The sequence below is a fragment of the Aplidium turbinatum genome, chromosome 4 (genome assembly GCF_918807975.1).
Source record: "Aplidium turbinatum chromosome 4, kaAplTurb1.1, whole genome shotgun sequence".
NCBI classification, from domain to species: Eukaryota; Metazoa; Chordata; class Ascidiacea; order Aplousobranchia; family Polyclinidae; genus Aplidium; species Aplidium turbinatum.
The window spans coordinates 34,479,685-34,601,580 of record NC_137475.1 but is presented as its reverse complement, the minus strand read 5'-3'; the positions used below and the strand labels follow the sequence as shown (position 1 = coordinate 34,601,580).

At 38.3% G+C, this 121,896-nt stretch overlaps 5 protein-coding genes and 2 pseudogenes across 10 annotated transcripts; 2 read left to right on the top strand and 5 right to left on the bottom strand.

Annotated features, from left to right (window-relative positions):
- Positions 1-14,718: 14,718 nt before the first annotated feature.
- Positions 14,719-27,939, bottom strand: LOC145769324 (apoptosis-inducing factor 3-like). Of its 3 annotated transcripts, none has more exons than XM_082580922.1 (10): positions 27,701-27,939; positions 24,069-24,224; positions 23,766-23,943; positions 22,085-22,202; positions 20,932-21,176; positions 20,323-20,542; positions 19,847-19,959; positions 18,859-19,054; positions 18,339-18,485; positions 14,719-17,321 (listed from the first exon to the last, which is right to left on the bottom strand). In XM_082580922.1, exons 2-10 carry the CDS (start codon positions 24,191-24,193, stop codon positions 16,930-16,932), a joined length of 1,734 nt encoding a protein of 577 aa, XP_082437048.1. In that variant the 5' UTR covers positions 24,194-24,224; positions 27,701-27,939; the 3' UTR covers positions 14,719-16,929. The 3 variants fall into 3 exon arrangements, with proteins under 3 accessions (XP_082437048.1, XP_082437049.1, XP_082437050.1); XM_082580923.1 differs by having other exon boundaries at positions 24,069-24,219; XM_082580924.1 differs by lacking the exon at positions 27,701-27,939 and having other exon boundaries at positions 18,931-19,054; positions 24,069-24,256.
- Positions 27,940-35,538: 7,599 nt separating this feature from the next.
- On the top strand, positions 35,539-41,846 carry LOC145769097 (mitochondrial inner membrane m-AAA protease component AFG3L2 pseudogene; annotated as a pseudogene). The gene is made up of 2 exons (XR_014288986.1): positions 35,539-38,976; positions 39,535-41,846. The product of XR_014288986.1 is annotated as a mitochondrial inner membrane m-AAA protease component AFG3L2 pseudogene (transcript).
- Positions 41,847-49,036: 7,190 nt separating this feature from the next.
- Positions 49,037-57,166, top strand: LOC145768433 (pescadillo homolog). Its single transcript, XM_082579925.1, has 14 exons — positions 49,037-49,185; positions 49,767-49,901; positions 50,286-50,384; positions 50,873-50,982; positions 51,515-51,642; positions 51,885-52,018; positions 52,319-52,528; positions 53,916-54,136; positions 54,569-54,694; positions 55,185-55,369; positions 55,455-55,567; positions 55,797-55,862; positions 56,431-56,532; positions 56,872-57,166. Exons 1-14 carry the CDS (start codon positions 49,165-49,167, stop codon positions 56,959-56,961), a joined length of 1,740 nt encoding a protein of 579 aa, XP_082436051.1. The 5' UTR covers positions 49,037-49,164; the 3' UTR covers positions 56,962-57,166.
- A 1,990-nt stretch (positions 57,167-59,156) lies between these two features.
- On the bottom strand, positions 59,157-77,688 carry LOC145768601 (uncharacterized). Of its 2 annotated transcripts, XM_082580134.1 has the most exons (26): positions 77,473-77,688; positions 77,015-77,081; positions 76,270-76,433; positions 75,943-76,066; positions 75,318-75,484; positions 74,892-75,068; positions 74,520-74,687; positions 73,983-74,163; positions 73,633-73,739; positions 72,760-72,922; positions 72,402-72,488; positions 71,912-72,033; positions 71,591-71,726; positions 67,548-67,675; positions 67,023-67,197; positions 66,414-66,484; positions 65,929-65,999; positions 64,370-64,605; positions 63,891-64,246; positions 63,058-63,713; positions 62,595-62,741; positions 61,965-62,378; positions 61,419-61,537; positions 60,866-61,082; positions 60,279-60,406; positions 59,157-60,197 (listed from the first exon to the last, which is right to left on the bottom strand). In XM_082580134.1, the coding sequence occupies exons 1-26, from the start codon at positions 77,641-77,643 to the stop codon at positions 60,103-60,105; spliced, it is 4,647 nt and encodes a 1,548-aa protein (XP_082436260.1). In that variant the 5' UTR covers positions 77,644-77,688; the 3' UTR covers positions 59,157-60,102. The 2 variants fall into 2 exon arrangements, with proteins under 2 accessions (XP_082436260.1, XP_082436261.1); XM_082580135.1 differs by lacking the exons at positions 77,015-77,081; positions 77,473-77,688 and having other exon boundaries at positions 75,943-76,063; positions 76,270-76,324.
- Positions 68,284-69,404, bottom strand: LOC145768602 (phosphatidylinositol transfer protein alpha isoform pseudogene; annotated as a pseudogene).
- A 10,646-nt stretch (positions 77,689-88,334) lies between the features above and the next one.
- On the bottom strand, positions 88,335-93,851 carry LOC145769646 (uncharacterized). The gene is made up of 5 exons (XM_082581315.1): positions 93,669-93,851; positions 92,468-92,599; positions 91,455-91,588; positions 90,262-90,422; positions 88,335-89,216 (listed from the first exon to the last, which is right to left on the bottom strand). Exons 2-5 carry the CDS (start codon positions 92,488-92,490, stop codon positions 88,596-88,598), a joined length of 939 nt encoding a protein of 312 aa, XP_082437441.1. The 5' UTR covers positions 92,491-92,599; positions 93,669-93,851; the 3' UTR covers positions 88,335-88,595.
- Positions 93,852-109,774: 15,923 nt separating this feature from the next.
- Positions 109,775-117,080, bottom strand: LOC145769351 (uncharacterized). Of its 2 annotated transcripts, none has more exons than XM_082580963.1 (6): positions 116,798-117,080; positions 115,983-116,128; positions 115,074-115,242; positions 114,506-114,639; positions 113,616-113,773; positions 109,775-111,472 (listed from the first exon to the last, which is right to left on the bottom strand). In XM_082580963.1, the coding sequence occupies exons 2-6, from the start codon at positions 116,029-116,031 to the stop codon at positions 110,819-110,821; spliced, it is 1,164 nt and encodes a 387-aa protein (XP_082437089.1). In that variant the 5' UTR covers positions 116,032-116,128; positions 116,798-117,080; the 3' UTR covers positions 109,775-110,818. The 2 variants fall into 2 exon arrangements, with proteins under 2 accessions (XP_082437089.1, XP_082437088.1); XM_082580962.1 differs by having other exon boundaries at positions 116,825-117,080.
- Positions 117,081-121,896: the final 4,816 nt, after the last annotated feature.

Genomic DNA, 121,896 nt, shown 5'->3' with positions numbered 1-121,896 from the left:
GCCTTTTACAGTTTTGCATTCATTTCTTGTAGTAGGGGGAAGCTTGTTCCAAACTGTTGGCCCCATGTACCGTATTGATTGTTTGCAAGTGTTAATTCTACAATATATCGGAATATAAGGAGAATTACTTCTTGTTGTTAGGCTACTTGATTGTTTACACATAATTATATCATTGAATGTTGTGGGAAGTAGCCTTTTTGAATATTTAAACATGAAAGTTGCAATCTCTGTAGTTTTCATGTGGTTAATTGATTTTAAATTATTGAGTTCCATTACACCTTTTACGCTTTCTCTGCGGTCAATGTTAAATACAGTACGAAGAAAGTTATTGCATGTACGTTGTAGCTTTTGCAATGTAGTTTTGTTTTCATGACACCATGTTGAGATACAATATAATATCTGACTCTCAACTAGAGAATGGTAAATGGAGAGAAGTGCTTGTTTGTTTAGGAAAGGCTTAATTTTTTTTGTCACGCAGAGTGTTGATCTTATTTTTTGAAGCAAGATTTCCATATGAGATTTCCATGACAAATGCTCGTTTACAATTATTCCCAGAAACTTTATTGAGGCAACTTGTTCTATGTTGTTTTTTCGAATATTTAAGGGTGGGTGGCTTGATGGTGTCTTGCTTCCTTCACTTGAAAATAATATATGTTTGGTTTTGGTGACATTTAGAGACAATCGATTTGTTGATAGCCATTGATCTATGCATACAAGCTCTTGATTTGCAATATCATATACAGCAGAAACGGTTTTATTTTTATATATAATGGTGGTGTCATCTGCAAACATAATTGCAGTTCCGTGTTGAAGGCAGTTAGGAAAGTCATTTACATAAATCAGGAATAGAAGAGGGCCTAAGATAGACCCTTGTGGGACACCCAAAGATATGTTGTTAACGTTAGAAGATAGTGTGCCATTGAAAATAACTCTTTGTTTTCTATTACTCAGGTAACTCATGAACCAATCATAGGCCACGCCTCTTATTCCGAAATGATATAATTTAGCTAGCAATATTTTATGGTCGATGGTGTCAAATGCTTTAGATAAATCAAGAAAGATTCCTAATGCAAGATGATTGTCGTTTAGTATACTGGTGATACTTTCTATTAGCATTGAAGCAGCATGGCTTGTGGAATGATTTTTTCTGAAACCAAATTGATTGTTATAGAAAAATTTATGTCTAATTAAAAACGAGTATAATCTGTTGTACATGATTCTTTCTAATATCTTTGAAAACACAGGTAGTAGGCTGACTGGTCTGTAGTTGTTTGAATCTTTGCAGCTACCCTTTTTAAAGATAGGTATCACCTTCCCCAACTTAAATGTATTTATGAATTTTCCACTCGTTAAAGATAAGTTAAATATATGAGTTAAAGCATGCAGTATATTGTTTGGGGTTGACTTTACAACTATGGATGGTATTTCATCGATGCCACTGCTAGTTTTTGCTGGCATAGCATGAATAATATTCTTAATTTCATTCAAAGTAGTTTGATAAATATAAATTGTCTCAGAGCATGGAGAATCGAGATATGTTGAAAATATTGTATTTGATTTGGGAATTTTTTTTGTAAGGGAATGGGCAGCACAGGAAAAGTGATCATTGAAGTGATTTGCAATAGTTAATCTGTCAATGACTGTACTATCATTTATTTTGATGCCATGGTTAGTCTTAGACTGGGATTTACCTAATAGATTGTTGATTGTTTGCCAAGTAGCTTTCATATTAAACTTTTGCTTTTCAAATTTAGATTTATAAAATTCCTTCTTTTTTTGTTGAACTGTATGGAAGTATAAGTTTCTTGCAGAGGTGTAGTTCTTTTTGGAGTGAATAGTTTTATTTGCTATGTACTTTTTAAACAAACGCTCTTTTCTTCGTAATAGATGTAGTAGTTCTCTATCAAACCAAGAATTATTCTTTTTTAAAGGTGTTTTTTGTAAAGGAAAATGCTTATTAAATTGACTAGTATATTCTCCTATGAATGACTCATAAGCTTCATCAGCATCAGTTTGATTTAAGCAACAAGTGATGTCCATATTTTCCAGAGCATTTGAGAAATTTTGTATGTTTGAGAGATTAAATGATCTGGTATATTGATGACATGTAACTGAGGGTTTTCCAATATTTGTACAATGCATAACTGGAAAGTGGTCCGAGATGGCATTAATTAGAATTCCACACCGACTTTCATTACCTGTTTGCACATTGGACCATATTTGATCTAAGACTGTTGCACTGGTGTCAGTTATTCTAGTAGGTTTATTAATTAGTGGGTAAAAAGAATTTGAGAACATCAAGTCTGTAAAATTGCCTACATTGATGTTTTCATAATCCAATAAATTATAATTAAAATCTCCCATTATGTAGCATTGTTTTGATGTACCTATGTTATTCATGCACTCACTAAGCAGATCAAGAAATTCCAAATTTGACTTAGCATCCAATGCAGGTGCTCGATAAATGCTACCACAGGTCACTTGTTTACCACCAACAAAAATATCAATAAAAATAGACTCAAATACTTTTTCTTTCATAATGGTTAGGTCATCACGCTTGGTATACATAATATCACTTTTTAAGTATATTCCTACTCCTCCACCGCGACTGTTAATTCGAGCATTTGATATGAATGTATAGCCCGGTAGGTTTAAGTAAGGACCTTTTGAATTAGGCTGAACCCATGTTTCAACTACAGAAATTAAATCAGGACTGATATTTATAGACATCAACAGGGCCTCAAGTTTGGTGAAATTTTTTACATTAACAATAGACCGAGCATTGATACATAATGAAGTGAAGACTGGCCCTAGTGAGCAGTCCATTTTTAGTTTATTGACAGTTGTTGAGTCTACATATGTTTCAGATATATTAGGCATAAAAAGGTCATCTATGTCATTGTTGCTTGTGTAAGATGTGCTGGCAAACATATCATTCAGATAGTCAGGCTTGAAGGTAAGATTTGATACACTGTGGCTTCCAACCAGTGTAATTAATTCAGTGTTGGATAGATGGACAAAAGGGGGAATCCAGTCACTGCACAAGGTACATGTCCAATTTTGTGTGTCATGATAATTTGCACTTTTTTTACAACATTTAACATGAACTTCAATGGGACAAGTTAAACATTTAATAAATTTTTGATTTTTTCTGATTGTTTTCATGCAATAGTTACATTTTGGTTTTAATAACATGTATTATATAAACGTAGAATTGAAAAACAAAAAGGTATGTATAAAATAGGGTTGGTTAAAAGCTAAGCTAAGGTTTAAGAGAATGGGTAAAGTAAAAAGGTTCCTGAGTTTTTTTTTTGTTTTTTTTTGTCGTCGGTAATAATATATCATGTGATATGGTTTGTTTAGCTTCAAAAGGATAAATGAAAACTGCATAATGTTACAGCCTAACAAAATAAGTTAAGCTGTTAGGTTTAAAATTTTTTATGCCTTATGGTTTAAAATTTTTGGAATATCTGAAAAATCATCTATCACTTGCCTTTTGTTATTCCAGAAGCACCACACTATTCCTTTGGATGTCCAGACGTCCTTGAAACCAAAAGCATCTCTCGCTTGACGAAGTAATGACAGACGTCGTTTGGTCAAGGACTCTGTAATCGATAGTTTAGGACCATCATCAGTTTTTAACTTGCTTTTTGAATAAAAAATTTCATCCCTTGTCATCCTTCTAACAAATTTAATAATTATTGGTTTGTTTAGTTTTTTAGATGGCAGGGGGTGGCATGCATCTATGTCCCTCAAAGTAAGGCAGTTAGTTGGTTTAACTACTTGATTAATTTTTTTTACCACATATTCAGAGTAATCAACATTACTTCCCTTGTTTGGGCTGTCAGTACATCCATGAAGTATGAGGCAATTGCTTCGCCCATACTGCTCCAAGTCATCCAGCTTGCGCTCTGTCCTGTATACAGAGTGCTGGAGTTCCCAAACTTGTTCTTGCAGAGCATAAACTTGTTTAGATAGCTCCGTCAACTCCGAGCGTTGGGCCTGCTGAAGTCCATCTGTAAAAGATGAAGACACAGCAGCAGCAGGGGGTGCAGCAGTGGTTTGGACATTATTATACTTTTTCTCATACCTTTTTTGACTTTCCATAATCTCTGCCATTCCTTTCAGTATCTCATCCATCTTTGCCTTGTCCTCAGTAGTCATGTTGCAGTTCAAATATTTCAATATTTTCTTCTTTTTGAATTATTTAATATGATATTATCAGTAAAAATACAGGAACCTATACAATGTCTGCTACTCCAGCATTCCCTTATTCAAATAGAATTAAAACAACCTTTAAAACAACCTGAACTTCGTGATTTCCTTACTGACACCATGAAAGATCTTAAATCAAATGGCTATATTGAGCGTACTGGTGAAGCAGGAAATGTCAAGGGATTTGAATGGTATTGGTCACAGCGGTAAACCATAATCTCTTCGTGGGAAAATTGTAACGTAAGATTCCCAAATCCGTTCGTCTGCATGCAATGACCCAAAAATAAACACACTTTCGAAACGTCTATTCAAAGTGTATTCCAGTAAAATTAGCCCGAGGCTATCGAAAATAGGTGCAACGCCTACACCTCTAAAAAACTGTCACTACAATACAGATTAATTGGATAAAAGACGGAACCTTTGTCCAGCTAGCAAGCACTAAGCCAACAGTTAAATGTGCGGCCAACTTTCAAACAATCATTTTACGAATGACCAGAATAGATATCAATATCTCAAATTCACGTAGAAAGTAACTGTGACGCAATAAATGAAAGACAATTATGAAGTCATTCCAACAGGTGTTTAAGCTGATGTAATATTTCCTGTTTAAACAGGCCCAAACAGGTCTTATGAACGATGGTGCAATTTTGGCACATTTTCTAGCAACTTCCATGACGTAATATTCAGTAGACTTGAACGGTTTTATATGACGTTTGATTTGTACAGAGATTGGCCGTAACATAGCGGCCCTAGTTATGACAGTCTAACATGGCATAACTAAAAAAGAATTGAAGGACAATCGTGAGCCAATGAATAAAACACACGATACACAAATTTTTTGAATCACTCACGTTTAAGTTAATACGCAAATACAAAGGGCATGCAAAGAATGAACAACAATAAGAATAAACACGACGATACATGAAATTGGTACCATAGGTACACGCTAAATGACGCTATATACAATAGTTGCGCTAATAACCGACTGTTCCGGGCTCAGACAAGGGTCGGCCACCGCAGACAAAACCAGGCTCAAACCCTAACACTTAGGTGTTCTTTACGGGGGCGAGGCACGAAATATCCCTCAACACGTAGTCTACTTTCACTTTCCCCGTACTCTCATCATAGTTGCAGACGGCAACTTTGGCTCTACGAACCACAGGCTTCCCTTTCCTGATTTGTGGAACTACCTCATGCACCCTCCCAAGTTGATACTTCCCACGTTTACCAATGTCTTGGAGAGAACCTACCACTACAAGTTGACCAGGCTCCAAATTCTCGGCCATTTTTAGCCATTTTTTCCGGCCCTGAAGACCTGGCAAGTAAAAATCGATCCATTTATTCCAAAACTGCTGAGAAAGTGACAAATTGAACCGATAATCCCTTCTTAATTGGTCACGATCATGTGGTTGCCCAACAGCACAGTATGGGTCTAAGTATGGGGTCAAAAGTGAGGCAGGGGTGATGACAGTAAAATCCCTAGGGTCGTCACTCAAGGGAACCAAAGGGCGTTCGTTCACGATCCGAACGGCACTGCTGGTGTACATAAGCAGTTCAATAAAATTGGGCTTACGAATTGAAGAGTCCAAAATGTGAAAAAAGTATTTGGTCACATCAGCCATGAAACCAAATCTTTCAAGCCGAAATCTAGCCAAGACATCTGCCAGAGGGTTTAACAAGTCAGACAATTCAGGACAAGAAGACATTACATCATTTACACAAGTTCCTCGGAATTCAGATTGTTTTAAAGCCTTCTTCTTTAAATCAGCAGCTCTATCTGACGCCAACACAAAATTGTTAGGTAAATCAATAACTTCCTTCAACGGAACAGGTATCTCAAATCGACCATCTTTCAACTCAATATTCGGTTCGACAAGTTCTCTAGCCAAAATATCATTGCGAGACAATTCACAGGTTTCATTTTGCAAAGTCAAATCCTGAATGACTTTATTCAGGTCTGCTATTTCCATATCGCGAGACTCAATTTTACGCTGAAAGCCAGAGATGACATCCGACTCTGAAAACGTCTGCACTCTGCACACTTTAGCAACGCTTTCAACTAAGGGTGACTTACCACCACAAGCCAACCAACCGAGAGGAGTGAGTAAAGCATGCGGTTCACTGCGATTTTCACCAACACGTTCTTCTTTTGCCCACATCAAATAAGCGTTGTCATTGCCAATCAGTACATCTACAGTACTACAATCATTCAAATGAAACATATTCACGTCATGAAAATGACGGAAACCACTTAAATCTTGTTTATGAGGTAAAGTTTTAACATCGTCAGCCCAAGCTGGGTTAACCACCGAGGTTATATCACAAAACAGTTCATCAGTCTCTAACGACTGGATGTTGAGTTTAACAAGGTCAGCACAAGTAGGTTTCTGACCAGCCAGAGTATCTATTTTAAACGACGCTTTATCATACGGTTTAAGACCAAGTTCGCACACCAAGTCACTCGAAACAAAGGTCAACTGCGAACCAGGATCATGCTGACAATACACCAACTTCGATTTGCCAGTCATTGGATTCAAAACACGAGCAGCAGTAACGCGGTTAAAGGCTGCTTTAACATTTCCAATCTTAACATTACGCACAGGAACTCTGGCACCAGCATCATCTTTACCGACCGAATCCAGAGAATCACGTGACGTCACATAAAAATCATGCAGAAGAAAATAGTGTTTCCTATCGTTGGTAGGTCCACACTTACGACAGTTATTTGCATGATTACAGTCTCTAACCATATGCTGGCGCAAACAATTCAAGCATTTGCTAGCTTTCACAATGACATCTCTCCGATCTTTAGGTGTCAAGCGCAAAAATTCTTTACAATTAGACAAAAAATGATATTCTACTTGACCACGTGACGAACAACAAAAACATGCCGGTATGTCACTACGTCTGGCCACACCGCCGCGCGGTGCGCCAACAGCAGTCGAGTACTGCGAACTCCCTGAAATCACATTATCATGGGGTTTTACCGACGTCTGCCTAACCGGACATGAAGGCAATTTTCCTTTGCCAAACTTTTTAAAATGCTGCGACTCACCAGAATCGCCCATTAGCATAATGCTAAAATCAGTCGACTTACGCGTTTCCTCCCGTACTACAAAATCAAACAAACTCTGAAAAGTAGGTTCCTCAGTGCTACCATACTGATCACCTAAAAAGTCAAGATAACGCTGCTTAGCGTCAAACGGGAGTCGCTTAGCCAAATCCAAAACAAAACGTCCTTCTAATTTATCACGCTGACCATAAGCTTTCGCGTAAAGCAAACACTGCGACAATTCATCTTTAAACTCTTTCAAATCACTGGAAGAGATAGAAGTCAATTTGCTACCATAGCGATACTTTCTAATTTCTGGTTCTGCGAAAAGACCTCCACGAACCCCAAAACGTTGGGACAAGCGAGCTAACGACATTTCTATCCTGTCTTCCTCTGACAAGCCAGGAGTGTCAGAAACCAAATTAGCAATCGTTTGTGCAGCTGTTCTAACACAAGCTGCTTGCAACAAAGTCAAACGAGTTCCCTTAAAGGGCGAAGCTGCCATCAAGGCCATAACACGATTTTTAAAGAAGACAAATGGCATATTATTACCATCGTAACCAATCAAGGCCGCCTTATCGAAGAACGTCCTACTATTTTGGTATTCAAAAAAGCAATCCTGCTGTTGAGAACTCGATTTAGCGGGAGAAGACAAGCTATATCCCTTAAGGGGCTGAGTGGGCTCAGTCACATGCACAGCCCGATCACGATCCTCAAACACGTTAAAATCAGGAGACACGATACGCCTCTCACAACCACCCAAATTACGTGTAGCTGGGCGATCAAAAACTAGCGGCGCTGAAAACTGTGAAGGGGGCAAAGCATTACTGCTAATGGCGGCCCCGTGACCTGTACGCTCTGGGGGAGGAGTTCGGTTGTAATTTGCAGACCTTGGCTCTACAGCCTTCGGAAGATCCTTAGCCGCGGCCCCGAGACCTCCTGAAACAGCTGGAAAACATGTGGATTGTACAGGTCCACTTACGGATTGAACAGGCGTGTGGAAAAGGTTATGTAAATTAAACTGTGATTGATGTTCACTTCTGGAATGCCTAGAAGAGCCCTTCCTAGAGCTACGCCGGGAGCCCAACTCAGAACGATATTCAGCTAAAACTACCTCTTTACGTTGTTCGGCCCTCAACTGAGCGTCTTTGAGTGCGAACTCAGCAGCTCTAGCTTCGGCTCTCGCGGCGGCCTCAGCAGCTCTCGCTTCGGCCTCAGCAGCTCTCGCGTCGGCCTCAGCTCTCGCGGAAGCCTCAGCTCGTATGGCCTCAGCTCGTATGGCCTCAGCTCTTGCGGCAGCCTCTGCTCGTGCGGCAGCCTCAGCTCGTATGGCTTCAGCTCTTGCGATGGCCTCAGCAGCTCTTGCTTCGGCCTCAGCTTGGATCTGGAGCTCCTCTCGTCTTAACTGTAGGTTAATTTGTGCAACTATCCGTGACGAGCTCTCAGACATCCTAGTGCTTACATTTGAGGCGCTATCCTCAGGATGTATGTCAGCATCCAACCTATCTGACAACTCACTTTCTTTTTGTTCGAAGTTATTTTTTAACGAGTTAAATTCGGGATCTACCCTATCACGAAGTTCTGCCAAGATTGCAGAGTTAACAATTTTACTCAAAAGAGCATGGAAATGCCGTAATTCCTCTTCTAAAGTAGATAACTTAGATCTAAAAATTAACAGTTCCTGCTTATCACTCAAAGAACCTAGGGCTACAGAAAGTTTCCCAATTTGAGTCAAAATATCCCGTCTAAGATGCCGGGCCTCTCGAACTGACTTAGCCTCATCGTTAATGGGTCCCTCCCCAGAATGGCCTGTCCGACCGCAAAGAACATCATCAGGCTTAAACTCAGTCGAGTCGACGGCGGTCGAGTCCCTGTCGCCACCGAGTGTAGACATATTAAATGTTAGGGCTAAATTTAACAATTAAAAAATTAAGTTACACAAACACACAAATTTACAGTAGTTATAAAAAACTTAACTGCAAAGACCGTAAAAATACAAAAAAGAATTTAAATGCACGATACCGTAGCTGTACGAGTATGTGAAGTCCAAACGTCCACAAAACTTGCTTGGATTCTTCCACTTGAATCTTCAAGCACAGATGGATTGCCTTTAATCTTCTTTCTTGCCAATAAATGTCAAAGTTATTTTTCTTCTGTACCAAACTGAGAAGAAATGTCTTTACTTTTTAGCTTAAAGTTCTTCAGTTGCCTACCGAGAAGAAATGTCTTTAATTTTCTTTGCTTCTTTAGACTACCAACCAACAAGATCTTCTTTTATTATTTCTTTGCTTTTGTAGCCTACCAACCAACAACTTCGTCTTTTATTTTTTATGCTTTTAAGTGCTTCTTGGCCTACCAGCTAACAAAATCGTCTTTTATTTTTTATGGTCACAGCGGTAAACCATAATCTCTTCGTGGGAAAATTGTAACGTAAGATTCCCAAATCCGTTCGTCTGCATGCAATGACCCAAAAATAAACACACTTTCGAAACGTCTATTCAAAGTGTATTCCAGTAAAATTAGCCCGAGGCTATCGAAAATAGGTGCAACGCCTACACCTCTAAAAAACTGTCACTACAATACAGATTAATTGGATAAAAGACGGAACCTTTGTCCAGCTAGCAAGCACTAAGCCAACAGTTAAATGTGCGGCCAACTTTCAAACAATCATTTTACGAATGACCAGAATAGATATCAATATCTCAAATTCACGTAGAAAGTAACTGTGACGCAATAAATGAAAGACAATTATGAAGTCATTCCAACAGGTGTTTAAGCTGATGTAATATTTCCTGTTTAAACAGGCCCAAACAGGTCTTATGAACGATGGTGCAATTTTGGCACATTTTCTAGCAACTTCCATGACGTAATATTCAGTAGACTTGAACGGTTTTATATGACGTTTGATTTGTACAGAGATTGGCCGTAACAGGTATTTACCATACTTTGTTACGTCACAATTAAAAAAGCGCATTGTTTACGATGGCAAGTCTGAATTCCGAGGAACTTGTGTTAATGATGTAATGTTTTCGGGTCCTGACTTGTTAAACCCTCTGGTAGATGTCTTGGCTAGATTTCGGCTTGGTAGATTTGGTCTCATGGCTGATGTGACTAAATGCTTCTTTCAAATAAAGTTACCTGAGTCGCAAAGGGATTTGTTTCGTATATTGTGGTTTGAAGATGATGACCTTGAAAATGGTAGGATGGTACCATTTCGTTTTTGTGTACACCCTTGGGGAATAAAGAGTAGCCCGTATATCGCTTGCTTGGCTATAAAGAAAATGATCGAGCAGAATCCCAGCAGTGCTGGTGAATTGACTCTCTGCAATATTGCAAATAATATGTACATGGATGATTTTATATTTTCGGCTGATAGCTTAGAGGAAGCTCAGCAAATCACTCATGAATCAATTGCTTTGTTTGATAGCCGTGGGTTTAAACTTGGTAAGTGGAGTGCTAACAAGGAGGCTATGACTGTCTTGTCAAATTTGGATAATGAGATGCTTTCACCTTTGATTCGTGACATTGACTTTCAGACTGAAAATATGACTTTGCCATCAGCGAAGACATTGGGTTGTGTGTGGCAAACCGAGTCTGACGAGATGCGTATCGCATGTTCCTTAAAGCCCTTAGCTAAACACACGCGCCGAAGTATGCTCAGTCAGCTTGGACAAAAATTTGATCCGCTAGGCTTTGGAGCGCCATTTTTTCTAAAAGCACGCCTTATACTTCAGCAATTGGCGATAGACAAGTTTGATTGGGACACCGAGGTCCCTGATAGCTTTGTTAAAGAGTGGGAGTCGTGGCTTCGCTCTTTGGACCTGCTTAAGGATTTTTCGTTACCGAGATGGTATTTTGCAAACTCTGGTGTGTGCAGTCCGGATGATATTGTTTCATATCAATTGCATGGGTTTAGTGATGCTTCGAATCAAGCTTTCTCTTCTGTTGTTTACTTACGTAGACTGGTTAACGGAGTTCCGAGTGTGTCTTTCGTTCCGGGTAAATCTACCATTGTTGTAAAAAATCAGTTTACTTGGCCGATAGCTAGGAAAGAGCTTGTTGCCGCTTTGAATACAGCAAGACTCGTGAAGCAGGCCTACGAGGCATTGAAGATGCCCGACTGCCTTAAGTATTTTTGGTGTGATTCTCGTACCGTACTGTGTTGCAGTGGGTTAAAAACCCTGATTTACGTTTGAATAAGTTTATTACGCGTCGAGTTGAGCATATTTTATTGTTGTCTGGAGCCCAGGATTGGCGTTTTTGCCCTACCGATATGAACCCAGCTGATGTTGGCACAAGGCCAAATCTTATTACAAAGAAAGAATTTCGAGAGTTGTGGTTAAATGGTTCTAGTCTTCTCTACCAGTGTGAGGAAATTCCATCTGTAGAAAATGCCACTCCAGTACCTGTCCATAGCCTATATCTTCGTGACGAAGAGGAGTCGCTTGACGTTGGACAGGGTGGTCTTCACAGATTGATCGAGGCCGCACCTTCTTTGTATGTTATGAAAAAGAGAATCGCTTATTTGGTTGCTTTTGTTGAATTTTTGTGCTGTAAAACGAGAAAGCGTAGCTTTGTGAAGCCAAAACTGGATGCATCTTATCTTAACAGTGCTTCAGAGTTGGCTGTGAAGTTTGTTCAGAAGAGCGTGTATGGTGATGTGGTACATTTAATGACCAAACGATCGCCGGATGCCCTTGAGGAAGTGATAAAGCGAGGTAGTGTTGGCGATTCGCAGCGTGAGAAGGAACGGTTGAAAGAATTACGTTCACTTAAAAAGTACAGACCTTGTGTAGATGACGCTGGTGTAATCCGCATTGAAGGGCGCTTAAGTAATTCTCCCGAGATCTCTCTTGAAGCAAAGCATCCGATTGTTTTGCCTTCGAAGCACCCCTTCACAAGGCTTGTTGTACTGTCGCATCATAATGGAAATGCGCACTGTGGAGTACAGCACACTTTGTTGTCTACGCGACAGAAGTTTTGGATCGCTAATGGTAATGCCTCCGTGAAGAGGTATCTTAATGACTGTGGTGTATGCGCGATTGAGAAAGCACGACCTATAAGGCAGCTCATGTCTGATTTACCTTTGTCTCGCACAACTGCGCATAGGAAACCCTTTTTTGATTGCGGCTTAGACTATCTTGGACCTTTGACTTTCGTTGAAGGTAGAAGTCACAAAAAAGCTTGGGGACTCTTGTTCACATGTATGGCATCTCGCGCTATTCATGTTGAGCTGGTTACGTCATTGTCGCTGAGTGATTTTTTACTTGCCTTTACAAGGTTTACAGATTTACGTGGGCAGGTTAATGCTATCTATTCCGACAATGGAAGTACCTTTCAGGCAGCATCTAAGAAGTTACCCGAGTTGATAGAATCAGCTGAATTTCACAACGCCCTGAGACAGAGAGAGATAAACTGGGAATTTATACCTCCGTATGCTCCGGCGCAAGGTGGCGCCTGGGAGGCAATGGTTAAACAATTTAAAATTGCATTTTTTCACATTTTGGACTCTTCAAGTCGTAAGCCCAATTTAATGAACTGCTTACGTACACAGGCAGTGCCGTTCGGATCGTGAACGAACGCCCTTTGGTACCTTTGAGTGACGACCCTAGGGATTTTACTGTCATCACCCCTGCCTCACTTTTGACCCCATACTTAGACCCATACTGTGCTGTTGGGCAACCACATGATCGTGACCAATTAAGAAGGGATTATCGGTTCAATTTGTCACTTTCTCATCAGTTTTGGAGTAAATGGATCGATTTTTACTTGCCAGGTCTTCAGGGCCGGAAAAAATGGCTAAAAATGGCCGAGAATTTGGAGCCTGGTCAACTTGTAGTGGTAGGTTCTCTCCAGGACATTGGTAAACGTGGGAAGTATCAACTTGGGAGGGTGCATGAGGTAGTTCCACAAATTAGGAAAGGGAAGCCTGTGGTTCGTAGAGCTAAAGTTGCCGTCTGCAACTATGATGAGAGTACGGGGAAAGTGAAAGTAGACTATGTGTTGAGGGATATTTCGTGCCTCGCCCCCGTAAAGAACACCTAAGTGCTAGGGTTTGAGCCTGGTTTTGTCTGCGGTGGCCGACACTTGTCTGAGCCCAGAACAGTCGGTTATTATCGCAATCATTGTATATAGCATCAATTTTGCGTGTACCTAATACCTATGGTACCAATTTCATGTATCGTCGTGTTTATTCTTATTGCTGTTCATTCTTTGCATGCCCTTTGTATTTGCGTATTAACTTAAACGTGAGTGATTCAAACAATTTGTGTATCATGTGTTTTTATTCATTGGCTCACAATTGTCGTCAATTCTTTTTTAGTTATGCCATGTCAGACTGTCATAACTAGGGCCGCTATGTTCCAGACGGTTGTTCGCCTGGTCAAACGTCATGTAGAAACCGTTCGGGTCTACTGAATATTACGTCATGGAAATTCCTAAAACATGAGCCAAAATTGCACCATCGTCCGTAAGACTCGTGTCAAACCTGTTGAAACCGGTTTAAACATTGTGCCTTTGAGTTATCACAAATTTTTCTGATTCATTCTCGAAGTTGTTTGTTGAAAGTCGGTCGCACATTTAACTGGTTTATTTGGTGCTTGCTAGCTGGACAAATTCTCCGTCTTTTATCCAAGTAATCTGTATCGTAGTGACAGTTTTGAGGTGTAAGGCGTTGCACCAGTCATTTCGATAGCCGCGGGCTAATTTTACAGAAATACACTGTTTGAAAAGAAGTTCAAGTGTGTGTTTCTTCGGTCATTATATACAGACGAACGGATTCGGGAACTTTATGTTAAAATTTTCCCACGAAGAGATTATGGTTTACCGCTGTGACCACAGTCTAAAATATGTGAAAATTAATAAAACCACTCAATTTCAGTCCCCCCAAACTTCAACTTTCCGTAACTCAAAAAGTTCTCAACTTTAGGCTGTGAAACTTTACCAGTTAGTCTCAATTCACCATAGCAGCAATCAGAGCTTCCAATTTTGTTTAAAAGATTTGTAACAACCGAGATCCAGGGGGTGGGCCTTATTACTGGCCGGGCCTTATTAGCTGCAGATGCCAGGCACCTGCAGCTAATAGGCCTAAGGCCCGCTAATTTTCAAACCTCAATATTTTTATAAATACTGCATAATTTTGAACGAAACTTGGAACGAGGATACTTTGGGTCTATCTAAACAACATATCTATAAAACAAGTTTCTAAGTAAAAGGGGTTGTAAAATATTAAAAAATTCAAAAAAATCTCAAGCGGGCCTTATTAGATGCACGTGTTGTGAATAAGGCCCGGTTTGAATTAGCACCAAAAGTGATGGAAAAGGTGTATTTTCACTATAACAACAACACAAAACAAATTCTAATCAACAACACAGGCACATATCTAATAATTAAATACACAGAGACAACTATTCCCTCCCCCGCTCCATGCTCCATTTTTTAAAAAGCGACATGGTGTTTTTAGATATGGTAGGGATGATAAAGTATTTTGATTCTGAAATTATGATATTTCCATTGCAATAACAAATTGGATTAATGGTGTAACAAGAATTTTTAGGTCACTCAAGTCTTTAACCCTCACTTTCTTAACCAGGGGTGCACAACGTTACCCCAGGGGCCCATGGGCCTCATTACAAAAATTAGCTTAGTCTGATCATCGTTATCAGTCTTGCTTTAATTAGAAAAAAAGTTCAAATTTATTGGTTTTACTGCATCAGCATGTAGCCTACATATCTTTCACATAAAATGCAAAAAAACGGAAGTCAAAGCGGTTTGTTAACTGCAGAACAGTCTAAAATATGTCTAAATTAATAAAACCACTCAATTTCAGTCCCCCCAAACTTCAACTTTCCGTAACTCAAAAAGTTCTCAACTTTAGGCTATGAAACTTTACCAGTTAGTCTCAATTCACCATAGCACCAATCAGAGCTTCCAATTTTGTTTAAAAGGTTTGTAACAACGGAGATCCAGGGGGTGGGCCTTATTACTGGCCGGGCCTTATTAGCTTAATAAATTTGATGAATTTGGTTACTTACAGATCGAACTATGATTATCATACAAGGTCTGCATCTTGATAAAAATGAAAACATTATTGAGGGAAATGCCTAAAAAGTGACCAAAACAAGATTATACAGTAGGCCTACTAGTCGAAATTTTCCCGGGGCAAGTTCCCACACCCCCTCTCATGCTTTTGTTTATCGGACATTAAGTTTTGCATTGTCCATTCGTTTTAAAAATTTACTATGTTGAAATTCTGGTTCTTTTCCAAATTCTTTCTGGATCTGCTACTACGCTGTCGGCTTATTTACTTCTTTTCGAAAAAAAAAATCTTAGAGTTGTTTACTCTTTTCTGATATAGGCTAATGAATGTAATTTTTTTCACTAAATTGAGAGTTTCTTGTCCTATGTTTAAAAGCCATCACTAAACATAGAGGCCCACAAGTGGATTTCGGGGGGAGGGAGGCAAGATGTTGCTCACACGGCCCTAGTCCCAATTAATTTATGATTATGCGATTTTCCACATTTTGAGAATTGTTCAGACTGTTTGGTAATTAACACGTAGCCCAATTAGTTTAAGTTTAAATGAAAAAAAAAAAAAACAGGGATGTTTAATAACACTACTCGAAGAAAAAACCTTCAGTCAGTACACTTATCAATCCTGTTTTTAGGCAACGGCACTTCAAGAAACAACCTAAATACGGTGACTACAGTAGAGGCAACAGACTAATATCCTGATTGAAGGAGACAAAACATCACACAAAATTTGATACACAGTAATTCTCACATTTAGCAACTTTTATTTGTAGGCCTACGTACACCTTACAATTTTTAGATTGTTGTCCGCCCGGATAGCTCAGTTGGTTAGCGCGTGACTTCATGAACGAAGAAACTTCAAGATCAAGCGGCGCTTGTTCGATTCTCGGGGTGTGCGCTTGAGCAACGCATTCTAAGGACTGCTCTCTATCTACAGGCACCTAATGAATGGAATAATTCCCTGGTAACAACATTTCAACAATAGAACTCTTCACTCTGTCACTTCATCTCGGTAACCGGCATTGCGTCAAAAGCCTCTAAAAGTATGCGAAACTACCAGGAATAACCTATCAAGGCTTTGTTAGTCTGAGGATAAAGATTCAAAACCAACCAACCAGATCAATAATTGCTAGAAATCAATGAAATAGTTTCACTATAGCCGATATCGGGTTTTTGCGACTCCTCTAACCACAACTTGACAACAGAAACGCGAGCAACATAAGATAGGCAACTGCTTTTACGCAAGTGAAATACATTCTAAGTTAGGCTACATCTCGATTCCTATCAGTTGTAGAACGAAAAAAGCAACAAGTCGGTAAATGGCTAAATGTAAACAACATTTGGTTGGTTAAGTAACCTAAGCGTATCCTTGTGGATGAAATAAACCCCATTAGGCTACATAAGTAAGTTAATGTTATTTGTTGCGCACAAGAGGCTAAAACAAAACTTAATTAAAAACTGTAAGAGCCAACATTTCTACGAAGTTATTTTGCAATCGTCGGCACGTGTCATTCATGGAAAATCAAGGTCATTTGATCAATCCTGTAAAATTCCTATGATCCTTATGTGCATGATGACTACTTCACCGCAACTGCAACAAAAGTTTGGCTTTTACCACTTCATATCGACTTTTAGAGGTCTGCAGGTATGTCTTTCCGTTTTAGAACTTTGCCACCATATAAGTTTTCAGCAAACTTTGCTGCAATGGGATCAGCTTTCATGGTTGCCACAGCAATAACAACGTCGTTACAAAGGTAATACGCTGCGAACTTTTGTTCTTCCAGTTTACCTATAACAACAATGTCATCAAACCCGGCTCCATGGCCAGCATAACGAATGGTGATACCATACTGGACTGTCCAAAAAAATGGAACGGATTTCACGAATTGACCGTCAGCGGAGGCTTCTAATCCCGTGTAAAGTCCCGTGTTAATCTTGCGAATCGAATTCATTATGTCAAGGGCTGCTATGCGTCCGTGTGCGTGTGCCATTTGCCAATGCTGTATATTGGTCAAACTTCCGCCTATAAAACACAAAGTAATTTAGATAAGACTTTCCTACTTGATTGGTAGCCTTGTAAGCTGGCATATGCACAGTTCATGTTCAAGTACGAAAATAATTTTTTGCCAGCATGTTTCTCTGGCTACTTTGTTAAATTAGACGACATACATCAACATGATACAAGACATAAGGCTAAAACCAGATTTTTTCTTCCCAGGTTTGAAACAAACTTTGGCAAAAAAACACTCCATTTCTTGTGTGTGCAAGTGTGGAGTGAAATTTCTCACGATATAAAAGATTTACCGTTCCATTGCTTTAAAAAAAATCTCAAAAACCAACTGTTACATGAATATACATGCGTACCTTAAGTGCTCAATACAAAGGATAACTTACCTTTACAGTAGGCCTATATCATCATATCGTACTTATTAATCTTTGTTCTCTACAGTTATTAGTATCAAATTGCCCTGTTTTTGTATGCTTCACATAAAAATTGTTGCAATTCGGTGGTGGTATCCACGTTTTTCTTCGTTATTTCAGGAAAACTTTCGCAAGTGCTGTAGCCTATTATAGCACACAATCACTAATTATTGGTGGTTGGTCAATTCTTGGTCGTTGGTTTGAATCTTCATCCTCGGCTTACTCAGTCTGAGAATGCAGATTCAAACCAACAGTAGTTGTTTTTCAATCTCAATGGCGAACCCTTTTTATTCAATGAAGTAGTGTGCCTGCCTCTGCACACTAGTGTGTATGAATGTGTAGTTAGATTTACTGTGATGGGGTGGTGGCTGACTAGATGACTGCTTATGGTCTTTCGCTACCATCCTGATTGCGCCATAATCTAACCAACAGTTGTACAATGCATTGTTTTGACAATTACATTTTACTCTGATTATTTGTTAATATATGGCGCTGTTAAAACAAAATAAATTGAATTGACTTGACTTGACTTGTAGGCTTGAATTCACCCATTTTGTTAAAAAGAGAAATGAAAAAAAAGCGCTTGGAGATTTGGTGAAACAAAAAGGGTGATCTTTACCTTTTGCTTGTAATGGAAACATCGCTATGTCTCCAATCGCATAGACGTGAGGTACTTTTGTTCGCATGTGGCCATCAACGATCACATATCCTTGATCTGTCATACGAATTTCGGACGTTTGCAAAAAAGCTGTGGCTGGAGTCACACCTACATAAAAATAAAGAGTAGGTTTCATCATATTAATTAAAGTAGATTTAGAATAGGGTTTGAGTAAGACAACAACACTTCAACAAATGGAAACTTCACTGTCAATCTCGGTGACCTGCAGTAGTGATTCAAAGCCTCTACATTTCTACAAGTATGCGAAGCTGCCAGGATCAACCTCTCAAAGAAGCTTTCTCAGTACGAGGATAAATATTCCCACATCAATCCTTAGCATACATAATGAGCTGCCAAATCATTTTTGTTTTGCATGCAATAGCCTACATTAGTACATTTTCTTACGTAGGCTACACATTAACTCTAGTTTAGGTTAACTTAAGACAAACCGGCAATACAGAAAAGTGAAACTTTTTTGTACCTACGCCCACAACCACGACATCTGCTTCTATCTTTGTGTCATCTGATAAAATAACATGAGACACAGACTTGCCAAGCATTTTGGAAGTCAAGCTTTTAACTCCAGTCCTCGGATAAAACTTCACGGAACCCTTTTCTTCATGTAATTTCATCACAACTTCTCCAACTTTTTTCCCCAGTGAACTTTCAAATGGAACCTGTTGCAGGAATGCTAACTATCAATTAAATTACAAATTACGTTTGATAACAGGTCTTTGCGATCTTCAACATTGCAATAGGCCCATCTAAAGCACAAGCCTACTCGCCTCACTACTCTATGACGGAAATCTTATTTCGTATAGCAAAGATTGACAGTCTAGTGAAAAAAACTCTCTTTTCCTTCCAAAACAAAAATCTACGAATTTCGTGAAGACCTACGAGTTTCCAGTAACTGTGTGCAACACCATCAATAACTCAGCGTCCGCTTGATCACTCAGTTGGTTTAAGCGTTTGACTTTGCGCACAAAGAAACCCCAAGATCAAGCAGCGCAGGTTCAGTTTTCGGAGTGAGCCCTTAGGCAACGCATTCCAAGAACTGCTCTCTATTCAAGGGCATTTAGTCAAACAATACTTCGATAATGAAACTACAAACAATACTTCGATAATGAAAAACTTCACTTTGCCAATCTCGGTAACCGGGCTTACAAGCTACACCAGTGTTTCTCAAAGCCCCTACATGTATACAACCCTGCCAGAAATAAATATTCATAAACTTTCTCAGTCCGAGGAGAAAGATTCGAACCAACTAGTCAGTTACAAAATATGGAAGTGAGCTTTTGTTTTCCGTTGATAATTTTTTCTCAAATAGCAGCTTATAACTTTTGCGTGAAAAGAGGTTCCCTCTAAAGAGTCTAACCAATCAGGCTACAATTTGTACAAAATCTGAAAACGTATCTATTGCTAGCCAATGACTTGTATCTTTAACAATATGGTTTGTCGATTTCACTTACAGATGATCTTTTTCCGCATACTACGCTCACTGAGGAAGAGATTGCCTTGGATGCGAGAAACGATGCGACTTCCATCCCAATAAACGAAGAACCAATAATAGCTACATGTTTCCCTGCAATTTTAAGATATGTAGTTTGTTGACAGCCTTTTCTTCTTTCCCGATTTACAGTAGGCCTACGTAGTCTTTTAAACATAGCACTGTAGTAGTAACAATGGCTGAGTTGAAAAAAACAAATAAAAAGCCTTGCATACAATAGCGCTGATTAAAACTATGAACTCATATACCCTTTTTATAATTTGCTGAACTTCCTAGTTTTAAATATTTACCAATTTACTGATTTAACTCGATAGATAAATTGCAGGCCTATGTAAAGATAACTCTCCGTCTTACAACATAGGCTACTCAGTTCAGAGATTGAAAAGATGGTGCACTTTTTTTTAGCTTTGTACCCTATGCAATGCATTCACATTGTACCTTGACTGGCCTTTGCAATAGCATTGGCATCGCCGACTGTTCTCAGCACAAAAACGTTCTTCAAATCCCAGCCAGGGGCTGGTTTCAGCGTGCGAGGTACTCCACCGGTGGCGATGACCAGAGTGTTGTATTTAACATCAAGACCTCCATCAGTTGTGAGGCCAGGGATAGGTTTGCACAATCGTACGCTTTTTGTTACTACGTCAACCGATGAAACTTCCTGTTAGGTAAAAATATTATCATTTTTCCATTAAAAAAACATTTGTTTGTATACCGTTTCGGCCTAAAATAAATAAACGATATTTTAGTAGTAGTTCCTAAAGAACCAAGCAAGGGTACTTTAAAGTGCTCAAACAATGAAACATAACGAAACTTGAATTATGTTGCAATGTTATATTTGATTGCCACAGTAACCAAACTATTATCGTAAAATAGAAATGCGGTGATATTTCAATAATATAATCAGGTGCATTTTTACTTTTGTACAAGTTTCTGAAAACGTTACTTTGGCAAAAGCAAAACAAATGTTTTCGATCGTCATCGCCACCCTCTCACAACTACGCTAACGGTACTATACACATTCCAGAAAACTTGGAACAAAAAACTTACAGCATTGTTATACAATTCCACTGCAATTTTCCTGAAATAGGTCGCACTCTCGGTTCTTAAATATGCCTTTTCCGGTTCTACGTCCAAAACTTTGCTAAGTTTCGGCCGATCATAGGGAGGGTGTATTTCTTTGCTTATAATCACTATTCTGCCCTTAAACCCTTCCTTCCGAAGAGTCTCGGCACAGGTTAATGAAGATGGTCCGCCTCCTATGATAACCACGTCGTGATTATGCTTAGATGTGCCTGTTTATGAAAAAATGTAAGACTGCTTGGGTTAGGGTCTCCTTCTTTTTATCTAATTTATTCGACAGGGACTTTAGTGGTAAAAAAAACTAGCTGCTACTTTAAATCATATCACCGTTTTGTAAGAGACTATTCCACACCACAACCTGTCTCAAAACAAATGCTTTTTGCACTGTAAGAACTATATTTGTAACGCAAAACTGATACGTAGGCTATTAGACAACCTTTCATTTGCAGCAAGTCAGTGATTACATTAATTTCACTTTACTGCAAAAAAACATAGTTATGTTTCTGTACTAGTTGCAATGTTCATCTGATGAAAGTGAAAGTAAAAGCAACTACAAACCGGTTGATTTATTGCTTCACTGACGCTTCGCGTACCATAATAATGCGCATCTTGCTACCTGTTTGTTGTTGCTTTCACTTTCATCAGATGAACGTTGCAACTTGCAACTAGTGCTAGAAACGATAATTGTCCTGATGAACACCAAAACTTTTCAGCATTTATATTTCTGTAACCAGTTTTTTGTTCGTTGGTGTATTAATTATTTAAAAAAATATTCGTTTCTAAAACCACATTGCAGAGTTTATAAGCTACCAATGCAAAAAACGCATCATTTCTCACAAGCACATTTCTCTTATTGTTTGTCAGATAGATAGACGAGTTAGCAAATAAGATCGCATACCAAAGTAGCAATGGCGATAAGTTCGTGCAAAATTAACAGGCAATTTTGTTTCAAAAATACGTTTGAATTGCATTCATATTAAATGATAATGTCTGCGGTCTGTGCTGAAGAATGACTTAACATTTATCGCGCCCCTTTTGCCTCACGTCTCATTTTCAGATAATAATAGTTAGAAACTGTTTACTAAGAGTATGACAGGACAAAAAGTTCGTTTCTCCTTACTTGTAAGAGAGGGAATTGTTGAAGTACTGCACGTTTTTGCAAGCAAGTCATTGCGCTTGTTGTCATTGAACTGGCGACGTCTTGCTCCAACAATTACGTCATTGCCTTTCAGTCTAACCTGCAAAGGCGAGAGAATGCAAATTCAGAACTGTATACAATAACAAAAGAACTTATCATTTTACCACAGACAGATGAAGTTGCTATCAATTATTGTTATCTGTCTATAATGATATTCAAGAATTATCTCTCTACCAAAGCTAGATTGTCGTTTTACATCGTATCGTACTATCGTTACTTACAGGCCAGCATTACCATCTCCACCTTTGATGAAATAACCTATGGGCAAAAGTTTCTATTTTCACATCGTTTAAACGTCTAACCACGTTAAAACAGTGTAATAATGGCAACTTTTGCTGCTGGAAACTGGAAATGCATTATGTTTATGCTTAAAATTCTGAAATCTGCAAAAACAAAAAATATCATGTTCTATAGGCTATTCATAGTTTAAATATTCCAATTAATCTTTTGTCTTTTGAGATAACAAAATAGTGAAGAATTCACTTTCAAAAAATTGCGACGTATTTCAGATCAATCTGGTTAAGATATTTTGCGATCACTGTTTTTGACAACTTGGCCGTTTCTTGCATGAATGTGTTACAAAATTTTCCCTTCACCAATGAGTACATTCGGTTGTAAAAACTTGCCTTGAGCGACCGAAAAGGCAACGAAGGCAAAGCTAAGTGTCATCTTCTACTTCTAGCCATGCAATTACGTGCCTTGACAAGATAGACGAGTGTCAGCGTGTTCGCGCTCATCTCATGGCCACGCAGCGTAGTCCGATTGAAAAGAATTAATTCGTGTAATTTCTTATTTTGTAGGTCTCAAGCGTGAAAAGAACTTAACTTTTTCAATTGACCACCACCGGCTTAGGACATCCTTATTTATATACTGTATATATAAAAATAGCCTACGTTAATAGTTTATTTCATAACAAAATGTGGCGTTTGAATCTTCCATTATTAATTATTTATGGATTTGGCATAAATTGCCACTTAAAGCATAACGTCGTGCCAATTCAAATCTTGATACGTGTGATCGGTCTAACGCTTTTTGACACAAAGTCCAAACACAAAGTTGTGAACAGTAAAGTGGTTGACTATTCTCGCGCCTAAGTTTTGGTGGCTTCGTTGCTTATCTTGATTAAACCTGGGGAGGCAATATTTTATGCACTAAGGACTGATCCGAAGTGTAGAAGTTAATTTCAATGTTTTTTCCATAACTGGTGAGCGAAGCTCGGCGGACAAATGAAGCAATATCCGTCCTTTTGGAATGTTATATTATCCAATTGTTAATGTTGTTAATGATCCATTTATGGCGTAACGCAACAAATTACTTTGCAAAGTTATACAACTACAGTGTTGTAATTTGTTGTCGATCATTTATAAAACGCCATCTGGCTGTCGGATTAGGTCACACTTCATTCACTGAAATGGAAATTTTCCATCCTTCAACATAAAATTTCTCTATTTATTTTGCCAGGCCACTTTTACAACAAAAAATAAGTAACACAATAATACACAAGGAGACAGCAAATGAAATATAAGTAGTAGCCTACTTTTACCAGTGGTCATGTGAATGTCTATTTACTACAATAGTCGGTGAGACGATTAGACAAAACTACCTTAAAACTCTGCAAACTGTCCAACCCAGGAAAGTCTTCTATGTCTCCAGTCCTTGCATTGAAACAAGCCCCGTGCCACGGGCATCGTACTCGACCGTTAGCCAAAACTCCATTTACCAACGGTGCACCGTAATGGGTACATTTATAGCCAATAGCGGTTATTGTTGCATCTTTGTGCCTGTGATTTACACTTGATCAGCATAAAAATCAAATTATCTTGTTGACATGAGCAAAAACATAAAGCCAAAACTATGTCATCATACTGCTGTTAGGCTACTTTGACAATGATAACTCAAAATTTACCTGACTAAAAGACACTTTCCGATTCCACCCAAATCAACTTGTTTCATTTCTCCTTCTTCATCTTTCAGGTCATCGGCTTTGCACACAACAAATTCGGCATAATCATCGTCGTCAACGTGAATCATATCAAAGGAAGTTGGGACTTAACTTACTATGCTGACAAAATTACAAAAGGTATTAATTGCTCCTGTTCTGAAACGAAAGAAATGCTTGCCACAATACAAGACGTTCTTTATCCAATTAATATCAGTTCTGAACAATAATCATCGCCTCGAGCTTTATAGAGTGGACAATGACAAGTCTAGTGAGACGCAAAACCCCATTTAGCGTTGCTATTTGAGTAGCAGTGCCTGCTGCGTATGCAAGATGCGTGAGCATACAGACATGCTACGTAACAAGCGTATATCACAGTTACTTCCTGTCACTGTCGATTTTAATACGATTCAGTCATTTTCTCTGTATTCTGTTCTGCTTAGTTATGTGAGTCTTTTTTTTAAACGTGTTTTTATAAAACAAATGTTTTTTTAAAAAAAGGATTTTTTTACATTTTTTCAAAAAGTAAAATGGTTAAACATAATTTTTATAGTTTTGAAACAAACAAGATATCGATACAAGTTAGCCTGTATGAGTTGGCTAAACTGCGGGCTTTCCAAACAGCTTCAAAACTATGATATATTAATTAAGTTACCTGAGTCACAAAGGTAAGTAAAAACTAATCTAATTTGTTACAGGCAAATAGGCCTAAGTATTCAAGTCAAGTAAATTTATTTTGTTTCAATAACGCCACATATAAACAAACAAGCAGAGGAAATGAAAACTAAAAACAATGCAATGCAAATTACAGCTGTTGGTATAGTGTTCATAATTTTGCATTTGTGGTTGCATTTTTGCTAGAGCCGTGAATGCCTTGCGGTGGGAATCTTTCTATGGGGCCCTGGAACAAGAATAAAACGCCGCAATGGAATAACTCGTTTGCCTGTGATCTCAGCATATTGCTTGCAGCATCCTTTGCATTGTTTTGGAGTCAAAATCGGAATCGTTTCTTAAAAGATTGTTGAGTCAAAAGAGTTTTCGATACGATTTCGCAACCCTTGTGTGAAGTACAACCTACGTGCGGTGATTTGATGAATAAAACAACACTTCAACAATCAGAAAACTTTACTCTGCAAATCTTGGTAACCGGCTCTGCGTTAAGAGCCTCTAGTAGGCCTACAAATAACATATGCGAAACTACCAGGAATAATCTACCAAGACTTTGTCAGTCCGAGGATAAGGATTCAAAAATCAAACCAAACTAAAACCGATGGAAGCTAGAGCACCAAACCCAAACAGTTAATGGTTTGAAAATTATTATGTAAGTTACGCGGTCTGCATGCCATTTTTTTCCAGAGACAGGGCCGTAGCCAGACCGCAGAGCAAGGGGGGCCAACTTTTTTTTAGGGAGGGGGCCGAAAAATGTTTAATGATTTTGGCATTTTAACCTCTTAAATACTGGTATCCACAAAAATTGCAATATATCAGATTAGTGTTAAGACCAACACTGGTCTCTTATTTTATCCGCTAGTTAGCCTAAATCACGGCAACCATATTACAATGCCCAACATAACACAGCAATTGTTGACTTGTTGTATAAATAGCGGTACTTGTTATGAGCAAAAACTTTAACTGGCTCGAAGAAGCTAGTTTCGAGGATTTTGATAAACGATATATATGATTACATTCCGCCTATACACCCGTGAGCTAGTCTATTGCACTTGCAGTCGCGGATGTTTGGATGCAAACCGTCTCACAAACAAGTCTAAATCGATAGATTTCGATACAGAATGTTCAAAGGCCATAAGCACCAAGTTTGCCTGTCTTGGTTGCAGAGATGTACGTATACGCCGCAAATTCTACTCCGCACACTTGCGGCGTAGACTTTTTGTTTACGCTAACGCTTACGGCCACATTTTTTTGGATAGTTGTCGCTTGAGGCTACGCCGTAAAGTTTTCGCGGTTTTTTAGCGCATAGCGTCAACGCATACTTTTTAATGTCTTTTTTTCGCTACAACACGCCAATACCTTCCAGCGCTGCAGTTGAAAGAATGTTTTCAATGGGCAAAGACATATTGAAACCAAAACGCAGCAAAATGTCAGATGAACACTTTCAAATGCTTGTGTTTCTTCGTGGAAATTCAAAATAAAACTTGTTTGTTTCGAGTGGTTTATACCGTGTGAATGTTTGGCACCTAGCAAACAAATTGAGTTTACGCTAGTGTATGCGCTAGTGTATGAGGCCGCCAACTTTTTTTACAAATTACGTTGACGCATACGGCGTATGGTTTTTCGAACGTTTGCGTTTACGCTGACGGCGTCAATACTTTTTGTATGATGCGCGTACATCACTGCTTGGTTGGAACATGCTCCGTCTAGTGGGAGCGTCAACCCTTGTTAACACTGAGAATCCACACTCACAAATGGCAGTTCTAGATCCAAATGTAGCAATATCTGCTGCAAGGTGGAACACTTCACAGATCAGAAAACTAGAAACAAAATTTATTTACACTGATTGGATTGAAGAGAAAAAATAAACACTGCTTAAAAGATTACGGGTTTATATTTTGTATGCGTTGTCTTCAAAAACCACTTGCTTTACCACTGCACATTTTGCGATTTATCACTGCACAAATTGGTTATCACTGACCCTTAGAATTAGGTATGGTAGACCTACCGAGAATAGCGACAGCTGATATCAAATAACCTAATTTGAATTTGCATCAGCGCCACTGATTATGGGTTGTTTAATAAATGTGTAAAATAATTGTAGGCTAAGTAGGCTATTATAAAAAAAAAAACGTAGCCCATAAATAAAGAAGTTTTGGTGTCGAACTGATCGACGTCGTTTTCGATCGTTGCTCAGACGATCTCGCTACTTTGTCCGCCTCGATAGCTCACTTGGTTAGCGCGTGAATTCTGGAACGAAGATGCTTCAAGATCAAGCGGGGCTGGTTCGACTCTCGGCCCTCGGGGTGTGAGCTTGAGCAACGCATTCCAAGAACTGCTCTCCATTCAGCGGCATCTAATGGATGGAATAATTCTCTGGCAACAACACTTCAACAATCGGAAACTTCACTGTCAATCTCGGCGACCGGGCCTGTGTCAGTGATTCAAAGCCTCCACAAGTATTCGAAACTGCCAGTATTAAGCTCTGCAAGAAGCTTTCCCAGTCCCAGAATAAAGATTCAATCAATCAGTCGATGATTCTCTGTCTCTGTATCCACTTGTTTACTTTCAAATGTAAGCTATGAGCTTTCAACGATCGTCAGCCGTTGAAATGGAAGAAGAATGTATTGTAGGCTATTATAGTGATCCAAAAATTACTGCAATTTCCAATCAGCGTATGTGCGGTCTGGAAGTTACGCCAACTTACGCCAGAGGCCAGACCTGAAGTCACTGCAAGAAAACAATGCAAGGTGCAAAAACGTTGCTCCTGATGGAACTTGACAAAGATAAAAAATTGTAGCCTATGTATTATGGCCCTTAAAATACTGTAGTTGCAATTTGACATCCGAAGAAATGTGCTTGTCATAAAACAAATCTCCCACATACAACTTAAACAAACATACGATCACAAACTAGAAACAAAACTTTACCTTGCTGTCTATTTGTAATGCCAACTGACTTCGAATGAAAAACTCCTGACTATTGGGTGAAATAAAAAATAGCTGCCGCCTTTACATTTTTATGTGCAGGCTAAACTGTAGTCTGTTTTTATGAATAAAAAATGCCCTATCTACATGTAGTTTGACTGAAAACAGCAAAAAACTTCAACTGACTTTTCTACATTACAATTACGCGCAGGCTACTGTCGATAAAATTAACTAACGAGTAACGACTGATAGAATTAGGCATTTAGTATGACAAACAATATAAATAATTGAAAGTTGCAGCAAGATGTGCAGGGTACTGTATCGTCATAAAGAGAATAAAAGATGTCATAAAAGTTAATTTAAGTCAATTCTACTTCATGCAAATTGACTGCGTTTACGACTGATAATAATAATAGAATAGACGACGACTGATAATAATAATAATAAGAGTATTTATATAGCGCCACATCCACAGTCAAACTATGCTCCTGGGCGCTGTACATGACAATGGTGATAATTAATACGGTACTTTCAGTCATAATGTTCATTGAAATAGAACGTTTTCAAGCGAGCTTTGAATTCAATTAAATTTTCAGCCTCTTTTACACAAATAGGCAAACAATTCCAGCAACTGGCAGCAACAACTGGGAAGGTGCGATTTCCATATTGTGTCTTACATGAAGGGTTGCACAAGAGCAGTTGATGTTGAGAACGCAAAGTTCTGGCAGGTTTATAATGAACAAGCAAAGTGTCCAGATAGTTCGGAGCAAAACCATGGAAAACTTTATAAATTAATAGACATACTTTGAAGAGAATACGATACAATACTGGAAGCCAATGCAGGGATTTTAGTATAGGAGTGATATGCTCACGTTTACGTGTTAAAGTAATTAGCCGAGCGGCAGCATTCTGAACTCTTTGAAGACGCAAAATAGTACAATGTGGAATGTTATTTGGACGCAAAAGAGAGATGTTTTACGAGCATCAACATTTATAAACTGTCTGATGGAACCAATATTTCTAAGATGAAAAAAGCAAGATTTAACTATTCTGTTTTTGTGACCCAACCAGCAAACTGTCCACTTGAAGCGGACAGCGGTTGACTGTCTCGTATCATTAGGTCTTGTTACTGACTGTCTCCTACTATAAGCCTTGTTACCGGTACTCAATTTTAATTGAAATTAAATTTTGTTGCTTAATGTCAGTGGAAGAGTGATATGTGTATTTAAATCGTCATAAATTGTTATTTTGGGCTCAAACTTTGTAATGATACGAAATGTAATGACACTGGCTTACATAACAAATTTTATGATGACTTTGGAACAATTGAAGAATTTTGCAATCCAGTGTTACCAAATAAATGTGTTTTATCGGTGAATTTACAATGTTTTTTTTTCTTCTAAAAAACGCTCAGAAAATAAAACAAGTACGGTAGTATGTTGAAAAAAATTCAAATTCTTTGCGTTTCGTTACTCTACTTTTTTGAAAATGCCATGCAACCTAACCTACGTTTTGTTGCACCACTTGTTTTTTGTTTTTTTTTAATCATAGAATAAACAGTTACAGCCATTATAATTTTGTGATACTACAGATCATTTTCGAAAAGCACTTTATTGAACAAAAGAGAGCGTGCGAATTGAAAAGTTTCTTTTTTCCAGAATACTCGTGCACACACACACATAAAACATCACATATTTAAAGATAAAAATAGTGCTTGATGAATTTATTATAGCCAGTGGCTTTCGGGCCGTTTCGTGAAACATTTTTCAGGCGAGTATTTTATTAAGCATGCTTTAAATCTATACTTGATTTACATAAAAACTTTTTAATAATTTGCTTGTCACAAGCATCTCTGACAAAATTTTATGATGATTTTGGATTAAAATTGCAATTTGATTTGAAGTTGGTTTATCTGATCACTTTTGCTCTTGAAGTACCGTACTACAGTACTTGCAAAAACACTTGGCAGATGGCAGCTCTGCAGATTTGTGCTTGACTACACCAGGAACTTGTTTCTTGCGTCAGCAGCAGAGTTGCCATCTGGTATATTTATATACCAAATTTCACAAATCTGGTATATTTTTTTTATGTTTGGTAGTTGAAATTTTCGTTTGGTATATTGGTATATATTTGGTATATTTTGTAGCATTTGGTAGGTGATTTTATAGTACAAATTTGGAGTATGTCAACCAATAAAAACTTGTTTCTTCTTTAAAAAAGCTAAGTTGAAACACTAAAATGGATGTACCATTTGAGATTTAGCCTAATGACCATCAATCAATCAATCATCAACAGCAATCGCCAATCAGCATTGAGAATATAAACACGAGCTAACTTGCACTTACAGGTTAACTTACACTTGGTTAAAGGTAATGTTTTATAAGGTATATTGTTGTCTCAAGGTGTTAAAGAATGCTTCTCAGTGAGCAACATTGCAAGTGTTGTTGACTTAAGATTTTGACTGTGCTGTTATAATAGAATGTAAATTTTGGTTTCAAAATGTTGAAGAGTGTAGTTAATGTGTGGCTAAAACTTGTTTCATGCTTACTAACAGGGCCGGATTTAGCTGATGGGGCCCGGGGCACTTTTAGATCGGGGTAGGGATGGTAGAAGTAGGGGATTGCTCACTCATAATTAAGGTGGACAACTGGAGGGTCACAATGTTACGACAAAATTTGATGCAACTACAGCTTGAGGTCTACTGGCTACTGCCATATGTCGCATACTCAGGTGCAGTTTATAGCCTATGACCTGCCCACGTGTGTACAAAGTAGCCTATGTATCGCCAAAATATATGTAGGAAATATGTGATATCATTTTTGTTTAATACAGTAATATTCAAGTCATGATAATGCAGTGGTAGAATTCACGCAACACCGATAACGGTAGTAGCCTCACACTGCTGCAGTAAGGTTTTGCAGATTTTATACTGTAGCACCCAAAATTTTAACCAAATGTAGCAATTCATTTGATGAGAATGAATTTACCTAAAATCAAAGAAAAATTTGTGCAGTTAGTTCTAAAAAGTTCAAAAATTAGCGGAACTGCTAATTTTTGAACTTTTAGTAACCCTCCAACTGTCCATTTTTCAAGAAAAATCAGTAAAGTGAGTTGTCCCGATATTCCACTGTCCCTAGATCGGGGGATTTCTGCAAAAAAAAATTTCGCGCCTACGGTGCGAAAAACCACCCCTATGTCTACAGTAGCATTTATCCAGCAATGCACCACAGCATTTTGCAGAAACTTCAAAGGCTGAAAGAAAAAAGTCATAATAGCACAAAATCACATTTTGTCCACGTAGGGGGGCCTCCAAAAGGCGGAGGGCCCGGGGCACCTGCACCCTCTGCCCCCACTTAAATCCGGGCCTGCTTACTAATTCCCTTATTGTGTTATATCGTATGTAATTATTGAATCATAATTACTTAATTCCTACGGAATGGCCCGTTTCGGTGAGTCCGATTCGGTGAGTCCGATCCCTTAACGGGGGATTTTTTCAATTTTTTTTTTAATTATCGGGTACTGTAGCCTAATTATCATTGCCGTTTTAGGGTTAGGGGTTTGGGGTTAGGGTTAGAGGTTAGGAACTCACCGAATCAGACTCACCGAATCGGACTCACCGAATAGTAGCAGATCCTAATTCCTAATTACTCTGACGTTGATCCTGATACTTCGGTTAAGTGCAAAATTTCCTAAATTTTCGGAGCATGTCTACTGTATTAGGCGCAAACAATTAGGTGCCTGCCAGTGCCAGATAGGTGTGCCCTTTGTGGCGTCGGGAAATTTAGGTGTGGCATGCGGTCATTTTGGTGCTATTCGGAGTAAAGTATATTTTGTTGGGTTCTTGATGGTTGCATGGTGCGTTTTATTAATGCGTTAGCCAAGTGGGCGTAGTCTCGTCTGTATTACAGGAACCAACGCTCCAGTAACATTTTTTTTTTCTGAAACTTGATTAAATATCATGCGAAATTGCTGTGGTAATCAATTCATCTTCGGGTCATATATATGAAAATTAGCCTAAACTGAAATGTTCTTTTCCCAAGTTAAAAATTAAACATTATTCAGCTAGTTGATGTGTTCAAAACGTAATTTTTGTGTAAACTTTGGTTTTTCAGATCTGTTTGGTATAAACTTGGTATAATTTTTTCGGTTTGGTATATATTTGGTATATTTTTTTTTACTATTTGGTATATATTGCTCCACAAAATCTGGCAACCCTGGTCAGCAGATTCACTGATTAATTGGTTGGTTTGCAATCTTTATCCTCGGAGTGACGAAATCTTAATAGTTTATTCCTGGTAGTTTTGTATAATTGTTGAGGCTTTTAATGCAGGGTAGGTTACCGAGATTGACAGAGTGAAGTTTTCGATTGTTGAAATGTTGTTGCGAAGGGAATTATTCCATCCAGCTGCCGCTGAATGGAGAACCGTCCTAAATTGCGTTGCTCAAGCGCACACCCAATTGCCGAACCAGCGCCGCATGATCTTGAGTCAGGTGTGTAACTACTGAGCTAATGGGACGGACACTAGTTTCTCTAAAACTTCTTTAATTCGCATACTGTTAAAGGGCAAGAAAGCTTTTAGACTAAATATAGGTTAATTAAGCTGTTTCGCTGTCGCATAAGTAAAAGACCAAAAAATAGACTGCACTCCTACTGCCACCATCAGTAAAGAACATTGAAAACTGAACATTTTTGGCGTTTATGTTGACACAATCTACCGGTAGGTCAGAGGTTCTCAAACTGTAATTCGTGACGCAGTGGTGCAAGGTTTCAATTTTTAAGGCGTTACACAATATATTCGCTTTGCATCTAAACTCAACTGCGGTAATAAAATGCTTATAGATATTATTATCTTCCAAGGCCTAACATGTGCATGAGAACTCATTATTACAAAACTGTAGCAATCAATTATGGTTTAACAGTTACATAGCTTAAAGCAGATTGATGTGGAGGCAGGGTGTAAAGCGATTTGCGGCACTTGGAGGTGAATCCGGCCACCCTCGGTAGCGGGTCATTATCATCATCATCAACCAATTTTAATTATACAAGCCATGAATTAATCCTCATGTCGAGGGTGTGTGGCAAAAACAGATTAAAACTGGACTATTTCATAGCGCAATTCAAATTCACTTTGCCATGAGAAAAATAAAAGCTGGAAACACAAGTAAATAAACGAAAATGTCTAAAATTCTTTAAAGTGGCTATTTTTACCCACTTTTTGCCATGGCTACAATCAGGTGTTGCCAGAGTTAGATTAAAGTTAAGAAGGGTTAAGGTAAAGGTTAGAGTTAGGAATAAGGTTAGGGTTTTGATCTTTGCCCAGGACTAAAAAAAAATTCCAAATTCTACAAGTTTTTGTTTTTAACAGGTTTAAACTTTTCTCAAATTAGGGCAGAATTTCTTATCTGGCAACGGTACTGAGGCTATATTTACACTATATACCGGTAGTACACTATACATACACAGTCAAAATTCTTTTTGCTAGAATCGTCGCAAGTCAAAGAAATTTTTTTAAAAGCATTGTAACGAAAAAGTTTGAGAACCACTGGCTTACGTGTTGCATCTTAAATGTGTGGATACCCTTCGAATAAAATTAATTTTGATACAAAATATTATCTAAAAGTTTGTGCAAATGCTATTATTTTATTTCAACTATTTATTGTTAACTTATGTGAGTTTCTCGCATAGGCTACCACTGGGAAGACTTCCGCGTACCACTGTTTGAGAACCACTGAGTCACTACCTAACTACAGTAGCCTAATGTCCTCATTTCCTTGTGTACCTCCTAGCTTGTTGAAGTACCAGGGTACCGTACTACAACTGATTCTACATTCTCATAGTAGTAACATAAATTTTTAAGCCAAAGTGCTAATTTGTTTTGCTAAGTTAAAGCTTTGCATTGTTTGTGTCATTTTTTGTTGGTTTGAAATTTGAGGCCTGTAATTATCAGTGCTACGTTAGATCATTTACTTGGATTTTGGGTTCGGTTAGTTTACATGAGTGATGAGCTTGAGATCTTTTGCTACCATTCTTATTGCACAAGTCAATTTTTGTTGCCAATCTTTGTATATGGTCGAAAAAATGGAACAACTCCTATGAAATGTTTTTTGGTTTTGTGATTGGTTGCTGTCACTGCGTCAATGCTTGGTATGGGATTATTTTCAGGGAATGAAATATGTTGGATCCCCTGGCATAGGCGCCGAGTTTTCAAAATAGCTGGGCGGGCGAACACATACTGTCACGTCATAAAGGTTTATTTTGTGCGTTTTTCAAAAGGGCGATTTTGCTAGGTTGTTGGGCTAGCCTAGTTTTACATTTAAGTCTGTCTCCTCTAACACGATTTGGAAACAAGTAATAAATATAATTGGCACGCAACAACGTCTGGTCCTGGTAATTCAGTTCCGCATATTTTTTGTGATTGGTATGTGCGGGTTGCGGGACGAAAACTGCAATACTGTACTACTACATTGCTAATGTTGATACAACACGATAACACACACACAATACATCCAACGCAGAAGCAATTTATGGCAATTCAGCTCCCGAGAAGCCATCTAGCGATAAACTGCGCTATTGAACCGAGCTTACATTGAATCTACAATTAGAACAGTTATAGAACGAAGGAGCTGAATTGCAACTAATGACGGTGCACGGTCGATTGGTCGACAGACATTTGGTCGACAGGACAATTGGTCGACAAGACAGTTGGTCGACAGGACGTTAGGACGACGACGATTCATTTTAGGGTTAGGGTTAGAGTTAGGTTAGGGTTAAGGTTAGTTAACTAACCCTAACCCTAAAATGAATCGTTCTGTCGACGTAACGTCCTGTCGACCAACTGTCTTGTCGACCAATTGTCTGTCGACCAATTGTCCTGTCGACCAACTGACCGGGTACCACTAATGACAACCAACGATTTCATCCGGCCAAACCAACAAGTGTGCAGTTTAATATCAGTGACGTAACAGACACAACTGTGATGATTGAGATGACAAATTAGAGCATTTTGGCAGCAGAGTTAATTGATAACATCCTTTGAGAGAAAATTACTCCTTTGAAGAACAATGCTACGTTTTTACGAACAATGCTACAGTTTTAAAAGCAGTGGAAATTGCGGTCAGGCTTTTGCCGCAAATGAAGTTCCTCACAGGTTTGCGAAATTTACTTGATTTATAGCACTGGGCTACGAGTGGCAGAGTGGAAACAAACGGCGCAGCTGGACACTTTTGCTCGTTTAACAGTGAATCAACGTTGTTTAACGTTGCATGAATGTAACAATAGCAATAATTGACGAAAACTAATCGCTTAATTAGTAGGTCTAGTAGGGCCTATCATATGGCGACAAAACCCTGCGAATAAGGTAAGTAGGCTAGTATCAGAAGGTGGCAGATGGTTACAGAAAGTTTTTGGAGTTAAAATTGCATTAAATTATTTTTTTAATTCCTGAAATGTCCGGCGGGCGCGGCCCGCCTGCCCGGGACTCGGCGCCGGTGTCCCCTGGTATGCAGGTCACCAGCTTGGCTGAGTGAAAGGAGGCTGGCCTAGTTTCTCTAAGCAAGCATGGTAAAATTTGAGTTGCTTAATAATTTGTTATTGTAATGGTTCGATAGGGCTCAGTGACATGGCCAACAGTTTTTAATAACTGATGTAAAATGCAATATTCCAAAATGTATGCACTGCATGTTGACAACTGGTATATTTTCTAAACTTGTACTAAATCCAAGTTGAATTGAACAAACAGTCTATTTAATTAAACTTGAAGACACATGTCTAAACCTCAATGATGTAGACTTATGCTGTCTTATATTCATAATATTTTATTTTCAGATATTATGAAAGTAAAATGTTGACTGTTCTGCATGTGTTACGTTCTCGGCGGTTTTTGACTATTTGCTCAAAGTATGCAAGCAATGCCAAGGTTTCATCTTGGTCATTACATCATCTTTCACAAAGGTCAATCCATACAGCTGTGATATGTAGCAGCAATAAAAACACACCTAAAGCCTTTGAAAAATTTTTCAAAAATAAAGAAAACCAAAAAAGTGATCAACCTCACAAAGATGACTCTGATAAAAATCGGAAAGACTCCAAAGAAGTACCAAAATCTCAAAGCAATCAAGCTTCTACAAATGAGGACTTCATTAAAGAATTAAATAAAAACTTTAAAAAATTTACTGAAGGATTTGGTGGTCCAGATAATCAGAAAAACTATCGAACATTTGCATTGCTGTTAGGTCTTGTTGCATTTGTGTACTACATAAATAATAATAACTCGCATTATACAACAATTTCATGGAAAGAATTCACGAAATATTTGCAACAAAATCTTGTTGACAGCGTTGCAATTATTAATGAAAGCTATGCTGAAGTTAAAGTAAAAAGTTTACCTGGTCAAATATTGACATTCAACATTGGAAGCTTGGAATCTTTTGAAAGAAAATTGGATCATGTTCAAAGTGAATTTGGAATAGCTTTTGCTGATCGAATATTTCCACAGCATGAAAACAGGTTTGATCTAGGTGTGATGGGTTCAATGCTATCTCGGTTTTTATTTCCAATTTTACTTATGGGTTGGATGTTTTTTATAATGAGGAGAGGCATGTCTGGTTTATCACAGAACATGAAAAAGGGACCTGGTAATTTCATGTTTGGTGGGATGGGACAGTCATCTGCTAAAGTTGTAAAGCAAAGTGATATCAATGTTGCTTTTAAAGATGTTGCTGGTTGTGAAGAAGCAAAGATAGAAATTATGGAGTTTGTAAATTTTTTGAAGAATCCTGCAAAATATAAAGAATTAGGAGCCAAAATTCCAAAAGGTGCAATTATTTCTGGCCCACCTGGCACAGGAAAAACATTATTAGCAAAAGCTACTGCTGGAGAAGCAAGTGTTCCATTCATTTCTGTGAGTGGATCTGAATTCCAAGAAATGTTTGTTGGTGTGGGTGCATCAAGGGTTAGAGACATGTTTTCTCTTGCCAGAAAAAATGCTCCTTGCATTTTGTTTATCGATGAAATTGATGCAATTGGTCGAAAAAGAAGCGGAAGCGGCATTGGTGGCAATTCAGAAGCTGACAACACTTTGAATCAGCTTCTGGTGGAAATGGATGGGTTTAATACCATTGGAACTAATGTTGTTATATTATCAGGAACAAACAGAGTTGACGTACTTGATCCTGCTTTGATGCGTCCTGGACGTTTTGACAGACAAATTCATATTGGTCTGCCTGATATAAAAGGTAGAGCTTCAATATTCAAAGTTCACTTAAACCCTTTAAAAACTGATTTAGACAAAAATGTAACAGCCAAAAAAATGGCAGCCCGAACTCCTGGTTTTTCAGGAGCTGATGTTGCTAATGTGTGCAACGAAGCAGCTCTGATTGCCGCAAGAGATGCCGCAACAAGTATTGATGAGAAGCATTTTGCAGCCGCGATTGAACGAGTCATCGGGGGTTTAGAGAAAAAAACGCAGGTTTTACAACCCGAAGAAAAAACAACCGTAGCTTATCACGAGGCAGGACATGCTGTTGTAAGTTGGTTTCTTGAGCACGCTGATCCACTTATAAAGGTTTCAATTGTTCCAAGAGGAAAAGGTTTGGGATACGCAATGTATCAACCAAAGGAATTGTATTTGTACACAACTGAGCAATTGTTAGATCGAATGTGCACAGCATTGGGTGGACGATGCGCTGAGAGAATTTTCTTCGACCGCATTACCACAGGGGCTCAGGATGACCTCCAAAAGGTGACACAGATGGCTTATGCTCAAGTGACTCAATTCGGAATGAGTGAGGCTGTGGGACAAGTTTCTTTTGATCAGGGTGACTCAAGTGGAATGAAGTTGCAAAAACCTTTTAGCGAAGCAACAGCACGACTGATAGATGAAGAAGTGCGCAAGATTGTTACCACTGCGTACGATCGAACATTAGCCATGGTGCAAGACAAGAAAGAGTTGGTAGAAAAACTTGCCAAGCGCCTGTTGGAGCAAGAGCATTTGGAGCGTAAGGATGTTATAGAATTACTTGGCGAACGTCCATACAAAGATAAAACTACCTATGAGGAATTTGTTGAGGGCACTGGCAGTGATGAAGAAAATGTTGAGCTTCCTGAAGGTTTACGAGGCTGGAATGAACCATCTGAGAATGTTACAAGTCCCAAAAAGGATGTTTAAACTCGTAAACATGATTTCAATTTTATTTTTAGAAACTGTATGTTCTGCTTATCACGTAAAATGATTTTAATGTTCATGTGCTCGTGCGTTGCTTGATTAGGCCTAATTTTTTTACTACCTTACTACGTATTCTTTTTTTTTCTTTTGACTTTGCGATGCACCAATAACAAATTTATGAAACTGCGTATTTAGCAAGGTTCACAGAAAGAGCAAAAAAAAGAAATTCTTGTAGAGTTGATGCTGACTTTAATTTAATGTATAACTTGATCAATATCCCTAAAAATAAGTTTTGAGGTCATATACTAATCCTGATTATCAGCTAAATATCATAAAATTGCTTAAAATTCTTAATTTACTAAAAAATAAAAATGCTTAACTCCATGTGGGAAATCAAAATTCTTCAACGTATCTGAAGTTTAAAAAGTATCTCGTATTTCTGTGACGTGCTCATTATAGAAATTAGTTACGTGTAGGGGAAACAGTAATCCCATTAACCTTGAAGAATATAGACCTGGTGGCAGTAGCATTGACCGTGTCCATAGGTTACTGGTTACTTGTAGACCCGGGCCCGGGAATGTGAAGAAGCCTATTTGTATTCTTTAGATATAGGGCGTTTTTCTTAAAAGTGTCTTGTTTGGAGCCCATAGATTTATAATTGGTACCGGGCCCAAATTATTCGCAACGGCCCTGCCTGCCGGTAACAATGTGGCGATGTGAAATCCCGCTGATATGTCAACTAAGCTATGCGTTGTTCATTTGTGACTGCAAGAATTTATTCATATTATAGCCTGTACATATTATGATATTCAATGAATTATGGCTTAACTGGATAAAAGAACGGGTTAAGCTAAGGTTTTTGTACCAATGTATTTCAAGTCACATTTTACTCGGGTTGTTCGTTATCAAAATGTGTTGAGCTGTTTCGTTTTGGAAGTTGTTTTTCTATCCTTATAAATTTGAAACGATTTATTAATTATTTGAACTCGGTTTGGAGACGTGGAGTGAAAGCGACTGTGGCACGTTGAAATAGACCCGAACTTAAAACTAAACTGGCCTAGTAAGTATGCGGGTGTTCAACACCGAGATATATCGTTTTAATACTAACGACTAGGGGTGTTCAATTTCGATTATTTGAATATTCGAAATTCAATTTATTTTCGATTTTCGAATTTCGATTTCGAATATCACAACTATTCACCAAACTGCAAAATGTGATTTTATTAAAAGAAACGACATGAAAATTCGATAGAAAACGCGAAAAAAAAACAAGAAAATTTGCGAAAAAAGAACACAAAATAACGTCTACAGCTCCAGGCCCATAAAACTGCGACAAAGCTCAGCCTACACTTTCTGCTATTGAACAACCTAGCTATCTTCATTGAGAGAAATTTGTGAAATTTGGCATTAAAAATGTCAACTTGGCATCCCTGGTGCAGGACAGGCCGTTGGACCCGCGAGAGCGTGTGATAGTCACGTGATCGACGATGCGCATGCGTCGAAGTCTTTTTTCGCTTGCAAACTGCGACAAGACAGGTTTCGCCCCACTCGCGTTACTTTCAACCGCGTTCAGCCGAAAAGGCGGCTATAATTTCGAATATGTCCGTACGAAAAACGAATTTCGAATATCACCTTAATCGAATCGAAATTGAACACCCCTACTAACGACGTTAGTCTAACGTTGCTGAAACGTTGGTTTGATAATTCGAATTCATTTCAAATTAAATTCTTGGGTTTTGCTAAGACTAAACAAGTCATTTTCAACTAAGCTGTAATTTATCTGATAGGTGACTTTGTTTCATTGTTTTGTAAACGCGAAAACGTTGCCACACGTAACAGTGATGGTAACTTGAACGTAGCCTACTTTTTTCAAATCCAGTTTGGAAGCCATTGAGAGGTATTTTTAACGTGAATGAGTTCTCTTGTTTTGTGCATTCAGTTGCAGCTAAAAAGAATGTCGTCAGAAAGTGTGTTAATGCTGATTTAGTTTCTTTATCGTACTGTAATTTTATTTTTCTCGTCATTTTTCGCACCTCGTGATTTTTGCTTTTTGTGGGTTCAATCGAATATCAATTTCTGCATTATATGATGGCCAAAACAAAGTAAGGTAAATTGAACTGATTTTTCTGTTACAAAAATCTTGCATTAAATTATTCCACAATGTTGTATATAAAACCTTTGAAATTTTATTGTAAAATTTTCCAAGTTATTAAACTATTGTTTGACAACTTTCCTGTTATCAGAACTACTGTTGTTTCTTGGCAGCGGATTGACAGCGATAGCCACATGTTTCGCCTTTTAGGTTGAGCTCATCAGTATCGCACCACTAATTCATGTCACACACTATCGGCCAACTTACTTGTCAATTTTTCTACTTACCGGTACTGTATTAAACGTGCACAGACACACATATTTCACGATTAAGGTTTGCGATTTCTGGGTTTTGAATTAATTAATATGCAAATGTGTAGGGTTTTCCAACAAACACAATTTACGCATATCCACGAATTCCAGCTAGTCAGCTGCAAATTATGACCCATTTGATAGGTATCTTGACAGTGCAGAGATTTAAAAAAAAGATCTATGTGACAACTGCTCAGCATCAACATTCAATGGCCTACGTTAAAATTGACAGAACTGACCAGCGTTTCATTAAAATTTAGTTTTTGCAAAAATTGGCGTATACGTCACAATTAACCGAAGTTGCTAGATTAAAATCTGGCTCTTTTTTCAATTTTTGAATTTAGAATTGGTGTTTGAAAAGGATAAAATTTCAAATGCTGGAAAGAATTGAGGTTTGGAGTAGGCCTACTTCAACATATATACTTCAAAGTCCTAGCTTTGCAGCCTTTGCCATAACTTACTTTTCAACCGGGATGAGTAACGGCTCTAGACCGCCGAGCTACACTGGCGACGACTAAACGTTCTCTTAATTTAGTTGCTGTTAGAAGTTTCAAGAGACAATATTACGTCGTCTGCTGCGGCGGCTGACGGGCTGCATATACGATTACCATCAAGCGGGACGCATTTCACTGACTACCAGTAACTTGTTATCTACGTGACTTAGAAAAAAGTCTTCAACAAATTGTTTATATTTTTATGATGTTTTAAAAATGTCTACTGTATCGTTTTTTGTTCGTCTTGCAAGGCCTGGTGCGTTGCGTTCTGAAATGGGTTTGCCCGTGGTAGGATTTTTTTCAGGGGTTTTCTTTGTCTACCTTGCTTTTCGTGATGAGCTAACGCATCAGGAGTGTTCTCCTCAAGACCATCAACACTTTCGATATCCAACCAAGGTCGATTAACATAGCAACTGTCTTTTTGTGTTTTTTTTAAACTTATTTATCGACAAGTTATTGCTAAAAAAAATTACAGCCTTTTTTTCTCTTTTCCTCATAAATTTTTTAAAAATTCTATTAAGGTGTTGCGACCGTACGTGCCATATTTTAATCTGATTGTTCTGTTTTGGTATCATGCACGGTATAACGTCCGCGTTTTGTCGCTTCTACCTTTTTCTGGACCTCTGCTATGTTTGGCATCATAGTTAATAAATATATTAACTATGTTGGCATAGGCTATAGCCTATTGTTTTTTCGTTGTGATGGTCAGAAATAAAAACAAGTTGAACTGAACGGCTAACGCTGTTGTGAAAAACATTTTTTTGTTGTCTCTGCTAAGCCATGTAACCATAGTTAATAAATGCATGTATATTAACTATGATGTAACTAAATGCAGGCAAATATACTCAAATCGTCAGGCTTCAAGCAGAAATGATATTTTCAAAAACATGTTGCAAAGATTTACATCTGACATTGTGTAATTATGGATCGTGCATCTTACAAAATGTGTGTTTCTACAAGTTTATTTATTTTCGTTTGATTAGTGAGCTTTTAAACCGACGGCATCCAAAGTGGCTCTCTGTGACCTTTGTGCATTTGCAGTTTGTGTATTATTTCGTTGTTTTGTTTTGGATATGGACAGCTTTGTCTGACCCAAATAAATAATAATAATTAACATATGGATGGTAAAAAATGAAACATTACATTACAATGTTATAAATAAGGGACCGTTCAAATATTACGTAACGCTATCGAAGGGGAGGGGGGGGTTTATGAAAAGCGTTACGTTAGCGTCACATTGGGGGGGGGGGGGGTTCAAGCAAAACGTAACGCTTACGAGTACGGTACGGTAGTTTATTTGTGCATACTTTCCGAGTCAAGCAGCAAAAAAGCGACACATGGTGATGAACAGGTATGCAGGTGTACCTATTACCACTAGCGTACGGAGGGGGGTGGGGGCATTGGATCATGCCCCCCCCCTAAAAATGTTTTAGTAGTTAACGACGTAGATTAAAGCATTTAATATGTTTTGGATTGCACTGTCAAAGCAATTAACAATGTTGTTCTATAGACTAAGCCAATACAAAATACATAGCCCAATCCACCTACCCCACCCCAGGTAGGCTATGCCAATGTAGCATAGTGTTCTGTAAGCCTATTATAGTGAGAAAGAAATGGATAAAGTCTAAACTAAAACCATACTGGGATATCATGAAGACGTCCGGGATATCAATGGCCAGTGGCGTAGCCAGGGGAAGGGTTGGGGTTACAACCCCCCCTTTGGCACGCGTGTGACGTCACGATATTGAGAATGATGCTTTCAGTCTCTTTATGCTTGGGAATGATGCTTTCAGTCTAAAAAAAAACTTGCCTAATTTTAAACAAAACTGCAAGAGCGAGTTTTGCCAATACCAAACATCTCAGCCAGGAATTAGCAACAAGAAAACATAGAGACTTAGCTTTATTTCCGAAAAATGCCGAAGAAAACATGATCTTATCCTTTTGCTATGCAACCTGACAGCACCATTTTACAGGAATATTCATACCCACATTTTTGTTGCAAAGGCTCTCAGAATGCATCAAATTCAAAGCAATTTTTCAAAATTTTCTGGTGGAGGCCCCCCAGACCCCCCGCCGCTGGGTGTCGTCTTAGGCGAAAACGCCGTCGGGCTAAGCCCATCGGTCGTCAAACTTTCCCCCCTTTCAAACTTCCTGGCTACGCTACTGTCAATGCCCCCCTCCCTCTTCAGAAAATACTGCGTACGCCACTGCCTATGACTGTTACATAGCCTAGGCCTACATAAATGTTCATTGAAGAACCAAATGACTTTGACACAAACCTCTGAACAGGTAGAAGACATTCATACGTGCGAGTCTGAAGAAGACAATTATGCATCAAGTTCGAACCACACAAAGCGAGAGTAGGCTACTGCTCCAATATATAGAAACATTTTTGAAGCATTGATGACCCCATTCGAAGATGCTTAGCTTTCCTTGCAGTTTCTTTTGCGCTTTTGTGATGTTTCTTTCAATACATAACCAAACAATGAAAGGTTTGGATAGAAACATTTTGGACGGTGGGCTACTAAACGTTTTCAGTAGGTACATAACGTTTTAATCCAAAAAAAGAATATAGCTAAAATTTCATGTCTCAAACGTAAGCTTTAGGTGCATATAAACCAAGATATTTTATCAGCACGTGTTTCCACGTCATAATTTTGATATACACTGGCAAAACGGGCTTTGTAATGGAAAAGCGTCACGTGGGGGAGGGGGGGGGGGGGTTGACAAAAACGTTACGTTGGCGTCACATGGGGGAGGGGGGTCAAAAATTCAGAAAAACAGCTTTACGTAATATTTGAACGCTCCCTAAGAAAGTTAAGGTTTGCAGTGCTGTTGAATGCACGTTCGCAACAGCCTGAGTGTACGTAAAAGTAAATCTACTTTATGGCGTTAAAAAGTGTCAATAGAGTATTAGGCTACATATTTTCGGGAGCAAGTCTTTTAGGCGCTGGTCTAATAGGCGCGCACACTGTGGCGTCTGGATATTTAGGTGCGGAGCACTGTGGCGCCCGGTCATTTAGGTGCTATTCCTAGTAAAGTATGTAGGATTAAGCATTGGCGGTTTAAGCAACTTCACTCACTGAAGCCATGACCAACAACGCACACGCATTAACAAAACAATATATTTTCCTGTTCAATATAATATTTTGTGTGAAAAGCATTGCCCTACGCCCCTACCTGCTAAGCTGATACAAGCTACAGACTTTACTAGGAATAGCACCTAAATGAACGGGCGCCACAGTGCTCCGCACCTAAATATCCAGACGCCACAGTGTGCGCGCCTATTAGACCGGCGCCTAACTCTCAGCGCCTAAAAGACGTGGACCCATATTTTCTGTCTGTTCTTGCATATTTTTTGTTTTCTCTAGGATTATTACAGGTCGCATTGCAGCAGGAATTAAATTAATTGAATACAAAAATAATTGACTGATTTTTAACTTGCTTTGCTAACTTGATTACCTTTTTTTCTTGAATTAATTTGGTTGATTTCCTTATTTTGCGACATCATAATTTTCTTTATACTTTCAAAGTGAAAAGTTCTGGAAATTAGTCAGTTATTATTATTTTTGTGTAAAGTTTAAATCGCCCTTGTTGCAAGTGTCTATTGTACAGTAATTTGTTTTTATAATGTTATTAACTAAATCCTTTTTATTTACTGAAGTAGTGTGCCTGCCTCTGCTCAGCTTTGTGTATGAATATGCTAGTTAGATTTATTGTTGTGGGGGTGGTGGCTGATTAGTTGTCCGCTTATTGTTTTTCACTACCATCTTGATTGCGGCATAATCTAGCCAACAGCTTTAACTTACAATGGATTGTTTTTACTCTTCATTTACTCCGCTTGTTTGTTTATATGTGGCGCTATTGAAACAACATATATTGACCTGACTTGCTTGGTTAAATTTTCAAGTTAATTTGGCTTTTTGTGAGTTTTGGATCTGGCAACTCTTTGTTCCCTACCAAACGCGTGGCTGAATTGTAACTGGTCTGAACTATGAAGTCAAGTCAAGTCAAGTCAATTTATTTTGTTTTAACAGCGCCATATATTAACAAATAATCAGAGTAAAATGTAATTGTCAAAACAATGCATTGTACAACTGTTGGTTAGATTATGGCGCAATCAGGATGGTAGCGAACAGGGTTGGCTGATTTAAATCAAATGATTTAAATCATTGATTTAAATCATGATTTAAATCAAACAATAAAAATCAATTAAAAAAATCAAATGATTTTTTATTTGCTAAAATAAAAATAAATACATCAACAAACGTTTCACTGCTTCTCTGTAATACAAAAGTTATATTTAAATACTTAAGGCTATAGGCTATGCATGTTTTGAAAGGCAACTTAGTTTACTTGGCAGTTCACAAACAGTGTTGTTCACTAAACATAGTTTTTGAGCAAATTTTTTCCACTTTTGGTCTGCTTCAATCAGAAGTTCGCAATCGATTGGGCACTGCAAAAGCTGGCGAGCTTGTATTTATGTACAAACTTCTCAATGCAAAATAAACTGCAATTTTGTGTCATCTGAACTTTTATTGTTTTGGTATGGTACGTCGGTAACATAATTATATTACACAGTTAAACTTTCTTTGCAAAAAGTCTGGTTGTAGGCTATGCATCAGTTGCGCAAAAAAGCAAAGTAATGTGTGCTCAAACGTAAGGAAAGATTTTAGTGTAGTGAGATGACAGTCTGAGACGTACCTCAATCTCGATATGCACATAATGATTTAGTATAAAGCAACATATCACACCTACTTAAAAATATGTGCAATAGCGTGACACGACAATTTATCAAAAGACAATTTATTGAACGACAGTTCATAGAACGACAGTTCATCGAAAGACAGTTCATCGAACGACAATTCATCGAAACGACAGTTCATCGAAACGACTGTTTATCGAAACGACAGTTCATCAAACGACTGTTTATCGAACGACGAAGAACATATGCAATGGAATACTCAGGGGTTAGGGGATAATGGTTAGGGATTAGAGGTTACTGGTTAGTGCTTAGTGATTAGGGGTTAGGTTTTCGATTAACTGTCGTTCGGTAAATTGTCGTTCGATAAACTGTTGTTCGATTAACTGTCGTTTCGATAAACTGTCGTTCGATTAATTGTCGTTCGATAAACTGTCGTTCGATAAACTGTCGTAGTACCGTGCAATAGACACTAGACAGGCTAGCCTACAATGTGATAATAAAAATGATTAAACACTTGCAAAGCAAAGCCTTTCAATCAATCAAGGGGTTAAAAATAATTCTGCTATCTTACTAAAATGATCTCTTCCCCCAAGTAGACTCGACGCTTTTTTATATAAAAAAAAATCAAAAAAATCTGATATAAATCAAAAAAATCCGATTTAAATCAAAAAAATCCGATTTTTTTGATTTTTTTAAAAAAATCATGATTTTTTCCAACCCTGGTAGCGAAAGGTAGTGAATGAACTGAAATCAAGGATTGGGTGTTAGGACAGCAGAAAATAACAGAATAGGCTTAGCCAAGGTCAAGTGTTCTGATTAGGTCTGAATAAACAAATCTAGTTTAAAGGCGGCACAAATTGGCTGCTTACCACAGCTGTTCTATACTTTTTTCAAGTGGCATAGGCCTACCAGGGTGCAACCTAGTTCGTACCCTGAAAAGATCGAGAGAAAAAATTAAAAAAGCCGAAGTCGCTGATCGCAGTTTAATCGCACAAACCCAAACTCGCTGATCGGAGTTTCCGCAAACAAACTCGAGGGTTAGGGTTAGCGGAAACTGCGGAAAAATATTTGCGGAAACTGCGATCAGCGAGGGTTAGAGCGTAGATTACTTTATAGTTAGGGTAAAGGTTACCGGAAACTGAGGAAAAATGTTTGCGGAAACTGCGATCAGTTAGGGTTAGAGCATAGATTACTCTATGGTTAGGGTAAAGGTTAGCGAAAACTGCAGAAAAATGTTTGCGGAAACTGCGATCAGCGAAGGTTAGGGTTAGAGTATAGATTAGTCTAGGGTTAGCGGAAACTACGGACAAATGTTTGCGGAAACTGTATGAACGAGGGTTAGCGGAAACTGCGATCAACGACTTCCGCTTTTTTTAATTTTTTCTCTCGATCTTTTCAGGGTACGAACTGTTCAGGGTACGAACTAGGTTGCATCCGGCCTACCATACTTTTAATCGTAATCCACGTGAACAGTCAAAGAAGAGGTGGTGTGATAGCGTGCGAAGTGACCTGCGAAAAGGGATCCTTGTGACGGTCAACAATAAAAATAAGAGTACGGTACTGGTACATGGAAATTCGCCATCAAGCTGGTTTAAAATTTACTGATGTCCAATCCTTGCAATACAGGGAACAAAGGATGGAAAACTGTAAACTAACCAACAGTCAATGTCTGTGCAAGTTGCGCTGATTGACAAATGTAGCCTAGGACCCTAGGTACTGTAACTTACTTCAGTTGGTGAATGTTGTTCATAGAGAGGTTTTTACCCATTTTTTCTGCTGCGGGAGAGCAGTAGGCCATGTTAGTTTCACACTTCCTTCAAAATAGCCTAACTAAGCTACACCCTTACTTTGTTTTGTTTTTCAATGCAGTTTCACAGTGGCATTCAATCTCCAAGTAAAATTGTTAATGTTATGCTACTGTTACTATGTTGATTTCTAAACTAAAAGTGTGTTATTAGGCAGTGGCTATTTGACCGGCTCCGGTCTTTGAATCTGAAACACTATTTGACCGGTCATGACGTCACTGCATAAGCGCTTTTTTCTTTTTCTCTTTCAAAGCAACAGACGAGAAGCGACGATATAAGTTCTAACTTCAACACGTATTCTTCAACTCATTCCGTGGCGCGTGCGATACGTCTCCGGTTGCCAATCTAGAGGGGATGAGTTCGATACCATCTGGAAGCATTCTTTTTTTCATTTTTTTTTTATCTAAATTTTGATTGACCCGAAGCGCATTTATGTGGTCAATTTTTAATTTGAGTAGCCTACAGTCCAAGTTAGTTAATAGTTCTCAAGTATAGTTCTCAAGTTAGTTATATACAATACTTCTTTTAAAAGAAATGATAATGGTAAAACCATTTTTTAAAGAAGTATTGTATATAACTAACTTGAGAGAAAAATGTAGGGTCGTTCGGCAACACACGTTCACTTATGACGATCGGAAAATTACCAAGAGAAATTCTCAAATTCCAGCAAATTAAAAAAACTCTAACAGTATTACTCACATTTGAAAAGACATAAAAAATGGGCTGTAGGCTACTAAAATTAAAAATTGACCACAAAAATGCGCTTCGGGTCAAAATTTAGATAAAAAAAAATGAAAAAAAAAGAATGCTTCCGGATGGTATCAAACTCATCCCCTCTAAATTGGCAGCCGGAGACGTATCGCACGCGCCACAGACTGAGTTGGAGAATACGTGTTGAAGTTAGAACTTATATCGGCGCTTTTCGTCTGTTGCTTTGAAAGAGAAAAAAAAAGCGCTTATGTAGTGACGTCATGACCGGTCAAATAGTGTTTCAGATTCAAAGACCGGAGCCGGTCAAATAGCCACTGCCGTGTTATTACGGTATTAAATTTTCTCAAGAGCACGACAAACGAGCTGGCCTACTTGACTTTTTCTCTCTACATTGCATTAAGAAAATAGTAAAGTAGTGGAAACACAATAAAGTTACTTCACCCTATATTTTTAGTTGATTACAATCTATGATGTCATGGCATTTTGATCAGGGCGAAGATATGTACACCAGCTTCCTAAACTGTTCAAAAGAGATTTGATGCTTAGTGTTGCAGTTTTGTCAAACTGTTTATTTAGTGTCATTGAATCCAGATGAAAAATCACTGCTTTAATGTCTTTGAACTATTAACACTAGAGCTCGACCGATATATCGGTCAGCCGATATTTATCGGCGGATATCAGCAGTAGCCGATATATTGTATCAGCAAAAGCAAACTCAAAACCAGTTGCTATACATGCCTTTAGAAGAAACACAAGTTGCTCAAACGCGCATTTAAACTCTCTCGTTTTAATTACATGCAAGTGCAAGCGGCTGCAGACATAGATATGACATTAAATAAGGTAGGCTACGAAATGATAACTTAATATGAAAATAACATTAAATGTCTCTTAACAATTTTTTTTATAATTTGAGCTCTTTCCTACCAACCTGCATACTTCTGTCTTTTAGCAACCTAATGGTGATCAAGTCAGATATACATTATTTCTTCTACCTGTAAGAATAGTTCACAATGTGACAGTTCAGTTTATTTATGTTTTTATTTTTGTGTTACAGCTCCTAATACTATATGAACGGATATATATTTTTGGCACCTTTTCTTCTGCGGTAGATATATAGTAGGCTAGCCTGGATACTTTTTGGCAATATTTAACATTTTCTTCTTTGTTGAAAGTTTAGCCTAAAACCATGGTGAAAATGAAGAGAAAGGTATGAGCATTTAGAATCTTTGTTGCAGTGTAACTAAATATATTTAGACGATATATCAAAGCAATTGTAGCACATTGGCCACAATTGGCTTGAAACTTTTTTGAGATAGATTTGGCCTCTCTTGGTGACAAAACTAGAGTAAAATTAGACTACCACTACTCGAGAGAAACTGGTCTATGATGATGTTATGTAATGCTATTTTCCCTTTTCCTTTGTCTCTCCTGTATTACACGATATCCTGTTTTAACCTGATTTTTTAATGTGATATATACCGGTACTTTGGTTTTGACAATACCTAACTTATGATATCAGTACCAATGTACCATATGATATTTGATATACCATCTTAATGCTATTTTTGCTTTTTTTTTGTCTCTATTGTATACAAAATATTGTTTTTTTGTGGAATTTTTTAATGTGATATTTTGGTTTTGACAATACTTCATTATGGCACCAATATCATATGGTATGTGAACACGGTCCCTTAAAAGCATGTTTAGTACAAAATATTATTGCAGTTTTGATGTTGTATATACAGTGTTATTTTCATTGACATTTTGTTACTTTTTGTTTATACACAGTACGAGGCTGGAGCTGCCACTCAATACATATCCAGAAAACAAGCTTGTCGAAAGCTTCAACTAACATTAGCAGATTTTCGTCGATTATGTATTTTGAAGGGAGTGTATCCACATCAGCCCGCCAATAAGAAGAGGGTACATACTTGATATTAATGTTGCATTTACTGTTACTGATTGGATAAAACTTTTGGCAATCGCAATGTTACCCTGCAATGATCACAATTTTTCTGTCATTATTACAGGGCTTCCTAAACTAGAGTCACCAAACAGACTAAAAGTGGGTCTACAGCTACAGTGTTAAACTACCCACCAAGAGGTTACATAGAAAATTGTTTTTCTAAAAAGTAGTTGCACAATGAAAAAGTTTGAGAAGCCCTGATCTATGGAATATATATATAATATACTAAATTTAATTATCACCGAAATTAAGTTAATGTGATAGCTGATTGCCATACAACAATTAACATGGTTGACGACTGACGTCTATAACTTTTTTACAAAATTTTGTTTTCATTTTAGGTAAATAAAGGAAGCACAGCCAATAAAACTTTCTACTTCCTGAAAGACATACAGTTTTTACTTCATGAGCCTGTCATAAACAAATTTAGAGAAATGAAGGTAGGAAGCTGGTGGAACTATATGACTGGTAATGTTAGAATAAGGATCATAGTTTTAATTGTTTTAGAGTGTGTAATATTTGACTAATGAAATACGATTCTTTTAAAAACTAGCAGTAACTCTAAACATCAAAACAATGAGGAAAATTCATTTTTTGAGTTGCACAGTAAAGTTTAGGGATTGTAGATCATAGGGATGTGAAACTATATCCGCTTTTGGCTTATCCGCAACACTAGAAGGGTTGCGTTTTTTGTAATTTACAAAATAATGTACCATACTTTTTATAGGTTATATAAAAGGAGTGAAGTTGGCTTTAAAGTAATTTAAGGTTTTTAGTTAATAGTAAGCCAGCAGCAAAGCGTAAAAAAAATGTCAAATTGGCAATTGACCCTTCTAATGTTAGCGGAACAATGGAGTTGCGCATCTCGTAATGTGCTGTCCCTAAGTAAAGTTGTTGCATCAGCATCACATGTTTCTTACAATTTCAGATCTACCTTCGAAGATTGAGAAAAGCTAAAGACCGTGAAGAAAGGGACAAGTTTGAGCATATTAAAGATAATCGTCCATCCTACCATATTGATCATATTATTCGAGAAAGGTACACTACAACTTATGAGTACAATTAGCATAACATACATCTAGAATAAATTCACAAAGCGTTTAACTTAAACTTTTATTTTCATTAGTCAATGACTGGTATAATGGTTAATGCACCATCTATGACGTCCAGTGATAGAATGACAGGTTCGTGACACCGACAAGCGTACAGGGAATCGCGCCATTTAGAAAGAGTGATGCCTCTGAATAGATTAGTACAATCTAAACATCAGATACAAGAAACAACTAAGTCTGGTCTTACAACATTCGGGTCTCACGTCATTCTAATCTTGTGGCATTCGCATCATGTCTTGTACTAAGTTGGTACTTCCCTGGCACCTGGATCATCTTGATATTTTTTGGTCTTGGATTGCTGCTTCACAAGTTATTTCAGGCGATCTTATTTCACTTTTGTGCCAACAAGGTTTATCACTGTCACAAATCACAATAGCATGTTGTCTCGAGTAATATTTCACTTTTGCTACAATGATTGTTTTGTCAGTATTCCCATACTCAAACTACTGTCTTTCCAGGTATCCTTCTTTTATTGACGCTTTGAGAGATGTTGATGACGCTCTCTGTATGTGCTTCCTCATTGCCAATTTTCCTTCGTCGCGCAACGTTCACCTTCGCAAAATTGAACTTTGCAGAAGACTGATGGGTACTTCTTGCCTTTTATTATTGTATGTTACCACAAATGTTATTGTCTTGTTGTTTTCAAATTCCTTTGAACCTTTATTCCTGGTTGCAGATCTTCGATTAGGCACTTATAATGGCATGTCTGAAGATGGACAGGATACTTGCCTTCCCGTCCACTTAGTTTGAATCTTCTACCTCTCAGCGTAAGCCTGGATTGAACAAAAAAAGAAACGTTAATGTTACAAATGGTATTTTTTGTTTCAGTCGAATTTATGCATTTTGTGATCGCAACAAGAAGTCTTCGAAAGGTTTTTGTGTCCATCAAAGGTTATTACTACCAGGCTGAGGTTATGTCTCAACCGATCACGTGGATTGTGCCGCACAAGTTTACTTTTGCTGTAAGTTGACTTTTTTTGTGTGAGAGCAATGAGCATTCATCCGGGGGATGTGGCTCTATCCTGGCATGTTTTCTTCCTGAGTTAATCAGAGGTTAAAAGTTTATTCTTTAATTTTCTTGCATTCACAGCGGGATTTTATTCGTTTTAGCGATTTGCAGACTGGCATTGCTTTTTTTAAGAGAATTTTGCTAAAGTACCAAAAACTATAGTTCTCAATCGTTAGTAGCTCTTCTAGCAATACCTTTCACTCAGGAATTTATTCTTTAAATGCTGCTTCCGACTATCAATTTCCATTTTTAGCATCCATCTGACGTTGATCTTCGAGTCATGATGACATTTACGGAATTATACACAACCATGCTTGGATTTGTGCTTTTTCGGCTTTATCAGTCCAAGAATCTCCACTATCCTCCAAGGATACCTTTGCTCTCCAACATCAGCATCACTATGGGAGACAAGCAAGATGAAGAGGCCAGCATGCTTTGCTCAGAAGAAGATAAAAATATGGAAGTCAGTGAATATACGTGTGGACATAGAACAATGCGTTTGCGTAATTAACTTTTATTTGCTTTGCGTAACGATTACAAATGGACAATTTAATTCAAAAAACTTAAGTTGAATTGTAGAAGTTCACGTGTTAGCCTTCTGTATAATGTATTTGAAAATAGTGCATTTTTTATTTTATTGATAGAATGATTGGAGTTTTGCTTAATTCTCAATTTTGGGTAAACCTTTAAGAAAAAATACTGTAGGAGAACTTTTACACACTTTTATTAGTAAATTCTCTAACTTCTGCCACTTAAGTGAAAGTGCGACACTCTACTGAATTTGTATAGTGTGTTTTGTAGCACATTGTTCCATAAAAAAAACGAGTTATGATATTCACTGAGGTTTTAACGCGTTAAACCTCATGTGCGAACAGCGAATATTGTGACATGTAAGACAGCCATTTAATATCTAGACCAGTGGTTCCCAACCTGGGGGTCGCAGAGCATTTTATAGGGGGTTGGGAAGCTGTTGCTAATGCAACAACAAAAGTGAATGTAAGTAGGACGAGGTACCGGTCCGCTAGTAGTATGTGCCAGGCTACGTTTACATGACGTTTCATTGCGCCCGAAATGAAAATTTTCCGTTTCGGTTAGTCTGCCAGACTCGTAGCCTACGGTAGTCTGTTTGCATGCGATGACCGAAATGAGATTCGTAGCGATCTGGATTTCATGTCGGTAGTTTCAACCGAAATGAAGCGGTTGCGGGTGATGTAAACACACCGCAATGAGATCCTAGCAACGAGATTAGCCCTAGTGCTAGTAGTTTGTGGTCTATTTAAGTATTTATTTGTAGTGTAGGAGGAAGAGAGAACTTGAGCTTCAACTGGGACTGGAATGCTGGTTGTTTAATTTAAGTGAGCAATTAGCAATTGCGAACCAGCAATACAAAGTCACTCTCTCAATTTTGGTGTGAAATGTATGACTCATACCCACAGATTTCTAAGCTGGCTTTTCAAGTATTACTGCCCTTCGCTACGACGTATCTATGTGAGAGTGGTTTTTCAGCTCTTCTTCATATGAAAACAAAGGATAGAAATAGAATGGATGTGGAAGACGACATGAGACTGGCTCTGTCTAGCACGCAAATTCGAATTTCACGGTTAGCTGCAGACCTACAAGGTCAACCATCGCATTGATTTCAACAAATGCAAGAAAAACATTTTTAGTGCTGCCTTTTGTTGTATTATTTGTTAATAGTATACTTGCATTTAGGAAAGAATATAAGTGGGGGTCGCGGTATCTACGAAATTTTTTAAAGGGGGTCACCAAGACAAAAAGGTTGGGAACCACTGATCTAGACTATCATTAAAAAATATGCATTAAAGTTGTATTGCTTCACTTTGTTTCAGGTCGTGGCTTCCCTTAACACTCCGCTCGCTCAATTTCAAGTCGCAGAAGATGAGGATAAAAATGAAGACGACGAGAAACTTCTTGAAGATGGTCTGTCTGAGTCTGCGGAAGCCTCAAGGCAAAAGAGTCTACAAGAAGCGAAACTCAAGAAGCTGTTTGAAGGATGCAAAATTTTCTTGTCAAGAGAAGTCCCCAAAGAACAACTTGTGTTTGTCATCAGGTAATTTTATCTTGCTTTGCATAGTCTATTTTAGGATGTCTTTGTCGATGAAGCATCCGTCCGCCAATGGTACGACTCTCGGTGGACTCCCATTAAAGGTACCTATTTGATGGCTCAAATTGTCTTCGCTTACTTATGTGACTTGACACCATATCAATCTACCGTTGCTTAAAATATGTCTTGTTGAGTTCGAAATCCTTTAAAAATATAGAATGTGTCACTGGGGGTGCAGTTTTAAAAAGTATTCTTATTTTGTTTTTTAATGTCCAGCAGGTGATTGAAATTCCTGCCAGAAAGCCAGTCGTTTTTTACATTGATTCAACGTCTGCAGACTTTCTGGCTGGACAAAAATCGACTGACTTTCTGACTGTGACGTAGCATTGCACACAACAACGTTTCGGACCGAAATAATCGATATGTTTGCGTCTGCAGGAGTTTCGGCGGCGTCGTGTCTTGGGATGAAACGGTTGGTGTGGGTTGCACTTTTCCTGTCACGGATGAAACCATCACCCACCAAGTGATAGACAGGCCGATGCCTGAAAAACCATACATATCAAGGTAATTTGAATAAATGCATGACACTTGTTTACTTACGTCTGAAGCTGTGGATTTTTCTTGTTACATGGAATGGAACCACATTGTTTGTAAATAGCAGTAGATATCGTGTACAACTTGGGCGTGTCAGGAGCAGGTATATCTGCCAATATCTTATTCGATTTGCATTACTTTTCCTTTTACTGTTCTATTTGCTGTTATGGAAGTAAATTGTTTTTACTAATTAGGGCAATGCAAGCGGTTAATTTCGTTGGTTAAGTGCTGATCATATTGCTCCGTTGAAAAGTTGGTATCAGTGCGGTAATTGTCAATCCGCTAGAAGTTGACGGCAAAAATCATGTATGACACCACGGAGGGGTCAATAAAAGCAACAAACGGCGTCGAGAAAGAAATTAGAGGATCTTCTGCCACATCAATCATCACACTTCCATGATTATGCAACAAATCGTTGTGAAAAATGACGTACAGATACTTTTCCATCTCACAATTTCAGGTACTACATCCAGCCTCAGTGGATTTTTGATTGTGTCAACGCTGGCTTGCTTCTACCTCTTTCCGGATACCTTCCTGGAGATGTTCTTCCTCCTCATTTATCTCCGTTTGTGAATGAAGAAGATGGGGCATACATACCTCCTGAACGACAGCGTGTCATTGCATTGCAAAGAGGAGAAGATCCAGGTATACAGCAGCTCCACTTCTTTTCTCCAGATTTGTACTTCTTCGACTAATATAAAGCAAGCAACCGAAATTGATGTTTTTTAAGGAATCAATGTTGAGGATGAGGACCTATCGGAAGATGAAAGCGGAGCTGAAGAGAAAGAAGGAAAAGTAGAAAAAAAGAAACCAAACATGCAAAAGAAAGAACAAACTGACGAGGTAGAATTTCTAAAAGTTTACACAAAGTTTCCACAGATCGGAAATATGCTGAAGCAAACCTAAGCTGTTTCACTTTTGAATTGACATGAATATGTGAATGAATGTTGGCGGATTTTCAAAATCTGAATTTGGGCATGAGGCTGGTTCGGAAAAAAATCAGTTAATCCGAAACGTTTTTTTTTTGGCTTCATCGATTCGATTTAGCTTTAAACATCGCTTTGTGTTACAGAAGAAGCAGCGAGTTCGAATCAAGCCTGGCAAGAAGCATTTCGATGTAACGCAGAAGCCAGCAAATGTAAGAATATGTGCAACTCGCTTCTTAATAACTTTGTCGTTGAAGAGGGAAAGTTATTCTCATACTCGTTACAGAACTCGGGGATGGAAAGATAAGATTTTCATCGTTTGTCTTCGTTTTAACGAAAAAAAAAATGACTGTGCTTGGAAATCTCAAAGTGCTTTCCCATGTCGTACGCTACTTTTTGGGTTCATCATAAATTGTTTAAAAGACAAAAAAAATGCAAAATTAGCGGTAAATCATGTTTTTGTTTATAAGTTTAAAATAGTAACTTTTTTTCTATAGCAGGTCTATGCAAAGAAGTCTATGAATGTTTTATGAATATGTAGGTGTCAATACGTTGACCACCGGCAACGTCATATTTGGCGTAATAGGGAAAAAGGTTTAACAAAATTAATATGACATTTTGAGCAGCCCTTAAAAAATGGTTTCTTTGGTGGTTTCTTTGCATACGAGACTATATTGCAGCGGAAATTGTAGCACGGAAGTGTGGAGTTTATCATTTCGCTTCCTACTCTTTGAAGCACTTAGTCAGGCATTTACACACGTCACAATTTTTGGATCACAGGTGGCTGCGGAGGAGAAGCGACTGGCAGTGATGATGATTCCAAAGAAAAAGAAACATTTGTACGACAAGATAAAGTATGGCCAGCGACGAAAGATCCGAGAGGTTAGTATTTTGCTGCTGGTAATGCTTGTTATTGCACACTGCCAATAATAGGAGAAACTGCAGGTGTTAAGGTCAATTTGAGCTCAAAATGAACTTGCTGTTTTGGTTGATTAATTATAATTTCAACTTCATGTTAAGCACAATGTGAAAAAAAAGTGACATAAAGTTTTCGAATTGAATGTAACTCGCTATCACTTGTTATGTTTCTGTAGCCGTGAATCCAAAATTAGTCTAGCTGTAGACCGATATTTTTTTAATTTGCAATCCTGCTTATAGGTTTTCGTGAGTTATTTTCTTATCAGTTTGTGACACGTGGTGTGCATTTTGTTTCTATTTTAGGCTGAAGCATTGGCCAACAAAAGGAAGATGATCGATGAAGAAACCAAAAGACAGAAACGGAAAGAGAAGCGAGCTAAAGTTACTGTTTAAATTAACTTCCACCGTTGTTCGTCTATTTTGCAAATATTTTTAAAATCTCTGATGTGCTTTGATCTGTGGTCGAAAAGCTGTTGGTAATACGCGACATACCACGCCACCTGCATCAGCTTGTGTTATTACCGCAAGGTGACAATCTTGTGAAATAACGTGACAGCTGCTAAGCTTTCATGAATAAATTTTACTCGCGAGTAATAACAGTAAATGTTTTGTGCGTCACACACCCTTGCAGTCAGACTGACTCTTCGAAGCTCAACCCTTGCAGTCTCGCGTTCAACCACTGACGCAGGCCCGATCACCGAGATTGACAGAGTAAAGTTTCCGTTGTGTTAATTATCGGTCGCCAGACAACTCGGACAATACCTAAAATGTACTTGTTAACTCAGCAAATGAGATTTACTTGCTCAGTTCGGACTTGTAGGAGACTTCGATGATTATTACACCCATACGCGGTGACTTCCGGGGGGCGGCGCCCCCATAAATTTACGGATGAGGGGCAAAAAAATGGCTATTACAAGTGGTGTTTCAAAGATAAAATACTTCACGAAAGAGATTTAGATCATTTAAACAGACTTAAAGAATGCCGAAACTGAAAAACAGCCTAGGTTACTCTTGCCCGCAAAACAGCAGCTGATAACATAGCTTTCTCTGAAACGTGAATTACTACTGAGATGCGTATGGCACGCAAGATCAGTCACACACTGCTTATCTTCCCGCGCGCGAGGAGCAACTTCAAAGTCAAAACGCGTGGTAGCGAAAAAGCGAATGCGAGGTTGAATGTTTAATCCCATTTTACGAGTTATCCAAACGTCCCTTAGATTTTCTGTGACTTCAAACATGAAATCGATTTTAGCAAACTTTATCGAGTTGAAACTACGAAATAAAATTAAATTAAAAAACTAATTAAGCACTGTATTGACTATATATTGTGAGAATATCTCATACACTCATCTATATGCACTCTTGCACTACCGTATATACTCGAGTATAGGTCGATCTCCATTCTCGTGTATAAGTCGAAACCCTAGTTTTGACCTGAAAATCGGTGATATTTCCTTCTCGCGTGTAGAAATCGAACAGCTTATTCCCGACACTACCATTCGATGGTTCATTTAAGTATTGGCATTGACATAAGGTGAGGAAATTTCAAAATAGAGCGTAAAGTAACTTATACTGCAGGAAATGTCACGTAACTATTCACGCAATTATTAAGTAAACCAGCAAAATTAGACGCGCTATTTTCAACGAGGTCTTCCCGCTGTGAGATCAATTATAATTCAACAGAACGCATTGTTTTGTTCGCAATGTGTGAGAATTAAATCGAAAACCGATAAAAAAAAAAGGTGTTTAATGGTCTTGGTCGCAGATATTGCCTGCATTAACGACGTCTCTTGCCGCTATTATCACCTAGCCAACCTGACATCATTGTTTTATGCGGCCGCTAAGGTTTGACATCGACTTCAACAATCATGGAATGTTACGTAATAAGAACGATTATATCCTACACGCAAAAATAATAAAATGAATCTCTTAAAACAGCTCTTTCTGCTGTTTTGTCTTGTGAGCTTTGCATATTGCTCAACAAGTGCATAAAGTTGAGAATTGACAAGAAATCATTAAATTTGAAAATCAAGTTTGCATCACTGCAAATAAACATATTCAAAACTTTTACTTCGTCCGACACCATTTCACACTCCGTAATCTACGTTGGCGATAATTTTGCCTCAGCAAAAATGCGTTCATTTTGAAAACTGGCGAGCTGGAGACAACAGCTTGTCCCGTGCATAAGTCGAACCTGTCTTTTTGAGGTGAAAACCACTTGCGAACATCTCGACTTTTACTCGAGCATATACGGTATTCGATAAAAGACTGTAAAGACTTTCGATAAAAAACTGAAGAGAAAACACTTCGCCGTTGTTAACGCTTTGAAGGTAAATAATTAGCAAAACGAGGTTAATAAAACTGATAGTGGGTTTCCACTCTGCTTGAGATCATGGTTTTTTTGCGTTTTATTTCGATAACTTCACTGTCTTGATCGCCGTTATTCACTCGCACGAAAAGGAAATGAATGGGCTTGTTTTCCAACTGTTCCAATTATGAGCTAACAATACCAAAATTTTTACGACTAAGCGTACTGCATGCGTAAAACTAATCGTTTCAAGCAGCGGTTCTAATAAATTAGGTTTGCGACCTAGGTGTCAATATAAACAAGACAGTAAGCTTAATCAAAGACTATTTTAATTGAGTAAAATAGCGTTATGGTTATGACGTCATCACCTTTCTCGCCCCCCAAGGTTTTCTGAAAAGTCGGCGCCTATGATTACACCCATCAAGTGCCGCTTGATCTCTGTTTTCTCTTCGTTCACAGAGAAAGCTTTTTCTTGCACGCTGGCATTAACGCGTCTAGTATTGAAAGAGTGTTAGCTAAATCTAATACGCTCAGCTCATCTGCAAGATATCCGTGACCGCTATGTCAATTTTCTGAGCAACGTAAGAATGTGACTTGGCAAGCAATATTCACATTTCAAAATGTATGGGATAAGGTAGCATTTCTCTTTTGAGTCATTTGTCAAAAATACAATTCAACATTGTATAAACAATAAACATCTAACATTGCAATAAAAAAATCAGTAAATGGGAAAATCTTCATATGAACGGTAGCATGTGCTTGGTGAGATCACAAAATAAACATTCACAGCAGGTAACACGATGCGGGCCAGCAATCTTTTTTACATTTAACAAAGATTCACCTTTAAGCAACGTGAAAAAGTGGCACTTGATAAAGCACAGTGTACAAAAAGGCACCAAAGAATGGAAGCATTTCAGAAAACACGTGGAGTGAAAACATCTAAGAGGTAGTACAGAATCCTGAACGATGTCAGAACATATTTCTTGCAGAAGATATTTGTACCGGTAACAGCTTTTTGAGAAGCTTGAACACGATTTTTAGAGTTACGTTTTGTCTAGGCCATCACACAGTTGGCCACTACTTGGAGGAACGTCATGAAGTAGTGAACTTAGTTTCGCAAGCGGCTACGTTATTGCGATCAAATGCGCGTTGCAAAATAAACAGTATCACATGATATAAAGCGCAATACTTCTGTGACATAGTTCGTGTCAACTACTTGGCAAGGATCAATAATTGGTGTTTCGCATGTTGTAAGAAAATCTAGTGGGAGCAGAGCTAGTCTTGTTTGAATTGTGCATCCAAGATGTCTTCAAGTCGCCGTCTATAAAACGTAAAAGTTACATTAAACCTCAATAAATTTTACCTTAAGATCACTCGTTGAGTCGTTATATTTGACACTTACGTATTTTTTGCCATTGCAAAGGAACGTACGAGACGCCGGATTCCGTGAAGTTCTTGCTGCTCCTCAAGGACCGCTTTCGTTTCAAACGTGAAGGTGTTGACTTGGCGACGTCTGATCGGTTGTCAGACCTGCCAAACGAGGTGTATGTGATTTGAAAACACAGAACATATTGTAATAGAAAGCAACGCACTACAAAAAAAAATTTGTTATTTCACTGAGGATGAGGACCCTTTTAAAAAAACCCTAGTGATTAACCTCACAATGGCTAGGACAGATAAAAATGCACTTAAAAAGATGAGAAACTGGCATTGTGTAGCTTTATAATTCAGACAGACCGCGCACTCAGTATGGAATACCGTAGTTTGGTAAAAACCTGGAGACTATCCGGACAGTCATCAGGATTCCCCTCATCCGATACACATCTACTACAGCAGATTTCGTTCCCTTTCGATTGAGACAAACGGACTAACTCGCTGCAACCCTATTAGTATACAGTTATACCCAGAAGACAGGCGCGGATTTATGGGGGGACCCAGGGGGCACGGGCCCTCACCCCCGAAAGAAACGCATGCCAGAAGATGACCTACTTCTTTTTCACGGAACTTTTCCATTCAGAAGCTGAGTAGCTTTGAACCGCAGTCACAGGATCGTAAAGCCGCGGGTCATTGAATTGCAGGCTCTCAAAGTTAGCAGAAGCTCGCGAGGTTTTTGGTCGCACGGAAGGAGCGGGAACGGTTTTGAAGTGATTCTTCGCGAAGCCTTTCTTTTCAGGTGCGTACATGTCTTGGAGAACCAACGTCTGACCTTTAAATGGCAAAAAAGCGAAAAGTTAGGTTCTTTTTCGTAAACATACAAGTTTCGTACGTGTTACAGAGCAGCACTTTAAATGGCATTCATCATTTTGTACCACAATCTCATCTTTCAACATCATTAATCAAGTGAGGATCAATATTCCACTACAACACCTTCAGCTTCATCAAAATTCACTTGCAGAACAATTTCGAAATTTATATGGACCGGTTTTATTGTTTCAAAGACATAACCCCTGAGAGCAAACCAAACGTTTTTGTTACATTGTTTCCACGTCTACAGACATTATATCAATGCAAAAAATGGTTAGTTTGCTGTCTGGGAAGTTACCATAAACTCTGCATAGTTGTTGCACTCTTCTGTTTAACACGTCATCTCTACTGTTCAGAATGAGGTTATGTCGTCGATGAGCTCCGTGCATAGTTCGTGGTCGCGCTCTCTTCGATTTGCTGCAAAAAAATGTTTTCAAAAGCTTCCTACCCAGCCAACAAAATTCGTCCTTTTTACATTGATTCTACATCTACAGATGTTGACTCAATGTAAAAAGGCAGATTTTTGCAAGTGGAGAAAGTTTGATTTTAAAATTAAGAGTGAAGAATGCGACTCTTGGCATCTTCAACCGCAAAAGACTATTTTGTTCTTGTGTTTGTTCGTGATTATTATATTCTGATTGCTGTGCAAAAATGCTGTACAAACTAGCCTGTCAGGCTACTTACTATCTCATAGAATTAAACTTTTCGACCCCTAAGTAGGAAATGATTCGGCGCGTTAGCAGTGATGGAGATCAACACCAAGCAACGTAAAGTTAGCGTGTTATGCTACCAACTTTTTGCAGTTAAAACCAAACACAAATCCAACAAAAACCACATCGCTTACGTAGATTTAGAAGATCCGCATTCTGAGGTTAGATCGGAGACAATGGAAGCTCGAAGGTTATCCGCTCTAGTGGGCTCAATAAGGTTCGATGCGTATTGAGAATTGATCGGTCGTGCATCTACACTGGCATGGCTGGTGTGAGGCCTCGGTTTCTTTTTGTTAGTTCCGATAATGTTTTCCGCCTTGCTCATCACGTATGACCGAGATGGGGATTCTTGTGGAGTTATCTCTCTGCTTCCTCGGTCAAACTTCGCCGGCTCTCCTTCGGTTTGTGAAGATCGACTCTTAGCGCTTTGTAGACGAGAATCAGGGGGGCTTTTGCTTTGGGTAGGGAGGACAATTTTTTCTTTTCGTTTTTCTTCTCTTTCTTTTCGAGTTTCAAAAACACGATTGGGATATTTCGATTTCAAGTGCCTGAAAATATCACAGGTTATTTGAGACAGAGCAAGGGTGACCAAAGGCACTGAAATAGATCGTCTTTTAACCACACAGTGATGAATTATAAATTAAACAATCGGAAAGTCAGACAATGCTGGTTTTTGTTTTGAAACATTGTGTGAAAAAGTGTTCGAAACAAAAAGTTGAATAACTGCTGCACACAGAAATTTTACATAAGAAAATTCTCACAACCTTCTCCAAGCTTTTTGAATCGTGGTAGCCGCCGAATTCGCTTGCTTGAAAGCGTGCTTCCGATTGCGCTGCAGCATGATTAAAATCTTGCGTTCTGACAAGGACATAGACATGAGACTTTCAATGTACTCCGACAAGGAAAGATCGCTGAAAAGAAAATACATAATAATAGAAACAAGCAGGGCGTTGACAAAACTCTGCAAAAGTCAACATTTCAAAGCACGGCGACTGGCCGATCCGGCACGAAAATATATTTCATAATTTTGCTGCTTTGGACATTTAATAAATTTGAAACGATCTTAAAGGCAAAACGTTTGCATTGTTTTGCCATATCCATCGTTTTGCCTTATGCCTGGTGATGAAGATTTGGATAGGCAGCGACGTTATAACGTTTTGGGACAAGCAACTTTGTGAACTAGTGGTAAAAAACAAAGGTTTTTTTTACCAAAGCTACGTACAGTACCTGTTGAAGTGAGATGAATAACCGAAGTCTTTGTCCAGGGATCCATGTAAGGAAATATTGTTAAACGTTTCCGATGAGCTGTAGGCTAATCCACTAACTCTGTCCAACGATATCTTGGTGTCATCTCCCACATTCTCCCAATCATCTGACGGCTTACTGCATGGGTGGTTCGTAGGCGAGGTGCATGTCTTGTGATGGAGGTGCATGTCAAGTGATTTCGGGTTTATCTCGTCACATCTTGAAGCGAATTGATTTGAAGCAGTCGCTGCATCACTCGCAGAATGAGGTTTTTCATCGCTTTGCTTGCTCGTTGATGACGATCTTTTGTCTTTATCTGATGACGTTGTTGTAACAATGTCCGACGTTGCTGCAACATTTTCTGTCGCCGTCAGTTCCTCTTCAGTGGACGGTTGAGTCGAGAAAGCTTGCAGGGTTGCCGCAGTTTTTCTGGCTTTTCGCAACTTTCGCGCCTCTTCGGAACGCCTCGGAAGGGTTTCTTTTTGTTTGGTCGTTGCATCCGAAGATGTAGACGAGGGCTGGTTATCCTTGAATTGCTGAAGACGTTTCCTCTTCTTCTTTCGCCTTTCTTTAGACCGTTGAACACCACTTTTGCACGTCGAGTCCGTATTCACCACTACACTTACTTCGGTATGGGTCTGAAATAAATCTTTGTTAGGCATCACTTTCCGTACCGTTTCCATTGCATAAAACACGAAAACTAGTTTTCTAATCTACCGCTATTTATGGGAATATACAACTAATACACTAAACAACGAAAATATAATCATTTCGTTAAACAAACGTTATCAAATTTAAAATACATGTACACATACCACGCTCTCCGACAAGTTGAGGTCAGAATTGTCCAGATCATTGCTGCCGTTAGTGGGCAGAGTTGTGGGCAGGACAATCACATTTGGTGGAGGACTGGAAATCTTTTCTAAAACTGGTTTAGCTTCTGTTGTTGAATTTTCTACACTTTCTGCATTGCTCAACGGGCTGTTTGTTTTAGTGGCTTCAAGTTGCACATCACTGCTCAATCTCGAGGCATGAGGCTCTTCAGTGGCGGAGTTATCCTTTTCTTTATGAACGACAGCGCTGCCACTGAACACCAATGATGATTTGTCACGTGACACGACGCTGTCTTCATATTTTTCTTCCGACTTGTTAAATTCAAAGATTTCTTCACCTGCCGATTTGAACCAAACACGATCAAATTCAGACGTTATTGTAATGCTTTTTGGACAAAGTTTAAACATACTACACACACCCACTCAAAGACAGTTAAAAAAGTACTCAAAAAGTTACATACCTTCTGAATCAACAACCTTGCTTACAGGAACATCGGTGGATATAAGAAGGTTCGAAGATCGCACTGTCGTCACGTTGGCCGTCAATTCATCCATAGTGTCGGGTCGCGACTCGTCCCCTGAGTATGGGCTGTCAACCATCGCCTGGTCCCCTTTCTGTGACGGAGGGGCCGGTTCCTGGCCAACACAGTCCAGCTGGTCCGATAAAGAAGCCAGCGCTTTCTTTTTGAAGCGATTTCTGAGTCAAAGAGACGTTTTTAAAAATGTTGTGTGTCACTGTGTCAGGTACCTTTGCGTTGGTCGAAGCTGGGTCATTGCTTGTGCGAGTTTGCGTTGACTTGTGTTCATGACCCAACACTTTTCACGGAAATGCATCAAATGAAACACTAATTTCTCAACTTTGGGATCATTGTTTATTGCTTCAGTTTTTTAAAAAGTGAAGCCATTGATTGAATCTTTATCCTCGGACTGGGAAAGCTTCTTTGAGAGCTTAATTCTGGCAGTTTCGCATACTTGTAGAGGTTTTGAACCACTGACGTAGGCCCGGTCGCGAATTTTTTTCGCACGAACTTTTTGTCTCATTTGCATATTTCTGTAAGTGTAGTCATTACTGGTTACCGCGCGGCGCGCGTAACTGTTTTTACCGATTTTCGCCCCCCAGGTCCAAATCTAAACATTGAACTTGAAAAAAAACGTAGCCTGGAGACACCCCCTAGTCTAGTTAAGTTTAAAAAAGTTGAGAAAAGAAACTGATTCTGGTCACTAGTCTAAAAGTAAGATTTTCCAAATTGATTAAGAATTAACTCTAACTCTATAACCCTAACCCATTAACCCTAACCTTACTTTTTTTGAAAAGCTTTTGTGCACCGCAAAAATTAACGTAAAGAAAAAAAAATTGACTTCGATGGGCGTCGAGCTGATGTCCTCACGAATATAAGGCAAAAGACGAAACCACTGAACCAAACACGCCAACGAAACATGTTTGCATTCACAAACTAAATACAAACTTTACGCGAAGTAACAAAAAGTTCATGGGAAAAAAATTTCGCGGCCCGGTCACCGAGATGGACAAATTGAAGTTTTCCGATTGTTGAAGTGTTGTTGGCGGGGAATTATTCCATTCATTAAATGCCGCTTAATGGATAACAGTCCTTAGCATGCGTTGTTAAAGCGCACACCCCAAAAGTCGAATCAGCGCCGCTTGATTTTGAAGCTTTTTCGTTTAAGTCACGCGCTAACCAACCGAGATATCATTGGCAGCAAACACATGGCACAGTGCGAACTTGCAAAGTTTGTGTAGTTTATATTTCAAAAAAGTTGCAATGTTGTGCAATGTGTCACAGCTGCAATAGTCCAATAGTAATATGCCAGAACAAATGAGAAATACTGAATATCTCCACTTGAAGCAGATTTGTCGGGTTCAGGTTTGCAAGCGGTGGTTGAAGATTTATATGTATTTTGCTTAAGATCTATGCGTGAATGCGTATACCAGATACGATACATAAGTTACATGCAATAATGTCATTTACCTATGATAGAAACTAAGCGGGAATCAACTAACCTGTCTTTTTTGCTTCTCAGCCTTTCATGCTTCATGAGCAAATTCTTGCGATGTAGAAAAGCTTTGCGAACCTGTGGTGAAGTATAATGCTCGTTAGATGCATTCCCGATTTATCAAGTGTGACATCAGACGATAAATGAAAGCGTTTCTATGATGTTTTGCGTTGGTACGTAGATCGAAATCAAGAAAAGGGGTTTCATTTTGAAATATTTTTGTTTCTAATAGCTACAAACACAGCACGAAGACATTTAAATTGCACGGCGTCTCTGATATTTTCATGCGTTTTCGTTTCGATCTTATAAATGAAATTGAATTCTTCCAATAGTTACAATTGTCTTGGCTTTTTTTTAAGTTACTTTCCTACACCTATCAGTGATATAGATAGTAACATGCCACTCTGTGATATCAAAGCTCATGTTATGCACAAACTTCAATCCCGGGAAATATTAAGGTACAAGCAGCGTTCAAATTATAATGCAAATCACCTGGTATCCCCTGTAGCATGCCTGTATGCGAGCAGCAGCAATGGCACGAATGGTTTCGGATGACAAAGCGCCTGGTAAAGATAGTTGTAGCAGATCGTGAGAATGCATAAGGGTACCACACTAGTTGTTCACAGAAGATAGATGACAATTATTCATGGCAATGGAAGTTATGCAACTATTAAACAGTTTGTGTATTGAAGCCAATATGCAAAGAGTAACCTAAAAATTACTAAGAGATGTGATTTCTTGCAAGTAATTATTTCAATAAATTTAGCACATCATAATATACGAACATAAAAGTAACATTAGGAGACGATAGCTCGACTCTAACGGGTGTAGTGAAGTGGCACACCTCAACGAAGAATTGCCAAACTCCACTAACTGTGACTGAATGTGAGAAACAGTTTACAGACACCAGCGCTTCAACAACGGTATCGGAGAAACCATAAAAGTATCAACCTTTGTAACCAGGCTTGAGTCAGTGGTACAAAGCCTCTTTTTAAAACAAAAAGCCTCTGATAACCATGTAAAAGTTAATCCAAACGGCCATGAACAGGCTTCAAATGAAACCAATTTCAAGGCTATTCAATTCACATGCAAGACGCGCACCTTGTTCGATGAGATATTGCGCAACTTCGTCACTGCCATTGAGCAGGGCGTGGTCAAGCGGTGTGAGTCTTTCTTCAGTGAATTCCATCAGGTTTGGAAAGGCGGAACATTGAAGGAGCAGTTTGGAGGCGTCCAAATGGCCCGATTGCGCAGCCCAATGCAAAGCAGACAAGCCCTGTGTAGAAAGGATACAAAACTTCTATTGCTAAGGTATTCTAGTTTAAGAGTTAGATGCAGAACAGAGGATTATTAACTGATTAAACAAATTTCCTTATTAAGCAACTTATATCGTGGACTACATTTCTCCCATGCTCTAACTGTAATCAGCTGATTATAATAGCCCATTACTGATCTACCAATATGACCTTCGCGCAAACTGATTCTAGATTATCTTAATCAGACGATCATCTTAACCGGTTGCAAGATCCGCTGTTGCTGTACCCTAGAGAGTAAAATCTGTCATTGGTATATTTGATTCAACGTCTGTATATTTGCACATTTGATTCAGTTAAGCTACGCACATACCTCCTGGTCTTGCAAATCCACATTTGCTTTGTTTTCTAAAAGCAGATTCATACAATTGATGAAGCCACCAAAGGCCGCACAATGAAGCGGAGATCGTTGAATTCCGTCTCTAACGTCAGGATCCAGGCCTACAAACGAGATATCCCACAAAGTTAAAACTTGTGGAAAAAGGTGATGCTATGACAGCATAGACTTCGATTACAATATTTCATTTGTCAAAAATGAGACGTGTGTACCAAGATAGATTTAGATAATGCATCCACCGTTAAGAAAGTAACTGATACGCAATATAGCTTCTTTTACAGCACTGTGTTGCTCTCTCTAAGCCTTGTTTTCACACCCAGCTACCAAAGAATGTTATTTTTACATGATTTAAACGTAAGTTTTGACGACGGCAGGCGTTAAATCGATGTAAAAGTGGCAATGTCGATTAGGTATCACCCAGTAGTAAAACTAATTATCATCTGATTCTGAAGTATATTCCCTCAGAGTATGACGGCAAGCAAAAATTTAATTTCGCTCAGTTTCACACAGTTCACGTTATGACAACCCCACAGAGAATCGAACCTACATTATCTCGCTCAGAAGGAAGAATTTATACACAAAATCAGTTGATAAGAAGCGCGTTTGTTTGCAAGGAACCGTGCAGCTGAACGTTGAATGGTGCGTGTGTATCAAGTGGGGATTGAGATGACTTGAGGCAAAATCGATAAGATGCAATTAGAAAACTCACGACAATTGTTGCAAAATTTATGTTCAAAACACAGTTGAATGTGTGCGCACAAATACGTTTGTAAAAACACAGCAAAGAACAAAGAAACGCAACTCTATACATAATCCACTTCGCACCAGGAGATCAAGTTGGATGTTGATGCAAAATCAAGAATATAGTTTTGAATGGGTATGTTTCAAAATCTTGTTTCGACGGGTAAGAAAAGTAAACCTTCTTCAAAAGACTTTGGCATCAGCAAGTTTGTCAATATCGTCCAATGTCAAATCAATCCATTCGTCCATGCAGCAGTACAGTTTACGATGAAAAGCCAGCATTGTAGGCCCATCGTGGTCAACCAAAGAACGTTGAACTAACTTTTGCAGCCCCCACCATTTAAATTCACAAGACACAAGCTTATAAGCACAGACACATTGAGTCGGAGTACCAGGGTTTTGTGTGTTGCAGTTACTTTGTGATTTTATTTCTTCAAGCCATGAGGGACTCAGAGGGCCCCGTCCTGTTTTCTTTGATTGGAAAGTCAAAGGATTGAATCCAGAAGCAAAGTCGGTTGGTACTGAAGAGCAATCTGCAATGTTCATTATTTCCACTGAAACTTTTTTCCATTCCGAATCAGAAAGATTGTGAACGTTCTCAGAAGTACCAAAATCAGACAACACAACTGTGTCAATACGAAATCGGAAAACGTCTTTAAAAAAATCCTGGCTGTAATATTTGGAAAAAGTCCGAGGAAAATCGTGCCAGGATTCTTCATGCACATCCAAGCTTCGACTAGGAAATAACTTATTTTTCAATCCTGTTATCACAGACGGCATGTATGACGGATAATGGTAAATAGCATGAAAGTATTGCCCTTTTCCTTGTTCGTTATCGTACGGTTTCTTTTCTATCAACCGAATTCCTTCCTTTATCTCACTGTCTACATATTCTTGAACGGTAGCCCAGTTTGCACCTTTTTGATATTCATCCATTGACAGAGGCATAACAAAACGAAATTCTTTCCGGAGCATTTTGACTGTTTTTGTTAAATGCAGCTACTGCCACATAAACTATAAAGCTTAATATAGGTAGAAACGTAACATAACACAAAGTCTTGAGGACTTGGACAATACCAACCATAAAATAACATAGCTGCAACTTAAAATAAAGCACTGTCAAAACCTAGACAAAATTTAAATTATTTCAAACACAATTATGATGAGACAATGTTATGCATTATTACGAACAAACGTTTGAACTTATTCAAAAGTTTCACTAAAACACGGTTTCAACCGAAACATTAACAACAGATTTATTTTAGGTTTAGACTATTTACTCCCACACGACTTTAGAATATGATCGTTGCGAAAAAACGAACTTTCAAATCTATCACTAAAACAAACGAGAAAAGTTACTTACCAACAGTCACCAAACCTTACAAACACAGAATTAGATCCAAAAACATGCATTACTTCAATTGAGCTGCAATGAGTAATATGCTGAGACGTAAACTACATCACGGAGAATTGGGCCAGCAATCCGCTTATTACGTTTGTGCTGGCCGATATGATCCAGCAATTCAGTTTGTGACATTGTTATCTAACATTCTAACTGGCCGTTACTAGACATTGTATAGCCTATTGACTGTCTACAACGCTAATGCTCTAACCCAGTGGTTCTCAAACTTTTTCAAAAAAATTGTTGAACGGTCCCCTTGCGATTTTTTTAACGACTTACGGTCCAACAAAAACTTAAGGAAAATTAGCGCAAAAGCGGTAAATAATAATTTATTTGTTACATGCACTTAAAAATGCACACGCCAATAAAATGAATGCACCTGCTTGGGTGTTATCAGTTCTATGTTAGGTTCCGTTTGGTTCAAAATGATCGTGATATTATGCATTACATCCAACATGTTTTAAGATAGGTATCAATGTGACATTGACTTGTGTATCTATGATACCACCTGCGACAAAATGTTTTCCGAAAGCTCAGATATTCTCCTACTCACAGTGTCGTTTGACAGAGACACTTGCTTCAGCTTTTGAGCTTCAGATTCTCCCAAAACGTTTGATACAATAACTTGGCAACAAGGCAAGATCAGTTGTTCTCCGATGGTGTGAGGCCTTTTAGGGATAGCTATTTTTCTTGCAACTTCTTAGGAGGCCCTTAACCCTGCAGTGTTTTTCTTCCATTGATCACTAGTGCTATCAAATCTTGACCTAACTAAACTATTAGCTTGCCGTTTAAAAAAATCTGCATCTTTGCTTTGATAATCTGGATGATGTGTTACCAAATGTCTTTTCAGCTTGGTAGGTTTTAGAGCAGAACTTGCTAAAACTTTACAGCATAGCACGCACTGCGACTTTTCCTCCAGAATGTATCACAGTGAAAACAAATTGAACATAGGAATCATTGAATCTTAATTTTTTTCGAGGCTGAGCCATTTTCACTTTTTGTACTCAAATTTAGGTTAAAAATTCAATTAGTAAAGTTATTAGTTTTTGGCTAATTTGACTAAGGCTAAAAAAGCTAAAAGTTCGGAAAGGCATTCAATTCAAAACTTAAATCAGTAAAAGAAAGAACAAGCACCTTCTCGTGGTCCCTCCCGTCAGTACCATATCTTCAAACAAGCACCATATCTTCAAGAAAAAAGATATGCGAAGCCAAGCTTGTCACACTCGAGTAAACCTCATACGCCAGCATCATCATCATCATCAGTAAAATTAAATAACCAGCCTTAATCAACTTCGCCTAACTCCTTTTTAGTCAAGCATATTTCGTAATTCTGTTCTTGATTTGGTAAACACGAGTGTTGTAGGAGTAGCCTACGTCACCACTATGCACTGCTTGATGTCACAAAAGCGATAGAAACGAAACAAAGGCTATCACAATGAAACGAAAGGCCAAACTGTGTTGAGGGATGCCAAGCCAGCTTAGTAAAATATATCATTTAAGTTTGGTTTGGAAAATATGTTGCCTGAAAATTTTTGCTTTCCACAAAATTTTTTGTCTTCGGGATCGAGTTAATTTTTTTGGAAGGTGCTTTGCGGTCTCAGAAAATTGTCTCGAGGACCCCAAAAAGACCGCGGACCCCAGTTTGAGAACCACTGACTAACCAATGAAGGTCACTTGAATAAGTCTTGGTAGTGGTACATAACCAATCTCATGACACAAATGGTAAGTCTTGTAGAAGTTTTTAAAAAGCTTCGTTTCATGACTTTACACCTGTGTCTTCGTCGGGTGAGCCTCTGGGGCCGAGAGTAAAAAACCTAATCATACACAAACTGTTGTACGTACGTACATCGTAAAATAATTTTATCGGTAGAATCACCTTTTTTAATAAGAAAGTCGCATACTTCCGCGTGACCTCCAAGAGCAGCCCAGTGAAGGGGTGTCCTGTCTTCGATGTCACGTAGTGAAATGCTTGCGTTGTAGTCAAGGAGATGTTTCACTACATTTATGTCACCCTGCGAACAGTTACTGGGTTTAGACAAGCTCTTTTGATTTTGAATTGATCAGTGTTAAATAAATTTGGAACTACCTTTGTTAAATTGCCTTTTGCAAATGACAGTTTTAAGCAGTTTTAAGTAAAGTAAAACCCTTTTTAGAGAAATATTAGAACTTTGAATAAAGAAAGTTCCAACTTACGCACCTTTTCACAGGCACCGAATAAAGGTGTGTGGTTCATGTTATTCTGAAGGTCGTGCCTTGCGTTGTAATTTAGAAGCAGCTCAGCAGATCGGGCACATCCGTTGTACGCAGCCATGTGTAACGCTGAACAAGAAAAAGCAAACAGAATTAGGAAAAGCCATCGTCATTGGCGAAAATGTACAAAACCAACTGTCTTGGTAAAACAACACATCAACAAGATGGTATTTCTTGTTTTTGAATTAACTATTCGTAGTTAAGGACGTTGTATAACGTTAATTAAATTACTGCTAATCAAAAAACATACAACTTGCTTCTTGCACCTTCAACCGTAACAAATGAATAGACTCAAGTTATTGCGTGCATTGTGAGATTTAACATCGAACAAATCCCCGTCACAAAAGCACAACAAGAAGTAATTTTTCCAAAAAAAAAAAAACGCTTTGGAGGTATAAATCCCATTAAAAGTCAACTCTTGGTAATTATTTTTCAACCTGTGTTTCCTGTGTTGTCCGCTCTGTTAATATCCACCGTCAAAGACCCGAGTGACGTTCCCCCTTCTGTGGACGGTTTCGCTTCACCTTTAACGTTACAGGTTGATACTATCAAACCGTTTAAGATTGCGAGCAATTAGTCCTTATCACACTCATTCAACGTCTGCAGACGTTGCAACAATGTAAAAATAACATGGACTTACGGTCTATGTAAGGCGAGAATGGAAACATTAAAGCTATTACATGTATAGACATTGCAACAAAAATACACGAAGCACAAAAAACTGGAGACAGAGAAGGAAAACGACAAACGTCATATTTAAATAATTAAAATTCACTATCTGCTTTCAAATCAAACCTTCTGTTGTTTGGTTTTCATGCCGAGCGTTGCCAAGATTAAGAAGAGTTTCGATGACGTCATTTGCCCCTTTCGCCGCCGCCCACATGAGGGCAGTACGACCTTCGATATCGGCCTGATCAAGTACGTTTCGATCGTGCTCTATCATTTCAATGACCACTTCCTGTCAAAGCAATTGAGTATGTTGATTACGACGGTGTTGAACAAGTGGGGCTACAATTGTTGCCTAGTTACCATTAGTCACCATCCAGATAGCAAATCAACCGTTTTTTTACATTGATTCGTCTGCAGACGTTGAATCAATGTAAAAAATGATTGATTTGATGTCTGGGTATGTGCAAGGTTACAGCAACAAAGTCGATATTTATAGCCCAAATTTCTCCCATAAGCAGGCTGAATTTCCCCTCATACGTAGTCTGGTTCTAAGACAAGTAGCCGAAACTCTAGAGATGCGGAAATAGCATGAGATGTTTTTAAAAAAAACACTGGAATGGCACCACGAAGCAGCATATACGGGGCAATCAGAAAACCATCACACATTGACCAACGCATTTCAAACAGTTAAAGAAAATTTGTTTACATTGATTGTTGCCCGGTTTAGTGAACGCATCCACATCACTACTTGAAAATTAAGCGGTGGCTTACGACGTCGGACGGTTCAAAACCTTTTAGCCATACTATCAAGTGCTACTTCAACGTTACGACAATTGGCACTCAAGAGAAGAATAAATAAGAGCAATAATTATGCCATTCAAGACTGTTTTTAAATGCTACTACAATTTTTCTATTGAGATAAAAATAGGCAAAACTTTGGTTTATTTAGAAATGGAAGCAAAGCACGGTAAATTGAATTTAATAATCTTACACTCTTACAGGATTGTTATAAAGAGCAGCATATAGAAAAGGTGTAGCTCCGTGCCCGTCAGAAATGGAATTTTTTGCTCCAGCGGACAGCAAAAGCTTCACTATATTTGTGTTTCCTGCAAAACGAACAGATTTAAAACCAAAATTTATGACATTACAGAGCAAGTGACGATACTGGTGTGAAAATGGTTGGAAGTAACGTCTTAGGCAAAATAAAGATCAGATTTTTCACCTTTATACGCTTTATAAGCCATTTTGTGACACAATAGACAAATGTACAGTTGTACACGTTATTATAGCACCACAACAAACAGTTATAAAACAAAAAATGATTTACCATATTTATGACTAACACTTACCTAATTGTGCTGCCAAATGCAAAGGTGTCCGAAACGAATTATCCAGTCTGTCAACTTCGCATTTTTCTTGTTCAAATTGTAGCAGAAATTTCACAGCAGCTATATTTTTATGCGCAACAGCGAAGTGAAGAGCGGTTTCGCCTTTGTAGTTTTGCCAGTTCAACGCACTAGGGGAGGATTCCTAAGAATTATGTTGAAGCTCTGATATATCATGTTGATGCTTTCAACTTAAGAGATAAACCACAATATCTCACCAGCAATTATCTGAAAGGGCGCTTTAAAAGCCAATTTGTGACTGTACGTTACTCGTACGTACGAGTGCTCACCTCTAGTGAATACTCAGTCTAGCGCTGATAAAGTACCTTGCCCTTCTTATACTAAATTTCCACAGTATATCCACTAAAACGCAAACATTAACGCCGAAACTGATAACGCAGCACAATTTTTTGATTTTTACATGTCATGTTTATAAGTAATACATTACCAAAAGCACAGTTTAGAGAAATTTTAAAGTCACATAAATAACCATCTGCCAACCAGTAAAGCCTTCATGGTGGTGACCGCAGAAGGATCGTGAGTGTTAGCAGCCCAGTGAAGTGGCGTCCTTCCCTCGTCATCCGAGATAGCGGTGTTGCAGTTATACTTTATGAGTAGTTTCACATATTCGACATTGTTAAATGAAGCACTCCAATGCAACGCGGTTCGCTGGGAAATAAAAGATCCTGATGTAACTCTTCGTTTTTACGAATAGCGATACATTTTTCATATGAGACCCAACATGCTAGCTAGTATTGATTTTTTAAAACAAACACGACCATCTGAATTAACTTATAATTGAAAAAAACATGACTTCGACTACATTACCATTGCACATCACATACAAACAACTGAGATTTTATAGGAACTCACATTTTGATTGTCTGTCACTTCTGCCATACCGGAACTCAAGTGCCGAAGCATAAACTCAAGACACTTAACATTCTTGCGGTTCCTGGTGATGAGGTGTAGCGGCGTGTGACCTTCGTTGTCTTTCACCTCAATGTTTCCTCCTTGCTCGTAGAGCAACTCAAGGAATTTGTAATTCGCCTGCAGTTAAAGAATTAAAATGGTTGCTATTACTGTGTGCATTGGTCAACAATGATGAAAGTTACTTTTTGGCATTGCAAATTGTTGCTGTGATTTTTTGTTTTAAAACATTTATTATATTGCATGTGGTGTTACGTTTAAGGTTTTCACAATCTGAGATATTTTTAATTGAAAAATTAGTTTAACAAGTCATCCAAATCAAATAAAAAAACAAAACAGGAAAGCTATTGAACTTTGTAAAATATATACCTTTTGAGCCGCTAGATGCAAAGCACTTCTTCCAGCTTTATCGACATGGTCAAGTTTGCACTTCATTTTGAGGAGTAACTTAGCACAATCAAGCCTATCCGACAACACACAATACATGAATGGTGTACGACCTAAACTATCCGGAGTTTCAAGAAGTTCAGGATTTTCTAAATCAAAAACAAATGCTCGGTAAACCTTTAGACCTAAGTCTAAGTGAGTTAATATCTTAAAAACGCAGCATTTATCTTAAATGTACTGTATAATAACATTTAACGAAAGTGCAACCAAGAATCAATAAAGCAATAAGAATTCACATCAAGTGATGTAGCAACAGTCTATCAACAGTGAGCACAATCTAATCACTTTATCATTCTTTTGTGATAAACAATCACTCACAGTTATACAAACACGTACGGTAAAGTAGAAAAAGATGAGACATGGCTTCTTTATAACATAAAACCACAACAAACAGATACATACACATTAGCTAAAGAAAGTACAAATTAATGTATTTGACCATACCAACACGTTCAAATTTCGAAAGCCACAAAACAAGCAACGTTTATTAGAAGCACATGCACAAACATACACTATGATAAATGCTTGAACGAACAACTTTAGATACCTGCAAGCATTTTCTTCACTTCAGATTTTTCTCCTCTTACAATTGCACCAATTAAAGCAAGTGTTACTGGCGACATCTCCTCTACAACTGACACTTGAGCTAGTTTTCCATTATTGTTTTTCTGCTGCATGCATAAAAACAAAAAGAAGTTATATTGTAGAGCTAGTTTTAGTATAAGCATTAAGCAATTTACAAATGTTTTGTGAAAACATTATGTAGTAAATCATAATATATAAATAACACATCAACTGTACAGTTGTATACTAACAAACTAATTTTCAATACATATAATATCTTTCAATAATTTAAGTACAATTTTGACAATACCTTTACACTTTCTGTTTCTAGATCAGCATCATCACGCAATGGATTTGATGACATTTCTAAGTCATTGCTGCTTTCAAGAGCATAAGTTGTAAATTCATCTGAAGATCCTAATGCAGTGCTCACATGTCCATTTATTTCTTCTGATTTGGTGTTTATGCGCACAGCTGCGAGAAAAGAGTTTAGAGTGCAATTACAATATCACCACTCCAAAACTGAGTTATGCTATAATCATAGCTTACTTAAAGTTGTCTTTGAAGTTCTCTAGTAGTAAACTGATGGAGGAGATCTGCCTGACTATCTGAGCGGCTACTATGCTGCGACGATCCTTTGTCCATTACTAACTTAGTTGGTCTGTCTGCACTGTCTAAGTACCAAAGGATCGGTCAACAGTCTAAATACTTTATTAGATAAAGTTGGCATACTTAGACATTCACACACAAGGCTTCCCAGTAAACCTACATCAGTCATGGCAGGAAGAAAACTATTTTCCCTGTTTTTTTTCTTTTATTACTGCATCTAGAGATTTTACACTGTGGCTCAGCATTAGAGCATAGTTAACAAGATGATTCATTACCATATAGCAGTAGCATTAGCAACCAAATTACAAAATTTTAGTGTGCATGGCCATGACAAAATGCCCTGATCCCTTAATAAAGCAATCAACTTTCTGAAAAAAAAAGTACCTATTTTAGCACAATGAAGGCTGTAGCTTTTTTATATTTCAATTTGTAATGAACAGACTAACTTTTTGTATTATGCTTTTGAGTTTTGCTCTTCAGCAAAAGCAGATTTTCAGTTCCATTTATAGGCTCCTGCAAAAAAAACAGTCTCTTTAGAAAATGTTTATAATACAGTACTGGTATCCCGCATTGTGGTTACTTATTGTTACATTTACAAATTTATTTTTACATATATTGCATTAAAAATATTATTATATTTGAATGATATACTACATTAAAAATTAAGATGCTCATTAAATTTATAACACCAAACAAAATATATAAAGCAAACTTAAACTTGTTGTCTTCAAACAAACTTAAGTAAATCATTTCACAATAAAATCACTTTTAAACAAGCAAAAGACATAATACCCTTAATTATTTACAGCTTTCTATAATTTTGCTTACAAGAATAGAGTGAGATAAAATTCAATTAATATAATAACAGAACAATTTTACAAAATTAATCTATTTTTATACTTACATCAAAGACTTTGGTCTCACTGGTATGGTAATCCTGGTTGAACGAAACATTAACGGAACGCTTTAAACCACCAGAGTTGGGTCTCATTTTTTTACTTTCATTATCATTGTTATTTGTATTGTCCAACACTGATAATGTAGCTTGTTTTTTACGTCTTTTGAAAAAGTTCATTGGAAAAAATCTGTACTTTTATATTAAAATATTCATTAGGCTAGCTATTACTATTCATCCATAACAGCTAAAACGTGATAAAAATTGGAATAAATTAGATAAAAAATCACAAAGTAAGCTACGTACTGAAAACAGTTAATAACAATTATAATAGATAGAAATAATTATTATACAATACATGGATAGAAAAAAGTATAGCCTACTCAAAAGCTCAAATTTTGCAATAAAGAAAAAGTTGGCAAAATAGAGTTTTCAAAGCCTAAGCCAAATCTTATTTTAGGCCTACAAAAACAGCAACTCCGGAAAATGCAGTTACAGATATCGTCTCTAATAAGCTGAACTATCGTAACTCCAAAAATGCAGTTTTGAGAAAATTGAATTTTAAAGTTCACGCTGTGTTTGCTGTACATTCATTTACGATAGTTCATCGTTCTGTATCATCAAAACTAAAGTAGATAGAGTTACGATGCTTTAACAAAATAAACTGTAGTCTATAAAGATACCAAATCAATCAAAAATGCAATTTTGAAAAATTTGGACTTACGATAGTTCAGCTTATTAGAGACGATATGTGGCCAAGCATCTTTTGATATGGTACTGCGATATGGCCAAGCATATGCTTGCAAAGATAACAGACAAAAACACAATATGAATTTTGAGGGATATATTTTAAGAGGATTGGCAGGCCATCTGCATCAATCAGGTCAACAATCTCTTGATGCAGATGGCCTCTATGGTTCAACAAAGCAAACTCTCTACCAAAGCTTTATCTTTCAAAGCAAAAGACGAGAAGCGCCTATATCAGTTCTAAATTTAACAGTTTTATTCAACTCGATCCGTGGCACTTACGATACTTCTCCGGCTGCTATTCTAGAGGGAATGAGTTCGATACTACCCGGAAGCGTTCTTCTTTTTTTTAACTAAATTTTGACTCGAAGTGCATACATTTACATACCATTACCATTTTTTTTAAAAGAAGCATTGTATATAACTAACTTGTTGAGAGCAAAAATGTAATGCGTTGTTCGGCAAACACGGTCACATCTTCTTATGACGAACGGAAAATTACCCAGAGAAATTCTCAAATTCCAGCAAATTAAAAAAACTCTAACTTCATTACTCACATTTGAAAAGACATAAAAAATTGGGCTGTAAGCAACTCAAATTAAAAATTGACTGAGACAAAAATGCACTTCGGGTCAAAATTTAGTTAAAAAAAAAAAAGAAAAAAAAAGAACCCTTCCGGGTAGTATCAAACTCATTCCCTCTAGAATAGGAGTCGGAGAAGTATCGTACGCGCCACACATCGAGTTGAATAAAATTGTTGAATTTAGAACTTATATAGGCGCTTCTCGTCTTTTGCTTTGAAAGAGAATAAGAAAAAAGTGCCTGTATAGTGATGTCATGACCGGTCAAATAGTGTTTCAGATTCAAAGACCGGAGCCGGTCAAATAACCACTGCCTTAATTTAAATAAAATCAGTAAAAAATGGTAAAAATATACATACAACAGATAGGAAAAAAGCACTTTAAAACCATAAAACTGAAATAGAAACTTTTGAAAAATATATAATTACCGTATGGAATGCAGAAAATAATAACCAACTACTGAACATGCGAGGTTTAACTGTAGGTTGCATCAATGGCTAAAATAGTGTTTGTAATGTTAGCTTAATTTTTTGTTCATTGGGCTTCACAATGCTGGTAGATAACTTCAAGCTATCTTAGAAATTTTGATCTGGCAACCATACTTTAAACTTTTGCAAACCTTGTTGAAATGCTGATGCTAAATACAGAGTAGAATTTGATGATTGTGATATTTTACTATAGTAGAGGCATCACAGTGGTGGTACGGTATATGTTGCAAAATCACATTTTTAAACGACAGATATAATTCGGTTATGGTGACATTTCTGATATAAATTTAACCTACAGCATATAAATTTCGCTATAGTGACACTTTTTTACCAAAGGTTTTTCTGATGTCATTATGTCACGCAACTTCTACTGAGTCATTCCATTATAATTCAACAAATTTTGAAGAAATTTTACACCACCACCTCTTAGATTTTCTTCATTTTTAGATATTTGGTACATATATTAGAATAATATTCAAAACTGTTGGAATTTTTTTGATACCTTGTGTCGTTTTCAAGTTATCGTAATTTAAAATTTGACATTTTTGCCACTAGTGGCGCCATTGTGCATGGGAATATTTTGGAAAAATGCTCTAAAGTCACCATTTCTTGTCCAATTATGATGAAAAAGGTGTCTATTCCCATGTTCTCATGGGTGAGGAATTCAATTATGCTATTAAAACATCAAAAAAACAATTGCTTGATATGAAAAACCTCATGTTATTTTTTAAAAGTTCCTCAAACTTTAAGGCTCCCCCACTACCCCATGATTGCATAAATTTTTTTCTGATTGGCTCCATTTTGTAAAGTGATTGTTTAGTAACCAAGAAATGAAAAATATTTTACTGCATTTTTCTCTAGGTGCTTTTATCACTTTAACTGTTAGCATACCCATTGCAAGCTAATAATTATATTTAAGCTATTGTGAAGTTAGGGATAACAATTATGACTTCACAAAGACATAATAATGATGTGGTTAACCTCAATTTAAAATAAGTAATATCACACCACATCAGAAAAATCAATTTATTAAACTATAGAGCTTTCACCACACAAGTGTGGCTTTTTCAGTATAATCTTATTCGAAAAGAAACTATTGAAAATACAGTATTCAAATATAATTCTATTTGAATAAGATTGAAACGATTGAAAATATTCAAATATAATTCTATTTGAATAAGATTATACTGAAGAAGCCACACTTGTGTGGCGAAAGCTCTATATTTTAATAAATTGATTTTTCTGATGTGGTGTGATATTACTTATTTTAAATTGAGGTTGACCACATCATTTTTATGACTTTGTGAAGTCATAATGGCTCTGAAGTCTTAATTGTTATCCCTAACTCAGGCGTCGAAACAACTTTTTTTTTCGGCGACCAAACGTGTCCGACTGAAGCAAGCTGTTCGGCGGCCAATCACAAGCACATGGCGGCCATCGGAGCTTCGACACGCATCAACATACAGTCTTCGAAATTAGCACATTTTTACTTCGGCAGAAGCGAAAAATATACTAGAGTAGTCTATCACGACCGCACTGTTTGATTTGTTGTGATGTAATAATGCCAAAAGTAGCGATAAAGCGAGCTACAAGATACGCACGTCGTACGCTGTTACAGTAATTCACGTTAAATAACTCACGGGGGAAAGTAAGTTAATTTTGGGTTGATTCAACGTTCGAGTCAGAACAAATCGATTTAATTTTCCCGCCGGGTTATATTGCGTAACAACAATGCCCAATAAGAAAGTTACGTTTGTTTTACATTAATTCGACATCTAGCAACGTTGAATTATCATAAAATAACGTCAATTGCTCAACCAGGTACCGGTAACAAATTAATAGCTCCCTGCGAGAAGATTGCCTCGATTTACGTATACACTAACATAATTTCGGCAGAACTCATCGCTTGGCTGTAAATCTACACCGTCTTTGCCGTTCGCAATAAAGCGTCCACATTTTGCGGCTTTCGGGCTTTGATACCAATCCACACGCCTCTTTCTTTTTCTTAGAGATCCATCAGGGTGTTGACTAAGGAACAAATCTATGGCTGTGCCATAACGACTGGGAAGAATGTCTAACCCTAACCTTACAAGCGCTCGTGTGGCTTCGGCATTTTTATTGTCGACGCTAATGCGCCATTTGCCGACGCTAATTTCGAAGACTGAATATATCGCATCAATAAAATGTATTGTGATGTCACTTGCATCCTGCGGATGTCAGACATCAGCTGCTTGGTCAATCAATAATGTTAACAATCCAAGCATAGACAGGGTGTATTGTGATTTATCGGATACTTTGACTGAGCTTTCTAATCCTTTGTGATTATACGGAATGGCCCGATTCGGTGAGTCCGATTCGGTGAGTCCGATCCCTTAACGGGGGATTTTTTCAATTTTTTTTTAAAATTATTGGGTACCGTGGCCTAATTATCATTGCCGTTTTAGGGTTAGGGGTTAGGAGTTAGGGTTAGGGGTTAGAGGTTAGGAACTCACCGAATCAGACTCACCGAATCGGACTCACCGAATCGGACTCACCGAATCGGACTCACCGAATAGTAGCAGACCCGTGATTATAAGTGGCAAAGTACTTTATTCACAAGGTCGCTTGCGTAAAATTTTCTAGGAACTTCATGGCGGACAAATGCGGCCTACGGAAGGGCGAGACCCGGCGGACAAAATGTCGGTTTTTGTAGGTTAATCGCGGCCATGGCCGCCTTCAGTTTCGAGGCCTGCTAACTTCACAATAGCTTAAATATAATTATTAGCTTGCAATGGGTATGCTAACAGTTAAAGTGATAAAAGCACCTAGAGAAAAATGCAGTAAAATATTTTTCATTTCTTGGTAACTAAACAATCACTTTACAAAATGGAGCCAATCAGAAAAAAATTTATGCAATCATGGGGTAGTGGGGGGCCTTAAAGTTTGAGGAACTTTTAAAAAATAACATGAGGATTTTCATATCAAGCAATTGTTTTTTTGATATTTTAATAGCATAATTGAATTCCTCACCCATGAGAACATGGGAATAGACCAGTGGCGTATCCTGGTTGGTTGAGCAAGGGAAGCAATGAAACTCGTGGGGGAATAGAGCGTGCCGAAGGCACGTGTTTTTTAGGGGGGTCCGGGGGCATGCTCCCCCGGAAAATTTTTGCAAAATTATACTCAAATAATGAATTATACTGCTTTCTGGAAACACTTTTAGGGTAATTTTTGTATGAAATTTATTAGCAGATAAACAGCTATTAACTTATTAAAGGTAGCTCTTACACACGAATGGGCAAAGGGCAAAAAATGCGACTATGATTAGAGAACACCAAAAACTCAGCTACAAAGTCAAGTCTAGCTTAGACCTCACATATCATGTCTTATTCCAAAGTCTATCCAGCCAGGATAACAGTGTAAAGCCAACATTTGGCTCAAACTTTTGCTTACAAGGCCGATATTATAACCATAACAGTGCCCTAGATTTTCTCATTACATAGCTCACTGGCACAACATCCAACAGAGCAGAGTTGCCAGACTATGAAAAAGTCTTAAAGTCAAAATAATACAAAGAAAAGGCCAAAACAAAGAAAATATTAGACAAAAAAGGTCAAATGGATATATTTAGCAGTTTCTATCAAAAATAATAAAATTTACATATATATTTTATAACTTGTAGTGGATTTTAATAAATTGTAGCAAAAATAATTCTGAAAGTAGCCCAAAAAATAGCAAGTTAGCCTATAAAAGTAGCGGATGAGTTTTGATCCGCCACATTACGAGTATTAAACAAGTATAGAACATGTATTGAACAATGTTGAATATGGTTTCATCTGGTAAGGTTACAATATTAGAGACATATTGATTATTATGCATTTTGAAGAGTTATTTGAAAAAAAAACTAATTCGCGGAATTTGGCTAATCTGGCAACCCCGCGACTGGAAGCAATTTTTAAATCGCTTCCAGCGATTAGTTAAAAGAAACCTAAATTGCGAAAACTTTGCGCTGCTTTTTTCCTTTCTTTCAAACTTGTTTCTTCTTATTGCAAAAACGAGAGCAACGGATGCAATACGAATCTTCGCTTCCGTTGGCTTCCAACTTTTTTAAAATTAAAACCGAGTTAAAATCATATGGGGGGCATGAGTTAAAAACCGTTCTAAATCGCATTTAGGTAAAGAAATTACGAAATCGTTTTACTGAAAAATATCAGCTTCTCTTTTTTCAATTTTGACAGGGGAAGCAATGCTTCCCTTGCTTCCATTGAGGATACGCCCCTGGAATAGACACCTTTTTCATCATAATTGGACAAGAAATGGTGACTTTAGAGCATTTTTCCAAAATATTCCCATGCACAATGGCGCCACTAGTGGCAAATATGTCAAATTTTAAATTACGATAACTTGAAAACGACATAAGGTATCAAAAAAATTCCAACAGTTATGAATATTATTCTAAAATATGTACCAAATATGTAAAAATGAAGAAAATCTAAGAGATGGTGGTGTTCACCATTTGTTGAATTATAATGGAATGACTCTACTGTGTTACCAAACAAGCCTTACATCTTTGCAGTTTGGTTAAATATCAACTAAGTTAAAGCTACATCTATTCTATTTATCATATGCCCACAGTACAAAAAAGCTGTTTTTGAATTTTAACTGAGACAGTTTACAATATCATTACTTCAATAGCCAACTTTAAGCAGTGTGGCTCAAGTTGGAAAAGGACATGAACTTTTGGCACATCATGCTAACTAATATTAATCAGTATGTGATTGTAATTTACTTGCTTTCAGTCTGAGTTATGAGGCTGAAACGATAGCCTAAGCTTTAAAAACAATAAATGACTGATTCATGCTTTTTGCCCTTTAAATTTACTAAAACACAGAGCAAATTAGTAAAGAGAAACAACAAAGAGAAAATTACCCTGATTGCAAAGCAATTAAAGTTGAACATATTAAAGCTACGACAGCCTACTGACAATGAGAATGCGTAACCATAAGACCTGTACGGTTGAATAATATTGTTTTGAAGCTTCTGAAAGAAATTATTTTTTGCTTGTTAAGATTGAAGCAGAGGTTCCACAAAAAAATTATTTTCTTATGTTTAGAATTTTAGATAAGGGTCTTTAGTTTTTTGTCATCTCGGAATGCCTAACTTACTTTCGCGTTTGTCACGGATCCTTCGCGAACAAAAACTTGGATTAAAACAATCACGTTCTTGTTTATATAATACCAATGAACAAGTGACGCAACAACGTTCGGATTTTGTCGCTTTTACCTTTTTTAGACCTCTGCTTTGCTAAGTTTGGCATAGCTTATGTTGTTTTTCATTGTGATGGTCAGAAATAAAAACAAACTGAACTGAACAACTATTAGTTAGGCTAATGTTTCCTTTCGGCTATTGACTGCACCCTACCTCTTGTTTAACTAAGTAGGCTAACATGGCTTATTTGGAGTGTAAATGCGCATGGTGATATCTTGGTGTGCTTATTAACATGTCATGTGACGATAGTGATGTAAAAAGACAAATCAGAGCTTTGTATTGTGCCGCTAATATTGTGCCTTCGTTTGGCAAGCATTGTAGTGTGGATGCAAAACAAGCTGTGTTTCGAGCTTATTCTATGCCTCTTTATAATTCACCCCTTTAGACCAACGTCTCTGCTACATGGAAAAAAAGTTTAAAGTTACCTGCAATAAGGCTTATAGACGTGTGTTTGGTTTATATGGATAATTTTCGACAATAACCTATAATTTGTTCTCTCCTATAATTACTGATGTCTATCTATGAGATCAAAATTGTACGGTGTTGCCTTAATTTGTTGTAGGCTAAAAGGATTCAAGGAAGATTGAGATGTTTGTAATTTTTCCCCTTTTAAGCCTAGGTGTACTTTTTCACATGCAACTTCATATGGGTCTGTAACATATGTGCATATCTGAAGCAAATAAATAAATAAAAATTTAAAATGACAACTCAAAATAATTTCAAACATCGTGCAGGATCGAGATCCGAACCATAGGCTACTGAACATTTTCGGTATTTATCATTTAGCAATGGAAATACGCATAGGCCTATAAAAGTGAGGACAAATTTGAGCCTGAGCTATGGTTGGTTTTGAATCTTTATCCTCGTACTGACAAAGTTCTTGATAGTTTATTCTTGGCAGTTTCGCACTGGTTTCCAGTGACGATCGGTGAGGGAAAGCAAGGAAAGCAGTGCTTAGCCTACCTGACCGAAAACTATGCAAAATATGATGACTGAATTCTAGGTTCAACTTCTTATTATTTTTATCACGTCTAGTTTAACTTGAAAATTACTGTATTCGTGACTAGAATTACTCGTAACGCTTGTGAGTAGTTTAAGTCCTCACCAAACCGCATGTCTTGCCTATAAATGCCAATTAACGCAAACGCTCCTGTCAGAAACAACTACTGAGGCTCCAGGGAAGCAACTATCAAAGTTGCTTTCCCCACGTTCAAAAATGTCAAAAAACGCCTTCGTTTTATCCAATCCTCACTCGTTTTGCAAAACGTCACCAGCTGCTTAGCCAATCAGATGTGTTATGGTTAGAGTTGCTTTTCCAGTGACGTCAATGCGTACATTCGCTAGACTAACTCGTCAGAACGGTCTCTCGTCACGGTACACAGCACAGCATCATAAAGGCAAAAAGATTGTTGCTGTTTTTTGATGTCTCCTCGCTATGTACTTTAGCCTACTAGCTTTCATAGTCATGCCTTTGCCCTTTTTACAGCGTTGATATAACGTTACTTCGCCAATGAACGTTCAGGTGCGGATGCAATATTTAGTTCGTTAAGCTTCTATACGCAGGAGGCAAACTTATTCAGCTTTTTGTACAAATTGCTTGCGGTTGTAATGTTTAGGCCTAAGTGTTAGTTTTTGTAGTGTAGGCTTAACTGAATATCTGAGAATGAACATTCATGACGAATTAAATATTTAGACAACTATTATTCCATGTCTAACACTGGATTTTGGTCCTGCAACGTTAAAATTAAGATTGTTCATGACTTCTAAACATTAAATGGATGTATGATCACGACATAGGCGAAGCACAATTTGACAAATTTTTATGTTTGATTTGTTTTGAAAATGCTCTCAGAGCGCACCAAATTGGAAGTGTTTTTCAAAAATTTCTGGGAGAGGCCCCCCAGACCCCCCGCTGGAAGTGTTGCCTTCAGCAACACGCCGACGGTTACGCCCTTTGTGGCTACTACCTTGCTGCAGCATATTTCCAAGTTGCTTTCCCAACGGTTTAAGCCACCGAACGTCACTGCAGTGGTTTCGCATCGCCTAAGCCAACTTGCAGAAGTTTTCAACCACTGACGCAGGGCCAGTCTCCGAGTTTATCAGAATGAAGTTTTTGTTTGTTGAAATACTGTTTCCGGGGAATTACTCCATCCACTAGGTGCCGTTGAATGGAGAGCAGTCCTGAAATGAGTTGCTCAAGCGCACACCCCGAAAGCCGACCAGTAGCCTATAGGCCTACCGCTTGACCTTCTAGTCAGGCGCTCAACCACTGAGCTAACAGGGCGACATATGTGGACTGTAGGCCTAATGTTTGAAATTCGAGTTACAACGTCTTAAGCTATAGGCTAAGTTGTATCAACCAGTTATGTGACATAGCTTACCATAAACATTAAACAGGGCCAGAGATATAATTTGGGCTTGGTTCTTAGGCTATAAGATCTCCGAGCTGCCAAATCTATAGCCACTTAAAAAAACAATTTTTTCAAAAAACGCATGAAACATCGGTAGGCTACGGAAAGACAAGTCCTTTGTGGAAGCCTTCAGACAGAAGCAAGTCTGGCAAGTTCTTATTGAGCTTTCCCAGTGCCGATTTATAGCGTCTCTTCAACACCCCCATTCCTTTCAGTGCTGGGGAAGAAAGATTTCTCCCTTGGAGAAGACATCCTGATTGTCTCAAACGTTTTCTGCCTAGACTGGATAAAGTGCAGGCCTTACTTATTAGAAGAAATGGTGTATTGGAAACGACAATAATAAAACGAAACAAACAGTTGCTTACCGAATTCTTACATATTCCCTAGTCACTCCAAATCCCCAGTTCTCCAGATTTATAAAACAATGACCACTCCAGTCCATGCCAAAACGTAAAAGAAAGATAGACTAGCAAAAATTGTGGTAGCCACTTTAACAAGTCGAAATTCTGCCACTGAAATTGACTACAATGCAGCCGCCAACCAATCAGAACGTGTTATAAGAGGCTACCGTCCAATTGTGACCCTTCTAGCACTCATCCAGGGAGTTAATGCTTGTTTTGAACTTTATTTGGTAATTACAGAAGAAAAAGAGCAATAGCAGTGGTGAGAATCGAACACGCGACAATGAAATGACTACTTTCTAGCCCTAACCTTAACCCCTAAGCCAACCAGCTGACAAAAAATCCATCACTTAATTTGCTTTCTATTATCTTCTTTTCGCCATTTTTTACGTCACTTAAACCGTAGCTTATGATTGGTTGGCGGTTGCATTCTAGTCAATTTCAGTGGCAGAATTTCGACTTGTTAAAGTGGCTACCAAAAATTGTTAATGCATGGCCGGGTCACTCAAGCATGAAAATAGAATGGAGCAGAGATACAACAATAATATTAAATGGGCGGGGAATCGTTTCTAACACTGATAGCTGAAGTCAAATTAGCAGGTAGGACTCAGCGATTCGCATTTTGAAATGCTCGTGTTTTTGAAAGATGCGTAGGCCTAACAGTAAATTTCACCCAGAATTTGTTTTCTATTAACGACGTTGAAATGGCAGTGTAAACAAATGATATCGTTCGTTTTAAATGCCATTTTGATGCCACAAAGATGCTTCTGTATCGGTTCAATTTAATACAAACGTGACGGTAGCGTGCGCTACTTTAGCCTGAGTAGCGCTAGCGGGTAGGAAGCTACTTTTATCAATTGATAGCGGTAGCGCGCTATTTTAGACCGAGTAGCGGTAGGTGGTAGCACGCTACTTTTAAAGTAGCGAATGTCCACCTCTGGTAATGATGCCTATTGCCTATGTTACCTACTTAGGCCTAAACGAAAAACCATGGCACATTGTGACGCTCTTGATTTAATTATATCATATAAAGTGAGTAAATATCAAAACCAACATTCATACACAGACATATGTCTTGTTGTACATAGGCTATAGTCTAAGCGGTTTTGTCAGATAGTCAAAATAACGAAACATGCATCTACTTCATTGTCTCATAGTCTATAACTTTCAACAAGGAAACACTTCCTGGTCATGCTTGAGAAGACATACCTTACAGAAATATTGCTAAGAGAAAAAATAAAATAATATTAATAGAAATTAAGCTGGAGGTGTCTGGTGATCATAATAATTCATAGTAATACCAAAACCATTAATAACACCAGCACAGGCCTGACAAAGTACAAATGTAAGGACAAAGTAGATATATGCACTGTACGGACTTTCCTTTTTGATGTAATATATTTCAGACATCACAGCTGACAGTGCGGTAAGAGAACTGCAAAATCCTATTTCTATGCCGTATATTGCAATTTTTGGCCAGCAAAGGTCTCCTTCTGCACAGTCATAGGGAGAATAGCGAGATATAAAGACATGGAGTAGTGCGGCGATACTAGCTCCAGCAAGATTGACTAGTAATGTACCTAAAGGTAACCGCTGATTGAATATATGAAATTTGCTGAGGAGATTACGCAAGCAAGCTCCGAATGGTGATAAAATGACAGCAAATACAATTGATCTCTCTTTTTCTGGCACATCCAAGAGTGCTACAATTGTGAAGCAGGTGAATGTCATTAAAAAGATAATGGTGGAAGCAATATTGGCAACAACTTTTCCTGTTCTTCCATCTTTGTTCACAACTGAAGCAGCAAAATCTTGCCCCACCATATAAGACCCGAAAAAGACGTGAAAGCCAACAAGAGCCGATAGAATGGCTTGAACCTGTTACGAAAGTTTAGGCAATATGAGAACTTTTAAAACAGTGCGCCATATCACGATGTCTTTATTTAGAATCGATCTCTGTTCGAGAAAAAAGCGTCAGTGGGTGAAAAGGTTTACGCTATAACTTATTGCTTACTACAATGTTAGTAACCTACTGCAGTACTAGGCCTACATCTTATTAAGCTATAATCTATATTTTATGCTGCAAGGTCTACTTTTGGCGTAGGCTACTGTAGTTAGCGTAGGCCTATAGTAGCTCAAAATAATCTTTCACATACAACCAGCAGTGATAACAGCATTGAAAGTCAATGGACCTTTTTACAAGACACATTAGGCTACATTCCCCGGCATCTGAGATATGCTAGGCCCTGCAGTCAGAAACCAAGGTTGGTTTGATAACAACGATGTTGAGATCATGGACATGCTGGAAGTTAAGTGACTTTTACTCACTCAGAGATCACCAGCGCAACTCTTTGGATGCTTCCAAGAAAACTGCTTTCACCAACATACGCAACAAAATTTAAGCTAAGTTACGCAACATAATAATAATAATAATGTTATGGTTTTATTTATTGTCGCTCTACAACAGCTAAGGTCTTTTAGCGACAGGGCTCATTTTTAATTTGTATCAGGTTTACGATGTTATCACATTATTACCCGACTCATTCTCACTGCGCTATGCAGGATAGAACACAATCGGTACCGTTTTTAAAGTCTTCGGTTTGACCCGACCTGGAATCGATCTCAGATCTACCAGCACCAGAGCCGAAGGCGAAAACCACTCGGCCACTGAGCTGGTTAAGTTACGCAACATGCAAGACTCTTGGCTGAGTACCAAAGTTGTTGAGATTCAAAGCTGTGCCGATAGACACGACACTAAGCGTTTCTACATCGCCTTAAAAACTGTGGATGGCCTTGACTCTAGCCTACCAGCGGAGATATGCAATCAGGCAGCTAAGGAATGTATGGTACTGTAGGTGGTGATAAATTGTAGCTACAACACTACAATGGATTATTTTCTTCCTTTTTTTGACTAATCGTTTACCTGACTCTGAGCTGGTGTCTCTGACTCTTCAATCATTATGAGACTCAACTGTTGGTTCCAATTCGACCACGTTGAAAAAGTTCCACAGAACCCAGCACCTAATCCTTCGTAAAGTGCTATCATCCCAGAACCTGTTGGTACAGGCGAGCCATCTAAAATACCTGATCGAAAAAACATCATTATTTTAACTTTCATATGAAAAAAGCTTGCCGTTTTCCCTTCTACCTCCAAAACTCAATACCGTAACTGTTTGCATAAAGGACGAAAAAAGATGGTTCAAGTTTAGCAAAAGAAAAACTATAAGCGTGTCAACATATTGTCCATAGCATTAAAAAAAAGTAGTAATCAAGCTTGCACTCCTTTTAATGTGTTTAAGAAAGGACTAATGAGCTATGTTCCAACAAGACTGGGTTAATGGTAGGTCTATTAAAATATTCCAACAAAATCCGTTCAAAATATGAAAGTTTTGTGATTGCCTGTTGTAGACACCCTTAAAAACCTTTTCTGTATTCAGTGCAACAACTCCATGAGTTTTAACAAATAGTAAGCAAGTGCTTCTCGACAGTCGAGTGTAGCAAAAACTCAGCGATAGACACGTGTTTCGCCCATAAAGCTGGGCTCATCATTTTTTTTCTTTTTTTTCTTTTTTCGCTCATCAGTAGGCCTACCGCACCACTAGTTCACACCACATAGTTTTCAACCGTTGCTTTTCTCAGTCAATTGAATTCTTACCTTTGTGGAAAGAAAACAACTAAACCAACTGTCGCCAAGGATATGCACAGTGAGAAGGAGCGATCTACACAAATCACGTTTTGATTGATTGTAAGAATCTTTATCCTCGGACTAAAAAGCCTTGAGAGTTTAATCCTGGAAGTTTTGCATAGGGGCAACTTACAGAGAGTTTGAAAAACCTGACGCAGACTGGTCACAGATATTTGCACTGAAGTTTCTACTTGCTGAAGTCTGTAAATTATTTCATCCACCTAGGTGCCGTTGAATGGAGAGTAGTGCTTAAAGTGCGTTGCTTAAGAGCACACCCCAAGAACTGAACCAGATCTGCTTAATTTTGCAGTTTTTTCGTGCACAAGTTGGGAGCTTAACCAAGTAAGTTATCCGGATGGATCGTAATAATTCTCAACAAAAGTGGTACGGATTCACGATTCAACAATGTGACTAAAAGAAAAAATGGTTACCCAAAAGAAAGCAAGCTAGTACGTTGGCCATAAAGGAATGGTTGATGATGTGACTTGCGCTCTCTATGGCGGTCAATTCTCCAAATAATTGATCGCAGAAGATTCTACACAAGCATCCACCCATAGCAAAAAGACTAAAAAACCAAAAACAAAACATTTTTACGTGTACCATTTTATGATATACGGCAAAGTTATTCACAGTAGTCGAACGAAGGAAGAGGCACTTGGTTACGTCCAAGACCATGAAACTATGTTAATCGCAATAATAATATGAATTATGCTGTTTTTGGATTAAGTGAACAGGAAGGCAAAGAAATCAATTTTCGTATCCAACTTCAGGCATGCCATTAAATGTTTTACTAAAGAAACAGCCACAAGCGGTGTCGATCTGGCGCCCTTTTCAGCGTCATATCTCTCACCACTCGGTTATGCAGCCAACAACAATAATAACATAAATCATCAGCAGAATATCTACGATCTTTACCCTAGGTCGCAGGGCTACTCAACTAGCGTACCGCGGTCCGAATCCGGACCTTCTGAGTGTTGACAGTGGACCTCGGGCTTCAGGCAAAATAACCTCATTGCCACGTTTCAGGGCCTCTTTAAACAGATTTCTACTGGGAGGAAGCATTTTTTTTCTGTAATTATCCTAGTAGCTGGGGGAAAAACCTCCAGAGCCCCCAACACTTTGTTAAAAATCCCAGTCGAGTTACGTTTTACCTAAAAAAAAAGGTTCGGTACCAGCATTGATACTTTAACTTTCGTGGTTGCGTATCAAATAATTTATTCACCGGACCGCTAAAAGCATTCAATTTGTCACGCCGGACCTTTGTTAACATTAGTTGAGTAACCCTGCCCTAGGTGTTGAAACCAATTTGTTCCTGAAATGAAAAGAAAAAATGCGTTCATCAACCTCTGCATGCGACACAATATCACAAAAATCTGCTTACGACACAAAAGAACGAAACACTTGGCACAATATAGATTGTGCCGTATACGAATAAACTGTTCACCTGAATGTTACTTCAGACTCCATGTTTGATAAATATTCTATTTTAGAATAGGTGAAATCCACTCAAAATAGTTTTTGTTTATACGAATACATAGGAGTATCTTCGTGGTCCGCAGGAGCGAGTCAAAGTTTCCTAATTCAAACAGTAAAATATGATTAAACAGCGAACTTCAGAAAAATGCTTTGCACTGTATTGTAAGTGTAGGTTACTCACAAATTTATCATAATATACAATAGTGGTGGCCATTCATTTTGACTCAAATACATTCTAACATCGTCGTGCTTAGCGGAATGCCGTAGGCTACTACCTTCTAAATTCATGATAAAATATACAAAATAAAGCATTAATAGTGGGCCTACGAAACAAGGTTTTTCTATATTTGATCTTCCAACACCTGGATCATTGCGTTGTCGATTTGTAGAGGTTTACGTGTCAGGGGTGTAAGCCACGACAAGGTTTAAGGGAGTAATCACACTTCAAAAATTTTGGCTTGCCCTCCTAAAAATATTTTTTTTGGTACTGTACTTTTTCAACGTTTTAATGACATTGTCTTTCATGTTAAATGAAAATTTTCTTTAAAAAAAAAACAACTTTACTTTGATAAAAAATGTAGGCTAGTTATCTCAAATGTTAAAACTCTTGTTGGGACTCAACTTCAGTGGAATTTATAGAAGTCCATGGGTAGATTTTTTCCGGTTTCATTCACAAATTGTAACGTTGTTTCGTCACAAAGAGTCTTTTGTATTATTAGTCACTGACAAAATAGCCTTGCAGTTTTTTTTCCAAGAGCCACAAGCGCGAAAGCAATTGCTATTTTATCCTGAAACCTCTGTCTGCTTTGCACTGACTGGTATTTTTGGTCGTGGATTAGTGTGTTCTGCTTTTCAGAGAAAGAGAACTCAGCAAAAACCTTGAACAAAGAAGCTGTTTTGCAACATTTAAAGAACAAATTGCAACGTTGCTTGAAAATTACAAGTGGTAAACAATGTTTGGTTTCATTCAGTACTTATATAATATTCTTAAACAAACTTTTTTTTCAAACAATCATATATCTGCCCCCCTCCAAAAGGTTGCTTTTGCCTCACGGAAATTGTGTTTCTAGCTTCGTCACTGAAATGCCCGTGTGGGGCTAATCGTTAACTAGTTAATAACACTTTATTCTGGGATAGATCATGCCGAGTCATTAAGGATTAAGACCTACCTTTATTTTTTTCCCAGTGGCCTACTAGAAAGACCACGGCAGCCTACTCCGAGATTGACCACTGCAAAAATGATCAAAAATCAGTTTTTTTAATTTCTTTGCCTACCTGCAAAAAAGCAGATAAGGTATTGATTATAAACCAGTAAATTAAAATAGGAAATATTTTTGAAAAACGTTTTTTTCTAATCAATCAAAAAATGAAAAACCTTATTAATGTCTTGCAACGGTTATGACGAATGAAATGAAAATAATAGCAATTGTGATGTCATACAAATTGAAATTTCACAAGATGATTTGGGCCTGATGCCAATCAAAATCTCAGGCCCTAATACAGTGGTTCCCAACCTTTTTTTTTTTATCCGGTGGACCCTTTTAGTCGATATTCAAATTTAAATCCCCCCCGCCCCCTTATAAATTTAGTTTGTTAAAAACTCGTTTACGTCAATATTTCAATCTAAGTCTTGAAAGATAAACTAAAGTTTTACTGGTAATAAGCTTTTTAGCCTGTAATATTCCTTTTCATACTAAAATAATTTAATTAATGAAGAACGTTGCTGAAAAGTATTTTATTCAAACTACATTCAAGATATAAGAGTCAAAACATTTAACAATCTGTGTGAAGCTTGTGATTTTTTTGTTTCGACAACTCATAAAAGCGGTGGAAGAGTATTGGTAAGAGCACAACGAATATCATCCTCCACGTTTAATCTGTTTCTTTGTTTTGTTTTCATTTGTAAGAGTTGAAAAACCTGATTCGCACAGACAAGTGAAAGCAAACGGAAGGATACATCGAATAGCTTTCTCTGCCACTTTGGGATAGGAATTACACATTAATGGCCGATATTCAATGATTGATTTTTCTCTGAATAAGTCTCTTGCGCTAGAATCCGTTTTGAGTTCTAAAAATTCATCCTGCAATTTATAGGGAATTTTTTCCATCGACAATGTAAATGAATTTCGTATTAAATCAAGCTCATCGTCATAAATTTCAGGAAAATATCGAATGAATTTCAGTTCTAATGCTGTGAGATGTTGCAAAATCAATTCTTTTTCCAACTATGGAAGAACTTGTTCTTTGCCATCAGCAACCATAATTTAAACTCGTCTCTAAGCTCAAACACTCGCTCGGTTACATTTCCTCTTGAAAGCCATCGAGTATTTGCATGAAACAGAAGTAGGCATACATGATGGTCTGCATCCATGTCAATGCACAGTTACTTAACTAATTAATTGGCGGTTAATCTAATAATAATATACAGCTTCGGTAGAGAGTTTGTCTTGTTGAACCATAGGCATACGAAGCCGAGCAACGTTATCAAGTTCAACATATTAAAGATTATTATATTTACAAAAAACACAAAACTACGCAACAATTAAATATCGAACGTTTTCGACATCACAAGATGTCCTCTTCAGGAAAGATGTCCTTTCCTGAAGAGGACATCTTGTGATGTCGAAAACGTTTGATATTTAATTGTTGCGTAGTTTTGTGTTTTTTGTAAATATAATAATCTTTAATATGTTAAACTTGATAACGTTGCTCGGCTTCGTATGCCTATGGTTTAATAATAATATCCTCTTTAACGCTCTAGTCTAGGCCAACTTACTAGGCTAAAAAAGATTTACAAGCCTAAAACCAAAATACCCCCGAAAAATTTCAAAATTACCCACTAGCGGAGAATTCCCCCCCGGTTGGGAACCACTGCCCTAATAACAAACTACTTGTAAAAAAGCAGTGGGAACCTAATCGATGCGTAGTGTTTTCTTTGTTTCCGGCCTTGGAGGCCTCTGGGTCCAAAAGTATCCCCGGCTCTCCTTGAATCTGAAAATATTTATAATAATGTAAATTGTCAACGCTAATGGTAGCGGATCCAGAAGTGCAGACTTCATTTTTTATAATTTTATAAATTTTCTCGAACGTTTGGCAAGCATTGTAAAAGTTATGTTTTTGACCTTCAAAGAGGTTTTGTTGACTTTTTTGAAATTTTTTTAATATATCAACTTCATTGAATGCTTTGTCAAAGCAATACAACGGCAGAAAAAAGCTCGTCAAAAGCTCATCTTTTCAGAAACATGACTATGCTTTACAGTGCTTTCGCCTTCTCCATTAGTTATTTTTCTTCTAGGTCTGGTTTCAGCAGGGTGTTGTCAACAGGGCCTTTTTCAGAGGATAATTAGGGCCTGGTGTCAATGAAAAAGGCCGTCTCGAAAACTTGTAATTGCATCACTTTTGAAACACAAAAACTAAAAACATGCAAAAAAATGACGTGCAGCCTTTGTCTTTAAAAAAACAAGACGCTGGGGTGAATGCAAAACACTTCAACATAATAAGATTGGTCACAGCGGTAAACCATAATCTCTTCGTGGGAAAATTGTAACATAAGATTCCCGAATCCGTTCGTCTGTATGTATCGACCGAAAAAGAAACACTCCTTGAAATGTCTATTCAATAAGTGTATTCCTGTAAAATTAGCCCGCGGCTATCGAAATCGAGATGCAACGCCGTACACCTCTAAAAACTGTCACTACGATACAGATTACTTGGATAAAAGACGGAACTTTTGTCCAGCTAGCAAGCACTAAGCCAACAGTTAAATGTGCGGCCAACTTTCAAACAATCATTTTACGAATGACCAGAATAGATAGCAATATCTCAAACTCACATATGCAGTACTGTGACGCAATAATGAAAGACAATTATGAAGTCATTCAAACAGGTGTTTAAAGCTGATGTAATATTTCCTGTTTAAACAGGATTCAAACTGAAACAGGCCCAAACAGGTCCAAACAGGTTTGACACAAGTCTTATGAACGATGGTGCAATTTTGGCACATTTTCTAGCAACTTCCATGACGTAATATTCAGTAGACTTGAACGGTTTTTTATATGACGTTTGATTAGGTGAACCATTGTCTGGAACATAGCGGCCCCTAGTTATGACAGTCTGACATGGCATAACTAAAAAAGAATTGACGACAATTGTGAGCCAATGAATAAAAACACATGATACACAAATTGTTTGAATCACTCACGTTTAAGTTAATACGCAAATACAAAGGGCATGCAAAGAATGAACAACAATAAGAATAATACACGACGATACATGAAATTGGTACCATAGGTACACACTAAAATGACGCTATATACAATGGTTGCGATAATAACCGACTGTTCCGGGCTCAGACAAGGGTCGGCCACCGCAGACAAAACCAGGCTCAAACCCTAACACTTAGGTGTTCTTTACGGGGGCGAGGCACGAAATATCCCTCAACACATAGTCTACTTTCACTTTCCCCGTACTCTCATCATAGTTGCAGACGGCAACTTTAGCTCTACGAACCACAGGCTTCCCTTTCCTAATTTGTGGAACTACCTCATGCACCCTCCCAAGTTGATACTTCCCACGTTTACCAATATCCTGGAGAGAACCTACCACTACAAGTTGACCAGGCTCCAAATTCTCGGCCATTTTTAGCCATTTTTTCCGGCCCTGAAGACCTGGCAAGTAAAAATCGATCCATTTACTCCAAAACTGCTGAGAAAGTGACAAATTGAACCGATAATCCCTTCTTAATTGGTCACGATCATGTGGTTGCCCAACAGCACAGTATGGGTCTAAGTATGGGGTCAAAAGTGAGGCAGGGGTGATGACAGTAAAATCCCTAGGGTCGTCACTCAAAGGTACCAAAGGGCGTTCGTTCACGATCCGAACGGCACTGCCTGTGTACGTAAGCAGTTCAATAAAATTGGGCTTACGAATTGAAGAGTCCAAAATGTGAAAAAATGCAATTTTAAATTGTTTAACCATTGCCTCCCAGGCGCCACCTTGCGCCGGAGCATACAGAGGTATAAATTCCCAGTTTATCTCTCTCTGTCTCAGGGCGTTGTGAAATTCAGCTGATTCTATCAACTCGGGTAACTTCTTAGATGCTGCCTGAAAGGTACTTCCATTATCGGAATAGATAGCATTAACCTGCCCACGTAAATCTGTAAACCTTGTAAAGGCAAGTAAAAAATCACTCAGCGACAATGACGTAACCAGCTCAACATGAATAGCGCGAGATGCCATACATGTGAACAAGAGTCCCCAAGCTTTTTTGTGACTTCTACCTTCAACAAAGGTTAAAGGTCCAAGATAGTCTAAGCCGCAATCAAAAAAGGGTTTCCTATGCGCAGTTGTGCGAGACAAAGGTAAATCAGACATGAGCTGCCTTATAGGCCGTGCTTTCTCAATCGCACGTACACCACAATCATTAAGATACCTCTTCACGGAGGCATTACCATTAGCGATCCAAAACTTCTGTCGCGTAGACAACAAAGTGTGCTGTACTCCACAGTGCGCATTTCCATTATGATGCGACAGTACAACAAGCCTAGTGAAGGGGTGCCTCGAAGGCAAAACAATCGGATGCTTTGCTTCAAGAGAGATCTCGGGAGAATTACTTAAGCGCCCTTCAATGCGGATTACACCAGCGTCATCTACACAAGGTCTGTACTTTTTAAGTGAACGTAATTCTTTCAAGCGTTCCTTCTCACGTTGCGAAGCGCCAACACTACCTCGCTTTATCACTTCCTCAAGGGCATCCGGCAATCGTTTGGTCATTAAATGTACCACATCGCCATACACGCTCTTCTGAACAAACTTCACAGCCAACTCTGAAGCACTGTTAAGATAAGATGCATCCAGTTTTGGCTTCACAAAGCTACGCTTTCTCGTTTTACAGCACAAAAATTCAACAAAAGCAACCAAATAAGCGATTCTCTTTTTCATAACATACAAAGAAGGTGCGGCCTCGATCAATCTGTGAAGACCACCCTGTCCAACGTCAAGCGACTCCTCTTCGTCACGAAGATATAGGCTATGGACAGGTACTGGAGTGGCATTTTCTACAGATGGAATTTCCTCACACTGGTAGAGAAGACTAGAACCATTTAACCACAACTCTCGAAATTCTTTCTTTGTAATAAGATTTGGCCTTGTGCCAACATCAGCTGGGTTCATATCGGTAGGGCAAAAACGCCAATCCTGGGCTCCAGACAACAATAAAATATGCTCAACTCGACGCGTAATAAACTTATTCAAACGTAAATCAGGGTTTTTAACCCACTGCAACACAGTACGAGAATCACACCAAAAATACTTAAGGCAGTCGGGCATCTTCAATGCCTCGTAGGCCTGCTTCACGAGTCTTGCTGTATTTAAAGCGGCAACAAGCTCTTTCCTAGCTATCGGCCAAGAAAACTGATTTTTTACAACAATGGTAGATTTACCCAGAACGAAAGACACACTCGGAACTCCGTTAACCAGTCTACGTAAGTAAACAACAGAAGAGAAAGCTTGATTCGAAGCATCACTAAACCCATGCAATTGATATGAAACAATATCATCCGGACTGCACACACCAGAGTTTGCAAAATACCATCTCGGTAACGAAAAATCCTTAAGCAGGTCCAAAGAGCGAAGCCACGACTCCCACTCTTTAACAAAGCTATCAGGGACCTCGGTGTCCCAATCAAACTTGTCTATCGCCAATTGCTGAAGTATAAGGCGTGCTTTTAGAAAAAATGGCGCTCCAAAGCCTAGCGGATCAAAATTTTGTCCAAGCTGACTGAGCATACTTCGGCGCGTGTGTTTAGCTAAGGGCTTTAAGGAACATGCGATACGCATCTCGTCAGACTCGGTTTGCCACACACAACCCAATGTCTTCGCTGATGGCAAAGTCATATTTTCAGTCTGAAAGTCAATGTCACGAATCAAAGGTGAAAGCATCTCATTATCCAAATTTGACAAGACAATCATAGCCTCCTTGTTAGCACTCCACTTAACAAGTTTAAACCCACGGCTATCAAACAAAGCAATTGATTCATGAGTGATTTGCTGAGCTTCCTCTAAGCTATCAGCCGAAAATATAAAATCATCCATATACATATTATTTGCAATATTGCAGAGAGTCAATTCACCAGCGCTGCTGGGATTCTGCTCGATCATTTTCTTTATAGCCAAGCAAGCGATATATGGGCTACTCTTTATTCCCCAAGGGTGTACACAAAAACGAAAGGGTACCATCCTACCACTCTCAAGGTCATCATCTTCAAACCACAATATACGAAACAAATCCCTTTGCGACTCAGGTAACTTTATTTGAAAGAAGCATTTAGTCACATCAGCCATGAGACCAAATCTACCAAGCCGAAATCTAGCCAAGACATCTACCAGAGGGTTTAACAAGTCAGGACCCGAAAACATTACATCATTAACACAAGTTCCTCGAAATTCAGACTTGCCATCGTAAACAATACGCTTTTTTAATTGTGACGTCACAAAGTATGGTAAATACCATTCAAATCCCTTGACATTTCCTGCTTCACCAGCACGCTCAATATAGCCATTAGATTTAAGATCTTTCATGGTGTCAGTAAGGAAATCACGAAGTTCAGGTTGTTTCAAAGCCTTCTTCCTTAAAGCAGCAGCATCTGACGCCAACACAAAATTGTTAGGTAGATCAATATCTTCCTTCAACGGAACAGGTATCTCAAATCGACCATCTTTCAACTCAATATTCGGTTCAACAAGTTCTCTAGCCAAAATGTCATTGCGAGACAATTCACAGGTTTCATTTTGCAAGGTCAAATCCTGAATGACTTTATTCAGGTCTGCTATTTCCATATCGCGAGACTCAATTTTACGCTGAAAGCCAGAGATGACATCCGACTCTGAAGACGTCTGCACCCTGCACACGTTAGCAACGCTTTCATCTAAGGGTGACTTACCACCACAAGCCAACCAGCCGAGAGGAGTGAGTAAAGCATGCGGTTCACTACGATTTTCACCAACACGCTCTTCTTTGGCCCACATCAAATAAGCGTTGTCGTTTCCAATCAGTACATCTACAGTACTACAATCATTCAAATGAAACATATTCACGTCATGAAAATGACGGAAACCATTTAAATCTTGTTTATGCGGTAAAGTTTTAACATCGTCAGCCCAAGCTGGGTTAACCACCGAAGTTATATCACAAAACAGTTCATCTGTCTCTAACGACTGGATGTTGAGTTTAACAAGGTTAGCACAAGTAGGTTTCTGACCAGCCAGGGTATCCATTTTAAACGACGCTTTATCGTACGGTTTAAGACCAAGTTCGCACACCAAATCACTCGAAACAAACGTCAACTGCGAACCAGGATCATGCTGACAATACACCAACTTCGATTTGCCAGTCATTGGATTCAAAACACGAGCAGCAGTAACGCGGTTAAAGGCTGCTTTAACATTTCCAATCTTAACATTACGCACAGGAACTTTGGCACCAGCATCATCTTTGCCAATCGAATCCACAGAATCACGTGACGTCACATAAAAATCATGCAGAAGAAAATAGTGTTTCCTATCGTTGTTAGGGACACACTTACGACAGTTGTTTGCATGAACGCAATCCCTAACCATATGCTGGCGCAAACAATTCAAGCATTTCCCAGCTTTCACAATGACATCTCTCCGATCTTTAGGTGTCAAGCGCAAAAATTCTTTACAATTAGACAAAAAATGATATTCAACTTGACCACGTGACGAACAACAAATACATGCCGGCAGGTCTTTACGTCTAGCCTCACCACCGCGCGGTGCGCCAACAACAGTCGAGTACTGCGAACTCCCTGACATCACATCATCATGGGGTTTTACGGACGTCTGCCTAACCGGACATGAAGGCAATTTTCCTTTGCCAAACTTTTTAAAATGCTGCGACTCACCAGAATCGCCCATTAGCATAATGCTAAAATCAGTCGACTTACGCGTTTCTTCTCGAACTACAAATTCAAACAAACTCTGAAAAGTAGGTTCCTCAGTGCTACCATACTGATCACCTAAATAGTCAAGATAACGCTGCTTAGCGTCAAACGGGAGTCGCTTAGCCAAATCCAAAACAAAACGTCCTTCTAATTTATCACGCTGACCATAAGCTTGCGCGTAAAGCAGACACTGCGACAATTCATCTTTAAACTCTTTCAAATCACTGGAAGAGATTGAATTCAATTTGCTACCATAACGATACTTTCTAATTTCCGGTTCGGCGAAAAGACCTCCACGAACTCCAAAACGTTGGGACAAGCGAGCTAATGACATTTCTATCCTGTCTTCCTCTGACAAGCCAGGAGTGTCGGAAACCAAATTAGCAATCGTTTGCGCAGCTGTTCTAACACAAGCTGCTTGTAACAAAGTCAAACGTGTTCGTTTAAATGGCGAAGCTGCCATTAAGGCCGTAACACGATTTTTAAAGAAGATAAATGGCATATTATTACCATCGTAACCAATCAAGGCCGCCTTATCGAAAAACGTCCTACTATTTTGGTATTCAAAAAAGCAATCCTGCTGTTGAGAACTCGATTTAGCGGGAGAAGACAAGCTATATCCCTTCAGGGGCTGAGGGGGCTCAGTCACATGCACAGCCCGATCACGATCCTCACACACGTTAAAATCAGGAGACACGATACGCCTCTCACAACCACCCAAATTACGTGTAGCTGGGCGATCAACAACTAGCGGCGCAGAAAACTTTGAAGGGGGCAAAGCATTACTGCTAATGGCGGCCCCGTGACCTGTACGCTCTGGGGGAGGAGTTCGGTTGTAATTTGCAGACCTTGGCTCTACAGCCTTCGGAAGACCCTTAGCCGCGGCCCCGAGACCTCCTGAAACAGCTGGAAAACATGTGGATTGTACAGGTCCACTTACGGATTCAACAGGCGTCTGGAAAAGGTTAGGTAAATTAAACTGCGATTGATGTTCACTTCTGGAATGCCTAGAAGAGCCCTTCCTAGAGCTACGCCGGGAGCCCAACTCAGAACGATATTCAGCTAAAACTACCTCTTTACGTTGTTCGGCCCTCAACTGAGCGTCTTTGAGTGCGAACTCAGCAGCACTAGCTTCAGCTTTCGCGGCGGCCTCAGCAGCTCTCGCTTCGGCCTCAGCTCTCGCGATGGCCTCAGCTCGTACGGCCTCAGCTCTCGCGATGGCCTCAGCAGCTCTTGCTTCGGCCTCAGCTTGTATCTGGAGCTCCTCTCGTCTTAACTGTAGGCTAATTTGTGCAACTATCCGTGACGAGCTCTCAGACATCCTAGTGCTTACATTTGAGGCGCTATCCTCAGGATGTATGTCAGCATCCAACCTATCTGAGAACTCACTTTCTTTTTGTTCGAAGTTATTTTTTAACGAGTTAAATTCGGGATCTACCCTATCACGAAGTTCTGCCAAGATTGCAGAGTTAACAATTTTACTCAAAAGAGCATGGAAATGCCTTAATTCCTCTTCTAAAGTAGAGAACTTAGATCGAAAAATTAACAGTTCCTGCTTATCACTCAAAGAACCTAGGGCTACAGAAAGTTTCCCAATTTGAGTCAAAATATCCCGTCTAAGATGCCGGGCCTCTCGAACTGACTTAGCCTCATCGTTACTGGGTCCCTCCCCAGAATGGCCTGCCCGACCGCAAAGAACATCATCAGGCTTAAACTCAGTCGAGTCGACGGCGGTCGAGTCCTTGTCGCCACCGAGTGTAGACATATTAAATGTTGGGGCTAAATTTAACAATTAAAAAGTTAAATTACACAAACACACAAATTTAAGTTATAAAAAACTTAACTGTAAAGACCGTAAAAAATACAAAAAAGAATTTAAATGCACGATACCGTAGCTGTACGGGTATGAAGTCCTAAAGTCCACAAAACATGCTTGGATTCTTCCACTTGAATCTACAAGCACAGATGGATTGTCTTTTAATCTTCTTTCTTGCCAATGGATGTCAAAGTTATTTTTCTTCAGTACCAAACTGAGAAGAAATGTCTTTACTTTTTAGCTTAAAGTTCTTCAGTTGCCTACCGAGAAGAAATGTCTTTAATTTTCTTTGCTTCTGTAGACTACCAACCAATAAGATCTTCTTTTATTATTTCTTTGCTTCTGTAGCCTACCAAACCAACAACTTCGTCTTTTATTTTTTATGTGCTTCTAATTTCCAACTGACAACAACGTCTTTTATTTTTTATGGTCACAGCGGTAAACCATAATCTCTTCGTGGGAAAATTGTAACATAAGATTCCCGAATCCGTTCGTCTGTATGTATCGACCGAAAAAGAAACACTCCTAGAAACGTCTATTCAATAAGTGTATTCCTGTAAAATTAGCCCGCGGCTATCGAAATCGAGATGCAACGCCGTACACCTCTAAAAACTGTCACTACGATACAGATTACTTGGATGAAAGACGGAACTTTTGTCCAGCTAGCAAGCAATAAGCCAACAGTTAAATGTGCGGCCAACTTTCAAACAATCATTTTACGAATGACCAGAATAGATAGCAATATCTCAAACTCACATATGCAGTACTGTGACGCAATAATGAAAGACAATTATGAAGTCATTCAAACAGGTGTTTAAAGCTGATGTAATATTTCCTGTTTAAACAGGTTTCAAACTGAAACAGGCCCAAACAGGTCCAAACAGGTTTGACACAAGTCTTATGAACGATGGTGCAATTTTGGCACATTTTCTAGCAACTTCCATGACGTAATATTCAGTAGACTTGAACGGTTTTTTATATGACGTTTGATTAGGTGAACCATTGTCTGGAACAAAGATAGCTCAGAAGAATTGGCGCTTTGTAGTGTCCTGCCGTATGCCAGCCTTCCCCTAAACAGTTTTTGAATAAATAAAACAATCTCAGATGCAAAAGTATACTCTGGCCCTGGGCAATTCTTGGCAACGCTACTGGCTGCCAATGCTAAACATATTTGCCGTTTACAAGCATTTAATGTTGGACAAGTCTTATTCTATCTACCGTTGCAAACATTTTCCAAAAAAAGTGAGAGGGCAGTATTGTATTGTTTTTTCTTATGGATGGCGCCAAGCTATGAAATGTCGAGTTTTCGTGGCAGTAGACTATTGTTACATTTTTTATTTGAAAGAACCTAGCCGAAAAACGTAGAACCAACTAAATATGGGTGGGCCTACTAAACTGAGGTAGCCCTCCAACCGTGGCTTTTGGAATCGGTAAATATGGTTGTATAGCCTATTGTGATTTAACCTATTGAAAATCGAGCTTCTGTAGCAGTAGGCTATTTACAACATTTTGAAATAACTCAAATATTCCATTGCTAACCGACATCAAAGACATCTCCATTTCATTTTCATTATTATCTTTTTTAAGTTCTTCATCATGGTCATCACTTTAGTAGCATATGCAATCAATTTAATTAAATTTTAAAATCCAATGTAGTTATCGACTACTGTATTATTGATCTTTACTATAAGTTTTAATTTATAGGTCTACTAATTGTCGTTGCTGTGATGACTGTAGGCTATGTAGGTTTTGTATTATAATCGCGGTACTGTACGTTTCTTTATCTCTAAGCTGCTGTGTTCTTACTTTTCTTTCCTGATTGAATCTTTATCCTCAGACTGATAAAGCTTTTTAGAGAGCTTAATCCTGGATGTTTCGCATAGCTTAATTGTAGAGGCTTTGAACCATTAACGTTAGCCCGATCACTGAGTTTGATACTACAGAATAAATTTTCCGATTGTTAAAAATTTGTTGTTTACGAATTGTTTCTTCCACTTGTACCAGCTGAATGAAGAGTAGGCCTACTCATTGAAATGCGTTGCTCAAGTGCTCAACACAAGAGTCGAACCAGCGCCGCTTGATCTCGCTGTTTCTTCATTCGTGAAGTCAAGCGCTTTCTCGTGTGGAGTTGGAGACTGAAGCTACTGTGGACAATTTTGTCTGCCATAAAATTGTAATAATACTCTATAGTGAATTTTTTGCTATGACGTTTTTCAAACAATGAGCGTTAAAAGAATGGGCTCGAAAGCAAGCATTAGGGCATAGGCCGTAAACAGGGGCGCCGGAACGATTTTTGACTGGGGGGGCAAGATTACGAAAAAAGGGCACTTTTGTTTACTAAAAGGCCAATTTTTTTTTTAAGTTTTAAGATAAGATATAGCAATAATGTTAATCTATCAGCTCACTATGTATTGAGTAATGACAGCCTACAAGTGTCCGGTATACAAAGAAGGGCATCATGCCATGTTATAATGATGTAACCTACTGTCAAGCCTTAAAGCAGCCTGCGGCCATGGCCGCTAAGTAGTGTTTGAATGACCACCGGTGCTACCTCCTCAATCGGCCAAGTTTGGCCGCCGGTCTCTTTTAGCCAATTATTTATTTCGCAATAGAATGATCGTGAATTAGCTGTCGAAAATATGTAGTATCAAAGAGTGACGCAAAGTTAGGTCAGCGCGTCATAATCGCCACTGTTGCATTGTGCGGGAATATTTGTTATTGATGGAATATAACCATCTGCGATCACCAGCGTTGTAAGTCTTGTTTGTAGGCCTAATTCTCGACGTTTATTTTAACAAAGTCGTAATCCGAAGTGCTAATTTACGTCGGCTGACAATATTGTCGTTTTTATGTCGATTCGATGTTGTCGGACATTGAATCGTTGTTGAAAAGGAGAACTAGATTAGTTGACATCCGAAGGGAAAACATTTTTTGATCATATTTTGCAAAAATTATGCTTCTTTTAGTCATGTCCTTCACATCATTGAAATACTTATTTTATTACCTTGCCGTCATCGTCAACACATGTCGAACGTTGTTTTTCGTTGCTGAAAAGAATTCTAGGGGAGTGGCAAACTTCTTTAAAATCAGCCACATTGGAGACAATCGTGCGAGTGTCGTTAGAATGGTCCCGCAGTTCTGGATTACAATCCCGATGAAGCAGTTATTGCGTGGTGCAACGAATCTACTGTAGGACGTCGCCCAGGCCCAGACTTCAACAACGCTAAGTGATCATTTTAGCATTGTTGCAAGTTTAATTCTATTTACTTGTGCTATCGTTATTTTATATTTTGGCCTCCAAGCACGCAGATTTGGCCGCCGAGAAGGAGCTCCCGGTAGGCCACGATGGCTGCCAAAAAAAAACGAGTTTTAAGGCTTGTACTGTTTTGCAAAATTTTGTGCCGTAATATTATTTTGAGGCAAAAATGAAAGATTATAATTAGGCTAAAAGCGAATAGCAGAAATTTTTATATTGCAAAATGTGCATTAGCTTACATGACCTTAAAAGGGCACCATTGCCCCCCCTGCCCCTCCATCTGCAGAAAAATTGAGGGCAGGGGGGGCTTCCGCCCCCCCTGCCCCCCCGCTTCCGGCGCCCCTGGCCGTAAACTCTTCCAATGCAGGAGAAGCAAAAATTTCATTTCCATCATGTTAGCAAAGAATAGCCTAAACCCTGTCACATTCTTTAGAAAAGAATAGTTAGGCTAAATATGCGGACAATGCGGTAATTCGCATCAGAGTCTTGCCAACCAAAAGCTGTTTTGCTTTAGTGTGCATGCTGCTATAGTAGGGCTACTACGTTTTCTTTTAAGAGGATTTGTCCTCTTTTTTACAGAAAAATGAACTGTCCTCCGAGGACACTAAGAAATGCTCAAATGTCCTCTTTTTTGACAGTTTGGGTTTTCTTTCTTATATTTTCAACGGGATTACATTGCTTGATGACGCTTCAGCGACGGCTTGTAGGCTATTTGTTTTCTAAACATTTTGTATAGGCCTACCAATGTGACATGCTGATTTATGAATTGTACAAGAAATTGGCGCATTTTATGGAACTGCTGTTGAACGTTCATTGCCTGGTTCACTGTAAGATATTAAACGACATTTTAAAGGCCATGCTCACACTTTCACAAAAAAATATTCCTTTACCAGTTTACCTACATACGTTTTATATTGATACAATCAGTGGCGTATCCTGGTTGATTTCCGTAGGCATGCAATGGAAGGAGGGTCATAGCTAGTGTAGGGGGTCTGGGGGCATGCCCCCCTCCCAGGAAAATTTTGCAAATTTACCTTAGGTTTTATAGCTTTTCTTGCAATCTGAGCCATACCTAGCTGATAATTGTTTGAGCTGTTTTGCAAAAAATGAGGTTTGGAACGCACCATGAATCCAATGTTTTAATTTTATATCTTTATCCTGCATTGCAGGAAAGCGGACTTGAAACGCTATGCAGTGGTGTATGGCCTTCAGCATACACCCGACCCGTTTTCTTGATGATCTTTTGAACTACTGTGCTTAGGTCTCAAGTATATCATATTATCCACAGTAGAAACCCGCAACGACTTAAACTATGAGGACCAAAAGAAAAAAAGGCCAAACAAATGCCAATCGGAAAACTAAAAAAGACCCCCAAACAAAAATAGTCCGGCCAAACACTTTTTAAAAATCCCGAATTTCTGAAATTTGTTCTTAAAAAGAGCAATCTGGCAACCTTGTCTCAAGATCGTGATTTTTGTTTTGCATGCAATTTCAAATCTGCATGCCTTGGTTCCATTTGCGCCAAGGTGTTGTAAAAAAGCGGCGAATAGGCAAATTGTATTACCAACGCATGCTGATTGCTGAGCTCTTCTCAGCATGCAGGGTTGCCAGGGTCAGCAAAGTTGCCAAATTTTGAAAACGAACAGTTGTTTCGAATATTGAAATTAAGAGAGCGAGGAGGTTCTGCTATTAACATTTTCAATTTCTACGCATAAATTCGTTGTTTCTGAAAGATTTCTGATTTCATCAGAATTGTAAGGCATGCAGTGCATGCCTTGTATGCATGGAGAATACGCCACTGGATACAACGCTTGTAGACATTGTTGATTACCAACTCAGTAACTCAGTCTATAAGTAGGCCTACAATGTGTATTACACCTAACCTCCAGCAAAAGAAATCGTGGCATGGGTAGGCCGTGGACGTTGCTATAATAGCACTTATAGCGACGTCCACGGGTAGGCTTACAGCTTTGCAAGGAAAGGGACAGATTTTTAGTTCACACCGTTCATAGCATGTTAACGGTTATGTGCAGCCTACTGTTTTAATCATATTTCTTGCAAGTAATTTAACAATTTTGTTAAGGCTGACCATTCCTTGTTGAAAAAAGTTAAGGCTTGGCTACCTGGAGATCATGCCTGCCACAACATCGACACTGCCATAAATAGCGCCCTGCGCACAGTGACCGGATGCCTGCGTCCCACACCATTGGACAATTTCCCCATTCTCGCTGGCATCCAACCCGCTGAGCTTCGTCGCGAAGAAGCCACTCTGTCCCTCGGTCGACGGGCACTGGAGCCTAACCACCTTCTCCACCACAAGATCTCTGCTCTCCCAAACGAGCACCCCCGTCGATTGAAATCAAGACATCCATTTGTGCCAGCCGCTCAATTTCTTATCAACGAAGCTGATGTACAAGACATCTCTGCGGCTACTTGGGCTGACCATAAATGGAGTTCTGAATGGAAGTCAAGCGCCACCAGACTATTCGTTCATCCCCGACGCCGACACACGCCCCATCGGCCTAACACTACCAAGACAGGCATGGGTGCGCCTCAACCGTCTCCGTACGGGCGTCGGGCTTTTCCGCTCAACCATGCACCAATGGGGAATGACCTCTTCCTCTTCCTGTGAATGTGGTGCCGAGGAACAGACCGCAGACCACATCATCAATGACTGTTCCATCTTCAAGCCACCTAACGGAGTGGAAGGTCTGCGTGTCATGGATGATGAAACCAAAGACTGGCTGCTCTCTAGCAGCCTTCCAGTGTAGTCCGGGAACATCGTGAATCGTCAATCTCGGTAACCGCCGACCTGGGGTGGTAAAAGGATAGACCATCGGCCCCAGAGGCTCACACGACGATGCCTCATTTGTCACATTTTACAGATTGTTGCGATCATGGCTGTCTGACTAAAACTGTTTAAAAATTAGGTATTTTTTTCACTTTTTGCTGACTCTTAATAATATAAAATCATTTAGGGAAGCACTAAAAATGAGAAAAAATAGGTTAAACGTTCAGTCAATCTGTTTTCTTGTTTTTTTTTCAGTAACTTTTGCTGCGTAGGCCTATAGGCTACTGTAATGATCTAAAATGGTAAACGATTTTTCAAGCGTAAAATTCTACTTGCTGGCGAAACGTGTCCTTTTTTAGGCGATGAAATATGGTAGGCCTATGCTATAGGCTAAGCATAGGGTTAGAATTCCGTTAAATCCACTGATATAATGACGTTTTCTACACTTTTATTTCTTCGTCAGTATTACATGGCCAAGGTCAGTAAGATGGCAAGTGGATAAGGCGCTTAGATTCCAACCACAGGTTAGATTCCTGCAGTGGCGTAGCCAAGGGGGGTTTTGGGGGTTACAATCCCCCCCTTTGGCACGCGTGTGACGTCACGATATTGAGAATGATGCTTTCAGTCTAAAAAAAATTGCCTAATTTCAAACAAAACTGCATTAAAAGAGCGAGTTTTGCCAATACCAAACATTTAAACATCTCAGCCAGGAATTAGCAACAAGAAAACATAGAGACTTAGCTTTATTTCCGAAAAATACCGAAGAAAACATGATCTTATTCTTTTGCTATACCACCGGACAGCACCATTTTACAGGAATATTCATACCCACATTTTTGTTGAAAATGCTCTCAGAATGCACCAAATTCAAAGTAATTTTTCAAAATTTTCTGGGGGAGGCCCCCCAGACCCCCCGCCGCTGGGTGGTCAAAACCCCCCCTTTCAAAATTTCTGGCTACGCTACTGGATTCCTGGTTGAACACAGTGTCAAGATAAGTGTTGAATACCACCACTCATTTTTACCCAGGGTAGCATATATTAAATTGAGTAGAAATATCCCTGAAAGAAAAGTGGCCGAGAGAAAGTAATTTAGATAAGCCCAGTTATATTTGTGCTGTAGGCCCAGTACAATAATGAAATTTTTTCAGCTTATAGATGTCTTCATTTTTGTGACGTATCCACCTTTCAAAAAACGATTATTTATAAGATTTTACCATTACTGTAAACAAACAAATCAACATATTGGTTTGTTATTTGTTATATAAGGTAAAAGTGAGTCCCATACTTGATCCAAGCATTAGGAGATATGCCCAACAACTACGCCCACCCAATTTATTACTACCTGGATAGAGGCGAGCGGTGTTTTTCAACAAACAGCTTAAGCCGCGTGGAGTCAAACCAGGATTGTATGAATGGCAAGTGAGCGCCTTATCATTAATCCACGGATATTCTTATTGGGTTGAAAATTGTGGATTATTTTCTTTCGTCGCAAAATCTCAACCGTTATTGCAACTTAGATTACCAACTGGTTTATAGGTTAGTTGAGATTGAGCGTGATTTACTCCATTTATAATACCACAAAGGATTTGACACAGCATGACAGTCAATATTATGTAACTATAAGCAAATACTGGATGTTCATGTCTAAGATGAAAAAATTCACTTACAAACGTTGATATGGTTGTTAAACATGCACAAAAGCCTGTTCCAATTCCATAAGTAACAATGATGGGCCAGCAGATATCTGTCGATTCAGCACAAGCTGGTTTTGCTACGCGAGAGTTGATCACATGTGTAATTGACAATAACAAAGCACCAAAAACGTTTGCAAGCAATGTGCCTAAAGGTAACTTATATCTTTTTACTTTAAATTTGGCAAGCCAAGCACGAAGAAAAGCCCCCAATGGTGCAAATAATACCGCTAACCAAGTTCTTTTACTGAGTTGTGTAGAGTCAAAAGCTGTACCAAAAGCGAACCCAATGATAGAAAAAAATAACAAAGTTGATACGACTATATTTATAATCTTTTGTCTTGTTTGACAAAACCGCTTCCGAATTCGTTCACCAATATCCTTCCCAAAGTCGATTCCAACACAAAAAGATCCTATAAAACTGTAGAATCCAATAAACCAAGATGCAACAGACAAAACCTGCAAAAATTGTTATGTATTTCAAATCATTAATCTTCACTCTGTCAATCTCGGTTACCGCCGACCGGCCCTGCGTCCAAAGCCTTTACAGTCTACAAGTAGGCTATGCGACACTACCAGGAATAACCTTATCAAGGCTTTGTCAGTCCGAGGATAAAGATTTAAACTAAACCAAACCAAATGACAAAGTGAGACTGACTCAAGGCAGAAAAAAAACTTGCCCCGTTAGCCGTTGGTGATATAACCAGGGCCCACAAGAGGGGGGGACAACCGGTGCATTGCACCGGGGCCCGGTGAGTTCAAGGGGGCCCGACAAAATGTCTAAATTTACGCGATATAAAAATTGATTTCAACGATTTTGCATAAACATTGTTTTTATATTAGTTCCGTATGTTGAATGGGGCTCCCCTTATGGGTAGCCTTGGCTATGCCCTTTTTTACAATTACAGAATTTTCAATTTTTCGAGTTTAGGGGGGCCCGACAAAATGTTTAAATTTGCGTGCTCAGGTCGATTTTGCATAAAATATTGCTTTTTATATTAGTTTTGTATTTTGATTGGGCCCCCTCATGGGCATGCTCTTTTTTAGAACAACAAAATTTTCATTTTCTTGCGTTCAGGGGGCCGATAAAATGTTTAAATTTGCGTGTTAAGGTCAATTTTGCATAAAATGTTTTTTATATTTTGAAGTTGGTATTTCTTATATGAAGTTGGTATTTCTTAATGCCATGAACAATAGCAATGCATTCATCCTAAGTTTGCTCCCCTAGTCTTTGCAGATTTCAAGGTCAAAAATGGTATTGTATGTTAATGTAAAGCGGTATGCAATGCTATGTCAGCCATGTCGGATAGCATTGCAATTTTTATCTTCAAAACAGCTGGTTTTACCCACTTGTTGCCATGGTTGTAATCAGATGTTGCCAGAGTTAGGATTAAAGTTAGGAAGGGTTAGAGTTAGGAAAGGTTAGGGTTTTGATCTTTGCCCAGGACTAAAAAAAATTTCCAAAATACAAGTTTTTGTTTTCAACAGCTATAAACTTTTCCTCAAATCAGGGCAGAATTCCATATCTGACAACGCTATTGAGGCTATATTTACACTATGTAGTGTTTTAGCATTTTAAAGCATTTTATCTTTGTGTATAACTAGTGTGTATCTGTGAATTTAAAGTTATATTTACAATAGTGCATTGTTTGTGAAATATTGGAGTGCTATACTTTAAGCTAATTTATCCTTTGTAAGAACGCGCACCGCAAATTTTGCTTGTGATTGGTGAAATATCACGCGACATGTCGCGCTGGGGGGCCCGGCAGCAACATCTGCACCGGGGCCCGGCAGGGCTCTTGGAGGCCCTGGATATAACATAACGCCGAGACAATCTGCTAAAGATCTCCGAGTGAATTTAATAGCCTACGTAATGTTCTTTTTATCAAATAAGGAATGACGAAAAAGGATCCTTTTATAGTCATTCCATTTAAAAAAATCCCAAGATTGATGTATTCTGATGCGAAAAAATATTTTTGTAATTATTGCAGCCTAGCCTATTTGTTATTAAAAGTAGCCTATTGGAAAGCTTCACAAGCACGTAAATGTTCAGTTCAGTTCAGTTGTTTTTATTTCTGACCATCATATCAAAACAATACACGTCAGCATAGAAAAGGTCGAGAAAAGGGTAGAAGCGACAAAACGCGAACGTTAAAACGTGCTTGAGACCGAAGTAAGTTATTGAGTTGAGAGAAATTTGGCACGGTCGCAACACCTTCAGAAAAATTTAAGATATAAAGGGAAAATAAAAAAAGAAAATGTTACAAAAACAATGTGGGGCAAATGTATCAAAAACAAGGCCTTTGACTGTTTGCAATGATTTTCGGAAACAATGGTTGGAGATCTATTAGCTTACATAGAGAGCTAAGCAGTAGCTTCTAGAGTATACCATTCTGCAACTCCTTAACATTTAGACCCAATAAAATCGTCCATTTCAGTCTCTGGACTATACCTAGAACTAGAATCTTTTAATGAGCAATCGATGTTTCGTCTCATCATCCAACACACGCAATTCTTAGGTTACAAATTTTTATGTTAAACTTTTTTATTTGAAACTAAACAACAAGAATTTTTGTGGTGAAATGATAAAAGCTTCTCTTGCCTGTGGTTGCGAAGAAGTTGGTGTTTCTCCAATTAATGTGAGACTTAATTGTTGATTCCATTTTGACCAAGTAGTAAGGCTTCCACAAAATCCTGTTGTTAAACCTTTGTAGAAGGCATGTGACCTCACTTTTTCTGTTGAAGAGCCATGCAAAGCACCTGTCATCAACAAATATTTTATGGCTAAAAGTAGATTGTTTAAACAGTGATACAAGCCCAGACAGCAAAATCCGTCATTTTTGCAGACGTTGAATCAATGTAAAAAAGACGGATTTTGCTGTCTGGGAGTAGACTTATGAATAATTTACAATTTAATAGCCCCTTGCAGGCCCACATAAATAAATATTTTACAAGAAATATATACGTTAACTTTTTGAACACCTTCTTGTTGTGCGATGCAAATTAATGACTGTAAGGAAGGTTATGCAGTAACCAGTAAGTAATACACATACAACCAAAAATGACTGCCTCTAACTTTGCAACGAAGACCCAACTATAGACATGCCAAAATTTCTTATTCCATAACTCTGCTTTTAAGAGTTGACCTACTAACAAGAACAAAACGGATATTTTTGAACAGTAGTCTAAAAGTTTAAATTGCAGGTATCACTACTGCTTGTATGCGAAAACAAAATAAAAGTATAGTTAGGCTACTATTATTATACTTCAAAGTCTATTCTTTAAGTTTTTTTAAGCATTTTTTTCTTCTTCTGACTGTGATTCCACGAGTGGGGTCGCCGGTGGCGGATTTTAGATTTGCACGGTTGTCGATTATAATAATTAATTAATTATAATTATTATTATTCTCCGCTTTTGAACTCTCTGCTTTCACATTAATAGACCACTGCGAAATATAAAAAAAAAAAAACGAACGACCATTAGGCTACTAACCTAAAATGAAGCTTCCAAATATATTGGAAAAAAATGATTGATTGACGATCCTTCCAGGGTCTTCAATGTAGATTGTATTTCCAAATAACTGGTCAAGGCCAATTCTACATAGACATCCGCATATTGAAAAGAATCTACAAAAAATTTAGTCATCACATGTTGTCTAGTCTAGTGCCTTTGAAACGGTGACATTGGACATGTGGCTTCTCTGCGAAAATTTCTAAAGTTATGGTAGGCTAACCCTTCAAAAAATAAAAATGTAGTAGGCTAGACCATGGCTACCTAGGAGGCTGAGGCAGATAGCCATGAGTACCTACCTATACAATACATACTGTAGGCTACACTCTACGTTCAATAAAGTAGATTATTCAACAAAGCAAACCAAAATTATTTCACTTTTCTAATTGGTTTTGAGCTCGCAAGTTAAATTTAGTTAGATTGTAGCCTAATTGATTTGGATAACGTAATTCAGTGATAACGTAATTCAGTGATATAAAACGCAATTCATTGTCAACACAGCGTCTGCGTCAAAACCAAAGTACAATAGCGACAAAAATAAACAACTTACGCAATGTGAAAATAAACTGCCATCTGCTTAAATTTGTAGCTTCTTGCCAAAGGGGATTCTTGGCCAGTTGTTTGTACAATTTGACGTCCTTTCAACGTAAGTTCAATGTCTTGTGTCGCTGAAGTAGTCGGCGCTGTGTCATCGCCTGGTTCTCCATTTACTCTGGTGGCTGTTTTTTTATAACAACATTGTGACTTTTGAACCCAACTGTGAAACAGTATATCTGCTAAAGTTACTTTGTATCGCCGACATTGGCAGACCGCTATGTCAGGAGGCTATCAATTCTCAAGGGTAGCCAGAACTACAAAATTTAAGCATAAAAACTGCATATTAAAAGCCTGATCATTACACAGCGAAGGGATAAGAAAAAATCATGTTTGTCTTTCTGAGAGGCTGCCGTTTTGTTTTGCCCATTACCCAAGTTGGTCTGGTAGGTTATTCTAAAAGTCAAGCTTTGCGTTAGCAATAGTGCAACATCGAGCGACGTTGCGTAACAAAAATGTACGCGTGAGCAAGGTCTTCCTGATCTTTATTATGCCGTAGACATCATTCGTAACTGTGCTAGTACGCAAACCTGGCCCAAGCTCAATAAATGGCCGATTTGATTTATATCTTTGATTTTAAATCTACACAAGTTTATATCTTTCAACCTTAAATCTTGTAGAAGCTGTCAACAAGTGAAACGATGTCCAGTATCTACACACCAAACCAAGCAGGGAAAATAACTAATAAGGAGGAGTCATAAACTTTCGTCACCACTATCGAAAGTGTACAGCTTGTTTTCTATAAAAATCGATTTATATCATAGTTAAAGCACATGACTAAGCTAAAAGCCAAGGATATCTTAACGTTTTATGTTTTCAAATGTAATTTTAAATAAAAAGTGTAAGCAACATAACACGTGCTTACGTGGTGTTGATGCATCAAGACAGGCCTTTTTTCGATTCACATTTTCCATGGAATTAGCTCAGATTCTTCTTGTTGTGAATGTGTATTGTTGTTGCGTCACTTTTACGTCATATTATAATAAAGCGAACCACAGGGCAGTAGAAAACCTTCAATATAAAGTAGAAAAAATTAAAGACATTCGTTGTTTTCTTTATAGATAGATTTGTATTTTCCTTCCATACATTTAACCTTTACGTTTTATCGATCATTGTGAAACCTACTCAGACAGCTAAGTTCGTCATTTTGACATTGATTCAACGTCTGTAAACGTAGAATCAATGTCAAAATAATGGATTTTGGTGTCTGGTAGGCCTACTGGTTACTGTCATCTCTCAGCTTGTAATCAAATAACAGTAGATTTACGAAGTAGTAGCAAGAGCGAAAATCTTCTGGTGTAAATATAAAAAAACTTAAATATTTTAACTAAAAATGAAATAAGCAATTTCAGGTAGACAAGATGAGATGTAGCAGACACATTTTAAGTTGACCTGAATGACTATAACTACAAAAGAGTGTATTTGTCGATATAACGTAGTAATTCAATGCAACGTAACAACTTTCCTAAAAAAAAATTGGCCTTCCAATCCTAACCCACATAAGCTACCTATTCAAATGAAAATGTTGAAGTTTAATTGTAATCAAGGCTGAAAAATATGTAGCAAAGAAATCTTTCCAACAAAATTGACATGAGCTAAATAGCCTACGTTGCAAGTAGAACATTCTACAGTTCGTATTCTGCGGTAGGGTGTTCTATATAAAACTACTAATTAACCTACCAGCTGATCAATAGTTAAGCTAAGTACCCTTTTTATTTTCCAACAGTTGTCTCGGCAATCTTGCGCATTCAGAGATAGTGCATATGGGATTTGTCTCGGGCAACCTTACACATTCAGCGATAGGCTAGTGCATATGGGATTTGCCCTCAACTGTCCAACTAAATGATGACATATTATAGGCTAGTTGTTTAGGTTTGCTCAAAATCCAAGTGTAGGCTATTCTGTCTTAAAAGGCATGAAACGAAACAGCAGACTAAAACATACTAAACTCATTGAAAAACATGCGGTGACAGCGTGACGTTTCCCTACGCCACAATAGAACACTTTGAAAAATAATTCAAGCAGGAAGTGGAAGCGAGTTGACGCCAGCAGCTGATTTCTTACAAATTCAGTACGTAGTACGTAGTACGTATATGACGTCACGCACTTTGTGGCGGCCAAAGTGACTGAAAATAAGCTCCATACTATTTGCTATGCTCGTGTTATTTTGTAACCTGTTTCGGTTCTGTTCTTTTTCTCCTTTTATTGTAGTCAAATTCGTTTACACAGTATTTCATTTTCAACATGCCCTAGCAGTGAATTTTAAATCGAACTAAGTTACAAACAGGTTATTTACTTATTCTGTTTAAGAAAGCTTTAACGAAATCTATACTATAGCTTAGGCACTTTTTTCTTTTGTTAAAAACTAAGATAGCCTAGTGTGAGTTGAATGTACTTATTGATTTGACACAAAATCGGCTACAGAGGAAGATCCCTTTGAAAGGCTCAATCGATGAATTAATCGGAGTATGTAAACAAAGAAGCGACGAGGCTGGACAACAATAATGAACACTTCGTGACGTATTTTTAAAAACAACTCTAACATGACTGAAAACAAGAAGAGATAAAGCGAATGTCGGCAAGGTTTTTCTAGCTGCGGGCCAAAAAAAGAAATTTGGCCTTCAAAAAGCACAGCGCTATAGCCTACTGCACGGGCCACTACACGAAAGGTCCTCGCATTGATAATTTTATTTAAAAAATATTTTAGTTAACAACTAAAGTAGATAGCCTAAACTTGTTATTATTTCATTTAGAATCTACACTTATATTTTTTTCGTGAAGAAATTTCGTTTATTACTTGTCCTACCTTGGCCCATGTTTTATAGGGTCACTTCAGGTTTTTAACCGCTTGATGTTTGTGTTTGGTTCGGCTTCTTTTACTTTTATGGAATTAATATACTGACACAGAATCAAACAGCATTTGTATTTTTTGCAATTATTACTTTCTGTCAAAATAGGAACAGTCACATCACAATTTTGCAACACACACGCTTTCATTTTAAATTGGACTACAGCACAAGTGGGACCACCCCAGGCCCGTAGCCAGACATTTTGAAGGAGAGAAGGGGGGTTCTCAAATCCAAAAATATGGACCTTTTGAAAACACTTTCTTCTTGTCGTGTCCGCAAGCAAGCAATCAAAACATAAGAAGTGGCAGTAAGCCTACATAATATATAGACCAGGGTGGTCCGAGACTGCGAACATGAAGGGCCACATTAGGGTCTGAGAAAAACTTCACGGGCCGCATAGTCAGAAATGATAAAGCGCTGCTGAAAGTAGAAACGTTGTTAAATAAAAACTTAACTAGGTTGCGATTTTGAACTTCTTTTCTATAGATTTCGATCTGTTTTAGCTACATTCTTACTGTTCGCAGGCTATGAACATTAACAAATCTTGTCGCTGACAAAATACAGTTGCAATGAAAGGACTGAGTTTGCTGTTCTGATCGACCTAATGTTTTGCTGCACGCCTAACTCACTTTTCAATCTCTGCTTGCGACTCAAAAAGTGATTTTCAGCTAGTAAAATAGATACGATACATAACACGTAAACAAATTAGCAAACCAAAACAATTTATTGTTTTTTGCTTTTGCATATAGTGTCGATCTCCGGTTTAAATTCAGTGGTCGACAGACGTAAGCAGGCATCCAGAGTTTCATCAGCCATTCTGTTCCGTGTGTCGCTTTTTAATCGCTTCATAACGGAGAAAGTGCATTCATAACGGAGAAAGTGCAAGCAACAAAAGCAAAATATCAACGCACGTTTGTGTCGTCACAAACCGACATTGTTCCCTAATAGTTACCTATTGACCCGATTATGCGCGATTTATTTAGGGTTGTGGCGAATGTCATGTATTAATAAAACGTAGGTGTATTTTTAAACCTTGGATTTAGCACTGATAATTCCGGCATGCACAAAGTGTTCGCGGCCGCACAAAAGCTTCACGCGGGCCGCATGCAGCCCGCGTGCCAGGGTTTGGACCACCCTGATATAGACCAACAAACAGAACAAACTTCAAATTGTCAACATTACAAAAACGAAGTAAATAAATACAAACAATTTTCACATTAACAATAGCACATCTACAGTGGAACCGCACGGGGCGCCGGAAGCGGAGGGGGGGGGGGGAGCAGAGGGTGCGGATGCCCTTTTAAGGTCATGTAAGCTAATGCACATTTTGCAATAACAATTTCTGCTATTCGCTTTTAGCCTAAATTGTCTGCCATATGCGAGGTTCTAAACAAGCAACAAAGACTGTCTTTCGGAAATACACAAACTTTTGTGCATTTATCGAACAATCACGCTCATCTCGGTCAATGCTGAACGCAGTTTTAGCGCCATGAGGCGAGTAAAAACGTGGCTTCGCACCACAATGACAGACAACAACAACCGAATGTTTGTGACTATTCACGAACAGGTTTTGTTTTCTAAAAAAAACAGGTGATGGACACCATTGACTTAGAAGCTGTTGCAAATGAGTTCATTCGAGCAACCCGACAGTCCGCCTCGATAGCTCAGTTGGTTAGCGCGTGACGTCTGGAACGAAGAAGCTTCAAGAGCAAGCGGCGCTGGTTCGACTCTCGGAGTGTGCGCTTAAGAAACGCACGTTAAGGACTGCTCTCCATTCAGCGGCAGCTAATGAATGGAATAGTTTCCCGGCAACAAGACTTCAACAATCGGAAACTTCACTCTGCCAATCTCGGTGACCGGGCCTGCGTCAGTGATTCAAAGCCTCTAAAAGAATGCGAAACTGCCCGGATTAAGCTCTGCAAGAAGCTTTACCAGTTCGAGGATCATCAATCAACCGTACTTCAGATTGGTGTGATATTTGTCTATTTAGCCTATACAGTCAGGGCCTCCGAGAGAAGTCAGCACTGGTCGACAAACAATGCGAAAAATGGCCCCATAATATTTTTTAGCAAATATACAACTTCTGTAATTTGTATCTTGCGTTGCATGGTTGTGTTAAGCTGAAGTTAGCCTACTTTCCTCAGCATGAAAAGAACTTCCTTTAACGTAAAAATCAACAATAATCACTGGATTACACTTGCAGCAAAAATGCCATTGCGGCAAACTATTTTGTCCACAAAGCTTTGCAAACACACAATACAAGCAACGAAAATAGTTCAACCAAGCATTTAATTCAGGAGTGTTCAAATTTTTTCCCACACGAGCCAGATTTGATAATATTGAAGTGTTCGCGGCCAACAGCTACATTAATTTTCTTAAAAATGCAAGTTGAATTTACTGTATATGATTTTTGTGTGTCTGCAGGCCAAAAATAACGCGCTGTACAAGAACAAGCGCGGGCCGTACAAAAACGTCTCGCGGGCCGGACTTTGGACATCTCTGATTTAATTCAACCCTTTCCGGACTTTTTGCAATGCAAAGTTACGGATCACAGCATCAAATGATAAAATTTTGCTTCGTCTGAATTGATGCACAACATGTATAGTTAGTCAAAAGTGAGAAAAACTAACTGGTAAAGGTGATCAGGTACTATGACACTTCCTCAAATGGGCGATCAACCTAACGCAGAAAGCAATCATTAAGAAAATAAATCAATAGTTTTTTTTCAAGTCTAAACCTTAAACCATTTGACCAGGTTAACACTCACAAGAGTATTTCAAAATTTTTTTTAATATAATATTATTTATGTTGTGGAACCGGTTTTCTTCCTATAGGATTCATCAGCACAACTGGATCGAAACGAAAAAATTACAGAAGATTACTATTAGTACAACTAGCCCAAAAAAAGCGCAAATTTACATGTTAAATAAATAAAAAAATAAAAGTCACTGAATGTCCAAAACCTTCACTAGGCTTTTCAATCGGTTTTGAGTCATAGTGGAGCGCAAACAATTCTTTACAAATATCAGTAATTGCTAAAACCACGTTCTCAAATCGCAACCGTTGGAGGTATAGCTACAGGAAAAAAAAAATCATAACAAAACTATTTGGAAAACGTTTCGAAAGTTGCAATCAATGGTTTCCTTGTGTAGAGATAATGGGGTGGCTCGTTCCGGTTTGCAGCTGAAGTTTGCTGTGTAGCTTTCTGTCAAAAGTACCAACTCATCCAAAACGTCATTGTTGTACAAATGGTTTAAATTTGTCCCACATGCCTGCAACCGCACATCAGACATGGCCTAGGATGAAATTTTCATAGAACTTCAAACTCATCGACGATATGTTTGAGTTTGTTGATACATTTGTCAATTCTAACAACTATCGAATCCTTTGCAATGTACGGTAGGTAGGCTATAGAATATATTTCGTTCGAATGATTCAGCTAGTTATATTAAGTGGAGTTATAAAAGCGTTCTGTCCTCAGGAAAAGAAAATCATTTTCTTTTAAATTTATATTGCAACAACAACTTTAGCTTGCCTTCTCTTCTCAGCTTTCTCTTACTTAGATTACATCTTCTTTCAATTTCATTAAATTCATCAGTGAATCTTGTTTAGAACCGTAGTCCACATAGCCTAATGCAAAGCAGTCACAAATTGAAAACTGCTAGTTGTAGGCTACTTTAGCACTGACTCAGCTTCCGATCAAGCTCTTGTTGGTTCCAACTTGATGCATTTAAGTAACGTCTTTATTAAGCTTCAATTGCAAAAGGGTAATGTAAAGCATTGGGTTTGACTACACCACGCCTTGATTACCTTCTCGAAGTCAATTTTCTTTGCAAAGATGATAGGATAGCGTTTTCTTTAGATTTTTCAGAATTTTCCCTTTGACTGGGTTATAACTTTAAAGATACAATCAAGCTTACAGTTGATCAA

What these genes read in the sequence shown, in the direction of transcription:
- LOC145769324 (XM_082580922.1), bottom strand. Translation starts at nt 24,193, where the DNA reads ATGATTCACGTTGACGACGATGATTATGCCGAATTTGTTGTGTGCAAA. An exon ending in ACAGTTTGCAGAGTTTTAAG is followed by an intron (nt 22,203 to 23,765) that starts GTAGTTTTGTCT and finishes TCGCCTTTGCAG; the next exon opens with GTTAGACTGAAAGGCAATGA. An exon ending in TGGAATTGTATAACAATGCT is followed by an intron (nt 20,543 to 20,931) that starts GTAAGTTTTTTG and finishes TTTACCTAACAG; the next exon opens with GAAGTTTCATCGGTTGACGT.
- LOC145768433 (XM_082579925.1), top strand. Translation starts at nt 49,165, where the DNA reads ATGGTGAAAATGAAGAGAAAG. An exon ending in AGCCCGCCAATAAGAAGAGG is followed by an intron (nt 49,902 to 50,285) that starts GTACATACTTGA and finishes TTTTCATTTTAG; the next exon opens with GTAAATAAAGGAAGCACAGC. An exon ending in AGCGACGAAAGATCCGAGAG is followed by an intron (nt 56,533 to 56,871) that starts GTTAGTATTTTG and finishes TTTCTATTTTAG; the next exon opens with GCTGAAGCATTGGCCAACAA.
- LOC145768601 (XM_082580134.1), bottom strand. Translation starts at nt 77,643, where the DNA reads ATGAACTTTTTCAAAAGACGTAAAAAACAAGCTACATTATCAGTGTTG. An exon ending in AGTGAAGAAAATGCTTGCAG is followed by an intron (nt 75,485 to 75,942) that starts GTATCTAAAGTT and finishes TTTTTGATTTAG; the next exon opens with AAAATCCTGAACTTCTTGAA. An exon ending in CGACTTTCTTATTAAAAAAG is followed by an intron (nt 67,676 to 71,590) that starts GTGATTCTACCG and finishes TCTCGTTTGTAG; the next exon opens with GCCTGGATCCTGACGTTAGA.
- LOC145769646 (XM_082581315.1), bottom strand. Translation starts at nt 92,490, where the DNA reads ATGGAGTCTGAAGTAACATTCAG. An exon ending in ACTAGCTTGCTTTCTTTTGG is followed by an intron (nt 90,423 to 91,454) that starts GTAACCATTTTT and finishes TTTTTCGATCAG; the next exon opens with GTATTTTAGATGGCTCGCCT. An exon ending in AGACACCAGCTCAGAGTCAG is followed by an intron (nt 89,217 to 90,261) that starts GTAAACGATTAG and finishes CTTTCGTAACAG; the next exon opens with GTTCAAGCCATTCTATCGGC.
- LOC145769351 (XM_082580963.1), bottom strand. Translation starts at nt 116,031, where the DNA reads ATGGAAAATGTGAATCGAAAAAAGGCCTGTCTTGATGCATCAACACCA. An exon ending in TCTTGATGCATCAACACCAC is followed by an intron (nt 115,243 to 115,982) that starts GTAAGCACGTGT and finishes ATAAAAAAACAG; the next exon opens with CCACCAGAGTAAATGGAGAA. An exon ending in ATTTGGAAGCTTCATTTTAG is followed by an intron (nt 113,774 to 114,505) that starts GTTAGTAGCCTA and finishes TGTTGATGACAG; the next exon opens with GTGCTTTGCATGGCTCTTCA.